Source organism: Heptranchias perlo, chromosome 5 (assembly GCF_035084215.1).
Source record: "Heptranchias perlo isolate sHepPer1 chromosome 5, sHepPer1.hap1, whole genome shotgun sequence".
In the NCBI taxonomy this organism is placed as follows: domain Eukaryota; kingdom Metazoa; phylum Chordata; class Chondrichthyes; order Hexanchiformes; family Hexanchidae; genus Heptranchias; species Heptranchias perlo.
In genome coordinates this window covers 33,017,537-33,153,427 of record NC_090329.1, presented here as the reverse complement: position 1 = coordinate 33,153,427, position 135,891 = coordinate 33,017,537, and the positions used below count along the sequence as shown (strand labels likewise).

At 43.0% G+C, this 135,891-nt stretch overlaps 1 long non-coding RNA gene across 3 annotated transcripts; it reads left to right on the top strand.

Annotated features, from left to right (window-relative positions):
* The first annotated feature begins 36,233 nt into the window (after window positions 1–36,233).
* LOC137321676 (uncharacterized) lies at window positions 36,234–135,689 on the top strand. 3 transcript variants are annotated; one of them, XR_010962883.1, is made up of 5 exons: window positions 36,234–36,439; window positions 101,742–102,211; window positions 111,256–111,343; window positions 115,877–115,920; window positions 133,003–135,689. It is a non-coding gene; the product is annotated as an uncharacterized lncRNA (long non-coding RNA). The 3 variants fall into 3 exon arrangements; XR_010962884.1 differs by lacking the exon at window positions 111,256–111,343; XR_010962885.1 differs by lacking the exons at window positions 111,256–111,343; window positions 133,003–135,689 and adding an exon at window positions 122,676–124,029.
* The last annotated feature ends 202 nt before the right edge of the window (window positions 135,690–135,891 follow it).

The window sequence follows — 135,891 nt, the reverse complement described above, 5'->3', positions numbered from 1 at the left end:
ATATGTCAGCAGCAAAGGATTCCATTCCTTTAAAAATAAAGTGCCGTTGATAATTAGCTAACTAGGCAGGGAGTCTAACTCTAGCTTTCAACAGTTGGCGTGGTATCTTAAACCCTGCCTGGCAGGATGCCCGGTCTCACTGTTTTCTTGAACTTGGAGGGGTTGCAAATTCTTTTGTTTTAAAACATTTCCAAAAGATCATTAATCTGTTTTCTATTTTCAACTATAGAAACTAAAATGAATGTGAAATTATGGTAGATATCTGTGTTAAATAGCCTGAGTTCTGAGTCACTGTATCGGCTACTACTTTTGTTATCATTCACTTGATAAACTAATGACTATCTTCAATGTAGAAATATATCACTTGAATATTAACTAATTAGTTATGAATGTGTATTTCCCTCCTTGTTTACTCATTAATATTTGAAGTGTGATAGCTAGCTGCCACACAGCAATCATTTGCAAGTCAAAAATATGTTCGCACTATGGCACCTTGCATGATACGTTGAAGTTGTCATACTGCAGAATTGTTTGTTCTGATCAAGTTAGCATTTAAAAATCTTGTTAAACTGTGACTAAAACAAAACTGCTAACTTAACATTACTCTCTTTGTCCTGTGTATGTCACTCCATGACGTGCGCTTTGAATTTTTGCACATCATTTCTTTTTCTCTGAACTCTTTCTCTTTAGGATTGTGAAATTACATTAACCTTGTTCAATAAATAATGATTACAAGCATGTTTGCTTTGTATAAATGTCTTTCTACCGTGGCGTAGTTCTAGTTTCAGGGAATTTTATTGACGTTTCCAAGAATATCCTACATGGTTTTTCTTATTAACCACGTTAGTGTGATGTTAATTATTGTTAACGGAGAAGTCAATTCTAAAGTAAGTATCACTGATAGGTGGTAGAGTTGATCTATGGCATTAAATAAATAATATTTATTATATCACATTATATGATATTAACTTATGATCACATAATATGTTCATATAGAATTTTTCTGTCAACTATATTAACGGAAGTGCTATCTCGTCTAAAACTATAGAATCATACAGCACTGGAGGCCATTCAGCCTATCGTACCTGTGCCGGCTCTTTGAATGAGCTATCCAATTAGTCCCACTCCCCGCTCTTTCCCACAGCCCTGCAAATTTTTCCTTTTCAAGTATATGTTGAATTTCTTTTTGAAAGTTACTATTGAATCTGCTTTCACCACCTTTTAGACAGTGCATCCCAGATCATAACAACTCACTGCTTAAAAAAAATTCTCCTCATCTCCCCCCTGGTTCTTTTGCCAATTATCTTAAATTTGTGTCCTCTGGTTACTGACCCTCCTGCCAGTGGGAACAATTTCTCCCTATCTATTCTATCAAAACCCTCCATAATTTGGACACCTCTATTAAATCTTCCCTTTTGCTTGATAGGGGTCCTGGCCAATATTTATCCCTCAACCAATATCACTAAAACGGATTATCTGGTCATTATCACATTACTGTTTGTTGGACCTTGCTGTGTGCAATTTGGCTGCCACGTTTTGTACATTACAACAGCGTCTACACTTGAAAAGTACTTCATTGGCTGTAAAGTGCTTTGGGATGTGCTGAGGTTATGAAAGGTGCTATATAAATGCAAGTCTTTCTGTTCTTTCTTAACCTTCTCTACTCTAAGGAGAACAATCCCAGCTTCTCTAGTCTGGTTAATATATTGGTTAATACTCCCATTAAATAGCAGACAAAAGAATTTCATACAAACTTATTAATGTATTCATAGGTTAATATTTAATCATGGAATTTCACCCCAACTGTACTTATGCATTTTAGTTTTTGAGAAATACTCATCTTCTCTGGTCTTCTAACTCATAGCTGAGTAACACACTAGAAAGAATAAGTGTCTCAGCTTCTCTTCCCCTCATGTGATGTGCACGATTGAGCGCAAACAAAAATAGCAGAATTAGTCAGCAGCAATGAAAGAAACTAATTACAATTAGTAAAGCCGAGGGTTGTGCATGTGCATTTGTATCTTAAGTAAGGGCTTTGGGTGGTACAGTGTCATTTCAGCTCTCTGGCCTGAGTTTGAACCCATCCCAGATTGATGGAATATAAGTCTTATCTCTCTGCTGGATTTAAGACACTCCTGTGAAATCAATTTGGGCGGTTTAAATCTAGTTCTTTGTGGGCATGGGTCTACAACACAAAACTACCAAAAAATTGGCACTACATTAATGTTCACCCACATAGCAGTCATAGAGATGTGGTTTAGGGAATGGATAACTTTACACTAGTGTAGTCAAGGGTACTTTTCTGAATTTGGGATTAAAGCACATTGTTGGATCACCTAAGAGTGGGAAAAAATAAATGCTTTTTTCTTAAAGGAACAGTAAAGACTTTTGTCAATGTTAGTTTAGAACATTTACTATGTCACACAAAAGATAGATCTTGGGGAATTACCAAGATATTTATGATAAAACATGACAACAGGGAATTGGAAGTCTGAATCAATAACAGGAATTCTGCTCGAGCAAAACAAATTAATTTGTAATAACAGAGTATCACTGAATGACATTTCACTATAAATTGGATCTTGTAGGATGCTTAGAGGTTTCTGGAACAAAGTTTTAACAATCCTGAGGGACAAATATTAATATTTTATAGGATTTGCTTTGTCTTACTAAATCTGATATGATCCTCAAGAAGACTTTTAGAATACTGCATCATTTTGGAATAGAGACACGCATTTAAATGTGAGTACTACTTATAATTTTCATAATATTAGTGTCACATTTCAGGAATATTGATCATATTTTTTTTCATGGAAAGGATTTTGGGATTGAGTTATGTTTAAATGTGAGGGCAATTTTAACTTTTGGCATAGTGCAAAACGGATGACATGGAAATGAGAATCGGGAGAGGGCTATCATGGGTGGCTGATCTGATATAGTCTGTTTTACACTATTGTCAAAAGTTAAAATCATTTCCATTGTTCTTTAAAGCAAAATTAATTCACACAGGTTTAAGAAAAAGCTGCAAGCTTTGAAGATCTGTATTAAAGCCAGATTGGGCCAGTTTGTGAAATGTCTCAGATCACAGTCTATTCCAAACTGATACAGTGAGGGTCAATTGTCTCACCCCAGGCCATTAGCCAGAATGACCCCATTCATTTCAACGAACACAGGAGATATTTTCTTCATACCCCAAGAGAGGAGGAGAGGTAGCCGGTTTTATTGACGGGCCTATTGGTGAATCATTGAATGGGGAGGAAATCTGTACCACAGCCCTTGTCCAGGCTGGGAATACAGAAAAAAGGACAAAGGGGCAATGAGGTTTAGACCTGGGGCCCAGAGTTGGGAGCTGGAAGTTAAAAGGCAGAAAGACAGTTTTTGCAGTTAGAAGTTGTCCAGAGAGAACAGTAATGAAAAAAAGTCAGTCCACAAAATGGACAGGACACGTGATTTATTATTATTTCCCATTCTTGACCGGAGAAGTAAGATTAAGTAAAAAGAATCTGCTTTGACTGTCAATCTGCAGGTTCACTTGTCTGTATGATAAAGCAATTTAACAATTCATGTCAGGCCTTGTCTGACCAAATGTTTCTCAATCTGCCTGTGCAAAGATTGGAGAAGCACATGTAAGAGCATATGTGAAGAATACAATATCCAGTTCAGGTCACAAGGTGGTTCTATTGTTTCACCTCTGGGTTACGCTATTGTATAATTAGACATTGGGCAGTACAGACACACACCAGAACTTAAAAGATGCTCTGTCTGTTTATAGGAATCATAGAAAATTTACGGCACAGAAGGAGGCCATTGGGCCCATTGTGTCCACGCCGACCGAAAATGAGCCACCCAGCCTAATCCCACTTTCTAGCACTTGATCCGTAGCCTTGTAGGTTACGGCACTTCAGGTGCACATCCAAGTACTTTTTAAATGTGATGAGGGTTTCTGCCTCTAACACCCTTTCAGGCAGTGAGTTCCAGACCCCCACCACTCTCTCGGTGAAATTTTTTTTCCTCAGCTCCCCTCTAATCCTTCTACCAATCACTTTAAATTTATGCCCCCTGGCTATTGACCTCTCTGTTAAGGGAAATAGGTCCTTCCTATCCACTCTATCTAGGCCCCTCATAATTTTGTACATCTCAATCAAATGACCCCTCAGTCTCCTCTGTTCCAAAGAAAACAACCCCAGCCGAGCCAATCTTTCCTCGTAGCTACATCAAATACACTACCCTCATCGACCCTCCTTGTTACCTCCTTGAAAAATTCAATCAAGTTAGTCAGACACGACCCTCCCTTAACAAATCCATGCAGACTGTCCTTGATTAATCCGTGCCTTTCTAAGTGATGGTTTATCCTGTCCCTCGGAATTATTTCCAATAATTTGCCCACCATCGAGGTTAGACTGACTGGCCTGTAATTACTCGGTATATCTCTCTCTCCCTTTTTAAACAACGGTACAACGTTAGCAGTCCTCCAATCCTCCAGCACCATGCCTGTTTCCAGGGAGGATTGGAAAGTGATGGTCAAAGCCTCCATTATTTCCTCCCTTGCTTCTTTTAACAGCCTGGGATACATATGGTATCTGGTATAGAATGACCAGCAAATATTTAAAACTGATCCCAAACCAGTAAAAGTTGGTCTTTTTAAAATTTAAACAATATTTTCTAGTTTCTTTATACCTAAGCTATATCTGAAGTACAAACCTGCACTTTTTTTCTTCAAGGATATATTCATATCTTTAAGTTCTTTTTGTTATGTGACTAAGATTAAATTGTAACTGGGGAGCAGAAACAGCGGTCAATGAGACCACTACCTGGAAGGTAATTTGGAAAAATGCATGCGTGTTAAAACACACAATAGGCATTGTAATACATACCTAAACCTCAGGATATACTGAAACTCGAGAACGAGTGCTGATGGTATCGAGAGTATCAAAATGTTTTACATATGAATGAGATTGTAATTCAATTATTTGGTATCTAAGTTCCAATGAAAGATATAAACAAAAAGATGAATTAAACTATTAATTCTCCATATTTAGAATCTTAGGGAGCTATGTATTTTTTATCATTTAAAATTATTATTTTACAATGTTTGTCGTAGTTAGGGTGAGGGTCTTTTTAAGGCACTTTCTCCTATGTATCTTTCTTAGTTCTTCTCATGTTATGTACCATCCCAGGCTAGAAGGGCAAGCAAGTGATCTGCTTTCAGTTCTCTGCCAACACTACTCAGAAGGCAGCCACTAAATTTTGGTTGGACTGGTTGAGGGGGAGTCTCCCTCTGACTTTTGCTCCCTTTCCATTTGAAGCCACCCCACAGCTGAGATTGATAACAGCACATTGGGAGTTGTGAATTCTATAACTCCATGCCACATCGGAGCTTCAAAATGCTGCACCAACACTCCACCACCCCCAGTGTCCAGCAAAGCAGGGGGAGCAGAACATTTAAATGTGTAGTTGTAATCTATCTTTACAGAATCACCAAATTTGAGGATTAAATAGCCCAAATGGTTTAGAAAAAAAATATTATTACTTGTTTTGCATAAAGCATAGTGGGGGTAATTTTGACTTTGGGTAAGAGTGTAAAACGAGCGATATTGATTCAGCCGCCTGTTGTAATTCTCTCCCGATTTTCATTTCCATTCACTTCAATAGAAATGAAAATCGTGAGAGATGTATCACAGACAGCTGAATCGATATCGCCCGTTTTACATTTATCACCCAAAGTCAAAGTTACCCCCAGTGAGTGTACAGGTAAGTTACAGCCTATACCTCATTCTTGGCTAAGCATGTATTGAAAACCTAAAAGTTATCCCTGTCCTCCTAACTGCACAATGCCCACATTCTTATATGGATTTTAAACACTTAGCTGCAGTGTTGTTATCAGCAGTGAGGACATCATTGGGTTGGACTGCCCCACATTCCTGACTAAAGAGATGTTATAATAACTCATTTAGCCCCAGTTGATCTTAAATGGTCACATAGGTACACCTAAAGCCTTGAGCACCTAGCCTAGTGTGAGTGACCCTCTGACTAGCAATGAGAGTTAGCCCTATAGAAACATAGGAACAGAAGTAGGCCATTCAGCAACTTGAGCCTGTCCTAGCATTCAATTAGATCATGGTTGATCTGTACTGGCATGCACAGAGTACAGTATTGACATTTGGCTTAAGTTGTGAATTTCTTTGTAAGAATCATCATTTTATCTCTACCTCCCTTCCCATTCCAATCCATTATCCTTATATTTTTGGTGTTTGACCCCTGCTTATTTAATTTTATGAGTCTATTAAATGTCAAAGCCAAATTAATATCACACATTTGGCTGTTGGACTGGGACTAATAATAAAAAAGGAGACACCACTGTATTCAAGGATTCATCAGTGACCATTTCAAAATGACAAAGATTTATCTACGGACATTAAGCAATGACTGGTTCACTCATTTTAGGTCATTTCTTATAAAAGAAAGAACTTGCATTCTTATGATTCTTAAGTTCTTGTTTCTTGGCTTCTCTAACTGATATGTAAGTGTTCATTATTTTATTTGTCCGATACATTCATAGTCTTGTAAACCTGAACTGAATGTTAGTCCTGCTTTAATGAGATAACCCATTAATTAGAGGATAAACAGTCACTGGGAACAGGAACTCACATCGGGTTTAGATGACATTGGTAAACTGCTTCAATTTTCTCCTCATTATTTATAGTATCTCTACACATTTCAGAATGTGTTACAGCTTTGAAAGCTGTGTTCTCCCTTTCCTATCCTGAAGCTACTGACACAGGTTGAGATACGATGCCATGGCTGCCAATTAGCCTGCACTACAAGTGACCATTCCAAGTCAAGACCAAATTTTAACCCCTCCCTCCCTGCTATGGCCTACTAGAATGGGGTGTGCGAGGGGTTAAAATCGCAGCAGCGTAAGGCTCACAACGTGCGTGCTGACTTTGTGCCTCTTGCCCCAGGCAGGTGAGGGCCGAATTGAAATGTAAAAGTCGGGATCTGATGATGTCATTTAGACCTTGACCCATTTCAACTGGTTTTCAATGAGGTTAGTGCCTGGTACCAGCCTCGCCAGCAACAATGGGCACCAAGGAGCTGCAGCGGCAGAAGAGGGTTGGAAATTCTTTTAATGGTTTTCCCGGCGAGAAACTGACAGGATCGGGTTGGCCACTCATTTTATACCTCGCCTGATTTTACTCTCCATTAATTTCATTGATTTCAAACATTGACACTGCTCCCTAGAATCATTCCTTATGGCCATCTGCAAGCCAAGCCACACAATAGGCTCACTCACTATACCACATATACTGCACCTTTTATATTATAAATGTTAGGGTAATGTATGACAATGTATTGAAGGGCCATTGCTCCAATGGCTTTTGCTGGAGCAAAGACCAAAACGACACAATGGAGCAGCACAGGGGCAAGGCTGCTCCAAGACTCAGCGATGCCTCACTTCAGGTTCTACTGGCCAGGGTGAGGAGGAGGAGGGAACTGTTTTACCTGGCCAATAGGAGGAAGTACCCTGCTTCTGCCATCAAGAAGGCCTGACTCGAGGTGGCAGAGGAGGTCACCAGCGGGAGCAACATATCCCGCACTTGGGTCCAGTGCAGAAAGAGCTTCAATGATCTAACTAGGTCAGCAAAAGTGAGTACACTTACTGATTCTCCTGCATTCCATGTTCCGCATCACCGACCTGCCCCCCCCCCCCCCCCCCGACAACTCATGCTGTACTGCCAGGACTACTCCATCACATCACTCCTCACACCCACTTAAGGATCATCCTTAACTAATCTGCACTTCCTGAGCACTTCCTCACCTCCCCATTTGTGACCCCAACTCTACCACTCATCCCAATCCTTATCCAATGTGATGTTTCTGTCTCATACTCACCCTCTGATGCATTTTTTTCACGGTCAGCCTCTCCCAAAGCAATGCATTCATCGACTGGCCACCTTACCATCATTCACTCACTCACTCACACGTCTGTACTTTCTCCCCTTGTAGGAGAAGAGAGCGCAAATTACACGCGAGAGGGTGAGGATTGGAGGGGGGGACAAAACAAATAGTGGTCCTCACAGAGGCGGTTGAGGAGGCCCTGCGAATCAGCCGCACCCTCGAGTGTATGTCCGTCGGGGACGCCGAGACTGGAACCCCACAAACATCTGGTGACACAACTTTAACATTCATCACACACAACATGAATTGATGTTAACAATGCTTCCCATATTGAACACCTCAGTATGCTCATCACAACATGACACATCTGTGATGATGCTTAATATTGCCTTCTGTTCTCTTACAGGCCATTCAACAACTGCAGTCACGGCAGAGGGCAATTCCTCAGAGGAGCTCCAGGCCTCTGAGGGCACATCTTAACAAGCCATCCACCAGCGCAGATACTCACACCTCGGTGGGTTCTAGTGCTCAGTTAGTTGGGTTGGCACCTGGTGAGTCACCACACACAAGTGAGCACGAGCAGACACTGGTGACAGGGGCAGCTGCGGAGAGTCCGCGTCGGTGGGCACACTTCTCTCCAGGCTCTGCTCAGCTGCATGCAGATGCTAATCCCCGGGGGCCATCCTTTAAAAGGAGAATGATCGAGGACAGTGGCACATTTGTGAGGTGCTGGAAGAGGTGCCACGCACACTCTCCACAATAGCGCAGAGGATGGAGGAGTCCAACTCCTGCATTAGTGGAATGGTGGCAGAGCTACATGAGGGAATCTCTGCGATAGTGTCGCAGGGACGTGAGCAACTGTCTGAGATAGTGTCGCAGGTAAGTGCAGGAATGTCTGCGATGGAGGGAAGGCTAGCCTCCATTGAGCTTCAAGCACGTCTCACAAATGAATCCATTCAGGCCCTGACAACAGCCTTTCGGACTCAGGGTGAGCAACGTTCTGCCCTCTTAAACAGGCTGACATATACTTTAGAAGTGGCCTTACAAGGCATCACATATGTCCAGCAGGGTGGTAGGAGCGATGTGGGCCTGGCTAAGGAGAGAGATGATGGCAAAAGGGGACATGGGAGTGGGGAAGTCACTCAAAGCGCTCCCACATCTCACCCATTGACCCCCTTTCAACCAATACCGGCAATGCTGCCTCCTCTCCAGGTGGCTGAGTCAGCCCCTGCACAGGTGCAGGTGGAGCAGTCTTTGGAGGGGCCCTCACGGGCTACAAAACCCAGAGGGCGTAGGCCGAACGCATCTAAGCAGGCAGGGCATGAACATGAGCAACCTGCCACTACAGCCACAGGGGATGCACCACATAGAAGTAGTCGGAAGAGAAAGGCTACGGTTTTGTGATCACGAAGAGTATGCGCAAGGCTGTCTGACAGACTGTCATGTTTTTTATTTATATTTGGTTTTTGTTAAAGTCTCATTAAATGTTCTCATTCTCACCACAACTGCCATGTCTTGACCATTTTTGATTGGCTTATGTGATAGGACCTTTTCATGTGCTTCACCATGAATGGTGATACTTGATGCCACCCATTGGGTCACTTTACAGTGGATGTATGTGTAGTTGCAGGACTGTTTTGTGCAGGGAGGGGGGTTGCTGGTGTTGGTGCTGGTCTTTCCATGTGGTGCGAGGACTGGACTCTTCTCACTTTCTGATCTTACGAGAACCGTTCACAAATGAGTGACTCCCTGGCCTCATGAGCAGCCAGGTGAGCCGCTGCTCTGCCCATGGGTTTGTCCTCCTCCTCCTCCTTCTGCTCCTGCTCCTCCTCAATGTGAATGGCAGATGTGGATGGTGGATGAGGTGATGGGGCCTTCTCAACCGGTACCCCTCTCTGTTGCGCCATCTTGTGCAGGACACAACACACAACTATAATGTGACCCACTCTCGCTGGTGCGTATTGAAGCGCTCCCCTGAACGATCGAGGCAGCGAAATCGCATCTTCAGCAGCCCCATCGCATGTTCAATTACAGACCTGGTGGTGATGTGGCTGTCATTATATCGATGCTGTTGCTCACTGATGGTGTTCCTCCGAGGTGTCATGAGCCACGTGTGCAGGGGTATCCCTTGTCCCCGAGGAACCAGCTCTTAAAGGTGTTCAGTGTGTGGAAGAGCTCCGGTATGTTGGATTCCCTCAGAATGAAGAAATCGTGGCAGCTGCCAGGGATTCTGGTGCACATGAGAAGGATTCTTTTGCAGTGGTCACAAGCGAGCTGAGTGTTGATGGAGTGATACCCCTTTCTGTTGATGAACAGTCCTGGTTCATGTGGAGGTGCTCGGATTGCTATATGCATGCCATTGATTAGACCCTGTACACGTGGGAAGCCAGCCACAGCGTGGAATCCCACTACCCTCTCCGTCTGGCTGAGGTCGTCCATGGAAAAGTTGACATATTGCAAGGCCCTGCGAAACAAGCCGTCAGTGACCTGTCTTATGCACTGTGTGCAAACGACTGAGAGACCCCAGCGATGTCACCGGTGGTACCCTGGAATGATCTGTTGGCGAGGAAGTTGAGGGCAGTGGTGACTTTAACAACGATGGGTAACGAGATGCTGCTAGGCCCAGCCGGGGGCAGCTTGGCATGAAGGATGCTGCAGATGTCTGCAACCACCTGGTGACTCACTCTCAGCCTCCGTATGCACTGCTCCTCAGAGAGGTCCAGGAAGCTGAGCCTCGGTCTGTAGACCCTCTGGCGAGGGTAGTGCCTCCTGCGACGTTGTACCCCTGTTGTTCCCCTCTGTGCTCTTGTGTAGGTCCCTGTGGCGCAGCACTGTGTTGTGGAGCTGCAAATGGTGGAAGTGCATGCCATGCCTAGCGAGACTGGTGACTTTGCTCGTCCTCGGATGTAGTGGTGAATTCAGCCTTGGCGCCCCCCCATCCAGATGGTGTCAGTTTGAGGGTGTCCGAAAAGCTGGCAAATATGTGTAAACAGAACAATTCTGAGTGGAAACCAAAAATTTTCAGCCTAAACACATATCTTCCAGCCAAAAGTTTGTCTGAGAGAACTGAGTGCCCTGCTCCAATAACTTACCTTTTATCCCCATCTGTCAAACAAGGATTTAAATCTCCAAATGACTGCTGGTTGAAACACGTCTCCTAAAACATGGAGTGTTTCCCACAGCACGGGAAACATGCTGATGCTGACGGAAAATCACTCCCCGCCTCAATCACCATGAAATTAACACCTTCAACAAGTTCAAGGACCTTTAAGTGCTTTAAATATCAGTCCACTGGCTTTAATTGCCGGCGGGACTTCCACATTCCAGAAGCGCGCGCACACAGATGTGTCTGTGTGAGACGCGGAAGTCGGTGGGTTGGAGCCGGCTTCCTTACCCGCTCGGGATTTTCCCGGTTTTCCCAGCACCCCCGCCCCCCAACGCACCCGCACTTTGATTTGAAAATCGAGTTCAAGGAGTCATTCAGCCTGAGGTCAATGGTATGAAGTTCATCAGAGAGCATGTGGCCATATAAGTAAGCGACTATGGTTTAAGGGTGAGTCTTCTTTTGAAGGGTAAGAGATGCATCTCTATTGTTTTTGATATTTTGAGGAGCATAGTAAGTTTGGAATCACTGTAGACATATTGGGGACAACTTTAAGTCTCGGGTTGGAACGCAGCAAAGCGATCGTACGTCTCACCCGTTGCCCCCCTCTCAACCAGTACCCGCAATGGTGCCTCCTCTCCAGGTGGCCAAGTCAGCCCCCTGCACAGGTGTAGGTGGAGCAGTCTTTGGAGGTGGTAAAGCCCGTCTGGGAGTGGCTGCAGGGATTCATTAGCATGTTGCTTCCTGACTGCCTGATCGAAACAAATTGTCCCTGGCACAAGGTAAGTCCATCAGAGGGGAATCCTTGTCGGGGAGGAAGGGAAGCCTGACAGACAGCTGTGACTCAGTGGTAGCATTCTTGCCTCTGAATCAGAAGGTTGTAGGTTCAAGTCCCACTCCATGAGACTTGAGTACATAATTCTGGCTGATAGTCCAGTGTAGTATTAAGGGAGTGCTGCACTATCGGAGGTGCTGTCTTTTGGATGAGACTTTAAACTAACAGTCTGCCCTCTCAGGTGGATGCAAAAGATCCCATGGCCACTTGAATAAGAGTAGGGTGTCCTCTTGTAGTCCTGGCCAACATTTATCCCTCAACCAACACCTAAAACAGATGATTTGGTCATTTATTTCATTGCAGTTTTTGTGACCTTGCTGTGCACAAATTGGCTGCTGCGTTTCCTACATTGCAACAGTGACTACACTTCTACAGCTGGTCTGTTACAGCTCGAGTGCCACATGGACAGCACTATCACACTATTGAGTATAAGACTACATAGGAAAAATGATCAAAGACTCCAATCTAGCCTCATGACAAAAATATGCATTTGATAGTTCTGTAATTACTGTACTTCAAGGACTATATCAGTACATCTGAGATTCCTACATTATAACAGTGACTACACTTCAAAAGTACTTTATTGGCTGTCCTGAGGTTGTGAAAGGCACTATATATATGTAGGTTCTTTCTTTTACAAAAATTGCCACCAATATCTCCAGAATTTCAATAATATTGTGAATAGTGAGTGTGCACATACAAATGATCTTCCAACTGCTGTGTATGGTTTTTATTAAATAATACTGGTGTTAAGCAGATACTGAAAAAAAATGAAACATATCTTTTGGTTTTAATAATCTCTTACTTTTGCAATTGTGGGGAGAAGAGCATACATAGTACATCTCATTGTCTCTGGTGTCGCTTTATCGTCGCTGGGTCAAAATCCTGGAACTCCCTACCTAACAGCACTGTGGGAGAACAGTCACCACACGGACTGCAGCGGTTCAAGAAGGCAGCTCACCACCACCTTCTCAAGGGCAATTAGGGATGGGCAATAAACGCTGGCATTACCAGTGACCCCCACATCCGAGGAACGAATAAAAAAAATGTCACTGTTTATAGGCTCCCCATTAATAGTGAAAACAAATGGAGAGAATACATATTTGGAATTCTGTGGTACATGCATTTTCTACTAATGACTAAAGCAGCATAGCCAGTCAATAACAACAACAACAATTTGCATTTATATAACATCTTTAACATATTAAAATGTCCCAAGGGGCTTCACAGGAGTGTTTTCAGACAAAATTTGACACTCAGCCAAATAATGAGATATTAAAGCTTGGTCACAGAGTTAGGTTTTAAGGAATAGAGGAAGATCAAAGGAGGAGAGCGAGGTAGAGAGGTGGAGAGGCTTAGGGAGGGAATTCCAGAGTTTAGGGCCTGGACAGCTGAAGGCACAGCCACCAATGGTGGGGGGATGAGAATCGGGGATGCGCAAGAAGCCAGAATTGGAGGAGTGCAGAGATTCAAGAAGGCGGCTCACCACCACCTTCTCAAGGGCAATTAGGGATGGGCAATAAATGCCGGCTTCGCCAGCGACGCCCACATCCCATGAACGAATAAAAAAAATCTCAGAGGGTTGTAGGGCTGGAGGAGGTTACAGAGATAAGGAGGGGCTAGGCCATGGGAGAGATTTTTAAACAAGGATGAGAATTTTTAAATTGAGGCGTTCCCGGACCGTGAGCCAATGTAGGTCGACGAGCACAGAGGTGATGGGTGAACGGGATTTAGTGTGAGTTAGGTCACAGGCAGCAGAGTTTTGGATGAGCTCTAACAACAAAAATATAAGTTGATTATGATATTTGGGGATTACAAAGTACATAAAACTTGGAAAGCACTGGCTTCTCCATGTTTTATGCTCATACTCTGCCTTTATTATGCTATTTGAATTGAATTTTAAAAATGAACTGAGTTGGTAGCAGCTCAGCAGGTTGTAAACAGGCCTTTCACCTCTTGGACTCTGGGTTCAAATTTAGCCCAGATTGAGGGAGTGACAGATTTCTCTGTCTGCTGTCCATAAGAGCCCTATGCAAAGTGTACTTTGAAAACCTCGTCCCAATTCCTAGTGGGCATGGGTCCACAGCATAAAGCTGGCTATTTCACTCAGAAAAGCCATAAAACGGTTGGCACAGGAAGTGGAAAATGTCCCCCTGGTGGGCAAAGAAGATTTGTATTTAAGACTCATTGTTGGAGCCGAGTCATGGGAGCTTTACTCTGTATCCAATTGTTGAATAAGTGATCTGAAAGTACTCGATGCTGGTTGCCTTAAATGGAAAACTGTTCGATTTTCCAGTTAAATATTCCTCAGCTGGTTGAGCAAAAAAAAATTGTTAACATATTGAGGGATACAACCTTCCTGAAAAACATTCATCAGGCTTTACTGAGAAAAGACACATGCCACCTGTGTAACAGTGATGTCCCGTGACTGACAGGAATTATTTTATAACGATGGGGTAGATTTTAACTTACTGCATGGGCATAAAACTGCTGTTGCAGATCGGCCGCTCATTCTAGAAATTGCTCGATTTTCATTTCCACTGAAATCAATCCGCAATGCTAGTTTTATGCCTGGGCAGCATACAAGTTGAAAATCTACCCCTATGTGTTTCAACATGATTTAATATTTGTTGCAAACCAATCAAGGGATATTTTTCAATCAAGACACGTGCTTGGTTAAAATTAGCATTTCCTTTTGCAGAAGGTAAAGCAATATGCAGCGACTTACAATGATCTGGATTCAGTTTATGTGAATGGGCAGCTGGCCACTGTGAGAGCTGGCTGGTGAAAGAAGTTTAATTTTAAAGTCGTCTCTCCACTATGGCTCACAGGCCAGACGGGTTGCACCTCAGTGGAGCCGGGACCAATGTCCTCATGGGGAGGTTTGCTCGTGTTTTGTGGGGGGGTTAAACTAGCTTGGCAGGTGGATGGGAATCTGAGTCTAGATTCAGAAGGGAGAGAAGCAGAGCTGGAAATGGAAGGCAGAAAATTAGTAAGCAAGTTTGGAAAGCAGAGGAAACAAAGGTTAGAAACTAGATAACAAAATAGTTTGGCAGTGCTTGATGATATATACCTCATTGCAAGGCTAGTGAATAAGGCAGATGAGCTGAGGGCACAGATAGACACGTGGAAGTACGATATCATAGCTATTAATGAAACATGGCTGAAACAGGGGCAGGAATGGCAGCTCAACGTTCCTGGTTACAGGGTTTTCAGATGAGATAGAGAGGGGGATAAAAAAGGAGGGGGTGGCAATATTGGTCAAAGAAACAATTATGGCTGTGAGGAGGGATGATATGTAGAAAGATCACCAAATGAGGCCATATGGGTTGCGCTAAAGAACAAAAAAGGGGCAGTCACACTGCTGGGAGTGTACTATAGACTCCTAAACAGTCAGGGGGAATATGTAGGCAAATTTCTGAGAAGTGCAAAAACAATAGGGCAGTAATAGTAGGGGATTTCAGCTACCCTAATATTAATCAGTGTAAAAGGTATAGAGGGCACAGAATTCTTAAATTGCATTCAAGAGAACTTTTTTAGCCAGTACATAGCAAGCCCAACAAGAGAGGGGGCAGTTCTGGATTTAGTTTCAGGGAATGAAGCTGGGCAGGTGGATGGATTATCAGTGGGAGAGCATTTTGGTGGTAGTGATCATAATTCAGTTAGATTTAGCATAGTTATGGAAGGACAGGAGTAAAAGTTCTCAATTGGGGAAAAGTCAATTTTACTAAACTGAGAAGTGATTTAGCAAAAGTGGACTGGAAACAGCTACTTGAAGGTAAATCAGGGTCAGAGCAGTGGGAGGCATTCACGGGGAAGATTCAAGGGGTTCAGAGTAAACATGTTCCTATAAAAAAAAGGGTGGGACTGCTAAATCTGGAGTCCTCTGGATTATAAGGAGCATACAGGGTAAGATAAGGCAAAAAAGGGAATCTTATGTCAGACACTGAGAGCTCAATACTGCAGAAAGCCTAGAGGAGTATAGAAAGTGCAGGGGTGAAATTAGGAAAGCAAAGAGAGGGCATGAAAAAGTACTTGCAAGTAAAATTAAGGAAAACCCAAAAATGTGTTTCTATAAATACATAAGGAGTAAGAGGATAACTAAGGAAAGAGTAGGGCCTATTAGAGACCAAAAAGGTAACCTCTGTGTGGAGGTGGAAGATGTGGGTATGGTTCTTAATGAATACTTTGCATCTGTCTTCACAAAAGAGGGGGACAATGCAGAGTTTGTAGTTAAGGAGGAGGAGTGTGAAATATTGGATGGGATAAACATAGTGAGAGAGGGAGTATTAAAGGGTTTAGCATCTTTGAAAGTAGATAAATCGCCAGACACGGCTGCAATGTATCCCAGGCTGTTAAAAGAAGCAATGGAGCAAATGGCGGAGGCTCTGGCCATCACATTCCAACCCTCCCTGGCTACAGGCGTGGTGCTAATCTTGTACCATTGTTTAAAAAGGGAGAAAAGGATAAACCTAGTAATTACAGGCCAGTCAGTCTAACATCAGTGGTGAGCAAATTATTGGAATCAATTCTGAGGGACAGTATAAACCGTCATTTAGAAAAGCACGGATTAATCAAGAACAGTCAGCATGGATTTATTAAGGGAAGGTCGTGTCTGACTCACTTGATTGAATTTTTCGAGGCGGTAACAAGGAGGGTCGATGAGGGTAGTGCATTTGATGTAGTCTACATGGATTTTAGCAAGGCTTTTTACAAGGTCCCACATAGCAGACTGGTCAAAAAAGAACGAGCCCATGGGATACAAGGGAAAGTGGCAAGTTGGATCCAAAATTGGCTCAGTGGCAGGAAGCAAAGGATAATGGTCGACAGATGTTTTTATGACTGGATGGCTGTTTCCAGTGGGGTTCCACAGGGCTCGCTACTAGGTCTCTTGCTTTTTGTGGTATATATATCAATGATTTAGACTTAAATGTAGGGGGCATGATTAAGAAGTTTGCAGATGATACAAAAATTGGCCGTGTGGTTGATGGTGAGGAGGAAAGTTGTAGACTGCAGGAAGATAGCAATAGACTGGTCAGGTGGGCAGAAAAGTGGCAAATGGAATTCAATCTGGAGAAGTGTGAGGTCATGCATTTGGGGAGGTCAAACAAGGCAAGTAAATACACAATAAATGGGAGGATACTGAGAGGTGTAGAGGAAGAGAGGGACCTTGGAGTGCATGTCCACAGATCTCTGAAAATAGCAGGACAAGTAGATAAGGTGGTTAAGAAGGTATATGGAATACTTTATTAGCCAAGGCATAGAATATAAGAGCAGGGAGGTTATGCTAGGACTGTATAAAACATTAGTTAGGCCAGAGCTTGAGTACTGTGTACAGTTCTGGTTACCACATTACAGGAAAGAGTTGATTGTACTAGAGAGGGTACAGAGGAGATTTACGAGGATGTTGCCAGGACTGGAAAATTTTAGCTATGAGGAAAGAGTGGATAGGCTGTGTTTGTTTTCTTTGGAACAGAGGAGGCCGAGGGGTGATTTGATTGAGGTGTATAAAATTATGAGGGGCCTAGATAGAGTGGACAGGAAGGACCTATTTCCCTTAGCAGAGAGGTCAATAACCAGGGGGCATAGATTTAAAGTGATTGGTAGAAGGATTAGAGGGGAGCTGACGAAAAACTTTTTCACCCAAAGGGTGGTGGGGGTCTGGAACTCACTGCCTGAAAGGGTGGTAGAGGCAGAATCCCTCATCGCATTTAAAATCTACTTGGATGTGCACCTTAAGTGCCGTAATCTACAGGGCTACGGACCAAGTGCTGGAAAGTGGGATTAGGCTGGATAGCTCTATTTCGACTGGTACAAACAAAATGGGCCCAATGGCCTCCTTCTGTGCTGTAAATTTCCTATGTTTCTATGTTTTTATATTTGGGAGGATTGGCTGGGACTGAAGGAGAAGATGATGTTAATTAACTGTAGTGGGATCATAGACGGAGGAGGGCTGGCTTGTAAATGTTGTCACAAGTTATACTTACAGGAGTCTTGTGTTGTTGAGATGTTATGTTACGGATGTTACACTGTTGCTTCACAAATTAGTAGCAAGACATAAAGAGCACTTTCCAGATAACATGTTCCTACAATTTACTTTATATAAAGTTACCAAAGACAGCCCTGCAGGGATATTCTAATTTATGTACATAATTTTCTGTTCTAAACAACCGAAGAAGATAATGTCCTATCCCTTCTAAATGTAAAGTATGACAAACTAGAATTATACAAATATTCCCGGGTGACATCAAGTCCATTTTATATTCAAACTTTAATAGAGGTTAAAGCAATTTCTAACCAGTGTTTTTCTTCTAAAAAGACATTATGTAATTGTGTGGTCATATAATCAAAATACAGTCATATTAAATGTCTGTTTTGAAATGTTTTGTTTAGTACATTCTGGATATGAATGAATCACCGAGGTCATACAGTATCAGCGTGACTTCGTTAGAAAATCCTACAGTGGCAAGTGAAAGAGATAATCTTTGTGTTTGTTCAGCAAGTGAAAACTGTTCTTTTAAAAACGCAAGCTGTCGTCATGGTGAAAGCAAGATTAATTACACTTTATGACTATGACTAACAGAAGACAGCTTCACTGCCAAGCCAATTAAAACAGCCCACACATTGTAGCCATAGTTAATCGTTCACAAAACAGTTAATAGTTTGTATTCAGAAAATCTGCCCAGACTGAAATTTTAACCCTTTGATGAATCTAGTAGCATTAGAAAAATAAGTCTCATTGTAAAAACACATTTAGTCAAAGGCTCCTAACAATTAAATGGTCTGTATTTTTCGAATTAAACTTTGACTGCAATGTTTATTATTTTTATAGATTATCAGATAGTAAGAAGGAATTTGTGCAGAAGGTGCTATCAGTCAATAGGTCAGTCAGTAAACAAACAGGGTAGGAAGGAGTGGTAAATAGGAAAAGGAGTTTTTACTACACTGTTAAAGTATTTTAGCTAATCACAAGTTCATGTCAATGTTTCTCTATAGAGGAGAGAAAGTGTTTAACTAAGTGAGGTCTGTGGTAAGAAAAAGGTAAGCCTCTGTGTCTTGCAGCTGCTGTACCTTCAAGATAAAGTTGATTAAAGCCTCTGTGGTTCATTCTTATGGAGAAATGAGATTACTACAGCCATGGCTTTGGAACTGTAGCGTTTCTTATTACAAATGACAATCAGAGCTGAAGAGGTGCTGCTTACTGTTCAGTCAGGTGATGTAACACATGCAGCTGTCAATCATACAAAAAACTCACAGGTTATTGAAGTTTTATTCTTAATAATGGATACATTGTTACAAAAATATCATCAGCACAGGAGTTTGTTATAATTATTGTGTGCATTTTCAAGTTACAAAACACCATTCAATATGCAAATGAATAAGTCTTACTGTACACTGTAGGATCAGGTTCAATGGAAAACATTATTCATGTAGATGAAATGAGCTAGATTTGCTGAATGGCCATTTTATTCCATTTATTCTTATCTCTAATTGTCTCTAACCAGTAAGAAAGAAAGACTTGCATTTGTATTCTGTAGTCACTGTTGTAATGTAGGAAACGCGGCAGCCAATCTATGCACAGCAAGGCCCCACAAACAGCAATGTAATAATGACCAGATAATCTGTTTTTAGTGAAGTTGGTTGAGAGATAAATATCAGCCAGGACTCTCCTGCTCTTCTTCGAAATAGTGCCATGGGATCTTTTGCGGCCACCTGAGTGGGCAGACAGGCCCTGGGTTTAACGTCTCATCCGAGAAACAGCACCTCCGACAGTGCAGCTGTCCCTTAGTGCTGCACTGAAGTGAACTTGAACCTACAACCTTCCTGACTCAGAGGTAAAACTGCTACCACTGAGCCATGGCTGACGGTAAGATAATAGTAGTAGAAAATGCACTTTTATCAAGAATAAAACATACAATTTATAAAATCATAGAATGTTACAGTACAGAAACAGACCATTCAGCCCATCATCAAGTCTGGGCTGGTGGTTTTTTTTCCATGTGACCCCCTAATCTAATCCCATTCTCTTCATTCCTCCCACCCTTTTAATAATCATCCTTTTCAAGCAACTAATTTCCTTTTAAAAGTACTTCTGAATACTGCTTCAGGAACAGAGAATTCCACATTCTAATCACTGCCTATGTAAAGATTTTTTTTCTAATCTCCCCTTGAATTCTTTTTGTGATTTACTTTACATTTGTGCCCTGTCATTACCAGTGGAAGCAGTCTATCACTATTCGTAATCTTGAAAACTCCTTAAGTTTCATGGTGCCAGTGAAAAGAACTCCACCTTCTCAACTTTCTCTTTATAACTGTAACTCTTCATCTCTGGTAACATTCTAGTGAATCTATGCTGCAACTTTTTTATCCTTCCTATAATGGGGTGCCCAAAACTGTACACAATACTTCAACTGCGCTCTTGCACAATCAGTCTTCCACAAGTTCAACATTGGCTCCTTGCTTTTGTATTCTATGCCTTCAGATACAAGACTAAGGACATTTATGGCCTTTCCTATTAGTGCTGCCACCTTTAATTACCTGTATATTCGCACACCAAGATCCCGCTGACCATTTACTCCATTTAAAATCTTACCACTTAATGTGTCACAATTTGCTATGCCCCCCAAACAGCAAATGTCAATATTGTTTCCTCAATTCCTAAGCTCAGATCGATTATAGAATCATAAAATTATAGAATCGTTACAGCACAGAAGGAGGCCATTCGACCCATCAAGCCTGTGTGGGCTCTTTGTAAGAGCAATCCATTTATTCTCTTTCTCTTGCACTTTCCTCATAGCCCTGCAATTTTTTTCTCTTCAAGTATTTATCCAATTCCTTTTTGAAAGCCACAATTGAATCTGCATCCACCATCCTTTCAGGCAGTGCATTCCAGATCATAACTACTTAGTCACTCAGACGAATGCGGATTGATTGGGGAAAGCCAGCATGGATTTGTTAAAGGCAAATCGTGTTTAACCAACTGGATAGAGTTTTTTGATGAGGTAACAGAGAGGGTGGATAAGGGCAATGCAGTTGATGTGGTGTATATGGATTTTCAAAAAGTATTTGATAAAGTGCCACATGGTAGGCTTGCTATTAAGATTGAAGCCCATGGAATAAAGGGGGCAATAGCAACATGGATACAGAATTGGCTAAGTGACAGGAAACAGAGTAGTGGTGAGTGGTTGTTTTTCGGACTGGAGGGAGGTTTACAGTGGTGTTCCCCAGGGGTCGGTGCTGGGACCACTGCTTTTCTTGGACTTGGGAGTACAGGGCACAATTTCAAAATTTGCGGAAGACACATAACTTGGAAGTGTAGTGAACAGTGAGGAGGATAGCAATAGACTTCAAGAGGATATAGATACTCAGGTGGCATGGGCGGACACGTGGCAGATGAAGTTTAACGCGGAAAAATGCAAGGTGATGCATTTTGGTAGGAAAAATAAGGAGAGGCAATATAAACTAGAGGGCACAATTCTAAAAGGGATGGAGGAACAGAGGGATCTCCAATTGTGGCCGAACCAATGTTTTATAAAGGTTCATTATGACTTCCTTGCTTTTGTACTCTATGCCTCTATTTATAAAGCCCAGGATCCCATATGCTTTTTTAATCACTTTCTCAACCTGCCCTGCCACCTTCAACGATTTGTGCACATATACCCCCAGATCTCTCTGTTCCTCTACCCCTTTTAGAGTTGTGCCCTCTCCTCGTTCTTCCTACCGAAATGTACCACCTCGCATTTTTCTGCGTTAAATTTCATCTGCCACGTGTCCGCCCATGCCACCAGCCTGTCTATATCCTTTTGAAGTCTATCACTATCCTCCTCACTGTTCACTACACTTGCAAGTTTTGTGTCATCTGCAAATTTGAAAATTGTGCCCTGTACACCCAAGTCCAAGTCATTAATATATATCAAGAAAAGCAGTGGTCCCAGCACCGACCCCTGGGGAACACCACTGTACACCTCCCCCCCAGTCCGAAAAACAACTGTTCACCACTACTCTCTGTTTCCTGTTACTTAGCCAATTCTGTATCCATGCTGCTACTGCCCCTTTTTATTCTATGGGCTTCAATTTTGATGATAAGCCTATTTTGTGGCACTTTGTAAAACACCTTTAATTTTTTTGTGACGTTTCTGTAATTTGATGTTGTTTCAGTAGTGCCTGCAGGAGAACAAAAGGAAAAATAACCCCATTTGGTTCTCTTGGCTCACTCTATCATTCAAGTTTATGTAGATCTGCATCTGAATCTTCCTACGACATTGATGTTACCTTGTTTTTCTTTTCTCACTGACAAATCTGTCATTTCTTTAATGCTTGAATTGAGTCTGTATTCACTTGATGGCAAACTTTTCCATAAATTAACTCTAAGAGGGGGATTATAACCCCACTCAACTGGTGGAAACCAGGTGGTCTGTTAAAATGCCCTGGATTACTCACCTGCCGAAAGCTGCCTGGATCCCACTATTTCCAATTTAAGCAGATGCTTCTGTTAAGGCAGCTAAGTCCCCTGGCCAAAGCCAGCAATTTGTAATTCATATATGTTAACTGGGGTCTGACGATATTATTGGGCCACAACAACGATTTTCACTTCAACCTATCTGGGAAAGCTGACTCCTGCAGGTGAAGGCCAGTGTGAAGCGAATCGGGAAGCTGAAGAGGACTTCCAGGTAAGATTTTTACTTTTCTTTGTGGGGCCAGGAGGAACAGGAGTGCTGTTCTAGGCCCCATGGGGAAGTTTAGGAGTCCCCTGCCCCAGACCCCTCCCCCACCCTCCACCAGCCCCACCGTGAGAGCCACCGGAACCACCTTGCCCACACTTACCAGGTTCCGGTGTTTCTGGAGGCCAGAAGTCGCTCTGGGCGAGAAGTGGACTAGTAACATGCTAACGAATCCCGGCAGTTAAAATCACTGTGGCCTTATACAGCCACGGGAGGATGGGAATCAAACTGAACCCAGCGGTTTCCCACCCCGTTGGCAGTCGAAATCCACTCTCTAAGAGTTGGTGGGATAATTTCTGCCAGTGTGGAACAGCTGTCTGAGGACTGAGAAATCACATAGGGACCCATTTTCCCAGATCTTCTATTGACTTGTGCATTGTGCTATCTTCTGCATAGCCTTTTAGATTTGTGTAAAGTGCTCTCTCTTACCAGTGCTTAATTTGAATGCTGTATTTGGTGCAAATTCCCTGCATTCGTGGCTAACAATCCGCTGTTGGCCCATTTAAAATGGATATTAATGGCCAGCAGTACTCTGGCTTTCAAAAAGTGATAACTTAAAACTGAACTTTTTTTGATTGATTGCTGCAATATAAATTCAGAAAATGGTTATTGGATTAAGTGCTCTTTGGAGGGTTTTTTAGCAGCAGCAAGTAAAGGAGCAAAGGGGTGTTGTGAGATAGGTTTGCTTGCACCAGAGGTGAGCCACCCTTACCTACTCTTATCCACGGAGCTATGCGTACAGACCCAGGCACAACTTTGATTTTCCAAGGCCAATTGCCTTTGCAGGCTACACGTCACAAGGGTGCTAGTGTCTGAGCTGTGTCATCTTTTGAATCTAACCTTCAAATAGTGTGAACCACAGGGACAACAATGGTGGTGATGGTGATCACAGCTTTGAACTTTTACACCTCCAGACTCTTTTAAACTATCACAGGAGACATATACAACATCAGTCAATCTGAAGTGCACAGATAGATCAAGCAGGTCACAGTTGTGCTGTTCACCAGGATAAATGTCTTTATGAGTTTACCCAGCAGCAGGGCACTGCAATTCTCTCGCATCATGGGATTCCTCAAAAGTCCAGGGTGTTACAGTCCATGTGGCCATCACAAGATGCCATGGAATTCCTGAATTATAAGGGGTTCCATTCCACATGTGCAGGTAGTCAGGGGCCTGCATAATCAGTGTAAAGATTTTGAAATGTGTGTAGATTTCAATTATTTCAGAAACGTGGAGCTTCTTTAAATTTTGAATTTGCAACTTTTATTTCAAGGCAATCTGAGAAAATGTTTATTTACTAAAGTATAACAGCTCCTTCCCATGTAATGGTTCAAGTATGGTTACAGTCAGAGGGGATTGCATGATTACCATTAATGATATAATGGAAAAATGAATGAAGTGGGTGAGAGCAGATGGTTAGGAGTACAGAGACTAATTTTCTACGTGACTTCTTGTGAATTTCGTGATGAGGGATGTTAGTGTTAGGGACTGGAATACTTTCCATTTTGGGCACCAGAGTCCGTGCCAAGAACTCCCAGATTGGATACAAAGTAAAGCCTTCAGGCCCAGCAACAAAACAGCACCCCCTACTGCACCATTGACATTTTAAAAAAATCTATCTGAGGGAGATTGCTAGTTAGTGCCAACATTCATGCCCAATAGGAACTGGATCGATAAAACCCAAACTCATTTCACAGCCAGCAGACAGAGGAGACTTTCATTGCACCAGTCTGGCCTGGAGTCAAACCCTAAGTCCTGGAGGAGAAAGGTTAGTTAGTCCTGACTGTTCCCCTGTACTTTTCCTCTGAGTGTAACCATCCGAGGGATATGGGTCAAAAGTAGATAAATGGGGAGAGATATAGAACGGGCTGCCGTTTCTCCATGACCATACACTAACGCACAAAGTCAAAATCTACCCCATGTGTGGATTTAATGTTAAACTATGTGACGTGCATGAATAGGGAATTGCCTGCAGAATAGCACATGACATATTCTGTAATGAAAGTACATTATTTACTAGCCAATTATTATTTAAAAACACCAATTGTTCTTACTATAAAAAATGCCCAACACTTCATGGCCAATTCTGTGATCCAGCACTGCCAGCAGGGACACCATGTGAAATTCAGAATGTGCAGACATGATTTTCTGTCCATTAAAAATTAATGGTTGGAAACTTATGGACTGCAATCCTGTGCTTTCCTGGGATGCACTCCCTATGGGTGCTGCTCCCCACTGGGAGCACTGTATTGTAGACCCTCCTCTTTTGTCTAAAGTAAAAGGATTATGTTGAATATAAGTGCACACTTAAGATTAAGTTCTCCTCTGCCTTGTTTACTGCAGTCTTTTGAGGGATGAAGCTAATCTGAATCCTGCAAATCCACCTGGGAGATTCCCAACATTAACAAAGAATATGTGTGACAACCTCTTCCACAAGAGTAAATTTTGTGAGGCTTCACTCCTGACAGGGATCAATGAAGCAAGTGCAGAGGTCAGTGCACCCAATTCACACTGGTCTTGAGTTACAAGTCAGTAGAGAACGTTACAAAATTTACTCTCTTATCTCTAGGGAACATGAAAGCGTATGCATTTATAGTCCAACAGGCATTGATCAAAGAGACTACTAGACCGCAGGTATCAGGTACACGGACTCATCTCTGCATCTGTTCAACACACCAACATTGCCAGGGAAAATACAGATGTTCTTTCTGATCATTAGGAACTGGAGACCACTCATTGGACAACCATGGAATTTGTTGTCCACTACCAACCCACCAGTTATCATAAATGAAAGAGAGAAATGATTTGCTGTCATGGCTCTGGCCACAGGCTACAGCTATTCTTCCACCTCTAAGGACACATAGTGGGATATGCAAAATGGCCACACATAAGCACGGGCAAATAAAATGTTTGGCTGAGCATCTGTGTGACAATGGTGGGGCATGTAAAATGGTGGTAGGACTTTTGATTCTCTGAATACATGCGTAAACCATTTTTAAGGAACAGGTGTATCTGCATTAAATGTCCCAAACTGAGCCAAATTAGAATTTCTTCAAGGTGTTAAAGCCCAGATTTTCTGATGCAATAATATCTTATCTCCACAATTAATGCAAACAGAGCCTAAATTATATTTGGGTTGTTACACTATGAATAAAATTTAGTTTAAATCTGTGACACCTTGTCCTACTCTCTCAAGTTAGTTTAAAGAAGTATTCCGGATATACCTTTTTGATTCCCTAAATTACTTCTATACTTCTATACGATCTCCTTTCCAGGCTAAAATGTCCCAGTTTCTCCAGTCTTTCCTCATAACTCAGACCTTCGAAACTAAGGAGGTCATTTTAATCCCCAAAAATGGGTGGGTTGGGAGTAGATGGGAAGTTTAAAAATAGTTGTTTTTTTCGGAACCTCAAATTTTTCTGACTTTGCATTCCCGGTAGGGAGCCTGTAATTTTATGCTGCCCAGGTTAAACCCGGAAGTGGGCTGGGTTGCGGTCATGAACCAAAAAAACAACAATTTTTAATTCCCACCCGACTCCAACCCACCTGTTGGTATCAGACTTATGGCTCTTTTCTGCACTGGCTCCATCATTTGAATGTCTTCCTTGTTTGTTGACGACCAGAACTGGGGACAGTGTTCAAGGAGTGGTCTGAACAGAGCATTCTATTGGCTTTGTAGATTGGTTGGGTATAGTGCGTGTTGAATCAACTGTGACTCTGAGGTCTTGGTAGATATATAGATGATTTGGACTTGGGCATAGGGAGCACGGTCTTGAAATTAGCTAATTACACAAAAGCAGGAGTTTTGGCAAACAATGTGGAGGACTGTAAATGACTTCAGGAATACATGGAGAGGTGAGCAGAATCGCAGAGGGGTTGCAATTTAATGGGAATAAATGTGAGCTAAGAGAAGATTTAATAGAGGTTTTTAAAATTATGGCGGGTTTACCAGAGTGAATAGGGAAATTCCTCTGGTTGGAGAATCAGCGATGAGGGTTTTTAAATTTAAAACAGTCACTAAAAGAGTGAGGAGAAAAGTTAAGATAACATTTAATGATGTAGAAAATAGGAACAGGAGTAGGCCATCAACCCCCTGAGCCTGTTCCTCCATTCATTTAGATCATGGCTGATCTCTACCTCAACTCCATTTTCCAACCTTTGACCCATATCCCATGATACCTTTACCTAAATGAACATATTGTAAACAATTTTACAACACCAAGTTATAGTCCAACGATTTTATTTTTAATCCCACAAGCTTTCGGGGGCTTTCCCCTTCCTCAGGCGGTGTGGAAAACCGCCTGAGGAAGGGGAAAGCCCCCGAAAGCTTGTGGGATTAAAAATAAAATCGTTGGACTATAACTTGGTGTTGTAAAATTGTTTACAATTGTTGACCCCAGTCCATCACCGTCTCCACATCATAAATGAACATAGGAACAGGAGTAGGGAGTTGTTGAAGCATGGAATGTTTTGCCACAGGGAGTTGTTGAGGCAGTCACCGTTGCATCTTTTAAGGGAAAATAAGATAAATATTTGAAGCAGAGGAAGAAATTGGGCTATGGGGAGAGAGCAGGGCATTTGAATTAGTCTTAGATTGCTTTAGAAAAGAGCTGGAACAGAAATAATAATCAGAAAGGCCCCTTTCTATGCTGTAAACATCTATGGCTCTTCTTTGTATGGGTCTCTTTCAATTTCATCCTTAGTTAGTTCAACATCATTCATAGAGTAAGTCTGTCGCCTGTTTTTATCTGCAATATCTTATACTTGTCTGCATTAAATTTAATTGGCTATTGTTCAGTCCACTTACCTATTTTGTCCAACTCAGTTTATAATTTTTCAGTTGCCTCCTTTGATTTTACTGCCCTTCCTAGTTTGGTATTATCTACAAATTTGATCAGTTTGCACTGAATCCAAGTTATTATGTAAATTAGAAACAGTGGTAGTCTCAACGCTGAGCCCTGAGGCACTCCACTCAGTAATTCCACACCCCCGCCCCCGACATAACTCCTCTAATGAGTACATGTAAAGAATCTCACAACACCAGGTTATAGTCCAACAAATTTATTTGAAAATCACAAGCTTTCGGAGGCTTTCTCCTTCGTCATTTGCCAACCCCAGTCCATCACCGGCATCTCCACATCATGCCCACCTAATGAGTACACACTGCTTCCAACCCTTTGGCTTGTTTCTTATTCATTCACAGAGTTTACCCTGAATCCTCACAGCTTTTAGCTTAACTTATAACCTTCCATGTGGAACTTTGATCAAATTATGGCTATCTTGGTAAAGAAAAAAAGACTTGCATTCATATAGCACCTTTTATGACCTTAGGACGCCCCAAAGAGCTTTACAGCCAATGAAGTACTTTTTGAAGTGTAGTAACTGTTATAATGTAGGAAATGTGGCAGCCAATTTGCACACAAGATCCCACAAACAGCACTGTGATGACAACCAGATAATCTGTTTTCTGGGTGATGTTGGTTGAGGGATAAATGTTTACGAGACACCAGGGAGAATTCCCTGGCTCTTCTTCTAATAGTGTTGTGGGATCTGAGAGGGCAGATGGGGCCTCAGTTTAACATCTCATCCGAAAGATGGCACCTCCGACAGTGCAGCACTCCCTCAGTGCTGCACTGCAATGTCACCACGTTGTAGGATTTAGCACAATATACTTGGGTTGTCACTTCCTGAAGGATGTTGAGAACGTTGGCCAGGTAGGATCTTCTCCTACTGAAGCAATGTGGACTGCTGTTTACTAAGATGATTGTTGTACACATAATCCCAAAGTTTACTCCTGATAACAGATTCCACTATTATATACCGAATTGAAGTAAGACTAATGAATGTTATTTCCTGTGTCTATTTTGTAATTCTTTTTGAATATGGGCACCATATTAGCCTGTTTCCAATCCCGTGGCATCTCTCCTGTGCCTAGTCTCTTTCAGCACTCTGGGATAAATATCGTCAATCCATGGGATTTTAACATCGGTTTGGATAAAGAAGACCCTTTGGCCCATTAGATCTTATCCTCCCAGGATACCAAACACCATCATGTTCGAATTACAATTTAAAAAAAAATCCACCTGAATAGGTATTTAACATCCCCTCTAAAGAATGGCACTTCTGTAAATGCAGCACTTCATCAGTACTGAACTAAACTGAAGTGTGATTCCAGATTAGACTCTCAGGTCCTTCTGACCTGCAAGCACGAGTACTACCAACTGAACCAGACTGATAAAATGACTGAACTGTAACGCAAGCTCACGTTCGAAGTACAATATTTGCAGCAATGAGATTTGAACCAATATCCCCATGAGGTCTTGAGCCTTAATCCTGCTCAGCCATGCTGCCCTCTACATGCGCAAAGTCTTTGACAAAATGTAAGCTTTGGTACACGTCAGCACATCTATTGTATTTTGCTAGGGGAGGCCTAAAGGCATCTAAATGTCCATTAATAGCTTTTTGAAAACACCAGTGAGCATAAGAGATAGACTGCTTGTTCAGCACTTATCTGTAACATTACCCAGACAGTAAGGGCTTATCTAATCTTATAAATAAGAACGTATGCATTATAAATATTTATAATCTCTTATCATTTGAGATTTCCAGTTTCTTTGCAAGCAATTTTCAGTGATGAATATTTCCTGTGTTCTTTTGTTATCTTTGCCTTTTCACATTATTCAAGAGGTCAGTGGGCAGCCTGAAGGCTGAATGGCAGAAACTAAATTACTAGGGTCATCGTTTACACTCAGCGTAACTGTTTGATCTCCCTTTATCTTACCCTCTGTGCTACCTACCCCCACTAACCACAGGGTCAGACTCCCACGCATTCACTGCTATTAAAGCTATACCGCAGGTCTGCAATTTGTTCCTGGGAAATATGCTTACAATGTCTTTACCAATCTCCTGTGGTTAGATGATTCAGCAAGAATGTTCCATTGAATTTTCTATCAATAGTAACTAAATGAGCAAAAACAAGACAGAACTGTTAGCAGTCTCCTTTGTTCTATGTTCTATCATTTATGGTGGACGGAGATATTTAGTGCAAGGGACATGCTAGTGTCTTTTTAAAATGTCTCTCCTTAATAACAAATCATACAAGACAACACACAAGCTAGACAATAGGAATGATCATAATAAAAACAGAAAATGCTGGAAATACTCAGCAAGTCAGGCAGCGTTTGTGGAGAAAGAAACAGAGTTAACGTTTCAGGTCGAAGACCTTTCATCAGAACTGGAAGAAGTTGAAGATTAAAGAGTTTTTAAGCAAGTACAGAGCTAGGGAAAGTGGGGGGGGAGGAAGGGAGAGGGAGGAAAGAACAAAAGGGAAGGTCTCTGACAGGGTGGAGGGTTGGAGTAATTAAATGACAAAAGAGATGATGGTGCAGGCAAGGAAGGTGGTAATGGAACAAGTAAAGAAACAAAAGATTGATCAGGAGTAGCTGTAAATGGCAACATCAGAACCATTACCACCACCTGCTGTCCGAAAAAATGGGAGCAGTGGTTATGATCTGAAGTTATTGAAATCAATGTTGAGTCCAGAAGGTTGTAAAGTGCCTAATTGAGAGATCAGGTGCTGTTCCTCGAGCTTCCGTTGAGCTTCATTGGAACAGTGTAAGAGGCCGAGGACAGAGAGGTCAGAGTGGGAGATGGACCGGGAATTAAAATGGCAAGTGACCGGAAGTTCAGGGTCACGCTTGCGGACAGAGCGGAGGTGTTCAGCAAAGCGATCACCCAATCTGCGTTTAGTCTCCCCAGTGTAGAGGAGAGTGCATTGTTAGCAGCAAATTTCACCTGGAAGGAGTGTTTGGGGCCCTGGACAATGGGAAGGGAGGAGGTGAAAGGTCAGGTATTGCATCTCCTGCGCTCGCATGGGAAGGTGCCGTGGGGAGGTGAAACAGCAGTTTACTTGTACTTCTTTCAATTTAGTATACTGTATTCGCCACTCACAATGTGGTCTCCTCTATAATGGAGAGACCAAACGCAGATTGGGTGATCGCTTTGCTGAACACCTCCACTCAGTCCACAAGCGTGGCCCCGACCTGCCGGTCACTTGCCATTTAAATTCTCCATCCCACTCCCGCTCTGACCTCTCTGTCCTCGGCCTCTTACACTGTTCCTATGAAGCTCAACGGAAGCTCGAGGAACAGCACCTCATCTTTTAATTCGGCACTTTACAACCTTCCGGACTCAACATTGATATCAATTACTTCAGATCATAACCACTACTCCCATTTTTTTGGACAGCAAGTGCTGATAATGGTTCTGATGTTCCCATTAACAGCCCCGCTAGACCCATCTTTTGTTTCTTTACTTGTTCCATTACCACCCTCCTCGTCTTGCACCATCATTCCTTTTGTCATTTAATCACCTCTGCCCTCCACCCTATCACAGACCTTCCCTTTTGTTCTTTCCTCCCCTCCCCTCCCCTTCCCTAACTCTGTACTTGCTTAAAAACTGTTTAATCTTCAACTTCTTCCGGTTCTGATGAAAGGTCATCGACCTGAAACGTTAACCCTGTTTCTTTCTCCACAGATGCTGCCTGACTTGCTGGGTATTTCCAGCATTTTCTGTTTTTACTTCATTTTTCCAGCATCCGCAGTATTTTGCTTTTGATTGAGGGGATGATCATACTCTGATTCATTGATATTTCTTTTTGGTTTTATCCAAATTATTAAGTGAATTAAAACCAGAGTCAAAACCGGGTTACATTTTTAATTTCTCCATATAGAAATCAGTGTTAAAAGGACATAAATATGCATAAGGCACGCAATTCTGCTGTGTCCCTCCATTTGGTTGCCCTTCCCTATCTCTGTAGATCTCTTCCAGTCTTATAAACCCCCTCCTCGAACTCTCCATTCCTCTGACTCCAGCCTTTTCTTCGTTCCCCTTCCTTTCATTTCACCATTAGTGGCCGTGCCAAGAGCAACTTCCCAAAACACCTCCACTTCTCCACCTTCCTCTCCTCCTTTATGACGCTTCTTAAAACCCACCTCCTTTTGATCACCCCTAATCTTTCCTTCTCTGATGCGATATCTGTGTTTTTCCTCTGCCTCTGTGAAGTACCTTGGGACTTCTTTTATGCTAAAGACACCATATAAATAAAACTATACAGTTCAAACCATATGGTAACATAACCATTTAGATCACGTCGCAGGATTCTGGTTGCAAGATCCTGTTGTTTGTAGCTGCCAGCATGTGTTTTTTGTCGTCATGTCATACGTTGAGGGTCACACCTGTATTAAAGTTGATTGGTTCAAAGTGGCAAATCAGAATGAAAGACACTGGGAATCTACAGTCCAAATAGCTATTGAAATTCCCTCCTTCAGCCGCCATGCTAGCTTCTTCACTAATCCGAAGACTTACTGCTGGAAATAGGGTTTGTAACATAATAAAGGTTTAAAAATGTATAAGAAAATTGGTTTAACTCACCAATAGAATCACATTTCATGTGTTTGAAATTTGTCCAGCAAATTTTCCATTCGAGGTTTAAGTTCGAGTGGCTTCCCAAAGCTTTCACTCTTTTCAGTTCAAAGGAAACCCCCAAGAAGTAGTAGACTACAGCTCCCAGCATGCACCTGTGTATGTGGGCAGTTTGTGGAGAAAACTCCCAGCATTCACTTGAGATCGACTCTATTTTGAGTCAAAAGAACACAAACATTTTGGAGATGCAGTGGGACATTTTTTTATGATTGACAGCATGACTGGCTATTCGAAGAATATGACATGACTTGCATTTTGTAAGGCCCAAGTCTTTCTTCTATTCCTGGCTATTGATGGAAAATTACTGAGGATGAAAACTTCCAGAAAAAAAAACATTTTTAGAAGCAGTGAATATAACGGAATTTGTTTTTTTTTGTACGCAGTATCAAAACAATGTAAAGCAAGGCATTAACGCTTCAACTTTTTCTAAGTTAGAATCCTAGAGTTTTACAGTACAGAAGGCGGTCACTCAGTTCATTGTGCCACTGCTATCAGTCCACTTAATCCCACTCTCCTGCCCTTTGCCATACTCTTTTAAATTTTTCTTAATGGGCAGGAAGCGGCGATAAGTCACACAGCCTGGAGGCCACCCGCCACACCAGGTAGGTGGCGGAATTGGCACTGGGGCCGTCTTGCGGGAGTTTCATGTTCGGAAAGGGGGAGGAGTCAGCGGCAGGGGTGGTCTAAGCTTTTCTTGAGGGGCCAGGAAGAGCACTTGTGCTTCTCCTGATCCCATAAGGAAAGTAAAACAATTGACCTGTTTGGGCCTCTTCTGGCCCGGGCTCCTCTTTCTGCTGTCTTCACCTGGCTGGAAATGCACAGCAGTTTCCTGCAAAGGCCATTCAGTTAAAATTGCACAATGAAATCATCGGGTTCCAATATGCCTATGTAAAGAAGGACCTCGCCGGCTTTGGGTGGGTGGCCTTGCAGCCTTCTCAGTCGAGCAGTTAAAATTCGGAATGATCAGCTCCTGGTGGCTCTAAGGCACATAAGTGATCTGAACTGCTCACCCTCTTTGGTTTATGCTTTAATCTTTATATTTTGTAATGTGCTCTAAGTGATTAAAAGCTACATTTCTCTAATGTTTGTTTCAGAAAGAACTCAAAAATAAAAATGATTAATATAAGCACAAAATTCCAGAAGGACAGCTCCATTATTCAAGTTTAGAGGTAGGTTCTGATTAAAAATCTTGAATTTAAACATATTTAATTTAGCAGAACCATTTTTTGACACTGAATACTTTTGCAGAGATGTTTGGTAAAGAAGAAAAGCCGCAAATAGATGTCAACTTTTCTTAATTTTATATATTTCTGCAGCCTCGCTATAGAAACCCACATCCTAAATAGATGGTCAGTAAAGAATCCTCTCCATATTATGTGCAGAGATTTATTTATTTATGTGATTGTGGTAAGTAAAGGAACAAATGTATTTATTTGTATAAATGGTAGATGAGGTAAACATTAGGGGCCTCTAAATTCCGAAGGGGTGAGAAGGTGGAAGTGAGATAGATTTCACATGAGGGCTTCAATTTGGGTTCGGACCTGGATTTGGAGGATTTCTATGGCCTAATTTCTGCTTGGGGAGGGGTGAGTATTCTGCCTGCACTCTAAGTCAGCTAATATCTTTGGGGGCATCCCTTGGAGAGTTTCCGGGATACCTTGGGAATTCAGCCAAAACGCTCTCTCTAGACCTGCCCCAGCTGAGATCTGTTTCTTCAGGGTCTCCATCAACCTTCCTCCGAAGTTACATTGGGAAATTGGGAGAACCCCATGGAAATTCTCCTCCTATGTGTTTTCTATGAACCAATCAGAAAACTGTTACTGCACTGTCTCTGAAGAGATCTCTTACAACTGTTTTTCCAAATTCTTTCAGTAGAGATTTGAATTCCTCATCCATGTCCACAGCCCAGCGCCGACTCTCTTGCAACAACGTAGCCTCTGACTCACCGTTAGCAATGCCACAGGATGTGCTAGTATTGTAAAGAATAACACAGCTTAGGCTTCACATGGCATTAGTAAATCATTCAGGCTTTGCTCTCATAATCTTAATCCTTTGATGAGTTACTGCCTTGTAACACACTCTGCGAATGTATTATCTAAAAGATATTTTCTACTGAATACAGCTGCAGCAAAGCCATGTTCCCAGTTTAATGCCCTTCTTGGGACTGAGCTGGTAGTCAACCATGAGGTGAATGACCAGGCCCTGAAAATCTGTGGACCTTCCTACTATAAGTTGGGCGGAGCGTGGCCTGCAAATTAGGCTGGAACCTGTAAATGCCAGTTCCGGCCTGCACCATCACTTTCCACAAAGCCTTGTTGGTACAGAATTTCTATCCACCTCAAACATGGTTCCCTGTGTCAGGGACAGCGTAGCCAGGGAACGGGAAACTCCTGGTTTCCTGGTATGCTGTGTAGAAGGAGGGACACCAACCCCCTGGCTGGTACAATTTGAGCCCACTGGGGCATCCAGACTGGTCCTTGGCCTGGACTCCCAAAGTACTTTGATAGCCTTTCAGCCTGATCACCCTTCACGGGGGGGCCAGTGGACCCTTTGAAATGTCTTATTTTGGCCAGGGCCAATTTTGGCAACAGGCCTCTGTGCTTTTCCCACCACCCCTGCTCTGGTGAGCACTCAAACACATCCATAGTGGCATGGGAACCCATCAGGCAAGTATTAATTAGGTAAATTCCCCCTGACCCTGAATACTCGGCAGGATCTGTGAAGGGGATCCCCCAGTGGGCAGGCCTCAGCACGCAGGCCGGGATCAAAGGCCTATTGATGTTCGGGCCTCCAAGCTCATGAAATGTATCCCTTTCCCTGCTTCTAGGTATAACTTTATTCTATTGAAGTATTGGAGCCTGAATAAAGAAGGGGAATCTGTGGATGCAATGATCCTCTTCAATGACCTCACCCCAAATCTCAATTCCTGCAGTGTCTCCTTTTACAAGAAAAGTCATGCTTATATCGATTTCACCCATGGCTGGGAGCAACATAGGGTGAGGTGCCAGTGGCCGCATCATTGGGGGAGGTTGCCTTCAGTCACATGAATAAAGTGTGGAACATGAAAACGTTGACCTACATTGGCTCCCGGTCCAGGAACGCCACAATTTTAAAATTCTCATCCTTATTTTCAGATCCCTCCGTGGCCTCGCCCCTTCCTATCTCTGTAACCTCCTCCAGCCCTACAACCCTCGGAGATCTCTGCACTCCTCCAATTCTGGCCTCTTAAGCGTCCCGGATTTTAATCGCTCCACCTTTGGTGGCCGTGCCTTCAGCTGCCAAGGCTCTAAGCTCTGGAATTCTCTCCCTAAACCTCTCCACCTCTCTACCTCTCTTTCCTCCTTTAAGCCACTCCTTAAAACGTACCTCTTTGACCAAGCTTTTGGTCACATGTCCTAATACCTCCTTATGTGGCTCGGTATGAAATTTTGTTTGACAAAGCTCCTGTCAAGCACCTTGGGATGTTTTACCATGTTAAATGCGCTATATAAATGCAAGTTGTTGTTGATTAGCTCATCAACCCTGTTCCGCCTACAGGCCATGTGCAATTGATTGTATCATGGACTCCCACTTGTTTAATCTCCAGAGGGAAAGTTCGGCAAATCATGTAGGTAAAACTGAGGCTTTCTCAAGTAAATGTAAAAGTTGATGTCTGGCATGCAGTTCTCTACAGGTTAATGTATTCTTACTAAGTCAGATTTCAGTTAATTGGTAAACAGATAGAGAGTCTCCAATCATTTCCAATTATTCATTAAAATGTCAATGTTAAATGGAAGGTACTCATTAAAAATTGTGATAAATTGTGATAATCCAACACTGGATACAATTCTTATGACTACTTCATTTCTGTTGTCCTGGAATTTAAATAGCACTAACTGTTTTATATCCACCAACAAGTAATTGGTTATTAGGTATAATCTGCTGAATGGGGATTTTGGCTATTAATAGTTTAAAAAAATTCTGTGGAGAAAAATTAGCTCATTGTGAAACATTTCAAGCAACCAAGAAAAGAAATAGCTGAAGTGTACAAACTGCTGGGGAACTGTAAAAGAGTTGAAGGTCACTTCCAATAAGATGTCATGGCAGCTTACGGCTCAAATACCTCAAGGACATCAAGTGGGAGAGGGTTTTGAGGGTAAATTTTGCAATGCAACACATCAGTCACAAATGTGCCTAACTGATGCAGAGGGGAGATGTGATAAATCCCAGGAAGAGGTCTTGTTGTTACTCAAGACCTGAGTAGGCCTGGATTTTATGGTTGGCCTGGGCTGCTACTGTTGGAAGCTCCATATGGAAGTGAAAAGCTAAGTCATTAGAGGCTCCAAAATTGAGGGTGGGGCACCTCTACCCATTTTGTGTGGTTAGCTGCGGAGAAGCAGAAACGAAACATTGCTCCAGGCAAGGATTTGGTGCATCTTGAACCTCACTTCTTGGCTTTTGATTGCAAGTATCCTTATAGGTGTTCGACTTGTTTTGAGAGTGAGAGAGGGTTTTTTTGGGGTTGTTTTTGTCGCATTTAGTTAGCTGCATTGTCTAACTTTTCAATTTTCCCTGCTTTTTATATATACTTTAATTTCTTTCCTTTTCCCCTCCTACAATTGTGGTGATTTTAACTTTATGTTTAAGCGCTCTGGGTAATTTTAACTTTGGGCGATAATGCAGAATGAATGATATCGAATTGACTGGCCATTATGCACCTCACCTGATTTTCCCTTCCATTTGACTTCAATGGAAAGAAAAATCGGGGATGGTGTATAGTGGGTGGCTAATTCAATATCACCTGTATTGTACTATCGCCCAAAGCTAAAACTCCCCCATCTAACTGTTATATTGGGCATTCCTCTGGGAACTCTTTTAGTCCTCAGGGATCTTGAGAATGATGAAGAATTGCAGAAAAATGAACAGAATGAGGTCTGTCTGCATCTGAGGCAGGGATTCACTGTTACCGTAGTATATGGGTCCATAGATCCCATTGAAACTCTTTGGCCATAAGAGAAGAGCTGTGCCTCATCAGGACACATTCATGCTTGACCAGGGAGGCATTTCTCCATGTTGGGATTGTGCCCTTTCATTATGCAAAATCCTATTATACAAGCAGAAAAGTAGTCTGCTGGGGTAGATTTTTGACATCACTGCCTGGGCAGTACTCTGGCAGACTGGATTGCTTACCCATTATAGAACATGCCGTTGAAATGAATGCATCCTGAAGCTCATTTGATTCTATTTGGTGTGAAGTTAACAGCTTCAAAATTAGAACACGAGAGCAGGTAAGAAAGCATTACCCTCCCAATAGAATTTACTGGCATATTTTATTTTGAACAGTAAATGGTAAAGCTCAGTTCCACCAAGATAACTTCAAGCAATACCTAAAGGTTGGGTTCCAGTAATGAGTAACTTGCCAACTGATCAAAGTTTTATCTGCAAAATATGCGTCAGTAAATTTTTACGCTACACTTGTAAAATATATGTCAATAAAATATCTTGCAGTGCCACTGGTCATGAAAGGCTTCTCGTGACCTGATGGACACAGTGACCTAGAAATTCGATGGCACCCTTCCCATTTTTTGGGCGTCAATGAACTTTTATCCCAGTGTTCTGTGTTTACCTGGGCACCTACTCAAGAATTTATTGGCCACAAAGTGCATCTTCACTAAAAACGAAGCTCCTGAGGCAATTTATCCATAATACATTCTGATTAAGGTACATGAGGAATGTAGAGGAACTTACAAAACTTAGTCAATAATAGCACTGCATTACCATAGCCATGAAGGTCACAGCAGCCATTGACTTGTGTGCATAGGTTCTTTCTAGGCAGCTTGCAGCGATCAATTGATTGACCATATCACATTGTATGTAGCAGATCCCAAATTGCTCGCATGAGAAAGTGCATCAGTATTTAAGATTCTCTTGAACAAAGCAATAGGAACTGGATACTCAACAACAGTTTTATGTGATACCAAGGGTATTGAATTCTACTGACTGTGCAGGTGTATAGCTATTGGCACCTATTCAGAGTGAAGTTACATATCTAAACTAGACAAGATTTGTGACCCAAAAATGTATTCACACATGCATATGTGAATTACCCTGTGTCAATCATCTAAAGCCTGAATGTTTGAGAAAGATAGAAATCTCAAAAGTTGGCAAGTGAAGGACATTGAAGCACAGCTATAACTAAGTCCATAGTTCTATTTCTACAGTTTGTAGTGACTTAAGAGGTTAACAAAACATTTACATTTTAAATTTTAATTCCTTATAGCCAGAGATTGAATTTACCAAATGGCAGTTTGATCCCAGGAAATCCCTTCAGATTTCAAGTTCCGTGGTTTTGGTACAGGTCCCAAAATAGACCACCTGAATGTTTGAGCACTTTCTCAATAATAATTTAACAATCTAGTTTCTCTGAAGTCTGGTTTTCTATGTTTTGCTACTGTTATCACCGTTATTAATATTTCTAGACTCATTAAGATCAAATGGCTCACTAAATTGATTTGTATTGTTGCAACTTGTAATAGATTAAAGGCTTCCTGTAACATCTTTGTTATTACGATGGCACGTATATTGAAACAACAAAAAAAGGCTTTGCTAGTAAAACCAACAACTTTCTGCCAAAATGTTTCTAATGTTTGTCCAGAGGCAGTAGTAGAGGCGGGTACAATTTTGTCTTTTAAAAAGCATTTGGACAGTTACATGGGGAAGATGGGTATCGAGGGATATGGGCCAAGTGCAGGCAATTGGGACTAGCTTAGTGGTATAAACTGGGCGACATGGACATGTTGGGCCGAAGGGCCTGTTTCCATGTTGTAACTTCTATGATCTAGCTCTTAATTTATTAGTTACTACCAGCAGTTACTACTGGCCAGGTAGAGCAACACTGGCTGATGCCCAGGAGCAAGAAAAACCTCGAGGACAGAAAAAAGTGAATACATAAGGAAATAATAAATATTTGTTGTTAATTACTTCGTAAAAGATTACAGCAAGGGGCAAAGTACATTTAGGATAGCCGTGGAACGTATTTTCCCTTACGTTGCCTGGGGAAACTAGGGCACTTTAGCTTTAAAAAGAAGCTGAGAGGGGAACTTGTAGAAATGTATAAAATATTAAATGGCATAGATGGCATTAATCCAGAGCACTACTTCAAGGTATTGCAGGATATTGGAAGAAGGGGACATAGGTTAGAATTGGTGAAAGGAAGGTTTAGGACAGATGTCAGGAAGGACTTCTTCACGTAATGAGTGATCAATATTTGTAATGGTGGTCCTGGTAGGGTAATAGAGGTGAAAACCTTAAATTGCTTCAAGAGTTAGTTAAATGACTCTTGTGTGAAGGAACATTTAGGTCAATTATTCTGGATGGATGAAGTGAGAGGGGCTGACTGGCCTCCCACATCTGTACCTTTCTTGTAATTTGTACAGAGGATCTCAGCACACTCTTAGCTTTTGAGAGGCATGATTCTGTGGATCCTCACTGTATGGGCCAGAATTTTCTGACGAAATAACAGTGAGGCTAATGGCACTCATTATTATCATAGTCATAGAATCATAGAATGGTTACAGCACAGAATAAGGCCAATTGGCCCATCGAACCCATGCTGGCTCTTTGTAAGAGCAATTCAGTTAGTCCCATTCTCCCACTCTTTCCCCGTAGAGCTGCAAATTTTTTCCCTTCAAATATTTATCCAATTCCTTTTTGAAAGCCATGATTGAATGTGCTTACACCATCCTTTCAGGCAGCACATTCCAGATCATAACCACTCGCTGCGTTAAAAAGCTTTTTCTCATGTCGCCTTTGGTTCTTTTGCAAATCGCCTTAAATCTGTGTCCTCTGGTTCTCGACTCTTCCGCCAATGGGAACAGTTTCTCTTTCTTTACTTTATCTAAACTCTTCATGATTTTGAACACTTCTATCAAATCTCCTCTCAGCCTTCTCTGCTCTAAGGAGAACAACCCCAGTTTTTCCAGTCTATCCACATAACTGAAGTCCCACATCCCTGGAATCATTCCAGTAAATCTTTTCTGCATCCTCTCTATAGTGTTTTATAAAGGTTCAACATAACTTCCTTGCTTTTGTACTCCATGCCTCTATTTATAAAGCTCAGGATCCCATATGCTTTTTTAACCATTTTCTCAACCTGTCCTGCCACCTTCAAAAATTTGTGCACATATACCCCCAGGTCTCTCTATACCTGCACCCCCTTTAGAATTGTACCATTTAGTTTATATTGCCTCTCCTCATTCTTTGTGCCAAAATGTATCACTTTGCACTTCTCTGTGTTAAATTTCATCTGCCATGTGTCCACCCATTCCACCAGCCTGTCTATGTCCTCTTGAAGTCTATTACTCCTCACTGTTTACTACACTTCCAAGTTTTGTGTCATCTGCAAATTTTGAAATTGTGCCCTATAGACCCAAGTCTAAGTCATTAATATTTATCAAAAAAAGCAATGGTCCCAGTACCGACCCCTGGGGAACAACAGTTATTTATACGTAAATGGTACAACAACTTCAGGCGAGGAGCAGATGTCCTTCAAGATTTAATTGTTGTTGAAGATTTTAATAATGTAAAATTTTATTTTTTTTTACTTTTCCTTTCTGTCTTTTTTTCTCTCTCTCTTAATCCAATCTTTCTTTCCCTCTCTTTATTTCTTTCTGTACCTGATTTGACATTGAATTCACCCACTCTAATTTACACTTCCTTCTCAGTCCTTGCACTGTTTATTTCTCAATTCTTCAATCTGATTGATTAAGGAGATACCCTGTTACTTGCCCTGTTCACTCAGGTCCCAGATGCCCTGTTTCCCTCACTGCGATGTTATCAGTTCCCACTTTCAGCAACTTGCCATGCAAAAAATTTAAAAACGTAAACGTGCAAGGCCATGTCTAAATGTTAGGTACCCTGCTACAGCAAATGATGGCCCTTTGTTTCTGTAATAGCTCTGTCAACTATCCTTCATTCACATCTCAGGTTTATCTAAATTAGAAATCTCTCCTAATACTCCACATCAAACAAACAGGACAATATAACCACTGTATGTCTGGAAAAACCTGCAGGGGATAAGTCTTACTTTGCATTATCCATTAACAGGTTTTGTCTCTTTTTTTGTGCTGATCAAAGTGGGGAATGTTGATGTTGGGGAATGGAACTCTCTTCATTTTTGTCACCTAGTGTCAGGATTAAGCTCTCCCACATCAAGTATGGAACAAGCTGATGCAAAGTAATGCTTCTTCCCCTTTGTCTGGACAAATATGTGTTGACCTCCAACTTCTTAGGAGCATCCCGTGCTGCACTAATATGACATTTTTATTTCCTGATCCCAGTCGTCCTGTATCCTTTCTGAGTGAGGTTGGCAATTATGACCATATTGTGTGCTGTTTTGTGCTGTGGACTTGCATCCACTAGAAACTGGACCAAGGCCGGCCAACTTTATTTCATTTAAGTTTCTTGCAGTAGGCAAAGAGAAGAAACTGGGAAGGATTTGAACAAAGCTCCTGTAGGTAAAAGAACAGTGTTCAAATTCAACCCAGTTGACCACCAGTTGTTATCATTGACACTGTCCTTTCAGATGTTTGTAGAATAATTGCCTTGTGCTGAGGGTAGTACGCACTATATTGCCCACTTATTACCTGCCTAGTTGGTGATGTTCATAAAATCAGACTCTTACAGCACAGATGGAGGCCTTTCAGCCTATTGTGTCTGTACTGGCTGTTTGAAGGAGCTATTCAATTAGACCCACTCCCCTGTTCTTTCCCCATAGCCCTGCAATTCTTTCCTTTTCAAGTATTTATCCAATTCCCTTTTGAAGGTTACTACTGAATCTGCTTCCACCACCTTTTCAAGCAGTGCATTCCAGATCATGACAACTTGCTGCATAAAAAAATTTCTCCTCATTTCCCTCGGTTCTTTAGCCAATTATGTTAAATCTGTATCTTCTGGTTATGTTCATTTCGTCCAATGAAAGACCTGCATTTATAAAGTACTTTATCACTTTTCTCAGACCAGTCTCATAGCCCTTGACATGCAATGAAGTACAGTCGCTGTTATGTAGGCAAACATAACAGTCGTTTTGTGCATAGCAAGATCCCATAAACAGCAATAAGGTGAATGACCAGTTAATCTGTGTTTCTGTGCCATTGATTGAGGGAGGAATGTTGGTCAAGCCATGAGACACGAGAACAACTCGCTACAGCCTGCAACCGTTTCCAATAGAGATGTCTTTTTGGTGTTACATTCAGCAGTATAAAGTAAGCATTTAAGTGTGATGTATGATGCTTCTTGATGATTGCTGTCAACAACATAGGAACTTTAAAAAAAGATGCTTCTACTTAATTGTAGCTAAAGCTTTCAAACGCTCAGCTTGGATATTGTATCTATGTCTGACAAAATAGACTGAGATATAATCACTGAGGTGGGTTCCCACTATCTTGCTTATGTTTAGTGCTGGACTATGGTGTTAGATAAAAAGCCCACTCCTCCCTTATTGGCTCCAGGCCACATTCCAGTTCTGCTGGCAGATTAGATCACAAAAGACACAGACAGTGCTTTAAGCAGACTGAGAGATTTTGTACAGTATGCATTTGTGGGTGCGTGGCTCTTTGTAATCTGTGATAAAACATTCAAAGAGACAGAAAGAAACCCCACGAAAACCTCCATCCCTTTTATCTACTTCTGAATCATTGGGTTGCTCCTGGCAACCTGTAATAAATGTTGACACCATTCACTCCAGATGTTCAAAACCACTCTTTGAGACCAAGCGCCACAAAAGCAAACCTCCTTTCTGACTAAAGTAGCAAATTACCTTAGGTTAACACAGCAGGAGACAGTAAAAAGACGGTCCTGATGTCTGCGTGTTATGACAATGGGCTTGTGTGAATTTCTACACTTAGAAAAGGATTTAAATTAACAGCTATTAAAGCAAACTTAAGTGCAAATTAGCACAGGTCTGGTCTGCGGCAGGTTTATGCTAAGAAAACAATTTCTGGCTGGAGAATGTTAACAAATCGTAATGGTTTCAATAACACCAGCTGTCTTTAGGTAGTCTGAACATGTAGTCTGAACACGTACTGCCTGGTACCACAACTGATTGATCCTGAAAATATTGTAAAATAATTTGAAATAAATATAACATTTGAAAGATGTCGGACAAGGTAACGTTCCCTACATTACAACAGTGACTACTCTTCAAAAGTACTTCATTGGCTGTAAAGTGCTTTGAAAGGCGCGATACCAATGCAAGTCTTTCTTTCAAAAGTCCGTTCCATTAGATTGGGGAGGAAAGTTCACCAGCGGCACCCTTTGGAAGAGTCAACTCATGACAAAGAATCACAGTTAACTTCATAACAGCCTTTTTTTGTTTTGTTGATTCCTATAATCTTTTTTTTGATTATTTGTCCTTAAGCAGTAAGCTGTCGAGCACAAATAGAACCAGTGAACCTGGCTATGAGGAGATACTGCGGCCGTGAGGGAGTTGAGACGTAATCATTAAAGGGGAAGTATTTGCTACTGAACTTGCCAATAATTTCTGAATGTTACAAAGACGTTTCTACACATGCAGGTGTTCTTGTTACCTGTTATTATTGTGCTGTGTGCTTCCGAACTGTGAGTTACTGATGGCTCAGTGTAAAAATGCAGCACTTGACATGATGCAGAGTCATAAAGAAGAGACAGACTTGCATTTGTGCAGCACCATATCACGTCTCAAAGTGTTTCACAAACAATTAATTACTTTGAAATGCAGCAACTGTTACATATGCAAAGGTAGAAGGTTTCTGGTTTATTTTGCTCTTTTGGGGGCTATTTCTTCCCTCTTTCCATCCCTCCTTTCCTGAAGGCATTGACTTCTGCTGAGGTACAATCCCACAGCTGCATCCTGCCCATGGGTACCTTGCCCAATTTGCCATTTTTCACCCTAGACATCAAGTGCGTGGAGGCTATTCAACTACAGGGTGAATCCCAATCAAGCTCAGGCCTGTCTTCATCTGATGTCCACACACATGTAGTTGCAGAATAGTGGACTGTTTAGAAGAGTGAACTTTTAGGAACATAGGAACAGGAGTAGGCCATTCAGCCCCTCGTGCCTGCTCTGCCATTTGGTAAGATCATGGCTGATCTGTGATCTAACTCCATATACCTGCCTTTGGCCCATATCCCTTAATACCTTTGGTTGCCAAAAAGCTATCTATCTCAGATTAAAATTTAGCAATTGAGCTAGTATCAATTGCCGTTTGCGGAAGAGAGTTCCAAACTTCTACCACCATTTGTGTGTAGAAATGTTTTCTAATCTCACTCCTGAAAGATCTGGCTCTAATTTTTAGACTGTGCCCCCTACTTCTAGAATCCCCAACCAGCAGAAATAGTTTCTTTCTATCCACCCTATCTGTTCCCCTTAATATCTTATAAACTTCAATCAGATCACCCCTTAACCTTCTAAACTCGAGAGACTACAACCCCAATTTGTGTAATCTCTCCTCGTAACTTAACCCTTGAAGTCCGGGTATCATTATAGTAAACCTACGCTGCACTCCCTCCAAGGCCAATATGTCCTTCTGAAGGTGCAGTGCCCAGAACTGCTCACAGTACTCCAGGTACGGTCTAACCAGGGTTTTGTATAGCTGCAGCATAACTTCTGCCCCCTTGTACTCCAGTCCTCTAGATATAAAGGCCAGCATTCCATTAGCCTTCTTGATTATTTTCTACACCTGTTCATGACACTTCAATGATCTATGTACCTGAACCCCTAAGTCCCTTTGGACATCCACTGTTTTTAACTTTTTACCATTTAGTACCCTGTTCTATCCTTTTTTGATCCAAAGTGGATGGCCTCACATTTGTCTACATTGAATTCCATTTGCCACAGTTTTGCCCATTCACCTAATCTATCAATATCACTTTGTAATTTTATGTTTTCATCTACACTGCTTACAATGCCACCAATCTTTGTGTCATCAGCAAACTTAGATATGAGACTTTCAATGCCTTCATTTAAGCTCCCCTTACCCTGGGGATGCAGTGCCCAAATGTAGTCACCCTCCTGTTGCCTTGGGTAAGATCAGCTAACTAAGCATAGACTAGGAATTGAACATGGCACCTGGTTGAGTTGGTAGGTATACCTCATCTAGTTCTCTGGCTTAACTAGCTGAGCCACTTGGACAGCTGTGTGTTAGTATGTTGAGTTAACTAATTTCAGTGATAGGGACATTACAATTGACCAAGGGCAGAAGGAAAAAGCCAAGGTTCTTGCTCCTGATTCCTAATGAATCAACCCTAGTGGAAAGTATGTGTGTGGATGTCAGACGAGGGTAGGAGATTGGATTCAGTTGTGATGGCCTCTCATGATGGAATAGTTAGCCAGCACTGACTGACTATGTTCACGTGTAAAGACTGGCCAAATGGGTAGGGAGGGCTGACAGTGCTTGTGAAACCATAAGGCATTGTTTTCAGGACAGTATGGAATTATCCAGGGGGGGTTATGCTCATACATTGCTACTTCAGGGCCTGAGGGAGTCGAGAGGCAATATCTTGTAGAAGGGAAATAGAAATTAGATATTTATGGAGCTAAATGTTTCTGTGTTAATTAAAACTCATATTCATTACTTCACATGACTAAGTTTGATTGAATGAATTCAGAAGGAATAGATCCTGCTTGAGCAACCTCTTTGATCTTTTTGACATCCCACCATGCAAATAAAACATTGCTCTCTATAGCCAAAACAGTGGAGTACAAGTCAGAGGAAGTAACACCCAAAGGGTTTAGTGCTCTAGTCAGGACATGTCTTGAGAACTGCATCCAGTTCTGGTCACAAGACACAAGAGACACAGTCCACTCATGCCAATGTCCATGTTTTTTGTGGACAGACGATGTTTTGGACATGGCCTAGGGTTTCAGCATGATTTCAGCCCAGAAAACAGCTTAAACTGGGCGGAATCAAATCAAATTGTGCAAAATATCACAGAATTTTAAGTGTAAGTGAGTTGCGCCCATAACTACTTTACGACCAAGCATCAGTGATCTTTTATGCTAGTTCAACAGTCTCTTTGCCCGAACCAGTCCCCGTCCACAAAACTGGCTGCACCTCCAGGCGGGTTTCCATTGATTGCGTTCGTTCGGGGGGAGGGGGAGGGAGAGGGGGGTAAATTACATTGCGCCCAGATTCTCAGGCTCACAGGCACCTGTGGTCATATGAATCCAGTGTTAATCACCTGACCAGCAGTCAATTGAAGCCACGATCTGCCCCGCTGTGGCAGAAATCATCAATTAGCTTAAAACATTGAAGAAAGGCTCATGTCCTGGCAATCCCACTCCTCTTATTACTCTACTACTCCAAAGGGTTTAGTGCTCTAAACTGCTTGATCGTGCTGATTGGTGGGAGATTTTACATTTGGGCTTATGTTAATGTTTGCGCAGAAACTTGGGCGTAAATTCACCTCAGCTAAACTAATGGTGTTTCTGAAGCATTCTAGGCGCAAATTGTCGATTGTGATTTTATTCTATTTCCCTAGTACAGTGATCCAAGTGTTGAATACCTATTCAGGGTTTATTCCTAGCATGTTCAATAAGTAGAATTGTAGAGTTAAATGGCTTATTCCCAAAGACGATCTAAGTTACTCAGCACCTTATGTGATGCCATCCCATTGCTCTTCAAACTTAAATGGCTGCATATAGTGACACTACTATTCCCGGCCAGAATGGAGATGACTGGGTAATTCCCCCTTCAATCACGCCTGGAGACTGCACTGCTGTAAGTGACTGGGATTGATTTTATGGAGGATTTCTGTTTGCTGCAGTTCGTAGAGACTATTTATAAATAGACTATGTAAACAAATTTTGTTTCCTTTGCAGTTTGCTGAGTAAATAAACTTTGTTTGCTTTGCTGTTTGCTCTGTTTTGCTGCAAAATTCACGTAAGTCTTGCCGGCCATAAGTCCCGCTCCTCCTCCAACTCATTGGCTGACACAGTGGTGTCAATAGTCACAACAAACTTTTTAAACTGAGTTCCACGTTAACTTTTGATGCTAACTCTTGCATACATGTCAACAGTGTGTCTATCAAATCCATTGTCCGGTGCCCATAAAAATGAGTGAGGATTTAACATTCCTCTGCTCTTCTGCGCTCTCCCTTTCTGCTCGAGCAGCTCTTTGTTATGCACATGAGCGAGCTGACTGTTTGAGAGGGAGACAGATGTGAGCGTTTGGCTGGTTTCCGACCGCAACAAAAGCTTTTCACTTGAGCTTTGAATATGTTAAAAGTATCACTAGATGTCATTTTAATAATAGCCATACTTACTGACTTTTTTCAGAGATTCTCTGAGTTCTTCAGCAGTTAATTAATCCTGTGCAGGTGAATATAAGTAATGGAACATTGGTAAACTTGCAGTTCAAGTTATGAAAAGTTCGTGTCCTCGGAACGCTCAGAGGAGGAGCTAAGGTGGGCTTTCCTCATGATTTGGTGAACCACAAAATTACTGACAGGAGGGGACGAAACGTTGATAAATGTGAGCCTGCGAGCAGCCATTTTGTGTACAAGAGCCTCTCGTGCCATCCTGAGGTTCTACATTTCCTCAGAGCTGCTCCTGCTTTGCCGCTGTTACCTCACCAAAAGTGCAATGGAAACCCTGCTTACGTACGAAGAAAGGGTTTCTGCCCCACTTCTGGCAAAGTTATGGTAACGGATCGGGAACAGCTCCGAGGGAATTCCCAGCCAAATAGATTAAACAAAATATTCAAAAATCATTCGAAATAAACAGAACAAAAAAAATCATTTTTAAAAGGCTCTTTAAGGCCTTCACACTATGCATAACTTATAGTGATAAAATGCTCAGCACCTGAAGAGGAGAATCAATGGTTTGACATAAAGTAAAGTCACTATCTTCAGCTTGAGTAGATTTTTAACTTGACAAACAGAAAGGACAAGATCACTTGGATTCCTTGGGGTAGATATTGACTTCAATGGAAGTAAAAATCAGGAGAGATGTAAAACAGGCTACCAATTCGCTATCACCCGTTTTACACTATTGCACAAAGTCAAGATCTACACCCCTGTGTGTTTTTCCGAGGTTAGTCGAAGCTGTCATAATTTCTAGGCCAACATGGGCTGGGGAAAGGTGGGGTGAAGACACAGTCTAACACAAAAGGACAACTTTTATCAGTTGTAAGCAGACATGCCTTTACTCATAGGCTGCCTTGGTAGAAGTTACTTTTCTGGCCTTTGCAAGAAGCTATGCAATTTCAGCTAGAGTACTGCACATAGCCTGCATGGCAACCTTCTCAGAAATTGCTCTTTAGCCAAGGTTTTTAAAGATTTCTAAAGATACATAGATTGAAGACAAAATTTCCAAAGCTGAAGAAATAGGCTACCATTGGACAGCACTGAACACTGTAGCCAAGAGTTGGGGTTGAAATAGATTTTAGAGACTATTCTTGCACGTCACTACCACCTTGTGGTTTCATCTTGAAATGATAGAATTATCCAAGGATTTTACTATTTTTCCTCCTGCAAACATATATATATGTTCAGGGACACGGATTAACTGAAAAAGTCAAATTATGTTTTTATTAAATAAGAGTCCTGGTGTTTTGGGGATCAAATTCTACAATTCTGTCCATTTTTCAGTGAAAATTGCAAATTTGTAGCGTTGATTATAATTCTGCACACCATAGCCCTGAAGTTGCACGACACCATTCCCAGTGTGAAGAGTTCATCGACAAATGATCACTGGAGAGAATCTGCATAGATGTTCAGTTTGTAAAAAGCAATTTTTGTGCATCCAGTAACCTGGCAGTTCACCAGCAAGCTAATACTAGAGGGACAGAGTTTGAATGTAGAGTTTGTAATAATTGGCAGTGTAGATCAGAGAATTGGGTGTGAGGGAGTCAGGGCTCCTGATTTTTCCAGACATTAAAATCGAATAACCTGCTGACACTCGCTGTCTAGGCTCGTGAATGAAGCAAAGTAGCGCCTGCGGAACGCTGCCTCAGCATGAATCAGTGCCTTCCAGGGAGTACAGGAGGAAAGTCCTGTACATAATTGTTATGACCAACCAGAAATAAAGTACCTGTAATACCCTATGCTGTGTTTGCTGAATCATATCTTTCTCGCTGACCTACATTGGCTTCCGGGTCCAGCAACACCTCCAATTTAAAATTCTCATTCTTATGTTCAAATCCATCCATGGCCTCGCCCCTCTCTATCCCTGTAATCTCACCCAGCCCTACAATGCTCCAAGAACACTGCATTCCTTCAACTCTGGCCTCTTGTGCATCCCCGATTTCCATCGTCCCACCATTGGCGGGCGTGCCTTCAGCGAACTAGGCCCTAAGCTCTGGGATTCCTTCCCTAAACCTCTCCGCCTCTCCTCCTTAAAACCTACCTCTTTGACCAAGCTTTTGGTAACCTGTCCTAATATCTCATTATATGGCTTAGTGTCAAATTTTGTCTGGTAACGTTCCTGTGATGTGCCTTGGGTCATTTTACTACATTAAAGACACTGTATAAATGCAAGTTGTTATTATTGTTGTTGTTCTTTGCCTTTAAACAAGGTAAAAAATATAATATAAGTAGCAATGTACAAATGTGTTTGAATATGAGTACAGTCTAGAAAGGGACAGAACCAGTTGATGGAATGTCAAAGCACAATTACCAAAATGAAGCCTGAGGAAGTACATAGAATTACATAGAATGTACAGCATAGAAACAGGCCATTCAGCCCAACTGGTCCATGCTGGTGTTTATGCTCCACATGAGCTTCCTCCTACCTTACTTCATATAACCCTATCAGCATATCCTTCTATTCCTTTCTCCCTCACGTGTTTATCTAGCTTCTCCTTAAATGCATCTATGTTAGTCGTTTCAACCACTCGATGTGATAGTGAGTTCCACATTCTCACCACTCTCTGAATTCCTTATTGGATTTATTAGTGACGATCTTATATTGATGGCCCTTATTTTGGTCTCCCCCACAAGTGGAAACATCTTCTCTACATCTATCCTATTAAACCCTTTCATAATTTTAAAAACCTCTAACAGGTCACCTCTCAGTCTTTGTTTTTCGAGAGAAAAGAGCCCCAGTCTGTTCAGTCTTTCCTGATAGTTGTACCCTCTTGGTTCTGGTATCATCCTTGTAAATCTTTTTTGCACTTTCTCCAGTGCTTCTATATCTTTTTTGTAATATTGAGATCAGAACTGTGCACAGTACTCTAAGTGTGGTCTAGCCAAAGTTCGATACAAATTTAACATAACTTCTCTGCTTTTGAATTCTATCCCTCTGGAAATGAAACCCAGTGCTTTCTTTTGCACTTTTTATGGTTTTGTTAATCCGCGTCACTATTTTTAATGATTTGTGAATCTGTACCACTATATCAATTTGTGAATCTGTACCACTATATCAATTTGTGAATCTGTACCACTATATCAATTTGCGCCTCTGCCTCATTTAGACTCTTATTTTCCAAGGACTATATGGCCTCCTTATTCTTCCTATCAAAATGTACCACCTCACACGTATCTATATCGAAATTCATTTTCCAATTACATGCCCGTTCTGCAAGTTTATTAATGTCGTCTTATATTTTGCCGCAGTCTTCCTCAGTATCTCTATCAATTATACCCCTAATTTGGTGTCATCCACACATTTTGAAATTGTACTTCCAATTCCTGAGTCCAAATCATTTATGTAAATTGTGAACAGTGGCCCCAACACAGATCCCTGTAGAACACCACTTCCCACCGTTTGCCAGTCTGAGTTACTCCCCTTAACCCCTATTCTCTGTTTCCTGTTTTGTAGCCAGCTTACTATCCTTTCTGCTACTTGTCCCCTAACCCCACATGCCCTGACCTTAGTCATGAGTCTACTTTATCGACGACCTTTTGAAAATCCAAATATAGTACATCTACTGCCTTGTATACTCTTTCTGTTACTTCTTCAAAAAATTCAATAAGGTCCCTTTCGAAATCCATGCTGACTATTCTTTATTATATTTTCATTTTCTAGACGTTTTTCCAATACACTTTGAGTAAAGATTCCATTATCTTCCCTACCACCGACTTTGGTTAACTGGTCTATAGTTCCCTGGACTTGTTCTATCTCCCTTTTTAAATATAGGAATTACTTCAGCTGTCTGCCAGTCCTCTGGCACTCTTCCCTTTTCTAATGAATTTTTATACATATGTGATAGTGCCTCTGCTATCTCTTCCCTAACTTCTTTTAATATGCGTGGATGCAATCTATCCGGACCAGGGGTTTTATCCTCTCTAAGTTTGATTAGCTTATTAGATATCTCCCTGCTCTCTATCTTAAATGTCATTATATCTTTTTTGATCTCTTCTTCTAATATGTCCACCCTTTGTCTCCTGGTAAATACTGAGGCAAAATAACTGTTCAATATTTCTACCATTTCGCTGTCATTGCCTTTGAGTTTATCTTGTGCATCCCTTCTGATCCCGATCTGATTTTTCTTTGGTTATTTATGTGTCTGTAGAATACTTTACTATTTCTTTCTATATTCCTTCATAAGTTAATTTTGTAGTTCTTCTTTGCTTTCCTAATTGTTTTTCTGACTTCTTTCCTAATCTTTTTGTATTCCCTTTTGTCATCCTCTCCTTTATTGTCTATGTATTTAGTGTATGCTTTTTTCTTTACTTTCAATTTTAACCTTATCTCTTTATTCATCCATGGTGTTTCATTATTCACTAGTTTGTTCTAATTTCTTTTAGCGGAATATTACTCTCTTGAAATCTATTGATCACCTCTTTGTCAACATTTTTTTTCCCGTTTACCTTCCCAAGTTCCATTCTCCTCCCCTCAAAATTAGCTGTTTTCTAATTTATCACTTTGGTATTGGTCTTACTTATGTCTTTCTCAATCATTATTTTAAACCTTATTATGTTATGATCATTATTGCATAGTTGTTCCCCTACGCTTACTTCTCTTATCTACTCTGATTCATTTCACAGCACTGGATCTAGCAGTGATTCCACTCTAGTTGGTGTAGGCCATGTGCAGTGTCAAGCAACTTTGCTGCATACAAATATGGGAGACTGGGAGATAACAAATGTTATCCCAATATTCAAAAAAGGAGACCAACATTATAGACAAAGCCACTATTTCAACGTGGCTGAATTAAGCTAAATTCACTGTTATTAACACTGAATTTCAAGATTTTTATTAGTTTTTTGGATCACATTCTGCAATTCAATTTGCTTTTCTGTGAAAATTGAAAGCCAATGGACTCACCTATGATTAAGAATAGAAATAATTACAATGGAAGTACAGTGGTCTTGTCATGACTTAAGCTCCACCAGTTGTATCATAGGAAAAAATAACTTCAGAATACATAAGTGCAGAGGCCGATTTGGAAACTTTTGAAGGAAGAATTGTGTTCTTATGGATCAAATTTTTTCCTAGGGTGGGGTCTGCGGGTACATTAAAATACAAGATTTTATGAATCACAATTGACTCTTGATTTTTGCACCATCAAAATGTAATACTCATTGAATATAACACAGTAGGTCTACATGTATGTCAGTGCCATAATTGCAAATAATAATGGTCTGCAGACTTACTTACAACATCATAAAATTATTGAAATAGACATAAATATTAGAACATTTTAATGCAAGATGCAATGATGCAAATAACATAATAACTTGTATTTCTATAGTGCTCCTTAAGTGCAGGAGGATGTCTTATTGCACTTTAAATTAAGGAGGGAAGAACACAACAATTAGTTGATAAGTTATGGCATGGGAGTGCCAAGTAAACTTCTACAGTCACTCTCGCACATCTAACCCCTTCAACAGAAAAGAAAATCAGGCGGGTGTACAACAGGCTGCCGATTTGCTATCGCCCATTTTGTGCAACTGCCCAAGATCAATTTCAATGCCTTGGTACTGTAATGTAGTGGTTATGTTACTGGTCTAGTAATCCAGAGTCCTCAACTAATTGTCTCCAAGAATTTCAGTTCAAATCCCACCATGGCCATTTAAATTCAATTTTATAAAAAAGCTGGTATCAGTAAAAAGTGACTGATTAATGTCCTGGTTCATTAATGTCCTATCGCGAAGGAGATCTGCCTGTCCTTACCTGGTCTGGCCTATACATGCCTCCAGTCCTACACCAATGTGGTTGACTCTTAACTGCCCTCTGAAGAGGCCTGGCAAGCTATTCAGTTGTATCACCACCTTCTTAGGGTAACTAGAGATGGGCAATAAATGCTGGCTTTACCTGTGATGCCAACATCCTGAGAATGAATTAAAAGAATACCCCATCCTAGTACTGCCAGACTCTGTGTCTCCTTCCAGTGCCGACAGATCCCTGGGCTGCCCTAATGCTAACACATCAGCTCATGGTAATACTACTTGGCATAATATTCTTATCAAAGCTCTGATTGTGAGCAACGGCTTGTAATATATTAAAAGTCTTGCATCTAGCACCTGCTTCCAATTTAATTCACTGCCTGTGCTACGTCTATTTGACGCAGCTAGTTGTGACACCTGGGGTTATGCCTTGGGGTAATGCTGGGATGTTAGTTTTAACTGTACGGCATTCCACTTACTATTACAACAATAATACTTCCTATTATACTTGATTTTCAGTCCTTTTGACACTAGGTGGCATTGTTGCACTCCAAACCCCTCTCCCAGCTCAATCCACAGCCAGCTGTTCTGTAAACTATGTTCTAATCTATTAATTTAACTTTTTTTGAACTCTCATTTATTCAATTAATTAATCTGCAACTAGCCCACTCTCACTGTCCTCAAAACCTGATTTAATTTAGTTAATTCTGCAGACGCCAGTCTGGCTGCTGAAGGTCGATTATATTTAATTTGTTTATTTGGGACATGCTTGCTGAGTCTTGAGCTGTAGTCCCTGTCTCCAGCTCCCCCGGTCCAGCCTATCAGTGCCTCCTGCTGACTGGCCCTGTCTGCGCCTCCCCGATTGGGCCTCATGCCTTTGGTCTTGGACCCCCGGCCACCTGCCCATGACCCCTGACCCCATCTGCACCTCCCTGCTAGGCCTCTTCCCCTGTCAGCCACCAGTCCCATCCTCCTGTCTCCATTTTCCTTTCATCGGGTTAAGGCAACATGTCTCTTATTGCGCTCCAAATAAAGCAAAGCAGCATGTTCAACTTACAGTGCTGGAAATACTTTTTAAAAAATGCCAGTTTTCCAGTTTAGTGTTGCAAAATGGGCGAGTGGGGAATAGGGCTGTGGGGGGTTGAGCATCAGGCTGCTGCTGCTGCTGGTGAGGGATAGGAGAGTGAAGGTTCGGCATCAAACTGCTGGTGGTGGTGTTGGGGGCAGAGTATAATATTTTACAGCAGGTGTACCAAGGTTTATCTCAATAAGGCAGGTTTGAGAATATGCAACTGTTACAAACTCACTACCTGCCAATAGACACCTTGGCCTGGAGTTACCTCCATGAGTGCAATCGGGAAATTGTGCCCAAAGTGCGCCCAAAACTGCGCTTGCCTGGCCAAAGTGAAATTGAGCCTAAGTTTCCATTCTAACTAATTAACATAAGCCCATACGTAAAATCTCCCGTGAATCAGCACAATCAAGGAGCATAACCGAAACGTCACTGGAGCAGAGCCAATGGGGCCTCAAGGTGCTAATGTTGGGTAGTATAAAAGGCGAGGAAAAAAAACCTTCCCCTTCAGAGTGAGTATGGAGACCACAAGGCAAGCAACACTTATCTCTCTGTCCTGTAAACTTTTACGGTAAGTAATTTAAAATTGCTCTGTAGAGAGTCTGAAGTGTTTTTAACTTCTGCCTTGCTGCAGGTGACTGAAAGTGAGAAGAAGGCTGTCCGCAAGAGGGCCTTGAATTTTGCAAAGGGGGACGAAGCAAGGCAGGGATGTCTAATCGCCTCATCAGGGGCGCAGTCTTTACGGGTGGTGAGGAGCCGTTCATGGGCTGAAGTGGCTGAGGCACTCAGTGCCTCATCTACAGTCCCCAGAATGGCAAACCAATGCCGTAAGATGTTTAATGACCTGACAAGGTTAGGGAAGATAAGAAATTCAAATTTCCATTACTTTCTGCCATGCCCAGACTGGTCGTCAGGCTCAGGTGAAACAACCAAAGCAGTAACCTATCGGGAAAGGACAACACCCCCCACCAACCCCGCCAGATAGATGCAGAGCAGTAGCTCCTGCATTTGCTTGTAACACTTCTTAATCTTTTCTTTCACTGTATGGCAAGAATATGCACAATGCACATGAAAGTGTGAGGAGAGGTTAGGAGGTCCCAAGCCTCCGTCCATTGACTCCCCTCCCCATGAGTGGAAGGCGGTGGAGCTGCTGGGTAGCTGCATCACCGTGGTCGCGGTGGCAGCCGAGGTGGGCAGGGAGTGACCACAGCCTGGCGAGCACTTACCCGCTGGCTATTTATCCCTGGGCTCTTGTACTGGACAGTGGCACAGGATTGCCACCTCTGCCCGGCCCGTGCAAGGGCAACAATTTTAATCAGCTGGTTTTCTCCCCGTGGGTCACATGATAAGAGCAAGACGCACTTAAAAGATCGTGGATACCTGGGTTTATTGTAGTTATGAGCGTAAGTTATTTACGGACAAATTTCTGCAATCTTTTAAGCTGCTTAACTTGTTTGTGCCCAGATTAAGTTAATGGAAATAAAAATCGGGAGAGATGTAAAACAGGCTGCCGATTTGCTATCACCCGTTTTACACTATTGCGCATAATTAATATCCCCCACTTTGTGTGAGAGTCACACTGGTGCCAATCAATGGGGTTTTTTACGCTGCGAACTGTTGTCTTTAGGAACTGGGTTACTGGATTGAGGACAGCTTTATTTAGGACCCTTACAACGTGTGTGCTTGCACGTTTTGTGTGAACAGTTATACGTGTATGTGTAACAGAGAGACTTTCATCCTGTCTGTCTGCCCTGGGTCGTCTAGAATTTGAACATTATTCAGATCATTTTAAACTTAAATGAATAGAATACAATTAGCACACCACTTACAGTAAAGAGATGGAATGTGATAGAAAGAGACAAGTAGAAAACACAACTAGAAAGTAAACATAGCCTGATTATCTTCAAAGTGTTTTTCTTGCAAACCATATTTTTAAAATAAATTTAATCAAAAATACATGCTTCTTGCATTGAACAGGTTTACGTTATTCTGCTGTGAATCGGTATGAGATCAGTCAGCTCCAATAAAAACACCTCAGGAAATGGGTGGCAGGACTATGGGAAAGAATAATTGTTAATGTCTCATTGGTTAAAGTGAATATTTCATCAAGAATCATGATGATAATCACTGCTGTGATGAAAAATAATCTATTCCCTAGACTTCACTAATGATTAAAATAATCTAATTTCACCATAAAATCAAAAAACCACCCTTTTCAGCCATAGTGCTGGCTTAAAGAACTTCACAAGTGTGCAATCATGTGTGTCATATTGTAGAAAGGATCCCGTCCTGTAAAGGACCTTATCAAGCTTCACTGCAATCTGTTGCAGGTTCACATTCACAACTTTGATTATGTGCACTCCTAGTTTATCTGTACCTGATTAAACATGAAAATATTCAGTGAAGGGGGTTGTAAGAGTAGTGGGAGTGAGATTGAGAGAGTAGTGGGAGTGAGATTGAGAGAGTAGTGGGAGTGAGATTGAGAGAGTAGTGGGAGTGAGATTGGGAGAGTAGTGGGAGTGAGATTGGGAGAGTAGTGGGAGTGAAATTGGGAGAATAGTGAGAGTGAGATTGGGAGAGTAGTGGGAGTGAGATTGGGAGAATAGTGGGAGTGAGATTGGGAGACTAGTGGGAGTGAGATTGAGAGAGTAGTGGGAATGAGATTGGGAGAGTAGTGGGAATGAGATTGGAAAAGTAGTGGGAGTGAGATTGGGAGAGTAGTGGGAGTGAGATTGGGAGAATAGTGGGAGTGAGATTGGGAGAATTGGGGGAATAGGGGAAATGAGATCCATTTCATTAAATTTGCACTGGGACCACTGGCTGTTTTTTGGTTTATTCTGCTCATAAACCATGTGTTGTTAGTACAGCAGCAAACATTTGCTCACTTTCACTTTTCATATGGCTTTGAAAATTGTGGACTCAAATCTAGCTCCATGACTCGACACTATTATTTAAGAAGGGTAGGACAGATAAATTAGGAAATTATAGGCCTATTAGTCTAACGTCTGTTATGGGGACGTTACTAGAATCTGTTATTAGGAATAGAGTGACTGAGCACTTGGACAAATATGAAGTGATCAGAGAGAGCGAACATAGATTTGTAAAGGGTAAGTCATGTCTAACAAAATTGGTTGAATTTTTTGAAGTGGTAGATAAGGGAGTGTCTACGGAAATTATTTATATGGACTTCTACAACACATTTGATAAGGTTTTGCACATGAGGCTTTTAACAAAAATGAACGCACATAGAATCGGAGGTAACCTATTGACATGGCTAAGAGGTAGGAGACAGAGAGTGGGGATAATGGGTATGCACTCAAATTGGCAGGATGTGACTAGTAGTGCTCCCCAGGGATCTACATTGGGGCCTCAGCTTTTCACTATATTTATAAATGACCTAGACGAAGGACTAGAGATCCATAAATCCAAGTTTGCTGACAACATTATGTTAGGTGACACAGTAAATAGTATAGATGGGAGCAGAAAGTTGCAAAGGGACATTAAGTGAGTGGGCAAAACTGTGGCAGATGGAGTTTAATGTGGGGAAGTGTGAGGTCATCCACTTTAGACCAAAGAAAGATAGATCAGAGTATTTTTTAAATGGTGAAAAGTTAGGAACTGTGGAGGAGCAGTGAGATTTTTTTTATTCGTTCATGGGATGTGGGCGTCACTGGCGAGGCCGGCATTTATTGCCCATCCCTAATTGCCCTTGAGAAGGTGGTGATGAGCCGCCTTCTTGAACCGCTGCAGTCCGTGTGGTGAAGGTTCTCCCACAGTGCTGTTAGGAAGGGAGTTCCAGGATTTTGACCCAGCGACGATGAAGGAACGACGATATATTTCCAAGTCGGGATGGTGTGTGACTTGGAGGGGAACGTGCAGGTGGTGTTGTTCCCATGTGCCTGCTGCCCTTGTCCTTTGGGGGTCCATGTATAAAAATCACTAAAAGCTAGTGGACAGGTGCAAAAAATAATTAAAAAGGCTAATGGAATGTTGGCCTTTTTCTCAACAGGATTGGAATACAAAGGGGTGGAAGTTATGTTACAGTTATATAAAGCACTGGTTAGACCCCATCTGGAGTATCATATTAAGTTCTGGGCACCGCACCTCAGGAAGGATATACTGGCCTTGGAAGGGGTGCAGTGCAGATTCACCAGAATTATACCAGGGCTAAAAGGGTTAAATTATGAGGACAGGTGGCATAGACTAGGCTTCTATTCCCTTGAGTATAGAAGATTAAGATGTGTTCTCTTTGAGGTGTTTATGATAATTAAAGGATTTGATAAGGTAGATAGAGGGAAACTATTTCTTCTGGTGAGATAGTCCAGAACAAGGGAGCATAACCTTAAAATTAGAGCTAGGCCATTCAGGGATGATGTCAGGAAGCACTTCTTCAAACAAAGGGTAGTGGAAATCTGTAACTCTCTCCCCCAAAAAGCTGTTGAGGCTGGGTGTCAATTGAAAATTTAAACACTGAGATTGGTGGATTTTTGTTAGGCAAGGGTATGAAGGTTATGGAACCAAGGCGGGTAAATGGACTTAAGGTACAGATCAGCCATGATCTAATTGAATGGTGGAACAGGCTTGAGGGGCTGAATGGTCTACTCCTGCTCTTACGTTCCTATGTACTGAGGACCCAGGTAGCTGAGGGCTCTGCTACCAATGGTGTGGCAAAGGGGGGTGAGGTGGGGATGCATAAATGGCTGGAGTTAGAGGAACGGTGTTTAGCAGTGTACACTTGTATCACAGATTTAGCTCAATATATAAATGTATACTTTTGCAAACTATTGTATGACAGGATTAATTTGTCAGTCTATAACTGCAAAGTACCAATGTCAAAAAAAGCTGAGCTCTGTGGATGGGTCAGTGAGTACCGAGCCGTATAAATCAGGCAGCACCTTGGTTCTGTCGCTCAGTCTGTGCTAAAGCAGCTGCTCTAAACCAGATGGTGAAAGGGACTCTTCAATGGACACAATGCCCCTGGATTAGGCAGATGGAAAAATGGTTCTTATTCTTGATCACCTTCTCCTGGAAATACTCATGTGGATGTCAGTGAGGACAGGATTGGGCTTGGCTGTGGTGCCCTCACCATCATACAGCCTACCAACACTCACTGTCTAGGCTTACATATGATGTGGAGATGCCGGTGATGGACTGGGGTGTACAAATGTAAGGAATCTTACAACACCAGGTTATAGTCCAACAGTTTTATTTGAAAATCACAAGCTTTCGGAAGTTTTCTCCTTCATCAGGTGAGTGTGAGGAGAAAGCCTCCGAAAGCTTGTGATTTTCAAATAAAATTGTTGGACTATAACCTGGTGTTGTAAGATTCCTTACACTAGGCTTACATATGAATAGGATCAGTAAGGTGGAGTGGTACCAAGGACTGTATCCCATCAATCATTCTTCAGGAAAGGAAAGTAGAAAATGATCAAGACAAAAACTCTACTAGTACTTTCCTCTGATTGCATAACCTCTTATGTTCTGACAGTCTGAAAAGCTCCAGCAGTTATGTCACTTTCTCTAGGGATTCTGTAAAAAAATGCTTTACATTACTGATTCAACTCTGTCACAAAATGTCAATAACATTTTATTATGATGACAGTACAGGGCAATCCTGCTCTCAACAATTGCTTATAGTGGCACTGAATTTTTTAAAATTCATTCTCAGGATAACGCTGGCATGGCTAGTGTTTATTGCCCATCCCTAGATGCCCTTGAGAAGGTGGTGATGGCTGTTTTTCTTGAGCCTCTGCAGTCCATGTGGTGAAGGTGCTTCCGCCATGCTGTTAGGTAGGAAGTTCCAAGATTTTGACTCAGCGACAATGAAGGAACGGCAATACATGCCCAAATCAGGATGGTGTGTGACTTGAACGGAAACTTGGACGTGATGATATTCCCATGCACCTGCTGCCCTTGTCCTTCTAGGTGGTGTACGTTGTGGGTTTGGGAGGTGCTGCTGAAGAAGCCATGGTGACTTGCTGCAGAGCGTCCTGTATATAGTACACACTGCAGCCACGGTACGGTGCAGTGAGTGTATGACGATGGAGGATAAAACCAACAGCATGGGTTGAGAACAGGCTCTACAAATGACCAATAGGGCATATCTCTTCCACTTTAATGTTCTGAATGTGTGCAGGACTGTTGTCAGCACTCTAGAGACAGACTGGTAGCAGTCAACCTAATCTTCATGCATGTGCTTCCCAAATCGCTATGAAGAAGATTAAATTAAAAGAGACAAGGAGATCTGTGAGTAGAGAGGAAGTAACAAGAGAAAGATCTTGGAGTAATTTTAACCTATCCCATTTGATGGGAAACCGACTGGATCGGCTCACTCATATGTTTTGCACCCCACCCGATTTTGGGTGTCTGATCTGATCCTGTCCATGTGCTATCCAGCAGGTTAGGTTAAAATTACCCCCCTTGGAGTTAAAATCAATCCAATGTCTGATATTAGCATCTGGTGCACATAGTGAAGAAAGTGAAAACTTATTGTGAGAAACATTTTGTGAAATGCTATTTTACAGTTCAGGCATGAAGATGAGACTGCTAGGCAGCTGGGAAGCTACCTTCTTACATCTTAAAAGTATAGAGATTTCTGTAATTACCAAGAGCTCTTGAGACATTACAAATAATCTTTCAAGTCATTTTATTTAATCTTTTGATATATAGCACCAGATGGTACATGAACAAGAAAGGAAGGCTATGTATAGATACTTGAAAAGGTTCAAAGAATTGAAGATAGAACAATAGATCTTGAGGTAGTCTGTCATGAAGGGAAAAATCATTTTTCTGAACAGAAAAGATGATTAGGCTATAACCTAAAGAAGCCTCAAGTTAAATGTAAGTCTTATACAGTAACTAATTGACCGTAGTTGTGAACACATGGTATAGATTGCCTTGAAATGAAGTTAATGCTTGAAGCATTCAAAGAGAAGTTCCTGACTCTAGACTAAACCCCCATTCTGTGTGTGTGGGCAAGATGATGGGCAAACGGCCATGCGACTCTCCTTCCATAATAACCATTTATATTATTTTTTATGGAGGAAATCTGTTTAAGAACATAAGAAATAGGAGTGAGAGATGGCCATCCAGCCCCTCGAGCCTGCTCCACCATTCAACAAGATCATGGCTAATCTTTTACCTCAACACCATTTTCCTGCACTATCTCCATATCTCTCGATGCCTTTAATATCTAGAAATCTATCGGTCTGTTTTGAATGTTCTCAATGACTGAGCCTCCATAGCCCTCTGGGGTAGAGAATTCCAAAGATTCACCACCCTCTGAGTGAAGAAATTTCTCCTCATCTCAGTCCTTTTTTTTTATATTCGTTCACGGGATGTGGGCATCGCTGGCGAGGCCAGCATTTATTGCCCATCCCTAATTGCCCTTGAGAAGGTGGTGGTGAGCCGCCTTCTTGAACCGCTGCAGTCCGTGTGGTGACGGTTCTCCCACAGTGCTGTTAGGAAGGGAGTTCCAGGATTTTGACCCAGCGACAATGAAGGAACGGCGATATATTTCCAAGTCGGGATGGTGTGTGACTTGGAGGAGAACGTGCAGGTGGTGTTGTTCCCATGTGCCTGCTGCTCTTGTCCTTCTAGGTGGTAGAGGTCGCTGGCTTGGGAGGTGCTGTCGAAGAAGCCTTGGCGAGTTGCTGCAGTGCATCCTGTGGATGGTACACACTGCAGCCACAGTGCACCGGCGGTGAAGGGAGTGAATGCTTAGGGTGGTGGATGGGGTGCCATGGCCTACCCTTTATTCTGAGACTGTGACCCCTGGTTCTAGATTCCCCAGCCAGGGGAAACATCCTCCTTGCATCTACCCTGTTGAGCCCTGTAAGAATTTTGTATGTTTCAATGAGATCACCTCTCATTTTTCTAAACTCTAGAGATTCAGGCCTAGTGTGCTCAATCTCTCCTCATACAACAATCCCGCCATCCTAGGGATCAGTCTGGTGAACTTTCGTTGCATTCCCTCTCTGGCAAGTATATCCTTTCTTAGATAAGGAGACCAAAATTATACACAATACTCCAGGTACGGTCTCACCAAGGCCCTATATAATTGCAATAAGACATCTTTACTCCTGTACTCAAATCCTCTTGTAAAAAAGGCCAACATACCATTTGCCTTCCTAATTGTTTGCTGCACCTGCATGTTAGCTTTCAGTGACTCATATACAAGGACACCCAGGTCCCTTTGAACATCAACATTTCCCAATCTCTCACCATATAAAAAATAATCTGCACTTCTGTTTTTCCTACCAAAGTGGATAACTTCACATTTTTCCACATTATATTCCATCTGCCACGTTCTTGCCCACTCACTTAGCCTGTCTGTATCCCCTTGAAGCCTCTTTGCATCCTCCTCACAACTCACATTCCCACCTAGTTTTGTGTAATCAGCAAACTTGGAAATATTACATTTGGTCCCCTCATCCAAATCATTGATATAGATTGTGAATAGCTGGGGCTCAAGCACTGATCCCTGAGGTACCCCAGTAGTCACAGTCTGCCAATCTGAAAAAGACCCGTTTATTCCTACTCTCTGTTTTCTGCCTGTTAACCAATTCTCAATCCATGCCAGTATATTACCCCCAATTCCATGCATTGGTTGTCATCTTCCAAAATTCTATAGATTCTGGAACGGTTCCTACAGATTGGAGGGTAGCAAATGTGACCCCACTATTTAAGAAAGGAGGGAGAGAGAAACAGGAAACTACAGACCTGTTAGCCTGATGTCAGCAGTAGGGAAAATGCTAGAATCTATCATAAAGGATGTGATAACAGGACACTTAGAAAATAATAATAGGATTTGGCAGAGTCAACATGGATTTATGAAAGGGAAATCATGTTTGACAAACCTATTGGAGTTCTTTGAGGATGTAACTAGCAGAATAGATAAGGGGGAACCAGCTGTATGGGACCTTATCGAAAGCCTTCTGAAAATCCAAATACACCACATCCACTGGTTCCCCCTTATCTATTCTACTAGTAACATCCCCAAAGAACTCCAATAGGTTTGTCAAACATGATTTCCCTTTCATAAATTCATGTTGACTCTGCCAAATCCTATTATCATTTTCTAAGTGTCCTGTTATCACATCCTTTATAATAGATTCTAGCATTTTCCCTACTGCTGACATCAGGCTAACAGGTCTGTAGTTTCCTGTTTCTCTCTCCCTCCTTTCTTAAATAGTGGGGTTACATTTGCTACCCTCCAATCTCCAGGAACCGTTCCAGAATCTATAGAATTTTGGAAGATGACAACCAATGCATCCACTATCTCTATAGCCACCTCTTTCAAAACCCAGGGATGTAGATCATCAGGTCCTTGGGATTTATCGACTTTCAGTCCTATTAATTTCTCTAGTACTATTCTTTTACTAATACTAATTTCTTTCAGTTCCTCATTCTCGCCAGACCCTTGGTTCTCTAGTATTTCTGGGAGGTTTTTTGTGTCTTCTTCCGTGAAGACAGACATAAAGGGCCCGAATTTAGCAGGCCTGCGGGTTCCCAGCGGGTGGTCCTCCGGGAGCGTGGTCAACACGCTCGGCGAAATTAGTGGGTTGCCCACGCGATCGTAGCAGGCAACACACTAATAGGAATCAATTACCTGCTCCTCCGGGCTCCGCGGCGCTGGTCTGCGCGTCGGGCGGGCTGCGCATGCGCAGTACGATCTGTCAGCTGGAGGCTCTCTAGTTAAAGGGGCAGTCCTCCACTGACAGATGCTGCAACCAATGGGACAAATTGCAGCATGGAGCAGCCCAGGGGGAAGGCTGCTCCCAGTTTAATGATGCCTCACCCCAGGTATCATCAGATGGGGTGAGGAGGAGGGGGAGGACACAGATCTTCCCCCCGGCGGGCGGGAGGAAGCGGCCTGCCTCTGCCACCAAGAAGGCCTGGCTCGAGGTGGCAGAGGGGGTCACCTGCGCCACCAACATATCGCCCACCTGCATACAGTGCAGGAGGCGCTGCAATGACCGCAGTAGGTCAGCCGCAGTGAGAACACGAAGTCTTTCCCCTACACTCCGTCTGCCACAACACTGCCCCCACCCCACATCTCCTTCGGCACCGCCAACACTATTCTGTCACATCACCCTTCATACCCACTCACACCCCATCCTCATCTTACCTCCACCTACTCACCTCGCCAGTACTCACCCTGCCACTAACACGCAACCCACTCCTCATACAATCTCATGGCTCCATCCCATACTCACCCTCTCGTGCATCTCCCTCACGGCCAGCCTCACTCAACCTGCCACCACCTGTGCTGCAGCCACAGGGCATGCATCACATATGTGCAGTAGGCAGCGTAAGGCAAACGTCTCGTCAGCATGAAGGGGGTGCACAAGGGTGTCTGAGGGTTTGTCATGGGTGTTACCCATATTGAATTTCAGAGCAACAAACAGCACACATTATATTGACACCACCACTGCCATGTCTCCGCGAATCCTGTCCGTTGTGTCCAATAATGCCCGCTCCTGGGTATCACTATGAGGACCCACCACTGATGCCACCCATCGTGTTACTGCAGAGTAGGTGCAGGTGTATTTGCAGGGCTCGTCCGTGCAGACGACTGAGAGACATCGGCGGTGTAGCCGGCTGCACCCTGGAAGGATGCGGAGGAGAAGGTGTGGAGGGCAGTGGTGACTTTGGCAGCGACAGGTAAGCAGTTGGTGCTGGGGCCAGCCAGGAGCAGCTCGGCATGAAAGAGGCTGCAGATCTCCACGACTACATGTCGAGCGAATCTGCGCCTCCCTGTGCACTGCTGCTCGGAGAGGTCCGGGGAGCTGCGCCTCGGTCTGTGGACCCTGTGGCGAGGGTAGTGCCCTCTGCGACGCGTCTCTCTCTGCGGTAGCCCTCCCTCCTGCTGTGCAGGTGGGCGTGCAACAACACCGTGTTGGGGGGATCCACGTCCCTGCGGCGGACGGCGTGGACTGCGAGGCTGCTGGTGCTGGTCATGCTCTTCGTCCTTCGAGGGTCTCCACACACCACCCATCTGGCAGGTGTTGGTCTGAGGGGTTGTGCAGGGTAGGTGTGTGGTTCCTCGGACTGGGGCTGCGGTTTCGTGTCGGTCTGTCCTCTGGCTTGGCGGGGGGTGGTGGAGGGCAGGGGTTGCCCTATGTGACGCGGTGGCCTCCTGCGTGGGTGAGGGCTCTCCCCCGTGGAGCGCACCTTGGCACCTGCCACAGGCTGCTGGCTGCAACACGCCTGGTTGGAGGGAGACTGTTTCCCCCAGTGTGGGAAACTCACTGCCTTGAACCTAAAATCCCACACTTCCTCTTTTGACAGCTGCTTCAGCTCATTAACTGACCACAACGAGCAAGGTAAGTACTCTCAAGTGGAACCCCACTGGCTTTAATTGCCTGCGGGATTCCCACCAGCGGGGCTTGCGCGCTCAGCCCCGCACGTCAGCGCGGTACCCGGAAGTGGCCGGGATTTCGTCGCGATCCGGTCACGTGACCGGAGATCGGGATTTTCGGGGCCACCCCGCTGGGAACCCGCTGGAAACACGCTCCTAAAATCGAGCCCAAAGTATTTGTTTAATTTCACTGCCATTTCCTTATTCCCCATTATAAATTCTCCCACCTCTGTTTGTAAGGGACCCATATTTGTCACCGCCAGTCTTTTCCTTTTTACATATCTATAGAAACTTTTACAGTCTGTTTTTATGTTTATCGTTAGTTTACTCTCATGTTCTATTTTCCCTTTCTTTATCAATTTTTTGGTCCTCCTTTGATGAATTCTAAAATGTTCCCAATCCTCAGGCTTACTGCTTTTTCTGGCAACTTTATATGCCTCTCTCTTTGATTTAATACTACCTTTAATTTCTCTTGTTAGCCACAGTTGGACCACTTTTCCTGTTGGGTTTTTGTACCTTAAAGGAATATATATTTGTTTCAAATTATGTATTCATTCTTTAAATGCTAGCCATTGTCTGTCTACCATTATACCCTTTAATGTAGTTCCCCAATCAACCGCAGCCAATTTGCGCCTCATACCTTCGTAGTTTCCTTTGTTTAGATTTAAGACCCTAGTTTCGGATTGAACTACATCACTTTCAAACTTAATGAATAATTCTATCATATTATGGTCACTCTTCCCTAAGGGCTCCTTTACAACAAGATTAATAATTAACCTTTTCTCATTGCACAATACTAGATCTAAAATAACCTGTTCCCCAGTTGGTTCCTCAACATACTGATCTAGAAAACCATCTCGTATACATTCCAGGAATTCATCCTCCACAGTATTAGTGCTAATTTGGTTTGCCCAATCTATATGTAGATTAAAGTCCCCCATGATTACTGTATTACCCTTGTTACATGCACTTCTAATTTCTGGCTTTATACCGTGCCCTACATTGCCACTACTATTTGGTGGCCTATAAACAACTCCCACCAATGTTTTCTGCTCCTTGCTGTTTCTTAGCTCCACCCAAATTGATTCTACATCTTGACCTTCTGAGCCATCATGGTTTGTAATCAATCTAATATTTATATTTACAAATCATATCTTTGAGTGTCTTTCATCAGTATGTTTTGCTAAACAGCATAGCAATTTGCTCTTCCGAGTTCCAGAAAAGTAGCAATTAGTTTTATGAATTATTGGATAAAAATATTTTCTGTGGATCTTAATTTGCACGCAAGAAGTAACATGGTTTGCTAATATGTTGTGGCAAATGCTGTAACAGTTATCGCTTTAAAGCTTCATAATACAGTAGGTCCCTTTTTTATACACACACACACGCAAACATTCACACACACACAAACACAACTCACACACCCACAAACATTCACACACACACAAACACAACTCACACACACACAAACATTCACACACACACATTCTAGTGGATTGCGTACTGCTTTGCCCATGGAAAGAGTCAGGACAAAATGAATTTCCTTCAGAATGTATTAGGAGGCCAATCATCTCAGCCCCAGGACATTGATGCAGGAGTTCCTCAGGGCAGTGTCCTAGGCCCAACCATCTTCAGCTGCTTCATCAATGACCTTCCCTGCATCATAAGGTTAGAAATGGGCATGTTCGCTGATGATTGCACAGTGTTCAGTTCCATTCGCAACCCCTCAGATAATGAAGCAGTCCATGTTCACATGCAGCAAGACCTGGACAACATCCAGGATTGGGCTGATAATGGCAAGTAACATTCGCGCCAGGCAATGACCATTTCCAACAAGAGAGTCTAACCACCTCCCCTTGACATTCAACGGCATTACCATCGCCGAATCCCCTACCATCAACATCCTGGGGGTCACCATTGACCAGAAACTTAACTGGGCCAGCCACATAAATACTGTGGCTACAAGAGCAGGTCAGAGGCTGGGTATTTTGCGGCGAGTGATTCACCTCCTGACTCCCCAAAGCCTTTCCACCATCTACAAGGCACAAGTCAGGAGTGATGGAATACTCTCCACTTGCCTGGATGAGTGCAGCTCCAACAACATTCAAGAAGCTCGACACCATCTCGGACAAAGCAGCCCGGTTGATTGGCACCTCATCCACCACCCTAAACATTCACTCCCTTCACCACCGGAGCACCGTGGCTGCAGTGTGTACCATCCACAGGATGCACTGCAGCAACTCATCAAGGCTTCTTCGACAGCAGCTCCCAAACCCGCGACCTCGACCATCTAGAAGGACAAGGGCAGAAGGCACATGGGAACAACACCAGCTGCACATTCCCCTCCAAGTCACACAGCATCCCGACTGGGTCAAAATCCTGGAACTCCCTACCTAACAGCACTGTGGGAGAACCTTCGCCACACGGACTGCAGCGGTTCAAGAAGGCGGCTCACCACCACCTTCTCAAGGGCAATTAGGGATGTGCAATAAATGCTGGCCTCGCCAGCGATGCCCACATCCCATGAACGAATAAAAAAAAGTGATGTATAGGTATGGGGATCTATGAAATTAGTGGAAAAATATGCAGTTGCAGTGTGACTGTGTGACTCAGAATGGTGCTGACCACATAAGGTGTGCATGGCATACACCGAAAACTTAATGGGCTTGATTTTAAAATTAAAAAAGTTAAAAGTAAAACACCATTTCAGACCCGCCCCCAACCTGCCTTCAACTCACCCATTTCCGGTTTTCACGAGGGCGGGACGAGGCGAAGGCGGCCAACTCGCTCCCAGGAGTCTTCAGGCCTCCATTTTTCACTAATTCCTGATTTCAACCCCGGGGGGGGCCAGGGTTCTCGAGCCTTCTGTTTTATGCCTCATGAAAGGTGGCGAGAAGGCCTGAGACTAACAGGTCGGTGCCTAGAAAGGCACAGCTTGTGGGCCTGGAGGAGCAGGATTGCTTCCCCCAGGCCCAACAAGCCTACATGCACTGACCCCCCCCACCCCGATCGTGGACCCCCACCCCACTGATCGCGGACGCCTGACCCCCGATAGCGGACCCCCAACCCTGACTTCCGACCCCGATCCCCTGACCCCGATCTTCCCACTCCGACCCCCGACTCCGATCCTCCCCCTCCGACTCCTGACCCCGATCCTCCAACCCTGATCCTCCGACCCTGACCCCGATCCTGCGGCCCCAGATCCACCCCCTCCGACCCCGACCCTGCTCGTCCGACCCCCAACCCACCCCCTCAACGATCGCCGACCCCCGCGATTACTCCCGATCCTGGCCGCCCCCCCCCCCCCTACCGTGACTGACCCCCGATCTCATCCCCCATGACTTGCAACCCCCGTGCCCACATATACCCACCTGTGCCCCTTTCCCACCCATGCCCCTTGCTCATCCATGCCCCTTGCCCACCCGTGCCCCCATGCCCACCCATGCCCCCCCACATTCCATGCAAACAAAGATTTACCTGCAGACTTATTTGAAGACGTCCTCTCCCTGGCTGGTCTCCTGTCCGACTGAGACCAGCCTGTCAATCAGCCGGTCAGTCGGACAGAAAACCAGCAAAAAAAAAAGACGTCCTTACGTCAAAATCATAAGGACGTCCGGGAAACCCGTACTAAAATCACCCCCAATATATAATATAGATGTTGACTTAAAAAGCCTGACCAAAAATAATGACAGGAAGTGAAGTTTGTGTTGCATACACTAAACCTTTATATAATAGCAGTCGATCTCCTGTGGTGCTGTACACGATGAGTCAAGACCAAGTGTAGCTTTCAGGTGAAGTGGGCTTAGTGAGTGGGGGATAAATAAACCATGGCACACAGACCTAACTTAGTCCCCATTTTAAAGTCATGCATTCTGTCCTTATTTTCCCATTATAAATTCCTACGTCCATATAAACTGCCTATATAAACTTCTCTTTCTGTAATTACTCCCTCCGCCAGGACGAAGAAGAGGTCAGAAGGGAGAGGAGGAGGGAAGAGTGAGAAGGTGTGTAGAGGACGAGCAAGAGCAGAGGGCAGGAGCGATAAAGAGCAGGCAGAGGAGCAATGAGGGGTAGAAAAGGAGGAAGAGGAGGGGAAGGATGGAAGGGTGCAGGAGGGACTGCAAGGATGTGGAAGAGGGAGAGGGGGAGGAAGGAGAGAGCAAAGGGAGAGGGAGAAGGGAGAGAGAGGAGGAGGAGGAGGAGGAGAAAGGGGGTGGAGTGGGAGAGAGAAGGAGGGGAACATTGGGTAGGATTCAGAAGCAGTTTAAAGGGGAAGGGGTAGGAAACGAGTCATTTTAATATTCACCCCTCTCCCCATCTCCCCCTTACCACCCTCTGCCCTCTCTCCTCTCTCCCCTTTACTCCCCTCTAACACCTCTTTCCCTTTCCCCATATCACTATTTACCTCTGCCCCTCACCCCTCACTCCCTATTGCCATTTCACCCACCCCATTTCCCCTCTCCCATCTTTCTCCTCTCTCTTTATTCCCCTCTACCACCTTTCCACCCTGCCTCTCTCCCCCTCCCCCTCTCCCCTACTCCCTTCCTCTTCCCCATTGAACTCAATGGCATAAAAATTGAGAGAGTTGTATAACGGGTGGCTGAATCAATATCGCCATTTCACACGGTCGCCCAAAATCAAAATTACCTCCAATTTCCTTTGAAAGCTATAGAGAAGTTTCATAGAGTTTGTTTTTCTTGTCAGTTTCAACTATACTTGTTCATTTGCCTTGGGAGATCGAGTTGGGTAGAATCTGTCACATTGTAGGTTGTCTATGATCTATTGCAAGTCCAAAGGGCCAATTGGTTTTTGTTTTTGTCTTTCTCAATCTTATATCTTGATGCATAGCAAATAAATCTTTATATTGCCATATCTATTGTTTTGAGACTCATCTGTCACACTTCAGGTGGCACATGACCACACGTGTAAATTTCTTTGTCACACTTAAAACAAAGTGTAAAAGAAAGTGAAAGAAAACTAATAATTTCCCATGTAAAGAGAAAGTTTTACACCAACATGAAATATATTCTAATTGACTTCAGGAGTCATATTTAAAAAAAACAAATTTAATACAGATATAAACCCAGTCTGACCATTTAATGATTTCAAAGTTACACACTGCTACACTTAGCAGTGGAATAATACATTGTGCATTGCATGCTAAAATGATCCTGCTTTTATAGAAGTGCATCCTTTGACCTACCATGAACAGTACCATGATCTTTAACCTACTATGAGGTTAGTAAAGAGTAAAAAGGCTGGGGCTCTTTTCTCCAGAAAAGAGAAGGCGGAGGGCTGACCTAATAGAGATCTTTAAAATTATGAAGGGGTTCGATAGGGTAGACGTAGAGAAAATGTTTCTGCATGTGGGGGAGTCCAAAACTAAGGGCCATAAATAAAAGATAGTCACTAATAAATCCAATAATGAATTCAGGAGAAACTTCTTTACTCAGAGAATGGTTAGAATGTGGAACTTGCTACCACAAGGAATGGCTGAGGCGAATAGCATGGATGCATTTAAGGGGAAGCTAGATAAGTACATGAGGGAGAAAGGAGTAGAAGGTTGTGCTGGTGAAGTAGGGTGGGAGGAGCATAAACACCAGCATAGACCTGTTGGGCCGAATGGCCTGTTTCTGTGCTGTAAGATCTATGCAATTCTATGAGCAGTGCCATGATCCTTGATCTTCCATGAAACCTGCTAGTAATATAGTTAAAATTCCAATTTTGCACAAAAAGGTAACAAATTTGTCCTAGAAAGTTGCCATCAAGTAACTCCACTTCCCAAAGGAATGTTTATTGTAGCATTACTTTTAATAATCACCACTTGACATTTCACAAGGAATTACAGGACTCATGGCTTCTTTCAGTTATACAAATTCCAAAAAGTGAAATATGATGGATAGAAGTCAATATAAATGTCCCTAAGTGTAGAGATATGAAGGTGGTTAGAGGTCTATTCTTTTCACACCCTTTATTATTACCTCTCTCAGTGCCAACAAAAGATTTTACTTTTAAAACTTGGTGGGCTTTTGAATTGAGACAATGGAATTCTTCTAGTCAAAGGTTATGTCACTGTCCTACATCACTTTGTTGTTTTTTTTTTGTTGACTGTATATTCGGGGGCTCTGTAGGTAACACCTCTCTGTCTGAACACGGTAATTGCCTTGGCAACGGGCAGTTGCAAAGACTGTCTGTAATCACCATGTATTGTTCTGTGATTTATAAATGCGTAGGCTTCGAGGAGTTCCTGGCATTTACCTGAGGAAGGAGGAAGCCTCCGAAAGCTTGTAAATTTCAAATAAAATCATTGGACTATAACTTGGTGTTGTAAAATTGTTTACAATTGTCAACCCCAGTCCATCAACGGCATCTCCGCATCATGGCTACATCTCTAGATAAACTTGACACCTCTATTTTCTTTTACAGTACAATAATGAATGACTCATTAAATAGGTATCCGTTTGTGAAGCTGTTTAATACTCGTCAAAAAGAATAGTTGCCAATTAATGACAAGGAGGCGGTTTGCTAAAATTGTTTTGTGAGTTGCCATAATTATTACACAGCTCGGAGAAAGTGGGAAACAGGCACTGTGCAGTTTAAGATGGAGCGGCAAGTGATCTAACAGGAGGGTAATTGCAAGCAGAGCTCATCTCCTGATGTAGTACATGTAAGAGGGGAGAGCTGACAGTGGCTCTCTCCATGACAACAGAGAAGGCCATCATTGTATAAATGCATGGACATTGTTGATGCAACTCCTCAGGCAGCAGCGACAATCTCACACTTTCTTGCACATCTGCCTTCCTGATGGTTCAGTTACTTTATATAAAACCTTCATGATTTTGAACACTTCTATCAAATCTCCTCTTAACCTTCTCTGCTCTTCTCTTCCAGCTTCTTCAGTCACTCCACATAAATGAAGTCCCTCATCCCTGAAACTATTCTAGTAAATCTTTTCTGCACCCTCTCTAAGGCCTTCTCATCCTTCCTAAAGTGTGGTGCTCTGAAATATACACAATACTCCAGTGTTTTATGAAGGTTCAACATGACTTCCTTGCTTTTGTACTCTATGCCTCTATTTATAAAGCCCAGGATCCCATATGCTTTTTTAACTGCTTTCTCAACCTGTCCTGTCACCTTCAAAGATTTGTGCACATATACCCCCAGGTCGCTCTTCCTGCACCCCCTTTAGAATTGTACTATTTAGTTTATATTGCCTCTCCTCATTCTTCCTGCCAAAATGTATCACTTTTGTATCGCACTTCTCTGCGATAAATTTCATCTGCCACGTGTCCACCCATTCCACCAGCCTGTCTACGTCCTCTTGAAGTCTATCACGATCCTCCTCACTGATTACCACACTTCCAAGTTTTGTGTTATCTGCAAATTTTGAAATTGAGCCCTGTACACCTAAGTCCAAGTCAATAATATATATCAAAAAACCAATGGTCCCAGTACTGACCCCTGGAGAACAACATTGTATACCTTCCTCCGGTCCGAAAAACAACCCTTCACCACTGCTCTCTGTTTTCTGTCACTTAGCCAATTTCATATCCATGCTGCCACTGCCCCTTTAATTCAATGGGCTTCAATTTTGCTCTCAAGCCTATTATGTGGCACGTTATCAAACACCTTTTGAAAGTCCATATACACAACATCAACCACATTGCCTTCATCAACTCTCCCTGTTACCTCATCAAAAAACTCAATCAAGTTAGTGAAACACAATTTTCCTTTAACAAAGCCATGCTGACTTTCCTTTATTAATCTACACTTGTCCAAGTGACTATTAATTTTGTCCTCGATTATCGTTTCTAAAAGCTTCCCCACCACCGAGGTTAAACTGACTGGTCTGTTGTTGCCGAGTTTATCTTTACACCCATTTTTGAACAAGGGTGTAACATTTGCAATTCTCCAGTCCTCTGGCACCACCCCCATATCTAAGGAGGATTGGAAGATTGTGGCCAGAACCTCTGCAATTTCCACCCTTACTTCCCTCAGCAACCAAAGATGCATCCCATCTGGACCAGGTGACTGATCTACTTTAAGTACAGCCAGCCTTTCTAGTACCTCCTTTTTATCAATTTTTAGCCGGTTCAGTATCTCAACTACCTCCTCTTTTACAGTGACTTTGGCAGCACCTTCTTCCTTAGTAAAGACATATGCAAAGTACTCACTTAATACCTCAGCCTCCATGCGTATATCTCCTTTTTGGTCCCTAATCGGCCCAACCCCTTCTGTTACTACCCCTTCGCTACTTATATGCCTATAGAAGACTTTTGGATTCCTTTTTATGTTAGCCGCCAGTCTAGCCTCATACTCTCTCTTTGCCCCTCTTATTTCCTTTTTCACTTCTCCTCTGAACTTTCTATATTCAGCCTGGTTCTCACTTGGATTATCAACCTGACATCTGTCATACGCCCCCTTTTCTGCTTCATCTCATTTTCTATCTCTTTCGTCATCCAGGGAGCTCTGGCTTTAGTTGCCCTACCTTTTCCCCTCCTGGGAATGCACCTAGACTGTATCCGAACCATCTCCTCTTTAAAGGCCGTCCATAGTTCAATTACAGTTTTGCCTGCCAATCTTTGATTCCAATTTACCCAGGCCAGATCCGTTCTCAACCCACTGAAATTGACCCTCCTCCAATTAAGTATTTTTACTCTAGATTGTTGCTTAGTCACCCCTTAATCTTCTAAATTCCAGTTTGTGTAATCTCCCCTCATAATTTAACCCTTGGAGTCCTGGTATCATTCTAGTAAATCTATGCTGCACTGCCTCCAAAGCCAATATATCTTTCCTACGGTGCGGTGCCCAGAACTGAACACAGTTCTCCAGGTGTGACCTAACCAGGGCTTTGTATAGCTGTAGCATAACTTCTACCCCTTTGTATTCTAGTCCTCTAGATATAATGGCCAGCCTTTTTGATTATTTTCTGTACCTTTTAAAGATTTTAAAGATCTATGTACATGGACTCCTAACTCTCTATGGACCTCCACTGTTTCGAGCTTTTCACCATTTAGAAAATACACTGATCTATCCTTTTTAAGTCCAAAGTGGATGACTACATACTTGCCTACATTGAAATCCAATGTTTTGTCCATTCGTTTAATCTATTAATATCTCCCAGTAATTTATGCTTCCATTTATTCTGCTTACAATGCTGTCTATCATTGTGTCATTGGCAAACTTGGATATGAGGCTCTCTATCCCGTCATCTAAGTCGTTAATAAATACATTGAATAGTTGAGGCTGCAACACATATCCCTGTGGGACACCACTAGTCACATCCTGCCAATTTGAATACCTGCCCAATATCCTTACTCTCTGTCTCCTGCCGCTCAGCCAAGTTCCTAATCAGGTCAATAATTTACACTCAATTACATGAGCTTCAACTTTAGCTAATAGTCTTTTATGAGGGACTTTATCAAATGCCTTCTGGAAGTCCATATAAACAACATTCATAGACATTCCCCTGACCACTACTTTAGTCACCTCTTCAAAAAACTCAATCAGTTTCATCAGGCATGACCTACCCTTTACAAATCCATGCTGATTCTCTCTGATCAGCTGAAAATTTTCAAGGTGTTCAGTCACTCTATCCTTAATTATAGACTCTAGTAATTTCCCGACAACAGATGTTAGGCTAACTGGTCTATAATTCCCTGGTTTCCCTCTCTCGCCTTTCTTAAATTGCAGAGTGACATGTGCAATTTTCCAATCTAAAGGAATGGTTCCTGAATCGAGAGAACTTGAAAGATTATAGTTAGGGCTTCTAAAATGTTCTCACCTGCTTCCTTTAAAACCCTGGGATGGAACTCTTTAGTGCCATTATTTTCTTCATTACTGTTAATTTGCTTAAGTTAATTATGTTGAGTCCCCGTCCCTGATTCAAAATTAGTTTCCTTGGGGTGTTGGGCGTGCTATTCTCTTCCTCTATTGTAAACACTGACACAAAGTAATTATTTAACATGTCCGCCATTTCCTTATTTTCAATTACAATCTCACCATTATCAGTTTTTAAGGGGCCCACATTGCTCTTGATCACCCTCTTTTTCCTAATATAATTGTAAAAAAATTTTTGAGTTCATTTTTATATCCCTTGCAAGTTTTGTTTCATACTCCCTTTTTGTAGCGCTTACTATTTGTTTTGTCACCCTTTATATCTCTCCCAGTCGTCATGGCCTGGGAAATTTTTGGCATTTTTGAATGCTTTTTCTTTTAGTTTTATGTTGTCCCTTACCTCTTTTGTCGTCCATGGCTGTTTTTATTGCAAGTCTAGCTCTTGCTCCTTTGGGGTATAAACTGGTGCTGTATCACATTAAATTCTTTTTTGAACACCTCCCACTGATCTTCTGCCATTTTACCCATTTACAGATTTGCCCAGTTTACTGTGGACAGTCTCTGTCTCATCCCGTTGAAGTCGGCCTTACTAAATTTAGAATCTTAGTAGCTGATACGGGTTTCTCCCTTTCAAACACAACGTTGATCTCGATCATATTGTGATCGCTATTAGATAAATGTTCACGCGCCGTTAGGCTTTTAACCACTGTTCCCTCTAAGCTGCGCACGTGGGTGGCTGCCCAGCAGTTTGTTGTGTGCTGCGTACATAATCCGTCTGTGCACCGAACCAGTGCTCTCTGGTGAAGAAGCTGCTGAGGTGACGTCAGCCACCAATCGCTTTGCGGCAAGGGAGGGTGTTAAAGTTAGGACGGACGGGAGTGTTGTACTGAGAATGTCGGCAAGTAGTGCGAAACGGGCGGAAGATCGGAAGAAGAGGTTAGAGGAACAAAGACTGAAAAACGAGCTTTACTTGAGGAATGGCAGCGACTAAAGCTTCAGAAAAATAAGTTGTGCATCATTGCAGCTTTATTCCAGGAATTAGCATCGCTGAAAGGCTGGCAGTTCCAGATGCAGCATCTTTCCCGAGAGAGTCTGGAGCCTGAGTTTGAACTGCAGTTTCCACTGATGTTCAGAATCTAATATGGTGACAGACTTAATGGTTTCTGGCCCAGCCACTAGACAATTACCTCATCAATTTCCTTTAAGAGGTGGGGCAACATTGACCGTAGCAGTCAGTGGGTCAAATATATGAAGAAACAACAGCCCTGCACTGAGGTCCTTTTGGGTAGGCCCAATTAGAATAGCCTGGTCCACAGTTAAACCTTTGAGATTCTCAACTCAGCTTTAACTAGAATATATCAACTTCTTCCAAGTAGTTTTACAATTATGAACATCATTTTGAAAAAATACCATTGCAATTCTAGATGACACCAAATCATTTTGCTCTCCTTTGTTCAAATGGCTTTAGGACCTGTTACTATGATGACTAATATCTAGGGCCATGAAATTGGTCTTTGCTTCTAATGCAAAAGCAACATTAGCGGATCTGCACCCCGTTTTACACCCCGCCTGATTCTCTTTTCCATTGATGCCCCGTTTTGTACCACCGCTGAAGACCAATTTCACCTTGTAGGACTCCAGATGGCAGTGATTATGATTACTCAGGTGAGCGGTTGCCAAGTTTGTTCCATTCTGTCATTCCCTGTGCCAACAATAATGATCAAATAATGATTAGTTGAATCTCAGAGGTACTAAGCTTTTAGACAACTGCTTATAAGCATTCAAAATCTTTCCTACACTGTACAGAATGACTGCACAGGGTTGAAGTCTACTTTGTGGATTTGTTTACATTAATGTTTGCATTGTCAGGATGATACTGCTGAACATGGCGGTGGTATAGAGACTGCAGCAAGCACTGGTACGGGGCAGGCTGGCATAACGTTTTGGGGTGGAGGGGATTCACAGCAAACACTGAGACATCACGGTGTCCAAACTTCAAAATGTCAAGAGAGAGTCTGGAAAGTATTGCTGGACCAACAACCCAGAGGTTGAGAGTTCAAATCCCACCAGGGCAAGTTATAAAACTGAATTCAATAAATCTGATCATTTGTGGCCTGGCATCAGAAAAAGACTGTGGATGCTGCTGGATTGTTGTAAAAACCTAACTGGTCTGCTAATGTCCTTCAGGGAAGAGAATCTGTTATCACTGTCTGGTCTGGCCTACAGGTGACTCCAGTCTCACATAATGTGGTTGACTTTCAATGCCCTCAGTTCAACCAGTGATGGGCAATAAATACAGCCTTGCCAGCATCAAAAATGATATAAAATTATCAGCCAATATAACATTAAATTGCTACAATTACGCATTATTTTGTACATTTGTTCTGTTTGTCACATAACCTGAATAATGTTTTCTAAAAAGATGTTCTATTCAAAGTTGTGATTTTTTTTGATGGTGGCACACACAGCTTTTATATCAGTGCACAAGCTCAAATTCATTCCACGCATGGCTGAAAAAAATTAGAAGGAGCATTGCTGTTAACAAAATCTGGCTTATTACTCATTATTAAATCTAATATGGCCTGCCCCCTTGAAGGTTCTAGGATATATTGCCGAAAACTGTCCTGAATACACTCAAGAAATTCGCTGCCTTTCTGACATGAGCTTGTCTGCTTATCCCAATCAATATGAAAATTAAAATGTCCCATTAAAACCACTCTGCCTTTGCTACATCCTTGTCCAGGGATTCCAAGGATTCGGTGCTCTTTGGACGGGCAGCTTATTACTCTCCAAATAAAAGATGTCGCTATGGGAACCCGTATAGGTCCTAGCCATGCCTGCCTTTTCGTGGGATACGTGGAACATTCTTTGTTCCAGTCCTACTCAGATACTCTCCCTCATAGTTTTGGTCTCCTTACTCAAGGAAGGATATACTTGCCTTCGAGGCAGTGCAACAAAGATTCACTAGATTGATTCCTGGGATGAGAGGGTTGTCCTATGAGGAGAGATTGAGTAGAATGGGTCTATACTCTCTGGAGTTTAGAAGACTGAGAGGTGATCTCATTGAAACATATAAGATTCTGAGAGGGCTTGACAGGGTAGATGCTGAGAGGTTGTTTCCTCCTGCTGGTGAGTCTAGAATGAGGGGGAATAATCTCAGGATAAGGGGTCAGCCATTTAGGACTGAGATGAGGAGAAATTTCTTCACTCAGAGGGTTGTGAATCTTTGGAATTCTCTATCCCAGAGAGCTGTGGATGCTCAGTTATTGAGTATATTCAACAGATTTTCGGTCTTATGGGGAATCAAGGGATATGGAGATCAGGCTGGAAAGTGGAGTTGAGGTTGAAGATCAGCCATGATCTTAATGAACGACGAAGCAGGCTCGAGGGGCCGTATGGCCTACTCCTGCTCCTGCTGCTATTTCCGATGTTCTTTTGTTCTCACCTCTTTTTCCAGTATATTGATGTCTGTATTGGTGCAGCTTCCTGCTCTCGCCCAGAACTGGAAAATGTCATCAACTTTGCTTCCAATTTCCACCCCTCCTTCGCCTTCCCATGGTCCATCTCCGACTCTTCCCTTCCCTTCTTCGGCTTCTCTACCTCCATTTCTGGGGATAGGCTGTCAACCAATATCTGCTATAAGCCCACTAACTCCCACGGCTACCTTGATTACACTTCCTTCCACCTCGCTTCCTGTAAGGACTCGATTCCCCTCTCCCAGTTTCTCCATCACCGTCGCATTTGTTCTGATGATTACACCTCCCACACTAGTGCTTCCGATATGTCTCCCTTTATCTCTAACCAAGGATTCCTCTCCACTGTAGTTGACAGGGCCCTCAACCATGTCTATCCCATTTCCTACATTTCTGCCCCCACCCTTTCCCCTCCCTCCCAGAATCACAATAGGGTTCCCCCTTCCAACCCCCACCAGCCTCCACATTCAACATATCATCCTCCAACATTTCTGCACCTCCAGAGTGATGGTGCCACCAAACACACCTTCTCCTCCCCTCCCCTTTCAGTATTCGGAAGGGACCTTTCCCTCTGCGACACCCCTGGCCCATTCTTCCATCACCCCCAACACCCGCTCCCCTTCCTAAGGCACCTTCCCATGCAAGTGCAGGAGATGCAACACCTACTCTTTCACCTCCACCCTTCCCACCGTCCAGGGTCCCAAACACTCCTTCCAAGTGAAACAGCAATTTACTTGTACTTCTTTCAATTTAATACACTGTATTCGTTACTCACAATGTGGTATCCTCTATAATGGGGAGACCAAACGCAGATTGGGTGATTACTTCGCTGAACACCTCCGCTCAGTCCGCAAGCGTGACCCTGAGGTCCGGTCGCTTGTCATTTTAATTCTCCGTCCCGATCCCACTCTGACCTCTCTGTCCTTGGCTTCCTACACTGTTCCAATGAAGCTTAATGCGAGCTCGAGGAACAGCACCTCATCTTTCAATTAGGCACTTTACAACCTTCGGGAATGAACGTTGATTTCGATAACTTCAGATCATAACCACTGCTTCCATATTTTTGGACAGCTAGTAATGGTTCTGCTGTTACCATTTTCAGCTCCTCTAGACCCATCTTTTGTTTCTTTACTTGTTCCATTACCACCCACTTTTGCCTTGCACCTTCGTCCCTTTTGTCATTTAATCACTCCTGCAATCCATCCTATCAGAGACCTTCCCTTTTGTTCTTTCCTCCCCTCCCCTCCCCTCCCCTTTCCCTGGCTCTGTATTTGTTTAAAAACTGTTTAATCTTCAACTTCTTCCAGTTCTGATGAAAGGTCATCGACCTGAAACGTTAACTCTATTTCTCCCTCCACAGATGCTGCCTGACCTGATGAGCATTTCCAGTATTTTCTGGTTTTATTCCAGTTTATTACTATTTCAGCTCATCATTGTTGAATTGAACAATATTATAACAATGGTACGACTCAGGTATTGGGAGTAGTTTTATTAATATAATGGGCCGGATTTTGTTCCGAGCGGCGAACGAACGCTGCCTGCCGTTTGGTAAACTTGCACTTGCTCATAAACTTTTCAGGGGGTTTTGCATGGCAAATTCCTCTCGTCAAGTGCTCAATCCAGCGTGGTGCCCTCTCCTGGACATCTGGGACCTGTGTGAATGGGGCAAGCAACTGTCTATCCCCATTACCAATCAGATTGAAGCATGATCTAGGGGAAGCTAGATAAACACACGAGGGAGAAAGGAATAGAAGGATATCCTGATAGGGTTGGATGAAGTAGGGAGGGAGGAGGCTCGTGTGGAGCTTGAACATCGGCATGGACCTTTTGGGCCAAATGGCCTGTTTCTGTGCTATACATTCTATATAATTCTATGTAATGTTAATAAGCCACGCAGAGTCAGAACCAGGAAGTGTAAGTTAGAATAGTAAATTCAATGTCAGATTAGGTACAGAAAGCAAAATAAAGAGAGGGTAAGAAATATTGAATTAAGAGAAAGGGATATAAGAGACAGAAAGAAAAAGTAAAAAAAAAAGAACTTTTTTCAAATGTCTAACAACAATTAAAATCTGAAAGAATGAGGTTCCACACTTGTAATAGTCAATTTTCAGTGCCAGAAAGGTTGTTTGGCTGTAATTAAGACTTTCCATGCAGTTAACAGGGTGCTTAGACTTAAATAACTTGATGTATCTTGTTTTGGCGAGATTAATTTGTGTCCATCAGGGCAGTGCAGGAACTTCACCCCGTTCCATTCATCTGAATGGTGAGTCAACCAGCGCGATGTACTTCCCGTGAGGTTTATGGAGGAGGGTCACATCTGGTAAAGCAACTTCCGGATTTCCACGTTTAACTGCGCATATGCGGTTGCTGAAAGTTGCTCTACCATTTGCACTGAAATAGCGGTAAGCCCTGTTAGCCTTGTCATTATTTTCAGAGCAAAATCCAGACCAATAATTTTTTTTAAGTCTGTAGTGATAATTAAATCTCATCCACCTGCACTTGTTGAGCTAATAGTTAAGCTGTTTCAAATATCAGAATATGTGGAGTAACTTAAGGTAATTAGTTTTGGTCCTAATAATTGGTAAACTTGGTGACTATTATTTTGCAATATCAGCAAAATGGCCCCTAATGCAGGTGCATCTGCTGCAGCAGCACACAGGGATAGCCTCATTGAATTTTGTGAGACTAGTCCTTCCCCCTCTCAGTTGAATAGGCTAGTGGCAAATGAAAACTATTCTCAGGAAATTTGGCCTGCAGCACAATTGGTTAGTGGTGGTGAATCCAATGAGGCAGTAGCTTTTAAAGGGCCATTAAAGGGGAAGTTGTGGCGAGAGAAAATCTGGGTGATTGTTTGGAATGGAATGGAGCAGAAGTGTGGGTCAAACTGCCCCTTTGATGCCAAACTTTTGGAAGCTGCAGAGATCAGCTCTGGTCTCTTAAGAGTCATCTATGCAATGCTTCTTCTCCTTCAAATAATGTGGGCATCATGGACTGCTGCATAATAAAGGCATCACTTGTGCTTCATGTATAATATACATTGATGTGCATAATGATGTTTTTGTTGTCAGATGCTACCTGAACATTAATTGAGTGAAAACCATGCCTGTTCATGTAAGCCATGGAGCTGATGTAAGGAGACCTGATTCCCACGTGAGTGCCATCTATGATGCTCTGCACTCAAGGGAACCCTGCCATTTGTGAAAGCTTTTGCCCTGTCCAGCTGATGCCTCCTTTCATTCAGGGAAAGAGATGGAATTGTCCATTGTTGTCCATTGCAAACAAATGCCATTAAATTCATTAAATTAAAGAATCACTGGATTGGGGGTAATATTCTGGCATGGGTGGAGGATTGGTTATCTAACAGGAAGCAGAGAGTTGGGATAAATGGAAATGGTTCATTCTCGGACTGGCAACCAGTAGCCAGTGGTGTTCCGCAGGGGTCGGTGCTGGGTCCCCAACTCCTTACAATCTATATTAACGATTTGGAGGAGGGGACCGAGTGTAACATATCAAAGTTTGCAGATGATACAAAGATGGGAGGGAAAGTGCAGAGTGAGGAGGACATAAAAAACCTACAGGGGGACATAGATAGGCTGGGGGAGTGGGCGGAGATTTGGCAGATGCAATACAATATTGGAAAATGTGAGGTTATGCACTATGGCAGGAAAAATCAGAGAGCAAGTTATTATCTTAATGGCGAGAAACTGGAAAGTACTGCAGTACAAAGGGATCTGGGGGTCCTAGTGCAAGAAAATCAAAAAGTTAGTATGTAGGTGCAGCAGGTGATCAAAAAGGCCAACGGAATGTTGGCTTTTATTGCTAGGGGGATAGAATATAAAAACAGGGAGGTATTGCTGCAGTTATATAAGGTATTGGTGAGACCGCACCTGGAATACTGCATACAGTTTTGGTGTCCATACTTGAGAAAAGACATACTTGCTCTCGAGGCAGTACAAAGAAGGTTCACTCGGTTAATCCCGGGGATGAGGGGGCGGACATATGAGGAGAGGTTGAGTAGATTGGGACTCTACTCATTGGAGTTCAGAAGAATGAGAGGCGATCTTATTGAAACATATAAGATTGTGAAGGGGCTTGATCGGGTGGATGCGGTAAGGATGTTCCCAAGGATGGGTGAAACTAGAACGAGGGGGCATAATCTTAGAATAAGGGGCTGCTCTTTCAAAACTGAGATGAGGAGAAACTTCTTCACTCAGAGGGTAGTAGGTCTGTGGAATTTGCTGCCCCAGGAAGCTGTGGAAGCTACATCATTAAATAAATTTAAAACAGAAATAGAAGTAAAGGGAATTAGGGGTTACGGGGAGCGGGCAGGAAATTGGACATGAATTTAGATTTGAGGTTAGGATCAGATCAGCCATGATCTTATTGAATGGCGGAGCAGGCTCGAGGGGCCGATTGGCCTACTCCTGCTCCTATTTCTTATGTTCTTATGTAAATTCTACAAGGGTTCTCCTGACTGTCTGCCGTAGTTTCGACAGATGATCAGGACAACCTCTGTAGAAAGTCAATTCCATAGTGTTTGGCAGTTGCTTGATATGTGCGTATACTACAGACTGGCTGATCTGTCTGATGCTCCCTGCAGTGGCTTGGAAGAATTGGTGGCTTAATGCTGTGATAACTAACATTGCTATGGGAAGAGCCTTCCCTGATCTTGATGTGTTCTGCAGGTCATGCAGCAACAGATGGTACAACTGTGTGACAGTCTTCTGGATAAAAAAAATCACTGGCTATGGATGCACATTTTCTCAGTATGTGCTTCTGGCATGTGTCAGGTGTGCTGAAGCAGAAAATCTCCCCGTATTTTTCTTTAAGAAACCTACTGGAGCAGGACTGGTCGCAGGATTGCTCATGTGCCCATTTTATACGGGTGACCTGAGTGCATGGGGTGAAGACCTCTGAGGGAACATAAAAAGTGGCTCAATATTACTTGAAATAATTTTCAAGCCTCTAATGAGGCTTCACCACGCCCACAGCATGACATAGGAACTTTACAAATGAGAGTCGGTCATTCAGGCCCTGCACCGTCATTCAATTAGATCATGGCTGATCTGCATTTCAACTTCATTTACCTACCTTTGCTCTATAGATACTCTTACCTAACAAAAATCTATCGATCTCAGTCTTGAAAATTTCAATTGACCCAGCATCCACTGCCTTTTGGGGAGAGAGTTCCAAATTTCCACTACCCTTTGTGTGAAAAAGTGCTTCCTGATTTTGCTCCTGAATGGCCGACCTCTAATTTTAAGATTAGGTCCCCTCGTTCTTGATTCCCCTGCCAGAGAAAATAGATTCTCCATATCTACCTGATCAAATCCTTTTAACATTTTAAACACCTCGATCAGATCACCTCCTTAATCTCCTACACTCAAGCCAAGTTTATGTAACCTGTCCTCGTAATTTAACCCTCTAAATCCACAGTATCATTCTGACATCCCCAATACCCTTAAACATCTTTGCTGAAAAATGTGGTATAGCTTTGTCCCTGGTGCATATGTCTGCAGGCCTGATTTAATGAGGGAATCTGGATCGCAATGAGGCCAAGCTCAAGTACCTTTCACTCACTGGCAGTAAACATTTAAAAGCTGGTTCAGCGGTCCCTTGCTGTGAGAGGAGAGCAAGCGCACAATCGGCTTAGAATGTAGAATTGGGAGAATTGGCCCTAGGACTATATTTATCTAGGCTGCAATTCAGCACTTTTCTGTTTTTAATGAACTTAAGTGCCATTTCATATCTTAGCTTCATTAAGGGCCCACACTCGATGCCAAAGCATTTAAATGAATGGAAAGAAAATCGGAGGGTTACCATTACAGATGTGCGCACTGACCCACCTGATTTTCCAATATTTGCTATGCCCAGGATCACTGGATCGCCTGGGCACAGACCCAGGAAGATCTCCCCTGTCCAGGTTACTTTGGGATGGACGTCAAAGTCATGAAAAGGATATAGAACAGATACCAAAGATGAGAGGCTTCAGCTATGTGAAGAAACTAGTGAAACCGGGGCTCTAGAGAGCAGAGAAGGTTAGGAGGAAATCTGAAAGAAGTGTTCAAAATTATGAAGAGTTTTTAATCAGGTAAATCGGGAAAAACTATTTCCACTGATTGGTGAGTTGATAACTAGAAGACATAAATTTCAGATCATCAAGAGAACAAAAGGAAGAGTTTAGGAGACATTTTTGTTTGCAGAGGATTATAAGGACATAGAATACTCTATCAGAAACAGTGGTGGTAGCAGAATCCAAAATAACTTTTAAAGAGGAAATCGATAAATATCTGAAAAAGAACAATTTGGAAGGGTATGGGAAGTTGGCAGGGGAATGGGATTATGTGGATAACTTTTTCAGAGAGCCAGCTCAGATGCAACAGGTCAAATGTCCTTCTTCTGTGTTATAAAGCTCTATGATTCTATGATTTAGACAATGTTTGACTCCTTTGACCCATGACATCACTACATCATGCCAAGAGCAAACACGCCTGTCTAGTCCTATTTATCTGGAATATGATTCTACTGTGCACTGCACATTATTTTCCCTGCCTTTTTTAACATACTTCTCCTAAACTATTTGGAATGAAATATTCCCCAATTTCAGTAGTAAATTTACTGGTGCAATCTGTGAAAGATTGCTTCTTAACCTACCTCATTTCAAATGAATTATTCATCATTGGACTTGGAAATTACTTTGAATTCAGTTTAGTTTCACAAAGTAGCCATAATAAATTTGATGTCATGTGATATATCAATGAATTTAATATGCAAATGAATTCCTCGTAACAGTTATTATAGCTGATTCTATATATGATTTGGTGATGAGCCAAAAGACAGGTACTAAAATATACCAATAAAGTAAAATTAAACTGGAGAAATAACCAAGCTGCTCTGTAAAAACTTTTAAATGGTAGATGTGCTAAGAATGAAGATATTTGCATCGTACCTTACTTACAGTCCAATCTAGAAATGATAGATTGAACAAGATTATGCATGAATATTAAAAATACTGTCAAATGATAATTTAATTCAATCAGATTAATTAAAATATTAATTGATTTTTAAAAAAATTAACCTGATAATATTTTTAAATTGCTACTGATATTTCTCAGCAATTCCTATGGCCCCAAAAACTCTTCTTTTCATTAACAATGAGCGAAAAGCAAATTTTCTCCAAAACTAATATAGCACTGACAATGTTTAAGGAATGTGAAGCTTTCAAATGTGTGATTTATGAAAAATACATTTGTGTCAGTGACAGTGAAAAAATAGGAACCAATTATGATACAACTGCAGTGATTCTTTAACATTTCTTAGGCAGCTAATGAGCCACTTAACTGGTATTAACTGGCCAACATTGCAACCTAGCAGGGCCCGATTTTAATCATCGGCAGAAAATGGGCGGGTGGCGGGCAGAGTGCCGTTCTTGCGGCGGGAGGACTGAGGCATTTTGAAGCTTGGGCCTCATTAACGGTCTGCCAATGAGCTGTGGACGACAGTCAGAGCTTGGTTGATGAGGGGGAGGCTATACTGGGAGGGGGACCTCGGATGGGCCGGCAGCAGCCTGGAATTTTCTTTGTGGTCCTTCTGGCCTCATCAAAGAAAATATTAGCCATTTCCTTGGTGTTTTGTGAGCGCGTTCCAGTGGTCCCATTAAAGATCACTGGTTAGGTGGCTCCCTGCCCGATTCTTAATGAGCAGAGCATGTGCGATGCATGCTCCTCTTTATTTACACCTCAAAATTGCAATCGGGGTCCTATGTACATCATAAGGTTCCAATTTGATGATTACAAGTAGCCTCCAGGCTGAAACAGGCAGGCAATCTGGTTGCCCATGTCAGGATCCTACCCAAGATGGCAGTAGCCGAGTGGCAGCATAAATGTCGGCAGTCAGAGCAAGCGGGTGGTAAGTGACCTAACACCATTTTTGGACTGTCACCGCCCCGTTTAAGATCAGCCCTAGCAATTAATTAAAAAAGTAGCTGGTGATGTTGGAAAAGTACAGGCTGTTGCTCTAACACTGGTAAGGAAGGGGTGGTAGTGGCTGTTGAGGACTCAGGAGGTACAGGTTAGAGCTGAGTATCCTTAATGGCTGTATTCTCTGTGTCCCAAGTGACTTGTAAGCGGATACAGACCTGAATGGATCTCTTTTGACCACTCATTATTAATGACCTTTTACAAGGCCTTTAAAAAGTTAAATTGACCATTAGTCTTCCATTCGCTAAATTTTTTGCACGCCTTTGTTGGAATGCTAAGCATGCTCAGCGCAATGCTAAACATGGACTAAACGGGCTGTAAATTGGGCCGCGTAGCGTCCGTTTAGTAGGAGCTACACAGCCTCCTAAGGTCCCAAAATGGCATCCGGAAAGAGCAGGCACACTTCTAGCATGACGTGCGCCGGATGTCATCTTGGTAAAGGCGTTTGTGCACGAGCAGATAATGAACTACCATGTAAAGTAGGGAGACCATACGATAGATCAATGTGCAACGCTGATTTAAAGGGACAGATGCGATTTTGGAATTCAACGCTCCAGCCAACGCTCCTGTCTTAACCTCGCACAGCTGAACAGGTCATAAACAGCATGGAGAACCCCTCCACCAGCGCTATTTAAAGGGATCATGCAGGAGTTATTGCTTTTGGCTACTGATGCATTTGTACCTGTTTTAGGAGATCTCCTAGCCTTAAATACTAGGACTAGGGGACATGGCCTAAAAATAAGAGTCAGGACTTGCAGGAGTGAAGTTAGGAAACATTTCTACACGCAAAGGGTGGTAGAAGTTTGGAAGGCTCTTCTGCAAATGGCAGTTGATGCTAACTCAATTGTTAATTTTAAATCTGAGATTGATAGATTTTTGTTAACCAAAGGTATTAAGGGATATGGGGCTAAGGTGGGTATATGGAGTTAGGTCACAGATCAACCTTGATCTCATTGAATGGCTGAACAGACTCGAGGGGCTAAATGGCCGACTCCTGTTCCTATCTTCCTATGTTCCTACAATAAAGTTTCAACACTCTACAGGGAGTGGGCTGGCTAGCTGACAGACAACAGCAAGGGCACTGGCAGAGTGGCAGGGATGGAACAGGAATGCTGTCATCCTGAGAGAGGACAGCAGGTTCATGTTCCATGGAGCCACTGCCACTTGCTGCTTCCTGTTATGCGCCACCTTCTCCTGCAAGAAAGCGGAACGTGTGTCGGTGAGTGTCCTGCAAGATGTTTGGGTGATGTGCCTATCAAGGTTGAATAGCTGACAGTGAGTTGTGGGAGTGCGGTTTGCAACAGTGGTAATGTGTGAGGGTGAGAGGAAGCATCTGATTGGAAGAGTTGAGTACTGATTGAACGAGTTTGTTGGTATGCGGGTGATGGGGGGTGTAGTGTGTGGAGCAGTGGATGCGGTTAGTGGTGCAGTTGGTAGGAGATGCCACTTGACAGTTGGCCTCACTCATCTTGACCATTCATATCAAAGCATTGAATTTCTTCCTGCACTGCATCCATGTTCGTGGTGCTTTGTGCCTGGCATTGACTTTGTCCGCTGCTGCCTCCCAGTACATCGGGAGCATACGTCTGGAGGGCCTTTTGCCTCCCTGCGGATATAGGATGCCCCTCCTTCGGTCCACCTCTTGCACCAAGGTCTCTAGTGCATCAGCAGAGAAACTTGGTGCACGCTCTCCTGCAGGCCTGGTACAAACTCAGATCAGTAGATTGGTGAGGTCTGGCATGCAGATTGGAGGATGTGGGATTTAGTAGTTGCAACCTTTATTCGTTGTTTTAACATAACTCAACAGTTTGTAAACATAGGGACAGGATCTGCAGCTTTGTTTTACGTGTGCGATGTCTGATCTCCGTTCAGACTCCGTGCGGACACATATCTTATATTTTGCATATAAGAGTTGCAGGATGCCTTTAAGAGATGCAGGCTGCCTTTAAGTGGTGTTAGTCACTCGCATGATATCGGGCCCCCCGTTATGTGCTGCCTGCATCTCAATGGCTGGGTGCGGGTTAGTCGCGATCCCCCTGCCCGGTTTCGGGCGTTATCCAATATAACCCCCATCATCTGTTGATGCTGTCTCCTGACGCTCCACCACTCTTACCCATGTCTATTTTTTGTCTAGGATTAGTGAACATGGGAGTATCAGGCCATTAGTACCCCAGTGGGGTGAAGTTGTGTATTTTTATGCCACCATCTTACATTGGGGTGGATTTCAACTTTTGGACAGCCGGCCCATTCCTGTAACAAAGAGGCTGGAGCCATTTTGAGGCCCAGGTCTCATTTTAATAGAACCTGCAAGCTGAGGGGCGCTAAACCGAGGACCTGCTGCAGCTTGTTGGATTCAGGCTGGCACAATATAGGGCAGTCCACAGGCCTCCTGGCCAGCAATAAGGTAAGTCCCGGTGTTGGGGGGGGGGGGGTGGGGGTGGGATCGCGATCGTGGAAGGGTGGGGGAAAGCCCAGATTGTTTTCATGACACGCCTGCTCCTCCTAGCCGCACAAAATTAATTTAAAACGTATCTTTTCTGGGCCTCTTCGGCTCTTCTCGCCAGTGAAACTGGTCAGAGAGGGCATTGCGCGTGCTCCGACCAGTTCTATCCTAAAATGGCAATTGGGGTCCTATGTATGTGGTAGGACCCTGATTTGCATATTAAAAGGTGCCCACAGCCTGAAATGGGCAGTCGCTTGGACCTCTCAGCAATAGGCCGCTGTCAAAGTGGCAGTGGGCCGATTGTCGGCGTTAACGGGACGGCAAGTCCAATGACCCCATTTTGAGGCCGTTACCCCCCCCCCCCCCCCCCCGTTAATGCCAATTTCGGCAAGTTAAGCTCGACCGCATTGCATGCTGTTATCACAGCGTGCACTTTCATCCCACAAGTGCATAAACCTAGGTTTACATGAAGACATAAGTTATATGTGGAGATTAGAGAACATTGGAGAAACTTAATGGCTACTAAAGATGAGACTAAATGACCAAAAAGGGTTATATATAAATGAGAAGATAACAGGGGATACTACTCTAAATGAGCATATTGCAGGCATTAATCTTTTTCCAGTTTGAGTCTACGCCAAACTAATTACTATCATTCATAAATAAAGAATCCTTTGCAATAAAACTCACAGGACATAAAATTTTAAACAGGAAGATGGTAAGTAGCTCAGCGACAGATGGATAAAATATTAAACAAAATTTGAAAAGCCCAGCAGTAAACAACTAGCAAATATAATTTCATTGCAGGTATTAAGCTTTGACCCAATCTAACAGAAACAATAGCACTTCTACATAACTTTTTCACAATTTTTTTTGTGTGAATTTTTGAACATCAGGATGATGGTGTCACAATGCAGGGCCTCTGCCAATTCTCTTCATTTATGTTCACAGTAAATTGGTTTCCATGGGCAAACGGTTCCCTAGAGCTGAAACCTACAGTGTTCGTGGGTGTGCGGAACAGGATTAACAAAGCCTCAGGGTTAACAATCTGCCCTTTTATGGTAAAATCGCGACTGGGATAGTCTATAGAGTTCCATTACTTTGCTCATCAATTCAAAAAAACAGATAATATCAGCCATGAAAGGCACATTTTCATAACAGGCAAATCTACCAATATTTAACCACAAATAGAATTACTTACAGGAGTGAGAGACACAGGAAAGGCATTAAACAGCACATTACTGAAGTAGGGGGTTGGAGCTAGTTAACCAAAACTAGGGGTTAACCAAGTTTCGTTGTCACTCATTTTGCAGGTATTGAGACAAAGTGCTCCGCAGAGAGAAGCATGCAATTTTTTTTCAAGGAAGACGGAATTTGGGGGCAGTTAGGTAATTAGTAGTTTATGGAGTTTAGGATATCCTCGTGTATTATTGGCAGGATGACTGGCCTGCCCAACACACAAGATTTTCTGTTTTATCATTATAAGAATTTTGTTGATAAAAAGGCAATTGCCTTGAAAACATGGGGGATTATGCTTTTGTACATAATCCTGCATTCAATGGTCCCCCAACATATTTATTTATAAAAAGGAAAATGCTGGAACCTTTCTCTCTTCAGACGCTGATGGAACATAGGAACATAGGAACATGAGTAGGTCATTTAGCCCCTCGAGCCTGATCCACCATTCAATGAGATCATGGTTGATCTGTGACCTAACTCCATATACCCGCCTTAGCCCCACAACCCTTAATTTCTTTGGTTAACAAAAATCATTTGGCCCATCAAGCCCCGCTCTTTCCCTGTAGCCCTGCAAATTTTTTCTCTTCAAGTATTTATCCAATTCCTTTTTGAAAGGTACAATTGAATTTGCTTCCACCACCCTTTCAGGCAACGCATTCCAGATCATAATTACTGCGTAAAAATGTTTTTCCTCATATCGCCTTTGGTTCTTTTGCTAATCACCTTAAATCTGTGTCCTTTAGTTCTCAACCCTTCCGCCAATGGGAACAGTTTCTCTTTATTTACTTTATCTAAACCCTTCATGATTTTGAACACTTCCAGCAAATCTCCTCTCAGCCTTCTCTGCTCTAAGGAGAACAACCCCAGCTTATCCAGTCTATCCTTGTAACTGAAGTCCCTCATCCCTGGAACCATTCTAGTAAATCTTTTCTGCAGTAAGGCCTTCACATCCTTCCTAAAGTGCGGTGCCCAGAATTGGACACAATACTCCAGTTGCGGCCGAACCAGTGTTTTATAAAGGTTCAACATAACTTCCTTGCTTTTGTACTCTATGCCTCTATTTATAAAGCCCAGGATTCCATATGCTTTTTTAACCGCTTTCTCAACCTGTCCTGCCACCTTCAAAGATTTATGCACATATATCTCTTGGTCTCTCCATGCCTGCACCCCTTTAGAATTGTACCATTTAGTTTATATTGCCTCTCCTTGTTCTTCCTGCCAAAATGTATCACTTTGCACTTCTCTGCATTAAATTTCATCCACCATGTGTCTGCCCATTCCACCAGCCTGTCTATGTCCTCTTGAAGTTTATTACTATCCTCCTCACTGCTTACTACACTTCCAAGTTTTATGTCATCTGCAAATTTTGAAATTGTGCCAAGTCATTAATGTATATCAAAAAATGCAGTGGTCCTGGTCCCGACCCCTGGGGAATACCATTGTATACCTTTCTCCAGTCCAAAAAACAACCGTTCACCACTACTCTCTGTTTCCTGTCACTTAGCCAATTTCATATCCATGTTGCCACTGCCCCTTTTATTCCATAGGCTTCAATTTTGCTCTAAACCCTATTGTGTGGCACTTTATCAAACACCTTTTGAAAGACTGCGCTGCCTACCCGGTGCCAGGATTAAAGACATCTCCTCCGGGCTGGAGAGGAACTTGGGAGTGGGAGTGGGAGGGGGAGGATCCAGTTGTCATGGTCCACGTAGGTCCCAACGACATCGGTAAGACTAAGAAAGAGGTTCTGCTGAGAGAGTATGAGCAGCAAGGGACTAAATTAAAAATCAGAACCACAAAGGTAATAATGTTTGGATTATTACCTGAGCCACGAGCAAATTGGTATAGGGTAAATAAGATCAGAGAGATGAAGGCGTGGCTCAAATATTGGTGTGGAAGAAGTGGGTTTCAATTCATGGGGCACTGGCACCAGTACTGGGGAAAGAGAGTGGTGTTCTGTCAAGACGGGCTTCACCTGAACCATGCTGGGACCAGTGTTCTGGTGAATCAAATAACTAGGGCAGTAGATAGTGCTTTAAATTAAATGGGGGCGGGGGGAAGGCTTCAGGTGGGGGGAAATTTAGAATGTTGAAGAGAAAGGACAAGGAAGTAGTACAGGGAAGTGATAGGGGTAATGATAACCAGATTGTGACAGGAAGGGAGGGAGTGAACAAACATAAGAGTGCACCAGCAAATGGGGTCAGAGTAGGAAAAAATGGTAAAAAGACAAAATTAAAGGTTCTTTACGTGAATGCGCGGAGCATTCGTAACAAGATAGATGAATTGATGGCACAAATAGAAACAAATGGGTATGATCTCATGGCCATTACAGAGACATGTTGTGAAGGTGACCAAGGTTGGGAACTGAATATTCAGGGCTATCTGACATTGCGGAAGGATAGGAAGAAAGGAAAAGGTGGTGGGGTAGCTGCGTTAATAAAGGATGAAATAAGTACAATGGTGAGAAATGATCTTGGCTCAGGAGATCAAAATGTAGAATCAATTTGGGTGGAGGCAAGAAATAGTAAGGGTAAGAAATCATTGGTGGACGTAGTCTATAGGCCCCCTAACAGTAGCTACACTGTAGGGCAAAATATAAATCAAGGAATAATGAGGGCTTGTAAAAAAGGTAATGCAATAATGATGGGCGATTTTAACTTTCATATAGATTGGACAAATCAAATTGGCAAAAATAGCCCTGAGGATGCGTTCATTGAGTGTATTCGAGACTGTTTCACAGAACAATACATTGTGGAACCAACCAGGGATCAGGCCATTTCAGATCTGGTAATGGGTAATGAGTCAGGATTAATTAATGACCTCCAAGTAAAGGATCCCTTAGGAAACAGTGATCATAATATGATAGAATTTCACATCCAGTTTGAGAGTGAGGATCTTGAATCTGAAACTACTTTATTAAACCTAAATAAGGGTAATTATAATGGCATGAGGACAGAGTTGGCTAAAGTGGACTGAAAAAACAGATTAGAAAGTATGACGGTAGATAAGCAGTGGCAGAAATTTAAAAAGATATTTTATGACTCTCAACAAAAATATATCCCAGTAAGGAGGAAAGACTCCATGAGAAGGGTGTACCAACCATGGCGAACTAGGGAAGTTAAGGATGGTATCAAGTTAAAAGAAAAGGCATACAATGTGGCAAAGATTAGTGGTAAGCCTGAAGATTGGGAAAACTTTAGAAACCAGCAATGGAGGACTAAAAAAATAATAAGTAGGGAGAAAATAGATTATGAGAGTAAACTAGTAAGAAATATAAAAAGAATAGTATGAGAGCTTTTACAAGTACATAAAAAGGAAGAGAGTAGCTAAAGTAAGTATAGGTCCCTTGTAGCATGAGACTGAGGAAATAATAATGGAAAACAAGGAAATGGCAGAGGCATTGAACAGATATTTTGTATCTGTCTTCACAGTAGAAGACACTAAAAGCATACCAATGACAGTAGATAATCAAGAGGATCTAAAAATAATCATTATCACTAAAGAAAAATTACTAGGCAAACTAATGGGTCTGCAGGCTGACAAGTCCCCAGGACCTGATAGCTTGCATCTGAGGGTCTTAAAAGAAGTAGCGACAGAAATAGTGAATGCATTGGTTGTAATCTTCCAAAATGCACTAGATTCTGGAAAGGACCCAGCGGATTGGAAAACCGCAAATGTAACGCCCCTATTCAAGAAGGGAGTGAGATAGAAAGCAGGTAACTATAGACCAGTTAGCCTAACATCTGTCATTGGGAAAATGCTAGAATCAATTATTAAGGAAGTAGTACCAGGATATTTAGAGACTCAAAATAAAATCAAGAAGAGTCAACATGGTTTTATGAAAGGGAAATCGTGTTTGACAAATTTATTAGAGTTCTTTGAGGGAGTAATGAGCAGGGTGGATATAGGGGAATCAGTAGATGTAGCGTATTTGGATTTCCAAAAGGCATTCGATAAGGTGCCACATAAAAGGTTATTGCACAAGGTAAGTGGTGTTGGGGATAATATATTAGCACGGATGGAGGATTGGCTAACTAACAGAGAACAGAGAGTCGGGATAAAGGGGTCATTTTCAGGATGGCAATCTGTAACTAGTGGGGTGCCTTAGGGATCAGTGCTGGGGCCTCAACTATTTATAATCCATATCAATGACTTGGATGAAGGAAGTGAGTGTACTGTGGTCAAATTTGCTGATGATACAAAGATAGGCTGAAAAGTAAGTTGCGAGAAGGACACAAAGTGTCTGCAAAGGGGTATAGATAGGTTAAGCAAATGGGCAAACATTTGGCAGATGGAGTATAATGTGGGAAAATGTGAAGTCATCCACTTTGGTAGGAAGAATAAAAAAGCAAAATATTATATAAATGGAGAAAGAGTACAGAATGCTGCAGTACAGAGGGATTTGGGTGTCCTCGTACATGAAACACAAAAAGTTAGCATACAGGTGCAGCAGGTAATTGGAAGGCAAATGGAATATTGGCCTTTCAATAGGGATGGAGTATAAAAGCAGGGAAGTCTTGCTATAACTGTACAGGGTGCTGGTGAGACCAAACCTAGAGCACTGCGTACAGTTTTGGTCCCCTTATTTAAGGAAGCATTGGAGGCGGTTCAGAGAAGGTTCACTAGGTTGATTCCGGGTATGGAAGGGTTTTCTTATGAGGAAAGATTGAGCAGGTTGGGCCTATAATCACTGGAGTTTAGAAGAATGAGAGGAGATCTTATTGAAACATATAAGATTCTGAGCGGGCTTGACAGGGTAAATGCTCAGAGGATGTTTCCCCTCATAGGGGAATCTAGAACTAGGGGGCATAGTCTCAGAATAAGGGGTCGCCCATTTAAGACGGAGATGAGGAGAAATTTCTTCTCTCAGAGGGTTGTGAACCTTTGGAATTCTTTGCCCCAAGGAGTGGTGGAGGTTGAGTCATTGAATATATTCAAGGCAGAGTTAGACAAATTTTTGATCAGCAAGGGAGTCAAAGGATATGGGGAAAAGGCAGGAAAGTGGAGTTGAGGCCAGAATCAGATCAGCCATGATCTCATTGAATGGCGGAGCAGGCTCGAAGGGCTAAATGGCCTACTCCTGCTTGTATCTCTTATGTTCTTAAGTTCTCATGTCCATATACACAACATCAACTGCATTGCCCTCATCAACTCTCTGTTACCTCATCACAAAACTCAATCAAGTTAGTTAAACATGATTTGCCTTTCACAAATCCGTGCTGGCTTTCCTTTATTAATTCATACTTGTCCAAGTGACTATTAATTTTGACCTCGATTATCATTTCTAAAAACTTCCCCACTACCGAGGTTAACTGACTGGCCTGTAATTGCCGGGTTTATCCTTACACGCTTTTTTGAACAAGGGTGTAACATTTGCAATTCTCCAGTCCTCTGGCACCACCCCGTATCTACGGATGTTTGGAAGATTATGGCCAGTACCTCTGCAATTTCCATCCTTACTTCCCTCAGCAACCTAGGATGCATCCCATCTGGACCGGGTGACTTATCTACTTTAAGTACAGCCAGCCTTTCTAGTACCTCCTCTTTATCAATTTTTAGCCCATTCAGTATCTCAACAACCTCCTCTTTTCCAATGGCTTTGGCAGCATCTTCTTCCTTGGTAAAGACAGATGCAAAGTATTCATTTAGTATCTCGGCCATACCCTCTGCCTCCATGCATAGATTTCCTTTTTGTCCCTAATCGACCCCACCCCTCCTCTTACTAGTCGTTTGCTATGTATATGCCTATAGAAGACTTCTGGATTCCCTTTTATGTTAGCCTCCAGTCTATTCTCATTGGGCATGATTTTATCGGGGATGCGGCGGAGGGAGGGGGGCTTTCCTGTCGGGAAACCCGGAACTAAGGGTTTCCCAGACGACGACATTTATTTTTTGACAGTTTTGCTGACTTGATTGACAGGCTGGCCGCAATTAGACAGGAGAAGAGGAAAGAAGAGGACGCGAGCAGGTAAGTGTTAGATGGAAGAGGGAGGTTTCAGCTGGGGGTGGGGTGGGGTGGGGGGGGGGCGTGTCAGGGGTCAGTCACTGGTCGGGGAGGTCAGTCACCGGTGGGGGGGGCGGGCACTGGGGGGATCAGCCATTGGAGGGAGGTCAGTTATCAGAGGCGGGTTCAGTAATTGAGGGTCGGGGTCAGGGGTCATTTCGGGGGTTGGAGATCATGGGGAGGGGGGTTGGAGATCATGGGGAGTGGGGTTGATTGCGTTTATAGGGTCGCTGCAGGTAGGCTTGTCGGGCCTGGGGGAAGCACTCTTGCTCCTCCTGGCCCACAAGCAGTTTTATAAAGGCACTTACCTGCAGTTTCAGACCTTCTCGCTTCCCCTCACACGGTGTGAAGTAGAAGGCCCAGGGATCAGGCCCCCCCAGGGGTTAAAAACAAAAAATCTGTCAAAATGGAAGCCCGCAGCCTCCTTGAAAGCTTTTAATGCCTGACCTGCCTCCTGAGAGCGGGTTGGTTGCCCACCCCTCGTCCCGCCTCTGTGAAAACCGGAAATGGGCAGGTTAGGGGCAGGTTTTAGATTTTTAAAAGTTTTACTGCCCTCCCGGCCCCAAACCACCCATTTTTCCCATTTAAAATCATGCCCATACTCTTACATAGAAACATAGAAAATAAGAGCAGGAGTAGGCCATTCAGCCCTTCGAGCCTGCTCCGCCATTCAATATGATCATGGCTGATCGTCTATCTCAATAACATATTCCCGCTCTCTCCCCATACCCCTTGATGCCTTTTGTGTCTAGAAATCTATCTAGCTTCTTCTTAAATACATTCAGTGAATTGGCCTCCACAGCCTTCTGTGGTAGAGAATTCCACAGGTTCACCACCCTCTGAGTGAAGAAATTTATCCTCATCTCAGTCCTAAATGTCCTACCCCTGGCCTATCCTGAGACTGTGACCCCTCGTTCTGGACCCCCAAGCCAGGGGAAACATCCTCCCTGCATCCAGTCTGTCCAACCCTGTCAGAATTTTATATGTTTCAATGAGATTCCCTCTCATTCTTCTAAACTCGAGTGAATACAGGCCGAGTCGACCCAATCTCTCCTCATACGACAGTCAAGCCATCCCAGGAATCAGTCTGGTGAACCTTCGCTGCACTCCCTCTATGGCAAGTACGTCCTTTCTTAGGTAAGGAGACCAAAACTGCAGACAATACTCCAGGTGTGGTCTCACCAAGGCCCTGTATAACTGCAGTAAGACATCCTTGCTCCTATACTCAAATCCTTTTGCAATGAAGGCCAACATACCATTTGCCTTCCTAACTGCTTGCTGCACCTGCATGTTTGCTTTCAGTGACTGGTGTACAAGGACACCCAGGTTCCTTTGTACATCAACATTTCCCAATCTATCGCCATTTAAATTATACTCTGCCTTTTTGTTTCTCCTTCGGAAGTGGATAACTTCACATTTACCCACATTATACTGCATCTGCCATGTATTTGCCCACTCACTCAACTTGTCTAAATCGTCTTGAAGCCTTTTTGCATCCTCCTCACATCTCACGATTCCACCTAGTTTTGTGTAATCAGCAAACTTGGAAATATTACATTTGGTTCCCTCATCCAATTCATTGATATATATTATGAATAACTGGGGCCCAAGCACTGATCCCTGCGGTACCCCACTAGTCACCGCCTGCCACCCCGAAAAAGACCCATTTATTCCTACTCTCTGTTTCCTGTCTGTTAACCAATTTTCAATCCATGCCGGTATATCACCCCCAATCCCACATGCTTTAATTTCGCACACTAACCTCTTATGTGGGACTTTATCAAAAGCCTTCTGAAAATCCAAATAAACCACATCCACTGGTTCTCCCTTATCTATTCTACCAGTTACATCCTCAAAAAACTCCAGTAGGTTTGTCAAACATGATTTCCCTTTCATAAATCCATGTTGACTTTGTTTAATCCCGTTGATATTTTCTAAGTGTCCTGTTATCACATCCTTTAAAATTGACTCTAACATTTTCCCTACTACTGATGTTAGGCTAACTGGTCTGTAATTCCCTGTTTTCTCTCTCCCTCCTTTTTTAAATAGTGGGGTTACATTTGCCACCCTCCAATCTGCAGGAACTGTTCCATAATCTATAGAATCTTTTAGTACTTTGGGATGCAGATTATCAGGCCCTGGGGATTTATTGGCTTTCAGTCCCGTTAATTTCTCCAACACTATTTTTTTTACTAATACTAATTTCCTTTAATTCCTCCTTCTCACTCGTCCATTGGTTCCCTAGCATTTCTGGGAAGTTATTTATGTCCTCTTCCGTGAAGACAGAACCAAAGTATTTGTTTAATTGCTCTGCCATTTCTTTGTTCCCCATTATAAATTTTCCTGTTTCTGACTGTAAGGGACCTACATTTGTCTTCACTAATCTTTTTCTTTTTACATACTTGTAGAAGCTTTTACAGTCCGCTTTTATGTTCCTTGCAAGTTTACTCTCATACTCTATTTTCCCCTCTTAATCAATCTCTTGGTCCTTTTTTGCTGAATTCTAAACTGCTCCCAATCCTCAGGCTTGCTACTTTTTCTGGCAACTTTATATGACTCCTCTTTGGATCTAATACTATCCTTAATTTATTTTGTTAGACATGGTTGGGCCGCTTTTCCTTTTGTGTTTTTGCGCCAGAAAGGAATGTATAATTGTTACAATTTATGCATTCATTGCACTCTTTGCCCCTCTTATTTCCTTCTCCTCTATACTTTCTATATTTAGCCAGGTTCTCACTTGTATTATCAACCTGACATCTGTCATACGCCCCCTTCTATCAATCTATCAATGTCAGATTTAAAATTAACAACTGAGCTAGCATCAACTGCCATTTGCAGAAGAGAGTTCCAAACTTCTACCACCCTTTGCCTGTAGAAGTGTTTCCTAACTTCACTCCTGAAAGTCCTTGCTCTAATTTTTAGGCTATGTTCCCTAGTCCTAGACTTCCCAACCAGCAGAAATAGTTACTCTCCATCTACCCTATCAGTTCCCCTTAATATCTTGATAACTTCGATCAATCACCACTTAACCTTCTAAATTCCAGGCAATACAACCCTAGTTGGTGTAACCTGTCATGTTTTCCAGTATTTTCTATTTTTCATCCATCTATGTATCCCTACAATCCTCCGAGAACTCTGCATTTCGCCAACTCTGGCCTCATGTGCACCCCCACTTCATTCACCCCACCATTGGCGGTCGTGCCTTCAGCCATCTAGGTCCAAAGCTCTGGAATTCCCTCCCCAAACCTCTTCATCTTTCCACCTCCTTCTCCTCCTTTAAGACACAGCTTAAAACCAATGTCTTTGACCAAGCATTTGGTCATCTGTCCCAATGTCTCCTATATTGGCTTGGTGGATGTCTGCGCTCCCGTGAAGCGCCTTTACTACATTTTACTACATTAAAGGTGCTATCTGAATTCCAGTTATTGTCGTTCTTGTTGTACCTATTTATCTGTCTGTTTGTCTGTCTGTCTGTCTGTCTGTCTATCAATATGTGAAATTATTGTTCAACCAGCTCAAAGTTTATGTCTTGCTGCCTCAAGGTGGTGCCAGAACACAATGTACAGCATATATCGCAGCATTGGATTTCTCTGCGTTGCGATTCAATGCTTCTGCCACTATGTTTGTGTGACTGACATAACATAAACAAAATCAAGATTTTAACTGTGAAGTCTTGCGGTAAAATTAATCTTGATGCTTGCTCGGAACTTTTCCTGGATTTAGTAGAAATCCAGTTATAGATTAGCATTTGTAGTTTAGGAGAAAGATAAAAGAATCAATCAGGATTGTGGTTGCTGGTTCTAGTAAGAAGTGTACATTTGTGACAGAACTCTGTTTAGTTATGACTGACACCACAGTCAAATAATCCATCAACGGTCACCATCCAGGCTTACATATCAATTATGGCAGTATACCAAAGAGCAGCTGGACCTGTGGAACTGCGCCCAATGACGGGTTATGGCATTCAGGAAAGAATAGCTAAGATGGAAAACAAAACATGACAAGAACAGGACAGGACAAAAATTTGGACAAGAAAATAACTGTGAACTATACAAATAATTCCCATCTTCTTTTTAATGCTTATTTTCTCCCACCCTCTCCTGAAGATGCTGACTTCTTGTTTTGATATGCTTTGATGAACACTAGTCATACCCGCACCCCCCCACTCCCTGTATCTTGTTCAAGTGTCCATTAGTCATGTATAAACGAGCGATTCAACCATGTGCCCACATTGCAACGGTCAATGCACTTCTAAGTAATTTAGGAACATAGCAACAGAAGTAAACCATTCAGTTGTGTGAAGTGCTTTGGGATGTTTCGGAGAGACACAATGAAGTGCTATATAAACCTGCCTCCCTTCTCCTGATGTTCACAAGCACGTTCAACATGGTTGCTGGGATACCAATCAGGAGTAGGAATCCTACAATCTTTTTCACTCCCTAATCCTAAAGTGTTGAGGTCAATGAAAGTACCCATCCTACCATCCTACCATCCTCCCATCCTGTCTGAGATCAGCACAAGCCAAAGGTTGAATCTAGGACCTTCCCATGTTCGTATGGCTGAGTTAAACATTGGTTCAACTCATTGAATCATTGCGGAAACCAATGACACCAATCCCTTTGAAGAAATTTTCCTATATAAAGGTAAAGAAAAATTACTTTATAAACTGAGGATGTTTATAAACAGTTTAGTAAAATATTTTTCTTTAACTTACATATAGAGGACAATATACCCTAAACTGAAATCGTTTTTATTTTCTATGAAGTGTATTCAGAAGTAAATGGCAATTTCATTTTTTGTTGTCTGCATTGATGGTGCCCTACTTGCTGACTGCACATTACTAAGACTATTAGCCGCTGGCATTAAAAGTAGATGAGATTAGGCAGATCAATTTCTTGGTTCTCATTAACATCCATGTGATTAATTATACTTGTTCCACACAGGATGTTACAGCCAAGTACTGAATGAACATTAGCTGGAGCATCATCCATTTTTGGAGGAAAGTACAAATGGGCCAGAAATTTAGATGAACAATTTCAGGATGTTAAAAAAAATAGTCATTCACTTCAAATACATTGGTGCATCTGCCCATGTTTAATCTGCACAGTTAGATGAGTGCTCAGCTCTTTGCTTGAATAGATGCTTTGAGTAAAATTATTTCAGTGTGTTGTATGGACAGCCGAGGTTCTACATCCAGGATGATTATACTCTTGTATCTTTTGCAGTAGGTTAGCACCCTGCACCTGAAGAATGGAGACCAAGAAGACATTTAAAGATGGTACATTTAAAAAGCAAAGTGCAAAACCCCAGGGAAACTAATAAGAATGAGTCAACCTCAATCAAGTGTATGTTGTAAGTACAAAATTCATAAAAGAACAAAAAAAAGTCTGGTCAGAGTCAAAGAAATTCTACGACCTGGCTTTAATGCTCTAACGCTGGTTCTTCTGGAAGATCCCTCTCCACTGAGCACTCTGAAGCAGAAGATACACACATCCTCCAAACTTCCTGTTGGCAAAAAAGAAATAAAATTAAATGATTTTGATGAAAGGAGAGGGCCAATTCACCCTTCAGGAATGGAATGATGGGACAGGTTTTGTTTAGGACATAATTTGTTGGAGCTGTTTGCTTGCAGGCTAAAAGGAAAATCTGAGGTTTTGAAGGGAACTTGGGACCCAGTGATCTGCTGTCTTGTAAGGTAAGAATCTGCCTTGTTCACTTGCAGGCAGGTGAAACATGTACACTTACTGTTGCTGTGAATTCAATGCAGAAATAGACTGAATTTGTGGAACTAGAACCTAAATAAAATTGAGGAGAAACCGTTGCTATTACAAGATCACTGTATTCATCTTCAATTCTTTATTCCCGCAGACATTTTCTAACTTGCTAACTCTACCTTTGAGCCAACTACTTATCACCTCAGTAACAGCATTACCTCCATGTGTTGCATCACAACTATCAGAAACAGAGTGGGTAATTTTCACCCTCACTGCCTGGGTAATAATCTGATGAAGTGGATCACATACCCATAACCAACAGTACACAGACAGCATACACCCCCAGTTACAAGGCCCAAGGCTCACCCGAAATTGAGCTTCGGGCCTCATTTCAATAATTTGGGTGAGCTGCCAGCGCCCGTTGCCAATGAATCAATTTCGGTCCGCTTGCCTCGCTGGCAGAGGCCCTCAGGTAAGTCTCGAAGGGCGGAGGACAACAGATGAAGGGCTGATTGTGGGCCCACAACTGACCTTGGGAGTGCTGTGAAACTGGCAGGAGCTTTCCTGCTCTTCCTGACTCCACAGCAAACGATTAAAAAATAGCATATACTTACCTTTTTTGGTGGAGGCCGCCTGCTTGGCCGCATTCACGTCAGGAAAATCTGAGTGGAGGAGGCCTGACGCCTGCTTCGCTCAGTGCAGTCCAATTTCTGAGAGGGGTCCTAAACAGGAAATAGGTCCCCCCATTAGCATACGCAAAAAGCCTACTGCCCGATCTAGGCGGCCGCTTTGCATGTCTGAAAAATGGCCCGACCCAATATTAGGTCAGACATCTTTCAGGAGTCCTTGGGGTTCAGGGCGTTGGTCCCCGAAATTGGCCCTCCTTGCGCCCATTTTACACCTCATTGCACCCATTTTACACCTGTAAAATGGGTGCAATGAGGTCCAATTTCTATCCCAAAAGGTCAAGTGTGGAATGCTCCCACATGTGCAACTACTTGATATATGTACTATAGACAACAGGCGAATAAAAGAAATACAAACAATTGTATAAATGAACTAACTTTGACATTGCCACTTATGATCATTCCAATTTTAGTGGAGATGTGAAGAAGCCTATGATTGGCTGGGCACTCTACATTCAGTATAGCCTCATTAATGTAAGACATTTCTGTTGTTTATATCACCATTGAGGATCACGGTGAATGAAATTTCACATAGAGTGGAAGATTTCATCCCTCTGTGTCTGTGTCATGCATTTCTTTAAAGTAAAAGTGCATCTGATCCTGAAGCTATTTAAATTGGGAGTTTGAAATCAAAACTGGAATAACCTTTCCCTGCTTCGTATTGCTGTTTTATAGTTTTTTGTTGCATAGCTATATTATTTGAGAAATTACAATGTTTAGTCCTTAACTTTAGACTTTTGATGAAGAACTAAAAAGATTCCCTACATTAGCCTTAGCCTTTGATATGCATATGTTCACTTATACAGGTCTGTGATTGAGACTGATTGGAGTTTTAGTATCCCATTTACATAGACAAAATTTGCCAAACTGTTTGCCCATCACAAAATAAATCCATTGCTCTATTAAATTTGAGATACTTAGGAGCAGTTAATAATGCATTATTAAACTCAGATATTTATGAATCATGATTCTGTGGGTGGAGGTTAAGTACACAGGCTGTCCGTGTGTTTGACAAGCAACTGGAGGGTCAATTCGGAGTTTCTGAGCAAAATTTTATTCCTCAATCAACCAAAATATGGCAGCAGCCCTACCACAATAAACCAGATTTTAGCCATGTCTCATTTTAAACCAGGACTGTACTCCAAAACTCTTTCTTGATTAACAGCAACAGGTTGACTTGATTTCTGATGGAGAAATAATTGGCTGGTCAAATCACCAGTGAAGACCGCCCTATCATCATAAAGACCCGGCTGGCTAACTAGGCTTGTGAGTTTCTTAAAAGGGCTTTTGTGGTATCAAAATCCGATGAGAATAAAAATAAATTGCTAATAGCTACCACAAGGTTATGCGTGTTTACTACAGTGTAACAAGTTACCTGTATATTGTAGATGGAGTTGGCTTCTTAGTTAATTTGATCATCAGTTACGTCCTGTGGAAAAAATACATATTTTAACTCACCCCATCTGGCAGAAACCGGGCCGGGGTGGGGGGGTGGCAGTTAAGATGAAGGCAGTCACTTGCCCCCTCTGATGCCTGCAGGAAGGCTGTGGGATTCTCTTTAAATATACAGATATCAGGACCCGATGTACAATTTTAGTTGCAGGCCTGAGCGGGGGTGCAGTGACGGCTTCCCCGTCGGGCCAGGCCTGCCCGGGTTCGTCGCTCGGGCACATAGTATCCGTCCCCTGCCTCCCCCATAGCTTCTGTGTATCATAGCTTGTTTATAGTGCACATACTGGAGTTTTAAAGTATCCATTTGATGGAAACTCATATATAATAGAATGCACTGTTTGAAATGGTGGTGGAAACAAATTCAATAGTCATTTTCGAAAAGGAATATTTACACACTATGGGGAAAGAGCAGGGGAGGAGGACTAATTGGATAGCTGTTTCAAAGAGCCGACACAGGCACAAAGGGCTGAATGGCCACCTTCGTGCTGTACCACACTCTGATACTATAATCACTATGTTACTCGGTTAATTCTACAAATTAATGCAAAGTCAGCATGCACGTGATCAATGCAGTGCAGAAAAGAGCAACATAATTCTTCTGTAGCAATTCTTATTAGTAGGACTTGTTTTATGGTTGTGCTTAAAACCAATACACAGAAGATGCAGGTGGCCTTGTCCAGCTGCAAAGTTAGATAACATACCAGGTGACACTTTTATTGACATCGAACTTGGATATGTTTAAATGCCTCTGCACAGAATCAGTTCATAACCAACTTGATAATCGATTCGATTTTGCTACAGCGACGAGGAAAAATTAAGTTTATGTTCTAACATACTGTGGAATTAGAAAGTGGTTGTTTTTTAAATGTTAAGGAAAAACATCTATAGGAACTGGTTAGTGGAGAAAGTGTTAGGAGTGCATAGACGCTAAATTGGGCTGTGTAGCGCCCGTTGTTTCAGCACTACATGGCCTCTCCGACATCCAAGATGGCGTCTTGGATGCGCACGCACATTTCCAGCTTGACGTGCGCCAGACGCCATCTTGATATAGGAGTTAGCCCAGGCGCAGATAACGAACGCTGAAATCATGTAAAGTAGGGAGAAAATGGCTTCAATCAGTGTGCAACACTGATTTAAAGTGATAGACACCGTTTTGGGACTAAACGCTCAAATCAACGCACAATCTTAACCCTGACCACCTGAACGTGTCTTAGAGTGCCTGGAGGACTTTCCACCAGTGTTATTTAAAGGGACCATGCAGGGTTTATAGGTTAGTGGCTGGATTATTGCTTCTGGCTGCTGAGACATTTGTAACTGTTTTTGGAGGTTTCCTACACTTGAAAACTAGGACGCAGGGACATAGCCTAACATTTAGAGCCAGGACGTGCAGGAGTGGAGTTAGGAAATGCTTCTACACGCAAAGGGTGGGAGACGTTTGGAACGCTCTTCTACAGACGGCAGTTGATGCTAGCTCAATTGTGAATGTTAAATATGAGATTGATAGATTTCTGTCAACCAAGGGTATTAAGGTATTTGGGGCTAAGGCGGGTATATGGAGTTAGGTCACAGGTCCACCATGATCTCATTGAACGGTGGAACAGGCTCGAGGGGCTAAATGCCACTGCCACTTGCTGCCTCTTGATATGCGCCACCTTCTCCTGCAAGAAAGCAGGACGTGTGATGTGCCTGTCATGGTTGAATAGCTGCCAGTGTGTGTGGCCTGTGAGTTGTGGGTGGGCGGCTTGAAATAGTGGTAATGTATAAGGGTGAGAGGAAGCATCTGATTGGAAGAGTTGAGTACTGATGGAAAGAGTTTATTGGTACGTGGGGGATGGGGGGTGTAGGGCGTGGTGCAGTTGGTAGGAGACACCACTTGACAGTTGACCTCACTCACCTTGACCACTCATGTCAAAGCATTGAACTTCTTCCTGCACTGCATCCATGTTCATGATGCTGTGCGCCTGGCATTGACTTTGTCCCCTACTGCCTCCCACTGCCTTTTGGGTATATGTCTGGAGGGCCTCTTGCCCCCCTCCCCACCCCCCCACTGCGGATATAGGATGTCCCTCTTTCTGTCCACCTCTTGCACCAAGACACCTGGTGCATCAGCAGAGAACCTTGGTGCATGCACGCTCGCAGGCCTGGTACAAACTCAGATCGGCAGATTGGTGAGGTCTGGCATGCAGATTGGAGGATGTGGGATTTAGTGGTGCGCAACCTTTATTCAATGTTTTAACAAAACTCATCAGTGTGTAAACATAGGGCCGAGACCTGTATCTATGCTTTACGTGTGCGGTGTCTACCGTGCAGACAGCAGACTGTTATTTTGAGCAAATAACAGGTACCAGCTACCTTTAAGAGATTTCGAACAGCCTGCCTTTAAAAGATTGGAGCTCCCCCTGCTGGCGGAAAGTGTGAATTGCATCGAATCCTCGTTCAATGCTGATTTCCAACACAGATTGCAGGTAAGTCCTCAGTCATGACGAAAGTCTTGTCCTGCCTGCGCAGGGGCCATTGGGCGTGGGGTAATAGCGGATTGTGCTACCCCCGCCCAAAAACAGACCCTATCCGATTTCCCCGTCCCCCATATCGGGAACTTGCACATTCCCATCCCATGGTTTTCCAAACATTAATATTAATGGAATGAAAAAGACAGGGTGGGGGAGGGGGAGACTCAATTTCCTAAAGTGTGCCCTTGGGATGGTTCAGGAGTGTCAAAACAGACAATCTCCTCTTATGTTCTAATAAGGATATGTAACTCCTTGTGGACTGATTCTACTTTCATTGTTTTCTCAAGTATTGTCCTCTCAGTATCTTGCTGTGTCTCACTGCTTTCCTGCATTATTCCATCTGTAAGTAAGTGTAATTGTTTTAGCCTGTGCACATTGAAATGATGGCACAGTATTTTCCACCTTTTGAAGGGGACAGCAAGCTGACTAGCTGTGTGATCTCTGGTGTTCTCATATTTTTAAATGTTTTTTTCAGAATGTGGATGGTGCATTACACGTCCTCATCCTCCTTGATCTTTCTGTAGCCTTTGAAACTATCGACCACACCATCCTCATCCAATGCCTCTCCTCCATTGCCCTCAATTGGTTCCACTCTTACCTATCCAATTAATGCCACGGCATCACTAGCAATGGCTTCTCTTCCCACCCCCACACCGTTACCTCCGGAGTCTCAAGTATCAATCCTTGGCCACCTCCTCACCCTCTTCTACATGCTGCCCCTTGGTGACATCATCTGTAGATATAGGGTCAGCTTCCACTGTACACTGACGATACCCAGCTCTAACTTGTCACCACATATCTTGACCACTCCACTGCCCCTGTGTTGTCAGACTACTTGTTCAACGTCCACCCAGTGGAGTTGAGGTTGAAGATCAGCCGTGAGCTGATTGAATGGCGGAGCAGGCTCGAGGGGCCGTATGGCCTACTCCTGCTTCTATTTGTTCTTATGTTCAGTCTCGAATGAGCCACAATTTCCACCAGCTAAAAACTGGGAAGATCGAATGCATCATCTTTGGCCCCTGCCACAAACTCCATATCCTTGCCACTGATATCTATCCCTGTCCCCAACCACTCTCAGCTTCATGGTCATTTTTGCTGATACCAGCTTTTTATTTCCAGATTTTTTAAAAGCCGAATTCAAATTCTCGAACTACTATGGTGGGATTGAAACTCACATTCTCTGGATTAATAGTCCAGGCGTCTGGATTACTAGTTCAGTAACGTAAACTACTACACTACAGAGCTCTACTCAGAGAGAGCTGTCTCTTCTGTCATAAATCCGGGGCCAGAAAAGACCAAAAAGATAAGTTTTTACGGGAGAGTTTCCATTAGTTTTGATCCCAGGTTCCAGCACAATGTGGGTAGAATCAGCCAAACCAACGCAAAAAATATCATGTAATTCAAAATGTAGGTCCAAAACCACTTATGCTTGTGTTTTCCGCGATATTTTACACTGATTCAAGATTCAAATCACCCGAATCAGCCCCGCCCACAAAACTGGCCACGCCCCCAGATCGAAATTGTGAGATTCTACCGATTGTGCTGGCTCGGGAAAGCTCTTCAAATTACATTCATTTCCTTATGGGCACAGGCACGTTTTAGAAGTTTTTACATATCAAAAGATATTTAATTTACGAAGAAACTGACCAGTGTACACCAATGAAATTAGTAAATGGTTCAGCGTAGTTTATTTACGCCATTGTCAGTGATTTTAAATCAGGTTACTCGCAGGCGGAGGACTGAACATTCTTATTAAAATGTTTATTTTTGGGGATAAACCCGTTTTCAGCTGTATTAGTAAAACTGCACCAGATTACCCACTCTTAAATACATCAAGGAATACGTTCTAATGGGGAAAAAAAGAGACAATTACGTTCTATTACGCTGCCCGATTGCGCTGGTTCGTGAAAGATTTTACGTTTGTGATTATGCATATGAATTTTAGAGGAAACCTGATGCGTAACCTAACCAGAGCCCCCCTGACCACCTACCCGGGTCCTGGGCTGGGGCCTCCTGCCGCTGAATTCCCACTCAAAGTGGAAATACTATCCCTATTTTTTTTTTAAGTTTCCTTGTGAGCCAGAATGAGCCACAATAATAGTGCACAAGGAAATCCTGGGCTTCTCCTTCCACGGTCAACCCTTCCCATCCCCTGACCATGATCCTCTTTGGACCCCATCACTCACCTTACTGCTGGGGGCAGTTCCTGCTGATCCCCGGTGACGGCCTCCTGATTTTAAAAGTTGGATAGCTGCTTCCCACCGACCACTACGCCATTTTGGTTAGGAAGTTGACCAGCGGTATGCTAATGAGCACCGGCCATTAAAATTGGCTGGGTCTCCCCTGCTGCCACTTCCGGTCGATCCGGTAGTTCACTAGGCCGCGTACCCGCCTGGGACTAAACCTGGACCCCCCGTGTTTTTCCGGTAAGCCACCTGCTGCATGAAAGGCATGAAAATGGTTTAGGTCTTGTAAAATTTCACCTTATATCTTATTCATATGAAATTTTATAGTTTAATACATTGTGAATATAAAGTGAAACTCTGTTAGCTGCCTTCTGATAAAATTAGTTTTTCTTTTGGGGAAATGAGGCAATTTATAAATCTGTCTGGAGATAGCTATAAGTTTGCAAGCTAGGCCAGCTAACCAGTTCCCCACAGTACTGTTAATTGCCTATTCTTACAAGGTTATTTTGATTTTGAGCTGTTAATATACATGACCGTATCATATTTTATTGGTGTCAAGCTATCACTTTGCGGACAGTCAAGCAATTTGATATGTAAATCAAGTTTTTGAAACAATTAAAACCCACACTCTATCTGCCAGAAAGGTAAAATTTATTAATGACATGCTTATAAAATATTGTAAAGAAATTCAGCTGCCTGAATGATATAGTCTAATGGTGTGATGCTTTCAGTCTTTCGAAGTAGACAGGCATGCATTGTGTGAAGCCCATGCAATCTCCGGTGCAAAATATCATGGCAAAATGATCATATTAATGTTGTAGTCTGCTACTCCATTCATTGGCATCCGTTAGGCTGTAAGTTTCAGATCCTAGGCGACATGGGTCTGCATATATAAAATGCACTTTACTGGAAATTCAAATAAAGAGAGTTAGGAGAGAGCCCAAACTGTAACAGAAATTCCCGGACCATACCCTTCCTCTTTCAATGTGCATAAACTGGAGAGTATCTCTTGATACTTGTGTACAGGTTCTTCTCTTGCAGTATTGAACTTATCTGATCTTCATCAGCTTGCTGTCAATGCGTTACATAAGATCAAAGGCCTCTGATAAAACACCTTTTAGAGTCAGTTTGAGCTGTTTGATCGACTCACTATTTCCAATAGGTTCTCCTCCTGCAGTGCACTAATCTTCAAATGTTTGCCATCAGAGTCAATGTGCTTTCATTTACTTAGGTATTCATGACCAGCTGATAGCCCTTCCCTGATACAACTTTGTTTACAGTTTTATGATGTAGTTCATAGAAATCATAGAAATTTAAAGCACAGGAGGAGGCCATTCGGCCCATTGTGTCTGTGCCGGCCGAGAAAGAGCCATCCAGCCTAATCCCACTTTCCAGCTCTTGGTCCGTAGCCTTGTAGTTTACGGCACTTCAAGTGCATATCCAAGCACCTTTTAAATGTGATGAGGGTTTCTGCCTCTTCCACCCTTCCAGGCAATGAGTTCCAGATCCTTACCATCCTCTGGATGAAAATATTTTTCCTCAGCTCCCCTCTAATCCTTCTACCAATTACTTTAAATCTATGCCGCCTGGTTATTGACCCCTCTGCTAAGGGAAATAGGTCTTTCCTATCCACTCAATCTAGGCCCCTCATAATTTTATACACCTCTATTAAATCTCCCCTCAGCCTCCTCTATTCCAAAGAAAACAACCTCAGCCTTCTCTGTTCCAAAGAAAACAACTCCAGCCTATCCAATCTTTCCTCATAGATAAAATTCCCCAGTCCTGGCAACACCTGCACTTGAAGTGACATGACCTACAAGGTTATGGACCAAGTACTGGAAAGTGGGATTAGGCTGGATGGCTCATTTTCGGCCAGCGCAGACACAATGGGCCAAATGGCCTCCTTGTGTGCTGTAAATTTTTTATGATTCTATAACATCCTCGTAAATCTCCTCTGTACCCTCTCTAGTGCAATCACATCTTTCCTGTAATGTGGTGACCAGAACTATACGCAGTACTCAAGCTGTGGCCTAACTAGGGTTTTATTCAGTTCTAGCAAAACCTCCCTGTTTTTATATTCTATGCCTCAGCTAATAAAGGAAAGTATCTCATATACCTTCTTAACCACCTTATTGTTTTGCTTGAACAAAGATGCCAAAGAGGCTAATGTCCACCACAATCTTTCCAACAGCATTCAAGAAGTTCATTAGGAGATGGAATGAACCAGATGGAGGTTAGGGTTCTCAAACTCTATATGATTTTCTCAGCGCGGACCAATGGTAATCTACAAAGCATGGTTACATTTTTTGGCTAGTCTTGATGCGAATGTTTAGAACCAACTTGCAGTTTAATTTAATTTGTCTGATTTTACTTACAATTTTTTTCTACATTAAACACAATGCACAATTTAGTGCATTAAATATGCAAATACATTGACCTGTTTTATAATCTATAAAACAATTATTTTTAAGGATCAACCTCTATATTCTACTATATATAATGTATATAATCTATGGCATTCCAAGATCTAAATTTTGTACCCCCTGCCAAATTTAATTCTGCAGATCAAGGTGAGTCAGAAAAGGATAGAAAAATTCTCTGGTCATTATGATAAGCATACGCCCTGAAATAATTTGGGGGTTTAAACTAAAATAAGCATTTATTGGATTACATTTTTCCTTTGTTATTTCCTCGTGTCACAGTTTATTAGATGAAATCTAATGGGCCCCATTCTTGACTGAAGTATAGAATGTGAAATGTTCCATTGTGCATTGTACTTTTACTTTCATTAAAGCAGCCTGACACAAGTGACTTGTCTTTTTATTGTAGTTAAGGGTTCTCTTTTAATGTGCATATGTCTGCTGATTGATACTTGCTTAATTAACAATGTTGCCAGAAAAACAATTAGCATTCAAATTTTTGGCTCAGGTCCTGTGACTGGCAGCACAGTAGAAATGACAATGATCTATCTGGAATTTACAAAGTTAAAATAAGTCTTTCAGGAGTTCTCTGCTGAGCCTAATGAAATTTATGCATTGCCTTTCAGTTAGATCCATGTAATTCATACTAAATTACTAAATTCACTAAATTATGTTTGAAGAGTAATGCAACCTTTTCCTGGCTTGTTCATCATCATGTTCTTGCCATAAGCAGCTCCTGCTGTTTGAGTGATTTGAATGGGATGTCTTTCTGTGAGCACTTTTGTAATGTTCTGCCATTATTGAGGCCAACTTCAAATTGGACGATGCACCATCAGGAATTATTTATCATTGAAAAATTACACAATAGTGTTACTTCTATCATTCACCCCACTAATTATGCACTCAATTGGTTCTTAATCGCTCTGGCACAAAGCATTATCAGCAGCGATTAGTGTTCCGGAAACTCTAATCTGGCAGTGAATATGTTACATACAAATTTATAGACAACATGTAAATCCAAGCCATGATGATTAAACACAGAGTTCTGAATGAATTATGATTTAATTTCACTTAGATTGTTAGTTTGAGTTTTTGTGTGAATATTTTTGCTTAAACAGATGGCTTAATTGGCAGTATTGGAAAAAAGCAGTTGTCAAACTGGACAGTCTAAGGGTGTTAAATTAACACCTACACACGTAAAAAAGGCACGATCACTGAAGAAGCTTGAGTCAAAGGCTGTGTCTAATGATATTAATTCAGCTTCTTCACATGGTCAGGTTTGCAATGTGTACCAGACAGTTCCTCCAATAACGTTGAAACAAAATAACAAAGGAAAAAAAGCTTAGGCTAAACAGAAGGAATTTCAACTCAATTAATTAATTTTTTGGTATGATTTATTCATTCGGTATCCTTTAAAATGACGATGATACTTTTTCTGTTTGAACTTTCCGAGTTTAATTTAAATCTGAGTTTTACAGCACAATACTGGAAATAATTTGTCACGACTTGACACTAAAATGGAAATGGAACTGGTAAAATAGAACGGTGTAGTGGGGTGCTGTTCTGATGTCGTAACTGAGATATACTGTTGGGAAGGGTAGAGATAGTTTTATTCTGTACTTTGTCTCATATATATCTCACCCATTGATATTGCTAAGTACCAAAAGTAGGAAAAGTGTGCCATCCCAATAGTAATGTCCCTCACTTTGAGGAGTAAAAATAACATCCAAAACCCAGAGCCCAGAATTCATATTGCCAGCCTTTTGATGCAGCTATGGCTAAACACAAACGATCTGCTTTTAAGTTATGCTAAGTTTCGTTCATAATGTATTTTAGAAGATTCATAGTGCCTTGGGGATTTCCTTAAAAACATTAGTGTAAGCATACCTGTAGGATCTTTCTCTGTGATTTAGTTACAATTATTCAATCTAACTTAAATCCTGTTCTATTTAAATATTGAGTTTTTTTGTGTAATTTCAGAATGACTGCAGAATTAAGAAAAATAAAGTACTGTAATAGGTTTTTAACTTTTTCATGAAATAGGATAAGACTGCACTGTGAACATGTATAATACCCTAACTCAATAAACCAAATCATTTGGCAGCAAGTACAGTAAGTCCTGATAATAACTGGGAAGCTAATGCAGTGAATGCAAGCTAAGATGAGTGCCAAAAATAGATAAATGTCTTGAGCATATTAAAAATGTTGTAAAGCATGTCAATGACCTGCAGATGAAAATAGACAAGTTATGTGATGAGTTGCAGACAGAAATGGACAGCCTGTAGATTGAAATAGATGAGCTACATGCTGATATACAGACAAAGCCAGCTGAGTTATGTATTCACTTGTATAATGGAGCCAGAAGGGAGATTAGGAATTAAAATGGGAAATGCACCTAACGACGTCTGAGTGAGCCGACAACAGCAACGAATCTGAACAATAATGGGGACTGTCTCCTCCCCACAGACGGGCATGAGGAGATTCACTGATGACGGAGTATATTAACAACGTCAATTAATTTTATATTGCAAAATATGGATCCATCACTTAGCCACAAATCACAGTGCATTGAAAGACACCAGCCTGTCAATATCCTACATCAGTGAAGTCAACAACAACAGTAACTACAACTTGCATTTATATAGCGTCTTTAATGTAGTAAAATGTCACAAGGCTCTTCACAGGAGCAATTATCAAACAAAATTTGACACTGAGCCACGTAAGAAGATATTAGGACAGGTGACCAAAAGCTTGGTCAAAGAGTTAGTTTTTAAGGTGCATTTTAAAGGAGGAGAGAGAGGTAGAGAAGTGGAGAGGTTTAGAGCATGAATTCCAGAGCTTAGGGCCTAGGCAGCTGAAGGCACAGCCGCCAATGGTGGAGTGATTAAAATTGGGGATGCACAAGAGGTCAGAATTGGAGAAGCGCAGAGATCTCGGATGGTGGTGTGGTTGGAGGAGGTCACAGAGATAGGGAGAGGAGGCCATGGAGGGATTTGAAAACAAGGATGAGAATTTTAAAATCAAGGCGTTGCCAGACCAGGAGCCAATGTAGGTCAGCAGGCACTGGGGTGATGGGTGAACGGGACTTGGTGTGAATTAGGATACAGGCAGCAGAGGTTTGGATGAGCTCAAGGAGTTCATGGAGGGTGGAAGATGGGAGGCCGGCCAGCAGAGCACTGGAATAGTCAAGTCTAGAGGTAACAAATGCATGGAAGAGGGTTTCAGCAGCAGATGAGCTAAGGCAGGTACGGAGACGGGCAATATTACAGAGGTGGAAGTAGGGGGTCTTGGTGATGGAGCAGATAAGTGGTCGGAAGCTCATCTCAGGGTCAAATAGGACGGCAAGGTTGTGAATGGTCTGGTTCAGCCTCAGACAGTGGCCAGGGAAAGGGATGGAGTCGGTGGCTACGGAACGGAGTTTGTGGCGGGGACCAAAGACACAAGGGGAAGGCTTCGGTCTTCCCAATATTTAGTTGGAGGAAATTTCTGCTCATCCAGTATTGAATGTCAGACAAGCAGTGTGACAAATGAGAGACAGTGGAAGGGTCACGAGAGGTGGTGATGAGGTGGAGCTGGATGTCGTAACACGTGGAACCTGATGTCATGTTTTCGGATGATGTCGCCGAGGGACGGCATGTAAATGAGAAATATGGGGAGGGGGGCACCAGAGGTAACGGTACGGGAGCGTCAAGAGAAGCCAATGCAGGTGATTTTCTGGGTGTGAATGGATAGATAAGAATGGAACCAGGCGAGAGCCGTCCCACCCAGCTGGACGGCGGAGGAGAGGCTTTGGATGAGAATGGTGTGGTCAATCGAGACAAAGGCTGCAGACAAGTCGAGAAGGATAAGAAGGGATAGTTTAACACAGTCACAGTCACATAGGATGTCATCTGTGACTTTGATAAGGGCTTTTTCACTACAGAGGCAGGTACATGAAACCTGAATGGAGGGATTCAAACATGGAGTTGCGGGAAAGATGGCGGTGCATTTGGGAGGCGACAACATGTTCATGGACTTTGGAGAGGAAAGGGAGGTTGGAGATGGGTGGGTAGTATTCAAGGACAAACGGGTCAAGGGTGGGTTTTTTGAGGAGGTGGGTGATGACGCCAGATTTGAAGTCAGTACTACTTGCGTTGATGTAAGATACATTGAGACTGTGTCCAGCTTTGGCAGCTGGGTTTATCAAGGATCTAGAAGACAGTCCATAAGTGTATTAATGCTGTCTCGAACTGATGGAATTTAACTTTCTTCTCATGGTGGGCTCCCTGCGTGTTGCCACTAGCAAATATGTTTACGACTAAAATGCTTATTGTTTCATATCCAACCTTTAAGTATGTTAACGTTGAACAAAATGATTTTTCGCACTGTGATGTCAGTCTTTTTTGATTGCAGCCAAGAAAACACCAGGAAACTGTGAGCACTAATTTGCCTCTCCAGTAAGTATGTATTTATTATAAGTACATGGTCATTAACCGAACAGTGCAAGATTGCAAACCTTTTTTTCACACTGTTGCTCAAATCAATTGTACTTTTGTAATTTGATTTGTAAGGAGCATTGATAAATGAAATGTTGGGCCCCATTATTCTCTCTCCCCTTTGTCCGAGTGCTGGAATAGCACAGTAGAATCAAGTACACTGCACCTATATGGCCTACAGAGTGCCTGAATTTGGTGGGCCGTGTCATTTTTATGGCCCAGTTGCACCCCAACACCACAGGCAGGCCTTCAGGCCCGAAGATCCATGGGGAGGCTACAAAAGAAAGTCAGACTTACCGTCTCCTTTCTTATCTTCTTGCCTTGATATCTGGCCTGCTCATGCCCTCCAATCTGGAGAATCCAAGGTGCAAGGCCAGCTTCTTCACATTCCTCATAAAATGAGCACCCTTCTGCTGCACAGAGAGGAAACTAAGGTGGGACAGCTAGGAACACTTTATCCTGCCTCATACCCATGGCTGCCCGTGCTTTGCACTTGTTGTAGATGCAAGTTCACCTCTCTGGGGAAGCATTGCAAATCCCAGGATGATGTCAAGGGCCGGAGACCGGATGTTACGGGTCTCTGCTTTCCTTTCCTCTTGAAAGAACCTGGAAACTAACTGCTATAGAGAAGAATATCAGGCCCATGATGTATTTGCACAAGGTAATAACGGGATAGAATTTCCACAGCGGTTCTCTCAATCATCTGCCATAATTTCAGTAGAAGATTGGCAGAAACCCTGGAGAACCCTGACCATTTATGCTCTTACTCCAGGGTTTCTGATGAAGGTACAGCAGATGATTGGGAGAGCCCCCACAGAAATTACTGGTGAATGCACTTAAAGGTATTTGGAGTCTCAGTGAGCCATATTGCATTAAGATAAATCCTGATATTAACCTGACTGCGGAGGAACTCAGGAAAATGTGACACTAAAGAGCAAATTGAAAGCAGAGCCCTCAAAGAGGGAGGAACTTCGTAACTTGCTGTCGTTTTCAGAGTAGACAAGTCAACAGAATAACTCAATGTTATTGTTGTTATTGAAAAAAGGTATGACACCCAAGAGAATTGAATAAGATTATATAAACTAAACTTTTCGGCATAATCACAGCATAAGGAGAGGTCTTGCATGCTTTTTTTGTGAGGAAATTAACTGATTTACGCTGCACCATTGGTATGCAATGAATTTCCTTAATCATTTGTGCCACTTATGATATATATCTGGCGAAACTCTCTGCCGCTCATTTACAAAGCTCCACCCCATGCAAAAGACCAGCTCATGCAAGTTTCTTGCATTTCTGTCAGTAATGCATTGGCATAGATTTGTGGCCAAAGATTTCGGTGCAGCACAGCCCCAAGTCACCCGATATCGGCGTAACTAAGATTTCTGCGGTTTGATAGTGATTTTTGAATCTTTCTTACTGAGACCTGCACTATAATTAACCAAAGTGCTGTCAGTCTCAACGCACCCAAAATTTTTCAGCCATCCAGCCAACCCCACACGTTCAGAAGGACTAAGCAGCTGGAATGGCCTTCCCAATGGGCATACGCCTGTTCTACAGTTCTGCATAGTAATGGAAGAGGAATGGGAGCAGCAGAGGCAAGAGACTCTGAGAGTGAGACCCCATGGCAGAAGATAGCAGCCCACTCGCTATTACCCCTCTCGGTGATGCTGCATTTTACCCTTGTTTTACGCTGGTTTTTGCTTGGGAAATGAGCTTTGCAGGAAATTTGGGCATAAGTTCCCATTGGCATACAAACCGACATAAAGTTTGGCGTAATTTCAGCATAAGTGGGATCGAGGAAATTCCACGCCGATGTGTTCTAGACGCTCCAATTGCTGTGCAAGAATGTTGGAACTACAGAGAAGAGCCCTGCAAAGCAGTTGGATTATTAGGAAGGAATGACAAATCGATCATTTTGATTTTAGTGAGGCAGGAGATGTTACGAAGAGGTCACACAGTACATCTTGAAATTGATGAATGTACAGGAGATGTTTTGATTGGGAACATTCTGCCAAACGGAAGATATGTGTCCAAGTGTGAGATCTATTAACAGCGCAGGAAGCCTCAATGGAAAGAAATACACTTTAATCGTGAAACACCAGGTCACCCAGGAGCAAACCTGTTCTCATGGATGGAAGTGATCCAAACCTAAAGTATGTTAGGATACCATAAAACTTTTGATGACTCAAACCTAAAGAAGCCTGCACTAAACAACTGCGGGTGCCAAAGATGCATACAATGCCATTCAAAATCAGATATTAACTGAAAGGAACCAGTCAGCACGAGACATGCTCACTTCCACAAAACTGAAAAATCACCAGATGAGGGAAGAATTATTTTTGTCACAACATGCAGTGAATCATAAATATATTCTTTTTAAATACACTTACGGTGTTGCAACACACAGGAATCAGACAAAAATTCTCCTCCTTCAGTGTGTGTGACGCTATTTGCATACAAAATCACACAGCTGGCAGATGGAATCCAGTCATTGTGAAGGGCAAGGCAGATAGACCTCATTGTCGAAACACTGGATGGTACAGTACCCTGATTATCCCGATGGAAACTAAAGAGAAGATAATGCATTGGGTACATAGAGCTAATTCCTCTGCTTCCGGAGTTGTTGCCAGTAATGCCACTGATAAAAAAAAATGAGCATCATTGGTGCAATCTGGATACAGTTTCAGCTCTCTGCTGGCCGATAATTTAACTCCCTGTATTGCTCAGCTACGTGGTTTAAAACACCACGGGGGATATTAGACACCTGTTAAGTACCTTAACAGTACTAATAATTATGATAAAAGTTGCCGTGACCACAGAAATAGTTCTACAGATTGGAACAACAATCTCTACTTGTATTGCCCCGATGACAAGATAAACATTTCCAAAGCGCGTCACAGAGGCAAAAATAACAGGAACCGAGAGAAGGAGGGAAAAGGATTGGGGTGGTGATCAATGAAAAATCATCAAAGTTTTAAGGAGCTTTATGAAGGAGGAGAGACGGGTATCAAGATGGAAGGGCTTAGGTAGGGTCTGTTAGAGTGTGAGCCAAAATGGCTGAAGTGGAAAGAGAAAACGATGCAAAAGAACTCAGAATCGGAAGGGCGGTGAGGACATACAGGAATATAGGGCTGAATGAGGTTGAAGAGGCACGGAGAGGTGAGGCCATGGGAGAATTTGTAGGTGAGGTCAAAGATTTTGAAATTGATGTATAGACAGATAGGGAACTAGTGAAGGTTTTTGAGCACAAGGATAGTTGGGAATGGGAGTTGGTGCAGGATAGGATATAGATTTGGAGATATGGACGAATTGCTATTTGTGAGAGGGAGAACACAGTAAATGACAAAGGCACACATAATTATTTCAGGGCAGTGAGGGTAAAGCGGGGCATAAGTATGTGATGCTGCAGAAGTTGAAATAAGCATTCTTAGTCTAGGATGTAGAGTTTGAAGCTCAGCTCAGAGCCAAACAATGCACTGAGATTTTGTACCACTGGGCTTAGTTTGCAGCAAGACCTGGGCAACATCCAGGCTTGGGCTGATAAAAGGCAAGTAACATTCATGCCATATAAATGCCAGGGAATTATTATCTCCAGCAAGAGAGAGCCTAACCAGCTATCTTCTACATCCTTGGTTACTGACCCAACTGAGAAACCCCCCCAGCAACAAAGGAACACCTTGGGCTGGAAGCTTGTGCATTAGTTCACTGATCCATATCTGCCACTTCCATCTGCAAGAAAATCATACCATGCAATCTTGAGCTTAATGGAAGAGTGTGTGCAAAAAGGCAATGATTGTGCACAATGCTTAAAATGATACCTCCCAGGGGGCTGGTGAGTTCCCAACTTACCATGCTTGATGAGCCTCCCAAGAAATGTGTGCTAAAGTGAGAAGCATGCTCATCTTCACCTTATTCCTGTTATTCTCATTTGCAGCCAGGTACTAGGGTGCTGTGTAATTGCATTGACTTGGGCGCAGATCACCTTACATTCAGATAGTACCAGCCTTTAGTATCAACCTTCCACATGTTGCCACAGTTCCATTGTGAACAATTAGGCAATTCTTTGTCCCCACCATGACATCGCCTTTTATGGTGAGCTGCAGCCCTTGAAGAGCTGCTCTGCACATAATTTTGCAATCCCTAACCAAGTGTACTGCAAGCCAAGCTCTCCTATAGCCTAGTCAAAACAGAAGAGAAGGCTTATGGTGGAAAATTGGGCACTGCCTTCCCACTCCCAGCTACAGGTTTGTGCCTGTAAAAGTGCATGTTTGCCAAAATGAAAAAAATTAGGCCCAAGGAATTCAGTACCATTCTACAGGAATCTTGCCTTGAATTGTTAAATTTCCTCAGGAGTCATCCATCCTACCTGTTTTGCCCTAGAACAGATCTTGAATGTTGGATATTTACAAGATGTGAGAGTCATGCAATTTCCCAGGATACTTGGTATCAACAATTGGTATCAATGTTCAGGCCGACACCACACAATATCTGCATTTGACCGAATAATACCAATTTCAGTTTTTTTATATGGTATGCTTTGGTCTGGCAGAGCCAGAATGGGCATTTATGTGCAATCAATGATGCCCTGCATCCTTGGGAAAATGTTAATGTCAAAATAGCCTTGCTGTTTGAATCTGCTTCCAGTTCAGTGCCAAAGTGCACTTAACAGGCTGCATGCCTTAGCAGAGCCGCAATAACATTTTGTTGCTCAAGTGGCAGCTTTAAATAATTTTGAAGCGTAGAAGTTCAAGTCTATGGTCGTTTTAACAGTCACCGGCAGAATAGTGCTCACAATGGAAGTAACCATCTCCCTGAATAACCTCAGGTGCTGCAAGCACAGCCATCCAGTCATATCTAGGTAGGTTGTTTTTTTTAATTCATTCACGGGATGTGGGCGTCGCTGGCAAGGCCAGCATTTATTGCCCATCCCTATTGCCCTTGAGAAGGTGGTGGTGAGCCACCTTCTTGAACAGCTGCAGTCCGTGTGGTGAAGGTTCTCCCACTGTGCTGTTAGGTAGGGAGTTCCAGGATTTTGACCCAGCGACGATGAAGGAATGGCAAAATATTTCCAAGTCGGGATGGTGTGTGACTTGGAGGGGAACGTGCAGGTGGTGTTGTTCCCATGCACCTGCTGCCCTTGTCCTTCTAGGTGGTAGAGGTCGTGGGTTTGGGAGGTGCTGTCGAAGAAGCCTTGGTGAGTTCTTGCAGTGCATCTTGTAGATGGTACACACTGCAGCCAATGTGCACCGATGGTGGAGGGAGTGAATGTTTAAGGTTACTATCGGGGCACATAGGTGCCCGATGCCTGGAGCTATTAGGACTCTGTGTTGTCCATGTTTCCTTTCAGAACTCCGCCTTTTGCAATCTAGCACCAAATCCACCGTCTCAATCCACCTTCCCCACATGTGGCCATTGACATAAGAAGGGGTTGGCCTGGGTGTAGAGACTCTGAACATCGAAGTTGTGTGTCCTGTGTCCTAGGCCCTTCACTCAGACCCAGCATATGGTCTGTGGAGCTATGCCTGATGGATGTGAGGACCAGCTGGGGGTCCAGGCATGAATCATGACCTGGATCCTGAATATCCTGCTGTCCTGGCCGCCATCCCATCTTCAACCCTCCATAAACTTGAGCTCACCCAAAACGCTGGTGCCAGTATTCTAACTCATACCCATCACCCCTGTGCTCGCTGAACTACATTGCTTCCTGGCCCACCAATGCATCTAATTTAAAATTCTCATCCTTGTGTTCAAATCCCTGCATGGCCTCACCCCTCTCTATCTCCGTAACCTCCTCCATCCTACAACCATCCGAGAATCCTGCGTTCTTTCTACTCTGGCCTTTTATGCATCCGTCTCTTCCTTCGCCCCTCCACTGGGACCAGCTTGCAACATGGTCTTCTGGGATCCCATGGCTCTTGGGCTAATCCTAAATCAAAACCTGTGTTGTTTCCCATGGAGCTACTCAGAAATGCATGGGGCAATCCCACCAGTGAAGTCACAAGAACAGTGCAACTGGGAGGGAGTCATTATTCAACGGCTTTCAGGCTGCTAAGAAAATTAATATGTTTACTAAAACTTCAAAGGAATTATATATAAAATGTTCTTTAAAAAGGGGAATACTTAAAGGAATACTGTCTGACCACTTTAAGATTTCAGCTGATGCCTTGTGATGGTGAAACAAACTAAAATTACATATGGATCCATTATTTATTGCTGTAATATTAATCATAAATTATTAAAAATCAATAATTTGCTCAACCTGTCGTCATTTTTCCTCATTCTCTTTCCTATTTTTAACATTGTAACCTCAATTTTGCTTTATTTCTATCTAATCTACATTCTAACCTTTTTCTCTAATTTTATGAATGAAGCAACTTGCATGACATCCCAAAGCATTTCACAGCCAATTAAATACTTCTGAAGTGTAGTCCCTGTTGTAATATAAAGAAATGCAGCAGCTCCTATGTGCACTGCAAGGACCCTCTATTAGGTCTCCCCTTAACCTTCTCTGCTCTAAGGAGAACAATCCCAGCTTCTCCAATCTCTCCACATAACTAAGGTCCCTCATCCCTGGTATCATCCTGGTAAACCTCCTCTATACCCTCTCCAAGGCCTTGACATCTTTCCTAAAGTGTGGTGCCCAAAATTGTACACAATACTTCAGCTGATTTGTCAAGATTTAGCATGACTTCCTTGTTTTTGTATTTTGTATCTAGGAGAAGAGAGCTCAAAATGCACGTGAGAGGTCGAGGACTGGAGGGGGGCCACAACAAGTAGTGGTCCTCACAGACACGGAGCAGGAGACGCTGGAGCTCAGCCGGACCCTTGACGCCTGTCCTTCGGGGACGTTGAGACTGGCACCCCACAAAGGTCTGGTGACACAACTTTAACGTTCGTCACACACAACATGAATTGATGTTAACAATACTTGCCATCTTCAACACCTCAGTGTGCTCATCGCAACATGACGCATCTGTGATGATGCTTAATATTGCCTTCTGTTCTCTTACATGCCCTTCAACGACTGCAGTGACGGCAGAGGGTGATTCCTCAGAGGAGCTCCCAGCATCTGAGGGTGCACCGTCACATCATAGTGAGCCATCCACCAATGCAGAAACTCACAGCTCGGTGGGTCCTAGTAGTCAGTCGGTTGGGTTGGCACCTGGTGAGTCACCACACAACAAGTGAGTACGAGCAGACACTGGTGGCAGGGGCAGCTGTGGAGAGTCCGCGTCGGTGGGAGCACTCTTCTCCAGGCTCTGCTCAGCTGGACACAGATGCTGAACCGTGGGGGCCATCCTTTAAAAGGAGAATGATTGAGGGACAGCAGCACATTTCGAGGTATTGGAAAAGGTGCCATGCGCACTCTCTACAATAGCTCAGAGGATGGGGGAGTCCATCTCCTGCATTAGTGGACTGGTGGCGTAGGTAAGTGCGGGAATGTCTGTGATGGAGGGAATGGCAGCCTCCATTGAGCTTCAAGCACGGCTCACAAATGAGTCCATTCAGGCCCTGACAATGGCCATGCGGACTCAGGGTGAAAAACATTCTGCCGCCTTAAACAGGCAGACAGATACACTGGCACTGGCCTTACAAGGCATCACACACGTCCTCCAAACTATTGTCCAGCGGAGTGGTAGGAGTCATGTGGTCCTGGCCCAGGAGAGGGATGATGGCGAAAGGGGACATGGAAGTGGGGACACCACTCAAAGTGCTTCCACGTCTCACCCGTTGCCCCCCTCTCAACCTATAACCATAAGACTGCCTCCTCTCCAGGTGGCTGAGTCTGCCCCTGCACAGGTGCAGGTGGAGCAGTCTTTGGAGGGGCCCTCACGGTCTCTAAAACCCAGAGGACGTAGGCTGTAAGCACCTAAGCAGTCAGGGCATGAACATGAGCAACCTGCCACTACCTCTGCTGCAGCCACAGGGGATGCACCACGTAGAAGTAGTCGGAAGAGAAAGGCTAAGGATTTGTGATCACAAAGGGTGTGCACACAAGGGTGTCTGACAGATTGTCCTGTTTTCCATTTATATTTGTTTTTTGTTATATTCACATTAAATGTTATATTTCTCACCACTACTGCCACGTCTTGCCCATTCTTTACTGGCTTTTGTGATAGGGCCCTTTCATGAGCTTCGCCATGAATGGTGATACTTGATGCCACCCATTGGGTCACTTTATAGTGGGTGTATGTGTAATTGCCGGACTATTTTGTGCGGAGGGTGGGGTGCTGGTGTTTGCGCTGCTCTTTCCAGGTGGTCTGAGGACTGGACTCTTCACACTTTCTGGAGAACTGTTCACATATCAGTGACTCCTCTGCTGCTCTGCCCATGGGTTCGTCCTCTTCCTCCTCCTCAATGTGGGTGGCAGATGTGGATGGGGCCTCCATAAGTAGCACCCCTCTCTCTTGTTCCATGTTGTGCAGGACACAACACACTATTACAATGCATCCCATTCTGTCTGGTGTGTATTAAAGCATTCCCCAGATGATCAAGACACCTAAATCACATCTTGAGCAGCCCTATAGCATGCTCAATTGTAGACCTGGTGGCGATGTGGCTGTCGTTATATCGACACTGTTGCTCGGTGATGGGGTCCCTCAGAGGTGTCATGAGTCACGTGTGCAGGGGGTATCCCTTGTCCCCGAGGAGCCAGCCCTTACGGGTGTTCAGTGCGTGAAAGAGCCCGGGATGTTGGATTCCCTCAGAATGAAGGAATCATGGCAGCTGCCAGGGAATCTGGCACACATGAAGGAATCCTTTGCGGTGGTCACAAACAAGTTGAGTGTTGATGGAGTGATAGCCTTTTCTGTTGATGAACAGTCCTGGCTCGTGTGGAGGTGCTCGGATTGCTATATGGGTACAATCAATTGCACCCTGCACCCGTGGGAAGCCAGCCACAGAGTGGAATCCCATTGGCCTCTACGTCTGGCTGAGGTCGTCCATGGGGAAGTTGACATACTGCGAGGCCCTGCGAAACAAGCCGTCGGTGACCTGCCTTATATACTTGTGTGTAGACGAATGAGAGACCCCGACGATGTCCCCAGTGGCACCCTGGACCAATCCAGAGGTGAAGAAGTTGAGGGCAGTGGTCACTTTAACTGCGATGGGTAATGAAATGCCGCCAGGCCCAGTTGGGAGCAGCTCGGCATGAAGGAGGCTGCTGATGTCTGCAACCACCTGGCGACTCACTCTCAGCCTCTGTAGGCACTGCTTCTCAGAGAGGTCCAGGAAGTTGAGCCTTGTTCTGCTGACCCTCTTGCGAGGGTAGTGCCTCCTGCGACGTCGCTCCCTCTGTTGTTCCCCTCTGTGCTCTTTTCAGGTCCCTGTGGTGCAGCACTGTGTTGTGGAGCTCCAAGTGGTGGAAGTGCACGCGAGGATGGTGATGTTCTTCGTCCTCGGATGTAGTGGTGAATGCAGCCATGGCGCCCCCATCATGATGGTATCAATTTGAGGGGGTACAAAAAGTTGGTAAATATGTGTCAACAGAACAATTCTGAGTGGAAAGTAAGAATTTTCAGTCTAAACACAAAGATCTCCCAGCCAAAAGTTTGTCTGATAGACCAGAGTGCCTTGCTGCAATAACTCACCTTTTATCCCCATCTGTCAAATAAGCATTTCAATGTCCAACTGACTGCTGGCTGAAACCCGTCTCCTAAAACATGGAGTACATGCTGAGGCCTCAATCACCATGAAATGAACTACTTCAAATACTTAGACTATCTAAATAACTGTGTTAACTATCATCCCCCCGGCTTTAATTGCCAGTGGGATTTCCGCATTTGTGAGGCTCGCTCACACACAGACGCATCTGTGGGGAACCCGGAAGTCGGCGGGTTGAAGCCGGCTTCCTCACCCGCTCGAGATTTCCCCGATTTTCGGAGCCCCACTGCCCCCAATGCACCCGCACTTCAGCTTGAAAATCAAGCCCCTTGTTTCAGATGCCTTACTGCATGTCACAAATTATACAATTGATCAAGCATTGCACGTCTCATGCTTTGGGGCACGACAGGTTGCAAGGTTGTTCAATTTATAGCAAAAGATTCTTACCATCAGCAAAAAAAAAATCATCTCTGAAGTGCTGCTCATTCTAGTGTACCCAGTGGGAATTTAAAAATTACTCCAGCTCAAACACAGACAGTTCGGGCATAAAAGGTGACAGACAGGGATATGACAAAAGAGCTGAACAATCTACACAATCCGTATCTTCCTCCCACCCAAGGGTAACATAATAAGGTCAATCCCTTGGCTCTGTGCAGTGCTAGAGCAAGCATGCAATTGGCACAGAGGGATCAGGATTTGGGAGAGGAGGCCCTATGCCAATATCTTTCTGGGCTACAATTGCCTGCTTCTCTATTACTAGTGAGCTGATGTGCTTGCTGATGTGATTTCCTGCATGAGCCTTAAAAAAGGCCCCACATTTTATACAAACATATTTAAATGAACACTAAGCACAAATGGCCAGTATTTCTGCTAAGCTTGCTCTTTTTTCTTTGTACGCCCATTTGGAATGGGAGCATGAGAAGCTCTATGGGCTCAGGAGTTTTGAAAAGCCTTGGGAAGGTTTCATTTTTAATGTTTACAGCACCTTTTTATGTGTGTGTTTGTTTGACTATTTTTGATACATTACTGAAATTGTTATTAAAATATTAAGTTTTGGAAAAAATTGATGGCCATATTTTCTCACTCCTTAAGATATGCTTGTTCATAAAGCATGTCAATTTCATAGTAAGTTGGTACAAAATGCATGCCATGGAGCGATGGGCACAGATCATTTTAAGACGTCGTTACGACGATTTGCCAATGGCCCAGGATAACTGTTTTAATTTGCTAAATGTCACCAAGACAGAGTTTTGTTATCCATGGTAGGAACACTTAAAGCAACATAGGGATGGTACTACCAGTGGTTGGGAAAATCACCACTGCCCTCAGTTGTTATGTTTATGGTTCACTCCTGGCAAGCACTGCAATATCAGGTACTGTGCTGCTCATATATGCATGCAAAAGGTGAACGAGGCGTTGCTTAGCGTGGCCAGCACCTTGATCTCCTTTTCTACTGAACAGAATGACACATGTGCCCAATGTTACCATATTGGTGCCTTTCCCAAAATGCAGGGGTTGGGGGGACACTCATTACTGCCATGTATCCACCCTAAAGCCCTGGAAATATGAGAATGTGGCAACATTTTGCATCTTGATTGTGTCCTGCTGAATCATAGAATCATAGAAAGTTACGGCACAGAAGGAGGCCATTCGGCTCATCGTGTCTGTGCTGGCCGAATAAGAGCTATTCAGCTTAATCCCACTTTCCAGCACTTGGTCTGTAGCCCTGTAGGTTACAGCACTTCGACTGCTCATCCAAGTACTTTTTAAATGAGTTGAGGGTTGAAATATGAGCATGCATGAAATACAATGAAATAGTTGTAAGGCTGTACGTAGGCTTGGCTTGTCAAGCAGTATATGTGGAACAAACCGTCAGGTTTGTTTATTTGGCATGTACCATCTACCTGGTACATGGTACTCAAAAGCAAAATACTGCGGATGCTGGAAATCTGAAATAAAAACAGAAAATGCTGGAAATACTCAGCAAGTCGGGCAGCATCTGTGGAGAAAGAAACAGAGTTAACGTTTCAGGTCGATGAGCCTTCGTCAGAACTGAAAAAAGTTGAAGATTAAACAGTTTTTAAGCTTAGGTGGGGAGGAAGGAGAGGGGAGGAAAGAACAAAAGGGAAGGCCTCTGATATTAAATTCGAAGAAGTACAAGTAAATCGCTGTTTCAGCTGGAAGGAGTGTTTGGGGCCCTGGACGGTGGGAAGGGAGGAGGTGAAGGGGCAGGTGTTGCATCTCCTGTGCTTGCATGGGAAGGTGCCGTGGGGAGGAGAATGGACGTTGGGGGTGATGGAAGAGTGAACCAAGGTGTCGCGGAGAAAACCGTCCCTTTGGAATGCTGTAAGGGGAGGGGAGGAGAAGATGTGTTTGGTGGTGGGATCACGCTGGAGGTGGCAGAAACGGTGGAGGATGATACGTTGAATGTGGAGGCCGGTGGGATGGAAGGTGAGGACAAGGGGAACCCTATCATGGTTCTGGGAGAGAAGGGAAGGGGCGAGGGCAGAAGTGTGGGAAATAAGACGGACACGGTCGAGGGCCTTGTCAGCCACAGTGGAGAGGAATCCTCGGTTGAGGAAAAAGGAAGACATATCAGAAGCACTGGTGTGGAAGGTGGCATACCTATCACAGACCTTCCCTTTTGTCCTTTCCTCCCCCCCCCCCCACTTCCTCCCCCCACCCTTTGCCTGACTCTGTACTTGCTTAAAAACAGTTTAATCTTCAACTTCTTCCAGTCCTGACGAAAAGTCATCGACCTGAAACGTTAACTCTGTTTCTTTCTCCACAGATGCTGCCAGATTTGCTGAGTTTTTCCAGCATTTTCTGGTACATGGTACTATTTGTTTGTCTTCCCTTGCCAGATTCCTCAAAGTGTGGCATCTTCTCCCATATCAGTTTCAAGGTACTGCAGCTACTGTAAACAGTATTTAATCTGTTTGCCATCTACTGCCAGGCATGGAGTACTGGTGTTCTCTTGTGAACGTGCTCTGGAGGCCAAACACGGCAAGTGTCCACACATCAGTATGTTCACTTTGCCAGCTATCAAACAGGGAATGGAGGGCTACATCACTTAGCCCATACACTCCATTTTGTGCCTTGACATTGTATTTTCTTCCTGTCCTTACTGCCTTTGGGAAGGCTGATAAATATTTTAAATCAATTTTGAGCCTTTACAAAAGTTGCTCCTCCCCCCAATGTGGTCATTTACTTTTAATTCTAAGCAACAGCTCTTCAATGACTACACCCTCCTGATCTATGGGCTTCTTGCAGAATGCCCCGTGACCAAGGCCGAAGCTGTGCATGGAGCATTGTAAAATTATTTAAATGAGTTGGTCCCACTGAAATCGGTGAGATGAGCCACCAGGGCAGGTACTCAAGGCAACACTTCAATCATGTCTGCATTTTCCTCCCCATGAGAGATTCGGTCCTAATAAATAGTAGCATAATCTGCCAGTGACCTCTACAATACAACCTGTTTGTATATTGACAATGTGCAATGTGCCATAATACACTGTAACTGTAAAATAATTCCAATTCAAAATTCTTAAAAAATGTTTGGGGTGAGGTTTTAACAAGCATTTGGAAATTATGGCCCCAAAAATCTGTATTGGGATTTGTGCTCCTGTTACACTAGCAGGTTGACTCTTGCAGCTCCCGGAACTTGCATTGCACCAGAATTTGTGGGATTGCCTCTTTTAAATATTTAATAGCAGGCCAGGACCACAACGCCCACATAACATTGGAGTAAATCGCTTTAGGGGGAAGAGACCTGCTGCAGGATTTAAAAGCCTGATGTAACTTAAAGTGGCAGCAGATTCTTAGAGCCACAGCAGGCAAGTGGTGTGCTTTCTCCTCCAGCTTTTATCAGAATGATCAAATACAGTGGTTTTTAACCAAAGGTTTCCTTATACTTTATCAAGTCTTCATTACGGCTTCTACTTCACCTTATGGTGGCTCGCAAGGAAGGCTTCAGGCAAGTGATAGCAGAAGGAGGCAAGCCTAGAATTTTTGAGATGCCGATATACAGAACTTCCTGGATGAGATCCGCGAGAGGAGAGAGTGCCTGCAGGGAAGGAGGCCACCCACAGCAGTCACCAGCACCATGTTGGGGGAGGTGGCAGTGCTGAGTGCCTCTGGTCACTACACACCCATACTTACCTCATTACCTCTTCCGCAGGCTGCACTGTAAGGGGAGGTGGATGGAAGAGGAAGAAGGGGGAAATGATAGTGATGCAAATGATGATGAGAACCATCATGATGATAATGATGAGAACATAAGAGCATAAGGACATAGGAACAGGAATAGGCCATTCAGCCCCTCATGCCTGTTCCACCATTCAATTAGACCATGGCTGATCTGTACCTTAAATCCATCTAACCGCTTTGGTTCCGTAATTATTAATAGCCTTGCCTAACAAAAATCTATCAATCACAGTTTTCAAATTTTCAATTGACCCCCAGCCTCAACAGCTTTTTGGGAGAGAGTGTTCCAGATTTCCACTACCCTTTGTGTGAAGAAGTGATTCCCGACATCACTCCTGAATGGCCTAGCTCTAATTTTAAGGTTATACCCCCTTGTTCTGGACTCTCTTTCCAGTGGAAATAGTTTCTCTCTATCTACCTTATCAAATCCTTTAATCGTTTTAAACACTTCAATTAGCTCACCCCTTAATCTTCTATATTGAAGGGAATACAAGGCTAGTCTATGCAACTTGTCTTCATAATTTAACACTTCTAGCCCTGGTATCATTCTGGTGAATCTGCGCTGCACCCCTTCCAAGGCCAGTATATCCTTCCTGAGGTGTGGTGCCCAGAACTGAATGCAATACTCCAGATGAGGTCTAACTGGAGCTCTGTGCGGCTGTAGCATAAATTCCACCCATTTGTATTCCAACCCCCTTGAGATAAAAGCGAATATTCCATTAGCCGTTTCAATCATTTTTTGTACCTGTCCACTAGCTTTTAGTGATTTCTGTACTTGGACCCCAAAATCTCTCTGCACCTCCACAGTTCCTAACTTCTCACCATGTAGAAAATACTCTGATTTATCTTTCTTGGGTCACAAAGTGGATGACCTCACACTTTCCCACATTGAACTCCATCGGCCACAGTTTTTAAAAATTCATTCATGGGATGTGGGCGTCGCTGGCAAGGCCAGCATTTATTGCTCACATCCCACCAACGAATAAAAAAAAAACTGTGGCCACTCACTTAATCTATCAATGTCCATTTGCAATTTTCTGCTTCCATCTACACTATTTTCTATGTCATCTAACTTAGTGTTGTCAGCAAACTTAGATATATGGCTCTCTGTTCTTTCATCTAAGTCATTTATAAAGATAGTGAAAAATTATGGCCCCAGTACAGATCCCTGGGGTCACCACTAGTCACTTCCTGCCAATCTACCTGACAATGTGGAAAATTGCCCAGGTATGTCCTGTCCACAAATAGCAGGACAAATCCAATCCGGCCAATTACCGCCCCATCAGTCTACTCTCAATCATCAGCAAAGTGATGGAAGGTGTCATCGACAGTGCTATAAAGCTACACTTACTCACAAATAACCTGCTCACCAATGCTCAGTTTGGGTTCTGCCAGGACCACTCGGCACCAGACCTCATTACAGCCTTGGTCCAAACATAGACAAAAGAGCTGAATTCCAGAGGTGAGGTGAGAGTGACTGCCCTTGACATCAATACAGCATTTGACCGAGTGTGGCACCAAGGAGCCCTAGTAAAATTGAAGTCAATGGGAATCAGGGGGAAAGCTCTCCAGTGGCTGGAGTCATACCTAGCACAAAGGAAGATGGTAGTGGTTGTTGGAGGCCAATCATCTCAGCCCCAGTATATTGCTGCAGGAGTTCCTCAGGGCAGTGTCCTAGGCCCAACCATCTTCAGCTGCTTCATCAATGACCTTCCCTCCATCATAAGGTCAGAAATGGAAATGTTCACTGATGATTGCACAGTGTTCAGTTCCATTCGCAACCCCTCAGATAATGAAGCAGTCCGTGCCCACATGCAGCAAGACCTGGGCAACATCCAGGCTTGGGCTGATAAGTAGCAAGTAACATTCGTGCCAGACAAGTGCCAGGCAATGGCCATCTCCAACAAGAGATAGTCTAACCACCTTCCCTTGACATTCAACGACATTACCATTGCCAAACCCCCACCATCAACATCCTGGGGGTCACCATTGACCAGAAACTTAACTGGACCAGCCATATAAATACTGTGGCTACGTGATCAGGTCAGAGGCTGGGTATTCTGCGGCGAGTGACTCACCTCCTGACTCCCCAAAGCCTTTCCACCATCTACAAGGCACAAGTCAGGAGTGTGATAGGATACTCTCCACTTGCCTGGATGAGTGCAGCTCCAACAACACTCAAGAAGCTCGACATCATCCAGGACAAAGCAGCCTGCTTGATTGGCACCCCATCCGCCACCCTAAACATTCACTCCATTCACCACCGGCATACTGTGGCTGCAGTGTGTACCATCCACAGTGTGCACTGCAGCAACTCGCCAAGGCTTCTTCGACAGCACCTCCCAAACCCGCGACCTCTACCACCTAGAAGGACAAGGGCAGCAGACACATGGGAACAACACCACTTGCATGTTCCCCTCCAAGTCACACACCATCCCGACTTGGAAATATATCGCCGTTCCTTCATCGTCGCTGGGTCAAAATCCTCTCAACCTGACAGCACTGTGGGAGAACCTTCACCACACGGACTGTAGCGGTTCAAGAAGGCAGCTCACCACCACCTTCTTGAGGGCAATTAGGGATGGGCAATAAATGCTGGCCTCGCCAGCGACGCCCACATCCCATGAACGAATAAAAAAATGTACTTGACTTTTGGGTTCCCCAAGCGAATATTTACCCACCCGCTGGGTCCCCGGGTACGATTAAAAATCATATCCCTGATCTTATGGGTCCTGCTATGAAAAGAAGGATGTTTGATGAGCAATATTTGTTCTAATTTAGGTTCCCTAGTTCATTCTGCTATTTGTATTCTCCATCCTATTGCAGTAGCAGCTTCTGTTTTAGGAACATAGGAACATAGGAGCAGGAGTAGGCCATTCAGCCCCTCGTGCCTGCTCCACCATTTGATAAGATCATGGCTGATCTGTGACCTAACTCCATTTTCCATTGTTTTAGATTGTACTGTCATCATATTCTATGGGAATATTGAGATTACATTTCTCAACACTGCAGAGGTCCTGAGTCTCCACGTGCAACATTGCAGGAGACAGACTGCTATACATATATTTTGGTTTTTTTTAAGAATTATAAAATTGCAGAATTTCAGTGCTGGGGAATTGAGTTGTTTTTTATAGCGCAGCAACATCAACTACCATTAGTTATCAGTGGACTGGGCTTTGATTGTCCAAATTCCTTTTCTCGTCCTTAACTTTTCTTTCCTATGTTCTACTTTAGGTTTAACATGATCCAGATGCAGATTAATTTACTCTACTGCTTTCATTGTCCTGCTTTTGAGGAGGAAACTTTCATTCCATTTTGCCGCGCAAATATTTCTGTACCTTTATACGGCTCTGGTAATTCTGCCAAGAAAGATGTAATCTTGAATTCTGTCTATTTGTTCATTTATAATCTTGAATCATTGTAACATAATTGTCATTTAACCAATAACAGTATGTAAAATGTATCACATCATTAGAGGTTTCATTTGATGTAATTTACTGCATTTTCTATTTTATTGGAAACTACAGCACAATTTCTGATGTCTTTTGCCTGTTGTGAGAGGCTGGGAGGTCACAGGTATAGTGTGAGTCAGTCTACTTAATCATGCTGTAACTAAATTGCTTTTCATAGCAACTCCACAGTTTTGTGTAACATTTGGGTCACTAACCATGCCATTATTGATCGGAAGAATCTATAACAATCTTGACTACATTGCAAACAAATAATAAACCATGCAGCAGTCACTCTTCTTGTAGCAGTGGAGATGATAAAGCAAATTGCTGCTATAAGTACTTAGATTACTATGTGCCCACTATTCATATGATTAACCCCACATTCTTCTGCTGATATCATTTCAGTAAAGCACAAGATGTTCTGTTATGTGCAGTATATATAAATTTGCAACTAGCTTGGCATTATGAAGAAAGTTACATGTCAAAGACCCGATGTAAATTTACTGGTCTGCTTATTGTATACTCTGAAAAAAATGTCCTCAATGTTAAATAATTCATGTACCAAATGATCTCATCGACTGTATTGTTTGCGGTACGGATGAAAAGAAAAGACTGGGAATTGGAAATAAATAGACAAAATATTGGAAATGCACAGGCATCATCTATAAAGAGAAAAGGTGGATTAATTCAGATGTAGACCCTTCATCGGAACTCGTGGGGTTGGGTTTGGGTGGGGGGTTTGCGGTTTTAGTCTGCTACCCGTTCAAAATTGTTGGCCAGCACTCCCGCCCAAAACAGGCAGGAGTTCTATTAACATATTTAAATCAGGGTCCTATGTTATTTGTAGGAACTTGACACAATCTTTCTGTTCAAATGAGTGTTTCCTAGACGAACCAGCAGTGCTTAAAGGGACCACTGCAGGCTGGTCCATAAAAAATAAAGATACAATTGGCCCAGAAATTGCTCAAAGCAGCAAACCAACACTACTCGCCGCACCATAGATTTATACTAACCCACTAAATTACTGGGTCTTTACTGGGTGCAATTCCTCAAATAGGAAGCGGAGAAGAGCCCAGCATTAGCTCCAGAGAAGCTAGGACCCATGGGAGAAGCAAGAGGAGCCCGCTCTCCCTTCGACCAATCAGATTTTTTTTTAATGATGAAAGTAGTTTTAAAACTATTAAAATAAGGAGTAATGAGACTCCACATTTATAAAAGTTAATTTTTAGATGTTTGGCAGTCATTAGGGTTAGGCCTGGTATTAGTTTAGACCTGGTATTTTTATGCGTACCTGTTTTGTGGTGTAATTACTTACTTTCCAGCTGGGCAGAAGAGCAAGTTGTCGCTTTTTCAATGATTTTACTGATTGCCGGCGATATACCTTTAATTCGAAGCTCTCATATCTCCGGCAAACCAGTAGGCGCAAGTTCCGGATTTCCGTGTTTCTCTGCACATGTGCGAACGCTAGAGCTTGCTCCTCCATTTCGCCACTAATAACGGTGAGTGTCCTTCCCAAACAATTTCTGCTGTGATTTTTGTGGGGCCTGGAGGAGCATGAGTCTTCCTGCTCGCTGTGCTCCCTCTGGGATTGGCTCCCCCTCCCCCAACCCCGTTAAGTGCTAACTTCCAGCTAGGCTCCCCGGATTTCATGCTCCGTCCCCCAATCAGCAAGCTGTCAGTCAGCGCTTATTGAAGGCTGGCAGTTCGCCAAAATGATGCAGGTACCATCAGGTGGGCAGTGCAATCACTCCACCCACCGCTCACCCGATGTGCACTATATATCCATGGTTCTAGTAGTTCAGGAAGCATCATGTTTCATACAGCATTAGATCTTCTCGATTTGTACTTACACTAATGGCTGCAGTGTGTACCATCTACAAGATGCACTGCAGCAACTCGTTAAGACTTCTTCGACAGCACCTTCCAAACAGGCGACCTCTACCATCTAGAAGGACAAGAGCAGCAGGCACATGGGAACAACACCACCTGCACGTTCCCCTCCAAGTCACACACCATCCTGACTTGGAAATATATCGCCGTTCCTTCATCGTCGCTGGGTCAAAATCCTGGATCTCCCTACCTAACAGCACTGTGGGAGAACCGTCATCACACGGACTGCAGCGGTTCAAGAAGGTGGCTCACCACCACCTTCTCAAGGGCAATTAGGGATGGGCAATAGTTGCTGGCCTTGCCAGTGACGTCCAAATCCCATGAACGAATAAAAAAAAATCTTCAATCCTGTTCTTAACCAGATATTCATCCAGTTTAATTTTACAGCTATTAATCAATACAGCATTAGCTTCAGTTTGTTTCACATATCTACTTTGGGTTACATTTGAGTCTGTGATTGGTATTTCAATTATTAAAAATGGGTTTAGACTATCTGCTCTTTTGAGTGGAATTTGTTGGGGAGTTTTTGCAGTACTCTCATTGCTAAATGTATTATGTGGTTTCCTTTGCAAAATTATTAATGTGTCATAATTTTTTCACTGCTAATAAAAGATGTTAGAATTTTTTCCGTGGGCGGCATATTTCTACAGTGAAATGAATGAATTGCACAAATTAATCTTCTGATAGAGATAATAATGCATAAATGATTTATTTTCACAGCACAGAGATACACACATATTTTGATGAGTGTATTTTTCCAAATGGAAGCCCCTTCCACTCT